Below are 112,227 nucleotides of genomic sequence, written 5' to 3'. Positions count from 1 at the left end.
AATTTCTAGTCTTCCCCTGATACATTTCTAAGAAATGCTTAATATTTGTTGATTTAACATTTATGTGACCAGGGCTATGCCTCCCACCCCCAGCTTCTAATATTATTGACCAAATACCCAACATTCGCATGTGTCTCTCAGTCTGTCTGCCTCGTTCATGTTCCAACTTCCTTACTTCTCTTTGGAGCATCCAGAGCAAGAGGGCAGGAGGGAGATTTCTACTGGCCTAAGAGAGAGCATTTCTATTTCAGAACCTGGGAACGTTTGCCCTTCTTAGCTCGCCTATCCTCACCCCACTCTCCCTAATAAGGGGTTTCCATTTCCATTGGCTAAAAACCAAAATAATAAAAAGGGAGAAATTATTATTTTGGCAATTTTATTCAGCCTCAATGAGTCAACAAGAATGTTGCAAAAGCACTGGAGGCAGAATCAAGCTTTGGGGCCCAGAGACGTCTTAGGGGGCAGCCTTGACTGGATGTGGCAGTCCCCCTCAACCTCTTTCCCTAAAGGCATTTTCTGCCTCCCCCCCACCCCCCCCTTCCCACTCCCCCCCCCCCCCTCGCACAGCCTCATGTGAGCAAACAACACCCCCACCCCCTCCAAGCCATCTGGCCTCAGGAGAAGCAAGCCAAGCATCACTGGCCTTTCATTCCCTGCTTGGGCTCAGCCCCCAGGCATGCTGCTCAGAGCCACACAGGAAAGCACCTGGGTCGGCCACTCTCTCCTGAAAGGGAAATGCTGGCACAGGCCACCCTCAGCCCCGGTTTACTCTGACCTTCCTGTGTCATAGAGGAGGAGCCTGGGCAGAGAAGAGAAGCCACTCGCCCAGCCTCCTGGTTGTATGTGGGAAAAGTCGAACTAGAAGCAGATCAGCTGGCACCCCTAGCAAAGAGTCTCTGCTTTTCCCACCACCCCAGTCAGAGCCAGGAGAACATGGCCCTGACCCCTACCCACAAAGGGATGCCACACTCTAGGGTTTGTGGGTTACCTCTCTCCTAACAGTTCATCTCCATTGCTCAGTTCAAGTCCTTCAAGGTCTAAGCCCAGGTAGCCTTAGTCCACCTGGCTCCTAAATCCTCTGCCCACTGGCTCTACACAGTGCCATGCCCAAGAGGACCTCTCCCCACAGAATCCCAAGGTCCAGTGCAAGTGCCTTCAGTCTTTGCAACCTCATAGGGAGTTTCCTCTCTGCCTTTGTCAGTCCCTGCTGGACAGGAGGGCGATCTCTTTCCTCCATCTTGGGGATGTGTGCCAGGCACCTTGTACGTAGTAGGAGGCCACAAAGACCCCTGAGGGTCCCTGTACACAGTCTGCCTGGGCCTGCCAGAGTCGCCAGGTAAGCAAATGAGCCCCCACAGGGACCCAAGTAAAACAGGGTCATATAGCCCTGGCTGCTGTGGCTCAGTTGGTTGGACCATTGTCCTACGCACTAAAAGGTCACAGTTTGATTCCCAGTCAGGCCACATACCTTGGTTGTGAGTTGGATCCCCAGTTGGGGGCCATACAGGAAGCAACTGATCTCCCTATTGATGTCTGTCTCCCGCCCGTCCCACACTCTTCTTTCCTCTCTCTCTACAATAAAAACTGAATCCTCCCCCCTCCAAAAAAAAAAAAAAAAAAAAAAACCCACTGGGTTATAATAATCCATTCTCAGAAGATGACATGTGTGAAATAATAATGTCTACTATTAAAGACCATATGAAGAAAAACGAGGAGGATTACTATGATTTTACTGACAGAAACATTTCTCTCCATAATGTGACTGGAGGTGTAAACAACCAGGGAGAAAGGAGATATTGTGGTTTCCACTTACGTGGCCAAGCAAATAAATGGCTGATAACAGAGCCCTGCAGAGGGCTGTTTATGACAAAGCGACAGGAAGAAATAGTAGGTCTTACTGGTACCTCAAGAGGACGGGAAAGGGGGCTAGTGGGGAGGGGTGGGGTGGGCACAAAGGTAAGCAGCTTTGTGGTTTGTCAAAGGCTCACAGGCCCAGCCTCAAAGGGGACAGAGCAGTCATGGCAGCTTGTTCCACCAGCGCTGGGCCCGCTGATGGAGCATCGGCCCACCACGGCCTAGATAGGATTCTGTGAGGGACAGGCTCATGGCCAGGATGGGGAGAGGCTTTGGAACCAGGAGGCTCTGTCAGGGCAGACCACAGTCACAGTGGGCAGTCACACCAAGGACGCAGTCCAGGCTCCCACGCCCTCTGCCTATTACAATAGCTCCCGGCCCTGTCTCAGTGACATCAGCTTGAAGTCAGGCCTGGCAAACAGTGCTCCTGGGCAGCCCCAGGTCCCGCAGTGAGGCGTCCTCTCCCTCCTCCTCTGAGGCCCATCCTCAGCCTTTACACTCTGGAATAAGCATGTGGAAGGGTGAAGTCTGCTGCCTGTGGGGAGGGCAGGGCTGAGGGGCAGGGTAGGGGAGAATGGCCAAGACAGGCAGGGCCAGCCAGCCCTGGCCTGGACTCCACCTGTCCCAGCACATAGCATTCTGGGACATGTCTGTTGAGAATGTGGCCACACCCGTCCTCAGATTCCTCTCACACCAAGGAGGGAACAGGCTTCTAAGGTTGACGCCTGAGTGACCAGATCTTGGGGAGGCTGGCTCTTCTCTCAGCCCCTACTGCAGACTCTCCATCATATCTGAGTCTGGATGGTGGGGTTTTTCTATTCAGATTGACCTAGATGAGGGTCCCATTAAGCAAATTTCTTAAGCTCCCTGAGCATCAGTTTCAACACCTTGAAATGGGAAAATGGACCTACCTTACTCTATCCGTGTGAGAATTAACTGAGACGATGGTTACAAAATGCCAGACATAGTGTCCGGCACAGGCATTCGAATGAATATCAATTCCCCTTCTTCCCTCCCTTTACCAATCAAAGTAGAACTTTTCCTGTGTCAATATTACTATCAGGAGCCATCCATCCACCCACCCAACCATCCATTCAACCATCTATCTATGCAACCATCCATCTGTGCAATCATCCATCCATCCATCCATCCATCCATCCATCCATCCATCCCTGCATTTATATTACATCATTCATTGAGCATCTTCCATGTAAAAGCTTCTGCAAGTTGTCCAGAGACACAGATCATAGAAACATACAATCTTAGGAGGAAAAATTAAACGTTAGGACCAGGATATAAATAACTTGGCAGAAAGTGAAAAGTATCATAAAGGAGGCACAGAGAAAGTGCTGGGAGATTAAGCACTCCCAGGCCTCTCTTCAAACTCCAATAGAAGAAAATTACCAGGATTACATTTTATTTGATAAGACATTCCTCCTTCGCTAATGGAGGCCACAGACACTTACCCCTGTTTTACGCAAGGATGAAGCCTCGGATTCTAACGATTCTAGCCTGGGCCATGGCTTTGTCTCCTCTTTTATTTTACTGAGTTCAGCAATTAGTTGCTCCCCTGAGGACTGTGTTCAGAGCCCAGATTCCTTCCAAGGTTTTAATTGGACCGTCCATGAGGGATTTCGAAGACAGCAAAATGAGCCGAATGAGGAGATGATGGATACATTACAGACAGCTGCCTCAGGCCGGAGAGTCCCCACACAACAGGGTGCAGGTGAGTTAGGAAAGGGAGAGCTTTGCATCGTCAGCAGCCCCTCCCCACCCCCTGAGTCCTGCTCACATTTAAGTCAACCACAGTAAGATTAAGGGGGGAAATATCTCCCCACGAAAAGTGCCTCATAAACAGCATGGAGTTGCATCTCTCAGCAGATGAAAGGGAAATGTTGTTGCCACAGAGAAGCAAGTGCCTGCCAACATGACGAATGGAGCACTGCACCGTCTCTGCAGGCCACGAGTCACCCCTGCAGGAGGGATCTGACTGCAAGATTCCTGCAGGACGCTGCCAAGAAAATGCCATAGATGCTGCTGGTCAACTTGCTCATTTGTGGATTTAGAGACAGGAGACAAGCTCTGCCACTTACCAGCCACGTTCATGTGTTCAGGCAGGCCCCTCCGCTCTCTGAGTCTAATCCGCAGGTCAGTGGGGAAATTGCCCACCTTACCATGTCAGCATGCTCTCTGGGAGCACAGGAGGCACAAAGCATGGTGGGAAGCCAGTCCCTCTATCACTCAGTGGCTCAGTGACCCTGAGCAAGCGAGTTCGCTTTTCTGAGCCTCCATTTCTGTGTCTGAATAGATCACAGGTTTGTGTGGGGATTAAATGAGTGTATGCAGAAGTAATGGTGCAGACCAGGTTGCTCCTTGCTCCCTTCCCCTTGGCTGTCCACACAAAGTAGTTTCCCTGGGTCCAGGGTCCCCAAGCGAAGGCCCACGCCCTTCACCAACACCCTGTGCTCAATGATTCTAGCTCCTAGAATGATTTTCCAAAATGCTTTCTCGGTTCACTACACACGCATACTCCAGTTCAACCTTTACCTGACTCGAGTCATTTTCTCAGTGTTGGCTTTTGTGAGTTCAGCACAAAAAGATACTCTTATTCCTCAGGCCATTGCTGGCTCATACAGGCCTCTGTGGGAGTCAGAACTAGGTGCCCTCTGAGCAGCTTCCCTGGTGGAGGGAAGGCTGGAGTATAGCCATTCAGCCACTAGTGAGCTGGCTGCCCTTATGCAAGAGGCATATATACCACTTCCCTGCTCCTGTTCCTTCTACTTTGCCTCTTCCTTCTCCCCACTCCCCATCACCATCACCACCACCACCACCACCACCACCACCACCACCACCACCACCATGATAGCAGCAGATGACACTTGCTAGGAACCAGACAGTACTCAGCTTCTCCCACACAGCATCTGTTCTAACCTCTCAAGTCTCCTAGAAAGAAGTGTGTGGAGCTCAGCTGGTGTGGCTCAGTGGTTGAGTGTTGATCTTTACAGATGTGGCAAGTGAAGGTAGATGCCTAAGGTCCAGAGCAGAGCAGAGACCGTGCATGAATGTATTTCATTCTACTTGAGTGTCCCGTGTGGCCACGTGCTGGATGCTGTACAGAGAGAACAGTGTAGAAATGGTTATTTTTCTCTTAAAAGTAACAATCTGGAAGTCCAGTCATATGTTACCGACATGACCCCACTTGATCAAATGTATGCATGGGATGCCATTTTTAGGATTTGCACGATGCTGCAAAACCACTCACCTCAGTGGATGTACGTGGTGTATCTGGAATCTGAGTAATTCACGAAAGCATGAGTCTCGGAGCCTCTTTTGAGGTCTATTAGGAGTTGGTGGTCGTGGCTTTTCATTCTAACTCACTTAGTTTATGAGTCATCTAGGGACCCTTTGGACACAAGCAACAAAAGCCAAAAGGGAATTGGTTGGCTTAGTGACTCAGAAACCCCAAAGACTCCAATTTCTGTGGCCAGCTCACTTTTGCACCTTTCCCCCACCCACCCCTAATCGCTCTCCCCTCTGTGGGCCCACTCAATTTGATCCTCACTGCCGATGGGCTCCCTGGGGTTGCTGGGTGGGTTGAAGGAATGGAAAGGGATGTGAGAGGCTAGGTCTAGCATGCTCACAGACAGCTCCAGGCAAGCAACATCCCGATTTCACGATCTTGGGGGAAGGAGAGCCTATAACCTGGCGGCACAGCTTGGTTCACTGGCCCATCTCTGTGGCCAGGACAACAGGCCAGTGACTGGCAGCCCCTTCAGATCTGCATAGAGGGGCTTCACCAGGAAATGTTGGGAGGGGATGGTGAACAGACAAAATATCAGCTATCACCTCACTGTCAACACGGATTAGAATTTGGGGACTACTCAGCGGAGGCATCCAGTACAGCCTGCCCCGACACAGAGAGATGTGGCACACAGGTGCTTCCCATCTTCATTCTTGGCAATTCCACCTCCGACCACCGGTGAGACCTTGGTTTCCTCATATCTGGTCAAGTATTTGAATGTGATGGTGTTGTCTGAAGACCCTCCCGGCTCTAATCATCCAAGGACTGTCATAGCTACAAGAAACGAAGCCCTCTTTGAGCTTGAGCCCCAGCCAGTGCCGGAGCTGGCGCTAAAGTAATGAAAGTGGGGGCCGGCCAGAGGGCATGCAGGGAAGGACTGAGGCCACGACAGGAGGACAAGCAAAGTGAAGACCTGGAAATCACTGGGCCTGGGCTTAATTGCAAGATTAAATTGCTTGTAAATGAGAAAGAATTGACATCAGACCATTCAAAGTGGTCAGGATGTTTCAGAAATTTGGTCCTTAGGCTGCCTGGGCAGACTATGGGGCCCGGATGGCAGATTTGGAAGCCCTAGAAAAGGAACCTGAGAGGGTAAAATCTACATGTGGAATGAAAACCAAGGAAGTTGGGCCATTCCTAACACAGCTGTAGGGCTGCTAGCCACAAGAGGACGTCTTAAAGCCGGAAGAGGCTCAGTCAGCAGGGCTTTTGAGCCGTCACCTGGGACCTCTAGTGACCATAGAATCTGAGCAGGAGTCACCGTGGGACTAGCTCCGACACTGTGATGCCTCCACCATCTCACCAAGCATCCCTAGCCATGTAGATGGAATTGCTCACTAACTCCCAAGACACACGGAGGAAGGGCTGCCTTTGAAACTCGTAAGACCAGTTGAGGACAAACAGAGTCTGTCTCAGATAAGGAGGAACCCAGAGACAGACATGGATTGATTCCAAGCAGTCTGAGAGACAATGTCATTAAGAGAGCCACAAATATCTTCTGAGAAGTCAGAAGAAAGCAGAAATGGCCTCAAAAAAACCCTGTGAGATAACCCTGAGATTGTCGGCAGGATTCTGGGAAGGGAGGAATTTGGCCAACGGCATGTGAGTCCTGAACTTGCCATTCTTCCCCCAGAGTTTGCTCTGCAGTGAGGTGTCCTTGAAGCACAATTTCTTCCCTGAAAGGACTACGGTATTCACAGTGCTGCCCTTTAGAACTATGGCACAATTTCTAGAAAAAAGAAACTCCTCTTTCTTCTAGTTCCTTTATTTTCTAGCCCAGTGGTCGGCAAACTCATTAGTCAACAGAGTGGCAAACCGAGGCTCGCGAGCCACATGTGGTTCTCAGACTAAGGGAAAACCTGGTGGGAGGAGGGATGAGAGAAGGAGATCATCTTAATAAGTATAATGGTTCTTCTGAAAGTCTACAAACAAGGTGAAGCTCAGCAATTACCACATAGATCTGGTGCTCAAAAAAATCGAATCAGGTTTCTTATTTCCAGCTAAATTAATCAATCCCAAGAGGAGGGGAGAAATAATTTCCGAATACTTAAAAATATATTGCCAATTTTTAAATTGAATTTATTGGGGTGACATTAGTTAATTATATAGGTTTCAAATTCTATAATCCATCATCTGTATATTGTAGTGTGTTCACCACCCAAAGTCAATTGTCTTCCCATCACCTTTCATCCTCCCTGTACTCTCCTCCACTTCCCCACCCCCTTCCCCTCTGATAATTACCACACTGTTGTCTGTGTCCGAGTTGTTTTCTTAATCTCTTCCCTTCTCACACAGCCCCCAACACCCCTCCCCTCTGACAGAGGGAAATTTATGTATGTTGGGGGGTATCAGGGTCAGTAATCCAGGCCCACAGGGACTGCACTGTGCACAAGTGTTTCCTGAGAAGGGACTTCATGTCTGCTGTGCTCAGAACTGTGGGCGAGACAGACACGGTCCTGAGTTTTTAGATTAGTTGGATTCCATAGAAACAGTGATCACAGGGTGTCATCAAGTCCGAAGAAGTTAATTATGAGAAAAAGAGAAGAACAGAAGCTAGATGATGCCTCAAGGGGAAATACACCAGGTGGGGCTGCAAAGACGGTGGTTAGAAGAGGAAACATCATCATCCAAAGCATTTACAAGCACCAAATTAAAAATCCCTTGCCACTGTCCAGTGTCATCCCGCGAACCAGGTCATGGTTCGACTCCGGGTCAGAGCACGTGACCGATCTCCAGTGAGGGGTGTGCAAGAGGCAGCCAATCAATGATCTTCTATCATTGATGTTTATATTTTCCTCTTCCTCTCCTTTCCTCTCTGAAATATATATATTTAAAACCCCTTACCATTCCCAAAATGAGCTTTGGTCAACTGCCCCTACGGGGTAGAGAGGATAGCTAAGGGATTTTATCTCCTAAGCTCTCTCGGTGTGGATACGTAACTCAATTCTGGCCAAGATGCAAGTGGAAGCAATATGTACAACCTTCATGTTTTCTTAAAGGTAGGAAGTTGCATCCTTGCACCTTCCTCCAAACTGGCCAGGGAAGTAAATTATTTTTAATCACAATTTTAAGGGTGCTTGAAGATATTTTGTAATATTAAATACTCCTTGATTTAATGTAGATTTTTCTCTATCAATTTAGATGGTCTCCAAGACAAGGACATGTTAGGCAGTAATGCAAGCATGCTAACATGCAAACATCACTATTGATATATATATATATATATATATATATATATATATATATATATATATATATATATATTTTTTTTTAGATGGTTTTCTTTTTGTTAATTTTCAATTTAAATTTGTCTTTTATCAAAGGAGTAAACATAATTTTTTGAAAATCTAATGGTAGTAACGTCAGGTTTATAATGAAAAACAGCAGCCCCTTTTCACGCTACCCCAGTGGCAGCCACTTTCGGCTGAGAATACTCTAACATTTATTCCAACACTTTAAAATTACATGCGTATACTGTTATTTCATAACTCCTAATTTTAGACATTATCTTACCCAGAGTGGCAGATTTATTCTTACACCCTTCCCCATCCCAGTATGCATAGTTGTTAACTATTTTTCTAAAAATCACTGTTGGTGTTTAAATTATTATAACTAAATGAGTAAATTCACAGTTTACTATCATGATATTTACTTTTAAAATTAACATCTTGATATTCCAGGAGTGAATAATCCCACCCACTCCCCCCTTTTCCCCAAATGCTGTTTCTTTGTAGCTTTTAATAACCCCAAATTCCTCTTCACACAAACACAGCAAGCCATTTGTTCCATTTGTGACTGGTATCCATCTTCCCAGGATTCCTGTCCTCCAACTGGTTGCTGCCTAGATTTGTTTCAAGTTGCTAGTTTTCAGTCTTGAAGTTTACTTATGTCATATCCAATTTTGAAGGATAATAGCCGGCACTATCTCCTCACCCTATGATGGACTCGCCCCAAACCTAGACTTAAGCTCCTGGAGCTGAGGCTTGGAGCGTGCTCTGATCTAACCAGCTTGCCTCTCCCATTCTGTCAGCTTAGAATGCACTGGGTCTTTTTTTCTCCATTGAGTCTAGTGAAGAGGCCACCAAAAGGGTTTCAGGGAAAAGTATTATCAGTGAATACTTCCAAGGCCTCAACATACTTGGACCACAGTTAATAAAAAAAAATAATAAAGCAGCAAAGTGTTCTGCTGCTGATTAGGACATGGGGAGTTAGGTTATTAACATGGCACTAAAAAAGGGAGGGATGATGGCAGGGACCACTCAGATGCTGGCATAGAATAACTGCAATGAAGGCTTGAGCTCTTTTTTAGCACATTTGAAAAAATCATCTATAACAATGAAAGCGGAATATGCAAATGTCCAGATGACCACTCTGTGACACGCACTGGCACCAGGCCAGCCAAGGTGGGTGCGATGAGATTGGTCAGGGGCCTCGCCATCGCCCCACTATTGCCCCATAGAGGGAGGCCCAGGCCACTCTGCCCAGGCCACAGAGGGAGGCCCAGGCCACTCTGCCCAGGCCACAGAGGGAGGCCCAGGCCACCCGGCTGGTGGCCCTGCAGCAGGTGGGCGGGGCCTCCCTCCATGGAGAGATCGATGGGTGGGTGGGGGGTGCGGGGGGGGGGGGGAAGGTAGGGAGCAGGGGGGGGGGTCGTGATTGATCACCCCACAGAGAGAGGCCTAGGCCATTAGCCACTGTGTGGGTATGCGGGGCTGGCCAATGATTTCCCTGCAGAGGGAGGCCCAGGCCAGCCAAGCGATTGCACCCCACACCTGTTGCCCACAGAGTGAGGCCACCGGTGGTGGGATGGGGTGGGGGCAGCGTTGCACAGATGGCAAGCAGGGGCAGTGGCAGGGGCAAGGCCAGCTGCCATAAGCTGAGGGAAGGAAAGCCCTGATATATGCCCTGATCACTGGCCAGGCCTAGGGACCCTACCCGAGAGGTCCTGGACTGCAAGAGGGTGCAGCCTGAGTTGAGGGACCCCCCCAACTCCCATGCACCAGGCCTCTAGCCCTATATAATAAAAGAGTAATATGCAAATTGACCCTAATGGCAGAATGACCAGTCACTCCCCCAGGGAGCAGACACACAACGCAGGAGGTGGTCAGTGAGCTCCCACAGCGGGAGCTCCGCTCAGCCACAAGCCACGCTGATGGCTGCGAGAGCAGCGGCAGTGGCGGGAGCCTCTTCTGCCTCTGTGGCAGCGCTAAGGATGTCCAGCTGAGACGGAGGCTGAGCGGGCCTTCGCTGGTAATTGGACATCCTCCAAGGGCTCCCGAGCCGCCAGAGGGATGTCCCCGGGGGATCGGGTCTAAGCTGGCAGGTGGACATCCTCTGAGGGGTCCAGGACTGCAAGAGGGTGCAATCCAGGCTGAGGAACACACCCGCTCCCCTCTCCCGCCAAGTGCACAAATTTTCATACACCGGGCCTGTAGTTTCATATAATCATGAAACATTAAATACCACCCTGGAGAACACAATGTGGTGGCCCTTGAACAAAATCAGAACTGCAGACAATTTCTTGGCCAGCAGTTTTTAAATTTTTGAATGCTTTCAGATTAGGGCATTCACCATAACCCCACTATTCTCTGTACCCCACACCTGCCTTGCCCTGGTGTGGCAATTTAGAACTCAGATAATCCAACCCCCTTAAATTACACCAAGAGGGGTGAAAATCCAGGGAGGGATCATTTCAAGACACCTGCTAAGTGGCAAAGCAAGGATGAACACAACTCAAACAGCCTTCCTGGCGCACCACATTGCTGCCCACGTTAATCCATTATGCCCAGGCCTGTGCAGACTCACCAAGCACATATCGAGTGACAGAGAAGACTCCCATGGTTATTCCGCACAGGCTGGCTAAAATATTCCTGGCTCAGGACAGAACAAAACATAACCTCAAAGTCAAGTGACCAAAAGATTGGAGTTTACCAGCTTTTGCATCTTACTTCAAACACTGTTGACATTTAATTCTAACTCCTCATTTTCCAGGCTTCTGGCTGACCTCTCTTTTCATTTAAACATAATTCTCTGTCCAAATACAATGTGATGCAATCGCTTGATTCGATGTCAGCACTTGGTGACTGGTAGACTTGGGGAAACAATGCAGCTTCTTAACTGCTGTTTCCCAGGTGGGCAGCAGGGTCCCAGGTGAATGCCTTGAGGCCCAGAGACAAGACTCCCCCAGAGTGCCAGCTTCCACGCAGAATAAGAAATACAAACATCTGCACCACACTCCCTTTACTTTCCTTAACTCCTGTTGCATTGCCCGCACCCCTCTTTTAGACTTATTTAGAAAGTCTAAATTTATCACATGTGTGTATCTCAGATTCCTAACGGTATTTTAAGCCTTTGAATGGAAAAAAAAGAAAGACAGCTCTCAGAGACAAGTTGCTGCGGATCAAATAGCAGCTCTGCCACTTACTGGCTGTGTGACCTGGGCAAGTTACTGAATCTGAACCTAGGGTTCTCACCTGTGGAGCACAGATAATAGAAGTACGTACCTATTTTTAGTATTAATATTAAGGGCAGGGGCCCTGCCTGGACCTTTTCAGATGCTCACCAAGTATTTAATGTTGCCAGATTGTTCATGCACATTGTAATATTAAGGGTTCAATGTGGAAAGTCATTTTCATGATTGATTTGACTGAGCTGGGCAATGTTTAGCAATAAAACCTCATTATGTGAAGAAAAATGAATAAAAGACGTCTTGCTGGATGGATGATGTATATTAAAATTTCAGATCAGTTGCTGAACTAAAAATAGTTGTATTAGTTAGATTGAACTATACTTAATTTGCTTTTAAGCTATCTCCATTCAAAATTATTCATAATATTAAACTGATCATTGTAACTGGTGTCAACAAAATTTTAGGAAATAAACACAATAGTAATCCTATATAATAAAAGCCTAATATGCTAAGAGTCTGGTCATCCTGTTATCCATTCAACCAATCAAAGCGTAATCTATATAGACAGTCCTCGGATTACATTGGACTCCACGTATGTCTTTTCGTGGTTATGTTGCCATCTCCCATTTATTTACATATAAAAAAAAGTTCCGTCATTTCAACATATGTACATATGTACTTTATGTTTTTTATTATTTATTTACCATAGTAAAGGTAGAAATTATCTTTCTTGTAAAATTTTTTTACTGTTTCACTTCATTGTTGCTGTGTATGTGCTCCATGTGAGTGGTGTAGGTGCATACGTAGGTGGATTCTGACTTACGGTGAAAATCGCATTACATTGTGCTGTTGGAACAGATCGCCAATATAACTGAGGACCTATTGTATATATAAAATCCCAATATGCTACGTGTTCATTTGATTGTTTGACCAGTCACTATGACACACACTGACCACCAAGGGGCAGACGCTCCAACCAGTAGGGAGGGATAAAGGAGGTTGGCCAACTGGGGAGAGACTGCGGGAGGGCTCCAGGGTGTGTCTGGCCCATCTTGCTCAGTCCCTATTGGGCTGGACACATCCTGGAGCCCTTTCGCAGTCCCTCCCCAGTTGGCCAACCTCCTTTGTCCCTCCCTGGCCCCAATTGTGCACCAGTGGGGTCCCTCAGCTCTCTTGCAATCTGGGACCCCTCAGGGATGTCAGACAGCCAGTTTTGGCCTAATCCCACAGGCCAGCCTGAGGGACCCCACCAGTGCACAAATTCATGCACCAGCCCTCTAGTAGTGTGATAATATAGGTTAATTGCTATGGTTGTAATTACTGGTTGATTCTTAACACGACAAATTCATTGTCATTGTTCTTTTGTTAGAATAAGAAATTGTCTAGACAGAATTTTCCCTCCTTCTAAATTTAACCATTTCAGGGAGATTCTAATTTCACTCTTGGAGGTGAACCGAAGACAGTGGCAATGTAGTCTTTTATTCACCAAGGCTAAAAATAAGAGCAGGATGGTCCAGTGAAGGCCGCCAACATCCCAGATGGTTATGCCACTGCCGAATTTCCCAGATCACTGGGTGAAAGATGTGTGTGGGCACTTCTGTTTGGACAAACAACATGCCAAAGCAAAAATATGCCAACTTACATTGAATTTGGACCATGTTCTGAATGTTGTCTGACACCATGGATGCTCTGCTTCCAGGGAGGTGGGGAAGCTGCTGTACAAAGTCCAGACAAGGGCTTCCCGTCCCCCTGCAGAGAATTGGAGACACTGCCACGGCAATAAGACTTTTCTAGCTCAGCACTGCACCAGAATGCTCAGACATTGGGAAACTGGCAAAACAGGCAAGTTCTAAAGCAGCACATGCTGAAACCGGTCTGGCTCAGCGGATAGAGTGTCAGCCATCGGACTGAAAGGTCCTGGGTTCGATTCCGGTCAGGGGCATGTACCTTGGTTGCGGGCACATCCCCAGTAGGGGGTGTGCAAGAGGCAGCTGATCGATGATTCTCTCTCATTGATGTTTCTCTATCCCTCTCTCTTCCTCTCTAAAAAATCAATAAAATATACTTAAAAAATAAGAAAAAATAAAGCAGCACAACCAGAGAAAGCAGCAGCTGTATGTATCAAGAATAGAGAGGACAGGCAGAAAACTATTAAGTTGGGCTCCACTTCCAGTTTTAGTCTAAAAATATGTATATCATTCTGGGCATTTTCATCACCTTCCCTGGCTACTCTATCTCCTTAACCCAAACATATTGGGAAGGCAGTAAAAAGTCTTCTTTGTATATGAAAATTCCCTTTTTTGTTTTCCCCATTAGCTGATTAACATTGTTTAGTTTATTTCAGACCAAGGACTTTTTTTTCTTCTTCGGACTGATCTGCACACCGTTTTCTTCTGTGCATCCACTTTAATCAACAGAAAAACTAACAAGCTTAAAAGAGCCTCTCAGTACTGAATCAGCAGCTCATACCATATGCTGTGGGTAAAAACATACTTCCCAAAAAAGCTAAATGCAGAAAGACCAAGGATAGAAGATGCATTTAATACTCAAGAAGTCTAACAGGATGTGCTTAGTGTGTGGAACATTGAGAGTTTAAGGAAAAATGTTATTTTTTTAATATATCCTAAACCATCTTTCTTCTGTTACAAAGAATATTTTAAGGGGGGAAAAAAATTAAATTACCAAAATAATTGCATTTTGGATGGATTCTTAGTGCTTTTAAAAATACAAACAAACAAAAACCCTAGCTGGTTTGGTTCAGTGGAGACAGAATGTTGGCCTTCGGACTGAAGGGTCCTGAGTTCAATTCCTGTCAAGGGCACATGCCTGGGTTGTGGGCTTGATACCCAGAAGGGGGCGTGGAAGGGGCAACCAATCAATGATCCTCTCTCATCATTTTTTTTTCTCTCTCTCCCTTCCTTTCTGAAATCAACAAAAAAAAAAATATATATATATTTTTTAAAAGTATTTTCTCAGAAATGTGGTTGTGTGACCAACAGATTTCATAATAAAATATTGTTGAGTTCAAAATTTTGGATATGAACATATTGTTTTATTCTGTTTTTTTCAAGTTCATGTTTGAGTGAAGAAAAAGAAACCACGCTATAATTAAAATTTTAAAATCCAAACGTCTTTTGACATATCAGATACTAGTTTATCTTTTGCTTTACTTACATCCAACACTCTAAAAAGAAGACTTTAGCTGAAACCGGTTTGGCTCAGTGGTAGAGCGTTGGTCTGCAGACTGAAAGGTCCCAGGTTCGATTCCAGTCAAGGGCACATACATTGGTTGCGGGCACATCCCCGGTAGGGGTTGTGCAAGAGGCAGCTGGTCAATGTTTCTCTTTCATCGATGTTTCTAGCTCTCTATCTCTCTCCCTTTCTCTCTGTAAAAAATCAATAAAATATATTATATTAAAAAAAAGACTTTAATTGAAGGTCCGGTTGATTCATTAGCATATCTATGTAATAAGCCCAGCTTACACCTGAAACAGGCCTGCTATGTGTTTTTCATTCTCATAAACATCTTAGAACTACACAGTCTCTTTGGGAGAAATGAATGTCACCTGATTTATCAGAACCCGATAAACACGATTTCTCAGAATCAACACCCCCTCCCTCCAATTCTGTAGCCCTCACAACTAAATCCACGAACTGACTGACCACCATTTTATACATACTTTTGTGCAGCAGTCAAAAAACACTTCTTCACAGCTAACCAGAGGATGAATGTTGAAATTGCTTTTTTTAGTTATATAAGTCTTTCAGTTATAAGCAACTAAATGACTTTGTAAACCAATAAAAATGTCATTTAAATTCTTCCTCTGTAAGTTTATCTTCTCCCCAAGCTTTTGGCATCCATAAAAGAAAAACTATTTTAATTCATTCTAATGATGATTAAAAAAAAAAAAAAAAAGAGTATGGTACTGCATGGCGCAGTGGTTGAGCATTGACCTATGAACCAGGAAATCATGGTTTGATTCCTAGTTAGGGTATATGTCTGGGTGGTGGGCTCAATCCCGTGTGGAGTGTGCAAGAAGTAGCCAATCAATGATTCTCATCATTGATGTTTCTCTCTCCCCCTCTGAAATCAATAAAAAATATATTTTTGTAAAAAAAGGGGGGGCATGGTAAACTTTAAGATGACCATTTTAAAGAGCTCATTGGTCTTAAATTTTCATGTTCTCATACCTAATTTTAAGTTCTTAAAACATAATTATATACTTTTACAATTATAAAAAACAAGCACCTACAAAAATCACCCCTCAGGTCAAAACAGAATGCTCTAGAATCTCCCTCTCCACCCCTTAGACAACCCACTCATATGAATGGGACAAACTGTATTATTCCTTACCTGTCTTTTGTATAGTTTTTAAGATAACATCCATATTGTTTTATGCAGCTATCATTCATTTTTTCATAGCTGGGCTGTTCCTATTCTTGTATTAGGTCTAGTAATAATTAATGTCGTTTTCTAATACTTTTTAAAATAGAATTTATTTAAACAATACATCAAAATTTACCGTATTTTTCGGACCATAAGACACACCGGACCATAAGACGCACCAGTTTTTAGAGAAGGGAAATGAAGAAAAAAAGATTCTGAAACAAATAGTGTCCTAAAATATTTTATGTGCATTAAAACCCAACATCACAGTCATAAACACATGTAATCAAGTAAACAGCAGCATTTAGAACCATTTTAGAGCCGGGCAAGCACACAGAGACCACACAGAGCCGGGCAAGTAAAAAAACTTTTTTTTTAAAGTATATGTGTAGGCTATATTTGGACCATAAGATGCAGGGACTTTTTCCCCCCACTTCTGGGGGAAAAAAGTGCGTCTTATGGTCCGAAAAATACGGTAATCAACAATATAGTTGCCATTGTTTTCTACTACTTGTGCCCAACGCTCAGGAAGCATTTTAATCCCTCTGTTGTAAAATTCTTGTGATTTTGATGCAAAAAATTCGGTCAATGCATTTTTGAGGCATTCTTCATTATTAAATTTTTTTCCAAGAAGAAAGTTTTGCAAAGAACGAAACAAATGGTAATCGGAAGGGGCAATATCAGGAGAATATGCAGGTTGAGGGAGAACTTCCCATTCCAACTGGCATTTTTCAGCAGTGATTCTTGCAGTATGCGGTCGTGCAAGTTATCGTGGTGAAGAATTACGCCCTTCCGATTAATCAGCGCGGGTTCTTTTTCTCTTAAAGCTTGGGCTAACCTTTCCAATTGGGCACTATACACTGCACTTGTAATGGTTTTGTTAGATAGTAAAAGTTCATAATGAAGAATTCCTTTAAAATTCCACCAAACACACAACATCACTTTTTTCGCATGCAAGTCAGGTTTTGGCGTGGGCTGCGGAGCCTCATTTTTGTCCAACCATTGAGGCCGCCTTTTCAAATTAACATACAGCACCCATTTTTCATCTCCGGTAACAATTTGCTCTAAAAACGGCAAACGGTTTTGACGAGAGAGGAGAGAACTGCAAATTGTGACTCTTTGATTACGGTTGTTGTCGGTCAACTCATGAGGAACCCATTTTCCAAACTTTTGGACTTTGCCAAGTGCACGCAATTGATTGGAAATTGTTTTTTGTGAACAATTTTAAGTTGTCGCAAGCTCTTGTTGGGTAATTTGAGGATTTTGCACCAAAAGAGCTTGAAGAGCTTCTTGATCAAAATTGGACACACGGCCTCGACCACTCTTGTCATCTAACGAAAAATTTCCCTCGCGAAATTTCTCAAACCAATGCTGGCATTTTCTGGCGCTAACTGCATCTTGACCAAGAGCACTACAGATGTTTTTTGCAGCCTCACTTGCTTTTCTTCCTAATTGGAACTCATAAAGCATGCAGTGCCGAATATGCTCTTCATCCGCCATCTTCTTAGCCCTAGTTTTGCAACAAAAACCAAACCAAACACAAACTTTTTCAAGCAAAACTTGTTAATTGCACTTCACACGTTCTGTAGATACCACGTGTTTGAAGGTTATGTCAATACAAGTCAACGCCAAGCAAGATTTTAAACGAATGTTAAAAACGACATTAATTATTACTAGACCCGATATATACATCATAGCACAATGTGTACAAGAACCTCTATAGAGTATGCACCTAAGAGAATTGCTGGGTTATATGTTTATTCTCAATTTTATTAGACTAGAGGCCCAGTGCTCAAAAATTCATGCACTGGGCGGGGGGGGGGGGGAGAGGGCTCAGCCCAACCTGCACCCTCTCATAGACAGGGAGTCCTCAGGGGATATCCTACTGATGGGAGGCAACCAGACAGGGAATCAGGGGACAGCACCACCCCCATCACCTGCCTCACAGCCCTATGCACCTGTTCATCTACTTTGTTTCTGCCCTTTCCCTTTGGACTCTCATATGGATGGAATCATATACAAACCCTTGTGACTGTCTCCTTCACTAATGTTTCCAAGGTTCATCTAAGTTGTAGCATGTATCAGTACTTCATGCCTATTATAACAGAGAATATTCCATTGTATGGATATCCCACATTTTGCATATTCATTTACCTGTTGGTAGACATTTGGGTTATTTTCAAAAAAATTTTTTTTCTATTATAACACTGCTGTAAACATTTGTGTGCAAGTTTTTGTGTGGACATGTTTTTCTTGATATACACACCTAGGAATGGATGTGCTGGATCATAGCATTTGAGGAAATGCCAGGCTGTTTTCCAAAGCAATTGCTACATTTTAAATTCCACAAGTAGTGTGTGAGGTCCTTCTTCACATCCTCCTTAATACCTGTTCTCTGCCTTTTGACTTTAGGGATCTAATGGGTATAAAGTGATAGCTCACTGTAGTTTTTTTACTTGCATTTCCCTGATGACAATCTGCATACTTTCATGTGCTTATTAGCCACTTGTATAGTCAGATCCTTTGCCTTTTAACTGGTTTTTTTGTTGAGTTGTATTGACTCTTTAAAATTTTGTAAAAGCTCTTAAGTGACCATTTTCTTAGTGATTTTATAGAAATACTTTATATAGTTTCGATATAAATCCTTTGATATTTTAAATAGTGCTAATATGTTCTCCCATTATGGATCCAGTCTTTCTCATTTTGTGATGCCTTTCAATGAAAAGAAGTTCTCAACTTCAATACAGCTAAATATATCAAATTTTATGGATTGTGTTTGTGACAAATCTTTCACAAAAATAAAAATATTTTTCTGCATTACTTTCTATAGAACTTATAAAACTAAACATTGTAAGCTTGGTAGTTTTGCCTTATACATTTGGATCAAATATTCACTGGAGTTGATTTTTAGATATGATCCAATTTCATTTTATTCCTACATAAATAAGCCATCATCCCTTCACAATTTATTACAAGACTGCCTTTCCCCCCATATTCGGCAAGGCCAGTCACTAACTTTTAAGCTCTCCTTCCCTTTCCTGTAGTAGAACAAGAGAAAAAGATAGACAAAACTAGGGTTTCCAATATGAAAGGGTTTGTTAAAATCGAGATTTTTAAGTCTCTCCACAGACTGACAGTGGAGGAATGGCAGACAGGGCCGGGGACCACATCAGGATTCTGGATTCACAGTAAGTTCCCTGGCTAATGTGTATGCATCCAACCTGACTCCTGCCAACAGACAGACACACCGGGGAAGTCACTGGAAAGAATTCCCTTTGTTTCTTCTGCTTTAAGATCCTTCACTTTTACAAAGTCTCTGGGCTATTTATTTCTTCCATATCATTTGGGAATAAAATATGTGTAGAAGTCCTATTACAAAGAAATACAATACACATAAAATTTCACAAACTACATAATTTTATTTATAAAATTCAACATATTGTATACTATTGCCCATGTCCCTTTAAGTATTCTTCAGTTACTTTTCAAAATAAAGATCTCTGAAAATGTACTCAAGGTAGAGTAAATTATTACTAAATACTTTATTAAGTTGGTATGCCATGGGTATCAATTGCCATCACTATGGAAAAAGGATTAATATAAAACAATATAAAAGTATTACAGACAACAGCTTATCAAGATTATCTTCATTCCATTAGTGGGCTTTTCTCACGTAGTAACCTTTATTCGTGAAATGATTTCATTTACAAACCCATTATTCTTTGCTATCACCTCAGCTTTCAGCTGTTTCAATTTCATTGTGATGTTTTCTTCGGACATTTCAACAAAAGGCATTTGCTTCACTTTGGATAAAAACTCTTGAATAATTTTTTCACCTTGCTGAAAAACATAGGAATGTTCCATTAGTCTTCAAAATGTTTTTTCTAAAAGTCACATTCAATAATAATAAATTGCTTCATTAGACTTCTATATAAACATGACACTCAACATTTAAAACATTCTTTACATTTTAAGTGAGCACTGTCAAGAATATAGTTGACCAATGAATAAAATAGAAGTTAGGAGTGCTGGGCAGTTGCAAATCTGTGTATAACTTTTGACTTCCCAAAACCTTATACCTTGTTTGTAGCCCAGTTCCCCAGAAGAGGGTTATGCAGGAGGCAGCTGATCGATATTTCTCACCAATGTTTCTAACTCTCTATCACTCTCCCTTCCTCTCTGTAAAATCAATAAAATATATAATAAAACAAAAACAAACAAAACTACAGACAGCCTTACTGATAACAAAAACAGTCAATGAACACATACTGGTGTTTTGTATGTTATGTGTTAAATACTGTAGTCCTAAAACAAGTTAGCTAAAGAAAATGTTATTAATTATTAAGAAAGTTATGAGAAAATATATTTAAAGTATTTATTGAAAAAATCCATGTAAAAGTGCACCCTGCACAAATCAAACCCTGTTGTTTAATGATGAATTGTATAGCAAAACCCTTAGTTGATCATATTTCTTTCTAGCAAGACACTGGAAAGGATATTTCTTTTAAAATTTATTTTACTGCTCAGTTATTACCATTTTAAAGAATGCTTATTATTTGCAATGTGACCTGTGAGCAAATTCTTTACCAACATTTCTCATCCATAAAATGAGGAAAATTCTACCAATCTCACAGGGCTGTTGTGAGAGTTAAAGAATTAATATGTTAAGCTAGCACCGGTTTGGCTTAGTGGATAGAGCGTCAGCCTGCAGACTGAAAGGTCCCGGGTTTGATTCCAGTCAAGGGCATGTACCTTGGTTGCGGGCACATCCCCAGCTGGTCGATGATTCTCTCTCATCGACGTTTCTAACTCTCTATCCCTCTCTCTACCTCTCTGTGAAAAATCAATAAAATATATTTAAAAAGAAGAAGAAGAAAAAAAAAAAAGAATATGTTAAGGTGCAGAGCCTGGCAAAGGTTAAGCCCTATATAGTAAATGTTTACTATCATATATAAAGCAGGTCTGCTTTTCACATAGGAAGCCAGTTAGTAATAAGCACCTTAAAGGTGAAAGAAAGGTAGATATCAAAATGGTTAAGGGAAAAAAATACTTCTCTATTAATGAACAAGTGTACTTTTGTCTCCCTTTAGCTTAAATATTGTTCACAATACATTGTAATGATTATTATCAAAGATCATGACTTCTGTTCCAATTGGAAGCCAGGATTACATAAGGAGCCTACCTAATCCCAGATCACTCAGAGCTGTGGCGCTGATACCAATACCATATCATAATTTTCCATACTCAAAGCTACTAGTATTAACAAGTTATAACACATTTCTCTTGATTACAGGTATAACAGATCATCAATTATGGTACCAGTCAGCTATTCTTCAAGTAAGAACAATAAAAAATTCACTAGATAAAAGCTTAAAATGTGACAAGTAAAAGTGGTCACAATGTATACCACAGTGCATGTTGCCAGAACCCAGCAGTAGTGAATTAAGATTCTTTTATTTCCTTGTTACAGAGAACTAGAACTACTATTCCTTCAGTTTTTAAAAGTACTTTGGGCACAGGCTTATTCCTTTCATGCTAATAAAATAATACGCAAATTCACCATCACTCCAACACAAAAGAAGGTTCTCCATGTGGACACAAGATGGCCAGCAGAGGAGGACAGTTGGGAGGGACCAGGTCTGCAAGGGAGGGCAGTTAGGGGCAAATAAGCTGACAGGGGAGTAGTTAGGCATCAATCAGCCTGGCAGGGGAGTGGTTAGGGGCAATCAGGCAGGCAGGCAGGTAAGCAGTTGGGAGCCAACAGTCCCGGATTATGAGAGGGATGTCTGACTGCCCATTTAGGCCTGATTCTACTTGGATCAGGCCTAAATAGGACATCCCTTGACGGGTCCCAGATTGGAGAGGGTGCAGGCTGGGCTGAGGGACACCGCGCCCCCCCCCCCCCATGCACGAATTTCATGTACCAGGCCTCGTGTGTGTGTGTGTGTGTGTGTGTGTGTGTGTGTATGTGTGTGTGTGTGTGTGTGTTTGTATATGTGTGTGTGTGTGTGTGTGTGTGTGTACTAGAGGCCTGGTGCACAAAATCGATCCATGGCGGGGTGGGGGTTGAGAAATTGGGGGGTGGGGGGGTTAGCCTAGCCTGCACCCTCTTCAATCCAGGACATTCCTTTCACAATCCTGGACTGCTGGCTCCTAATCGCTCACCTGCCTGCCCGCTTGGTTGCTCCTAACAGTCCGTCCCCTCACCTGGTCATCCCCAACTGCCCCTCCTGTTGGCCTGGTCACCCCACGCAGCCTGCTTGTTCAGTTGTTTGGTTGTCCCTCACTAAACCCCTTGTCAGCCTGGTTGTAGGCGGCCATTTTGTGAAAGAGTGACAGTAAATTTGCATATTACCCCTTTCTTATGTAGGAAGGAGGATGTTAATCCTTACCAGGGGCTATTTTTCCCCCACTTATTTATTTTTTTAAAGAGTGATAGAAAGGGGGGAGGGGAAAGAAATAGGGAGGGGGAGATGTGAGAGAGAAACACTGATTGGTTGCCTCTTGCATATGCCCCAACCAGGGCCAGGGATTGAACCTGCAACCCAGGTATGTGCCCTTGACTATGCATCACACCTAAGACCCTTCAGTGCACAGGCTGACACTGAACCACACAGGCCAGGGCTAGGCTTGTAGCTTTCTGTATGAGCCTCTCAATTTCACCCATCACTCAGAGAAGGCATTTCTCCTATGAGAACGAACATACTGCCCACAAAGAACTTTCACTAGTAAACATTTGTCATATGCCACTTTATTCTCTGATTATGACATATTCACTGTTGTTCTCTCTCCAACCATATTGTAAACAACTGGAGAACAAGAACTATTTTTATTTTGTTGGTGTCATCTTACCTAAGCACTGAGTAACTAACTATATAATTTACCTGGACTTGATATTCATTTATGAAGCATTCAAAAATCTGCTTGGACATCTATTAACTCCTTTGAATTACTTATTTTAAACCTAGACTAATAGTCCTTTCCTCCTACTTTTTAAATCTAGTATCTAAACGTTATCTTTTGGGCATGCAAATGTCTATATAGTGCACAAATCAAAATGACACAGAATTCTTTGCAATAAGAAGAAATGTAAGTGAACACAAATAATGATCAGAAAATATACATTACAACCACTTAGGGAAAAGTAACTATCCTGGTGACCTGATCTATGTGACAATAGAGGTTAAGTAACTGCAGGGTCAATCTCACAAACCTCTCTTTCCAGGTAGCACCTCTTTGCTGCAGGTTCCGTTTCCTCATTCTCTTGTGAGGCTCCGATATTCTGAAACTCCTCCAGTTCCAGGGCCTTCTGTTTAGCAGACTCTATTACATGCCTAGGAAAATTAGCAAGCTCTGCAACGTGAATCCCAAAACTCTGATCACAGACACCTACAAGAAAGTGGGAAGAGGAGTGTGGGGAGAGGGACAGAGTAGGAAGAGACAGCAATTTATGTAAATGGAACTTATTCTTCTTACCCCATCATTAGAAAACTCAATTTTGTATTATTCAAACACATTAGCCAAATGTTTCATAGTAACAAAGATAAAGGCATTTTAATTAAGCCTCCAGTGAAAAGTGATTATGACTTGGCACAGTGCTATATTTTATCCTTGACAAATGTAGCAGAAAAAATAAAAATAGCAGAGAAAATAGCTTGACAGATAATCAAAGGCCTAGACAAATATCTGAATTCTGAAGAAAAATTAATCAAGTCTATCTCTGAAGTTTCCTCATTTCATAAGGGAGAAATTAAAGTACTAAGAAAAATAAATAAATGTAAAAGTGTCACTAATTAAGAGGAGCATTTAATTCAAAATATACTATTAGTGAATGGTCTAGGCTCTGAATCTGCATACATCAATTTCTAGAAATGGTAACTCCAGAAAACTAACTGGGTAAATAAATTTTAAAAGAATAATAGAAGAAAATTTAAATATTTACAATACTTTTCTTAGAAAAGTTACCATTTTACATAATCTCATTTTGATTATAAACTACTACAAACAAATGACAATAGAATTTTTGGACTCAAATCATTAGAAAATTTATATACTAGGTAGATGATCTTCATTTCTATTTGCAGAAAACAAACTGACTCATATTTCTTCTAAATTATGCTTGCAATTATGAGGCTTCCATTTTTGTCTCAATTATATACCAACTGTAAATTACTGCGGGGCCTGCATATATATCCCATGCATTCCTGACCTGGTACTAAAAGAAGTAAAAACAAAATAGGAGCATATTTTCATAAGCATCCACGGTGAAGGAAAAACTCATTCTTATCTTCTCTGTACTTTATCTGTGTTTTTTTAAATATGTTCTGAACCCATTTCTATTTCACCCAAAACATAATAATTTAAAAAGCAAAACCTCAACTTTATATGAAATGCCAGGACCAACTAAAAGTATCTCTATCTTATGTCGATAATAATAATGCAAACAGGGGGCTCCAGTGGCGCAATCGGTTAGCGCGTGGTACTTATAATAATAATGCAAACACAATAACTCAAAAGAATTCCTACTGAAGCATAAATAACAAAGGATAAAATAACCAAAACTAATTAATCTCACTTGCGCGCAACCTACTGAACATGGAAAATCAGAAAGCCATCTGAACAAGTTATTCTGATGAGTGGTGAAATGTTTAAGTAAAAAAAAAAAAAACGATACAGCACATTAACCCCATGAACTCAGTAATCTGATTAAGCTGCCAGACCCATGAATGACAGCCTTTCCTGAAAGGACAAAATGCCAACAAATAACTCATTCATTCCCTATGTGACAACTACCTTGTTTCCCCGAAAATAAGACAGTGTCTTATATTAATTTTTGCTCCCAAAGATGCGCTAGGTCTTATTTTCAAGGGATGTCTTATTTTTCCATGAAGAAGAATACGGTACACATTTATTGTTAAATGAAAATAAAGGAAATTTATTACCTGTATACGGTACGGTAACACGGTAGTTGTCAACACAAACCAGACAAACTGTGAATCCTACAGTATTAAGAATTTACTCATTTATTCAATGACAATCATGTCATCATCTTCTGGAACATCATCATAACAATCCAATTCCTTAATTTCCTGGTGAATTTCTTGTGACTCCATTTCTTTCAGAATCAGTGGACCAAATCTCTTATGTTTAGCCTAGGGGGGGCCTTATTTTGGGGGGGATGCCTTATATTTCACTCAGAAGGAAACCTGTAAGTAGGTCTTATTTTCGAAGGATGTCTTATTTTCGGGGAAACACGGTACTAGCAATTTCAGGAATTCTGGAACCCCCAGCTTTAAATGAACCTGTTTATGTAATATACCATTACATAACCTAGTAAGATTATCATAATAAATAGTTTATTAAACAGTAAAAGCTAGAGCCTTGGAACTTCAGAGCTTATTGTTACTATCTAATAGCTAATGGGAGGCAGCATAAAAGTCCTCTGTAATGCTGTTAAAGAGTATAAACTATCCTTTATGTGGCTGTTTTAGAATGAGTAATTCTACTATAAGACACAGAAATAGAGATGATGCCTCTGCTCCCAGAGGGTGAATTAAGAGATAAATGTGTTCTGTAAAAAAGTCAGTAATTCATAACTAACTTAGAATAAGGCCAATTACTGACGATTTCCAGCAAGTTTCCCACTATCACACTCTGAATTCTCAGTATACCAGTGGTCTACTCACCTTTCTTCACCTGATAAAGCATAGTTAAGGTTTCTTCAGTAGTTAGTGCTGTGACATGTAGATTATTAACAGTTGGTATCTGGTTGGCCAAGGCAGTAAGTTCATGAAAATGAGTTGCAAACATGCAAAAAGCACCAATTCTTGTTGCAATGTATTCTGATATAGCCCACGCTAACCCAAATCCATCGTAGGTAGAGGTTCCTCTTCCCAATTCATCTATGATTATTAAAGAATCTTTGGTTGCAGACCTGAAACACAAAATTACGGGAAATTTTCCAAAAAATTAATAATGCAAGAAAACAAAATATAACAGAAAAGATATGCCACAAATAAGATTCATTATTCTAATGTTAACATTTTCAACCAAATCAACAAAAAGCAAGAAAACAAAATTAAGATAATATAACAGAAAAGATAAGCCACTAACAACAGATTCAGTATTTTGGTGTTAAAATTTTCAACGAACTAACAAGAGAGAAAAATGGGCATGGACATGAATAATGGGTAGAAGGAACAAAAGGTGAATACATTAAATTAGCCAAAATTTTAAAATAATAATTCCAGCACTGGCTGGGTAGTTCAGTTAGTTGGTTAGAACATCATCCCGATACACCAAGGTTGTGGGTATAATCTCCAATCTCCAATCATATAAGAATCAACCAAGGAATGCATAGGTAAGTGGAACAAATTCATGTTTCTCTCTCATGCTATTATCAGTAAGTAAAAACAAAATATATATAATACTAAATGACAATGGAACAAGGGTATAATAATACGAACAGTGGGACACTGTTCTTGGTAGTCAAGAAATTTTGTATGCCTGCCACAATACTACCAAATTTGAGGGGAATTTTTAAAAAATCATAACATAATTTACTAAGGATACCAAATCTCAGAGGGCATAGCACCTTCATGTCTTTAAGAAGCTCCTGAAAAGTGAAATAAAACAAGAGATTTCAGTAATCTCTAAAATAAAAACCTAACACATTTCAGACTTGGCAGAGTTCAGTGAGGAAGTAGCCAAGACCTTAGGTTCATGTGGTGGTGGTGGTGGAAGAATCACTGGAGAAGTAGAATTTCCATCATTAGGACCTGTGAAGCTTAGAAGGACTTGGGCAAAGGGCAAGGAGGGAATTCCGGGCAGTGAGAACAGTGCAGGAAAGGCATGGTAGTGGGGGAATATAAGGTGAACAACAACCAGAAACCTTTAAAAATCAAAGCTTTCCACAGCTATCACCAATCACCCTTTTAAGAGAATATAAAGTACAAAAAGCTCACAAAAACTATTACAGTAGATAAAAGTCCTCAGATGATTTACAGGTGAATCTGCAAATGTATTTCTCATAGGACAGGAACATTCATTTCCATTTTCAGGGGACTGGGAAATGTACTCACCTGAGAATAGAAGCAGTTTCTAACATTTCAGCCATGAAGGTGGAGACTCCTTTCAATTGACTGTCACCAGCCCCTACCCGAGCCAAGATACAGTCCACGATGGACACCTCTGCCGACTCACATGGCACAAAGCACCCAATTTGGGCCATGAGAACTATTACTCCGGTTTGGCGAATATATGTTGATTTACCTCCCATATTGGGGCCTAGAAAACACATTATATCGAAAAACAAAATTATTAAATTTGACGATGGCCTAGAAAGATCACACAGACATTTCCCTTAGCTCACAGAGCTGCCTGCAGAAGAATTTTATGACATTCAGAGAAGTAGTACAGGCCCATTTGACTTAACATTGTAACTCATTAATAAATGGACCATTAGTGAATGGATCGGTATGGTCAAAACCTTCAACCACTTAAAAACCACACTAAAGCCCTAAGACAGTGGTCGGCAAACTCAATAGTCAACAGAGCCAAATATCAACAAACAGTACAATGATTCAAATTTCTTTTGAGAGACACATTTTTTTAAACTTAAAACTTTTTCTAACGCCACTTATTCAAAATAGACTCTCCCAGGCCGTGGTATTTTGTGGAAGAGCCACACTCAAGGGACCAAAGAGCTGCATTTGGCTCTCCAGCCATAGTTTGCCGACCACTGCCCTAAGACATGACCTTACAATTTTGGAAAATGCACAATTTACATATCTGGGTTAGATTATATAAACAACTTGATAATTCATTTGGGGAAATAGAACACATTTGCCCAAAGACTCCTTACTCCCTCACTTTTGTTCTTTTGGAATCTGGTTAAGATCTCTCAAAACATTTTAGTTTGAAACATGCTACATTATTCTCTTAAGTGCCATAACTTTAAAAGAACTGCTATCCTGGTGTGGGCTAAAAGGGGACAATGGGGGGGGGAAAAGAGGGACATATGTAATACTTTCAACAATAAATAAAAAATAAAAGTACTGCTACCCTAAACTGAGGTCATTCCAGCAGCCAGTTCTGCTTGATTTTCAATGACCTCACTACTGAAAGGTAAGCATTGAGGAAGAGGTGTTCATTTTTAAATGCCCTGAACTCCTAAAACAGAAATTTCTTATAAATACAGTATTTTCTCAAAAGCTTTTACTCACTCTCCCAAACCTTCCCCCTAATCCAAATACAAATATATTACTCATTGATATGACTAACATGTTCTTTTTCTAATGTCAAAATTTTGGATTTTCTTTATCAATTTTAAGCATATTTTCACTCCAACTTTAAAAAAAGAAACATTACCCAAAATAACCCATAAATTAGGTATTTGTTTTTACCAGTAATGATATGAAACATCTGTTTGTCTTTTTCAAAGTGAACGTCATTGGGAATAAATGCAACTTCATCTTGAACTTCAACACAAGCATGTCTGGATGCTTTCAAAATAATTCTTCCTTGTCCTTTCTCCAAAATGACTGGTCGTACATATGGAACTGGCGCTCCATTTGATACATGAGCGAAGCTGACAACCGCGTCTAGCTGAGCTAACACATCATTGAGTGTCTGCATTGGTTCTACATAGCCTATATAAAAACAGAAAATGTGCACAGGAACAATGAATAATAATAATAAAAATACATATAAGCAGCTATAAGAATTTAACTTCCCCATTTGGTAATTCAAACTCTAATTTCCTAATTTATATACTTTTTAAAAGTTAATAGAAGTTGCCGAGACCGGTTTGGCTCAATGAATAGAGCGTCGGCTTGGGGACTGAAGGGCCCGGGTTCGATTCCGATCAAGGGCATGTACCTTGGTTGCGGGCATATCCCCAGTAGGGGGTGTGCAAGAGGCAGCTGATCGATGACTCTCTCTCATAGATGTTTCTAACTCTCTATCTCTCTCCTTTCCTCTCTGTACAAAATCAATAAAATATATTTTAAAAAAAAAAAGTTAATATTGTAGAAGTTTGCCACGAAAATAACACCTAAAACTTTTAAGTGTTACTTTCTTATGGAATTTTTATATCTTCCCTCACTACGAACAAATTTCAAAAATACAAAGAGTATGATGCCCCCTTGCCAAAATGCATCTATACTAATAATAGAGGACTATCAAATTGTCCAGGATGCCGTCACAGAAACAGTAACGAACGAACAGCAGGCTGCATGGGGCAAAAAGGCCATCGGGGCGGGGGGTTAGTGAGGAAAGACTAAACAACTGAACAGCAGGCTGCATGGGATGACCAGGCCGGCAGGAGGGTGAGGGATGACCAAACTACTGAATAGCAGGCTGTGTGAAGCGACAAGGCTGGTAGGGGGGAGAGATGGGGGTGACTAGGCCAGTGGAGGGAGCAGTTGGGGGCAACCAGGTCAGCAGGGGGGCAGTTGAGGGGCAACCAGGCTGGCAGGGGCAGGCAGTTGGAGGAGACTAGGCCAACGGACGGGGAGAGGGGGCAGTTAGTGATCAGGCTGGCATGCAGATGAGCAATTAGGAGCCAACGGTCACGGATTGTGAGAGATGTCCCAGACTGAAGAGGGTGTAGGGTGCACCAGGCCTCTAGTTAAAATATAAAAACACACAGTTATTTAGAAATGAGGTAGATTAACCAACACCCTTTTTTTTTTTTACAGTATAAAATTTTTATATTTAGAATTAGGCAGCTGGACTCAGTTTAGATGATTCCAACTTTGTTGGCAACATCCAAAGCATCATAGTCAGGAGCCAGTCGAACATATGCCTTCTTCTCGCCATCAGGCCTGATCAGGGTATTGACCTTGGCCACATCAATGTCATAGAGCTTCTTCACAGCCTGTTTGATCTGGTGCTTGTTGGCCTTGACATCCACAATGAACACAAGTGTATTATTGTCTTCTATCTTCTTCATGGCTTACTCAGTAGTCAAAGGGAACTTGATGATGGCATAGTGGTCAAGCTTGTTTCTCCTGGGTGCGCTCTTCCGAGGATATTTAGGCTGCCTCCGGAGCCTTAGAGTCTTTGGCCGTCGGAAGGTGGGTGACGTGTGGATCTTCTTTTTTTTGTGGCTGTGGATGCCTTTCAACACGGCTTTCTTTGCCTCCAAAGCCTTTGCTTTGGCTTCGGCTTTGGGAGAGACAAGGGCTTCCTTCTTCGCTTTCAGCGCCATCTTCGTGAAAAGGCCCAACACCCTTTCTTGTTAAAAACTCTCAAGTGGGAATAGAAGGATCATACCTCAACATAATAAATCATAATTAAAATTCCAAGAGCAAAAGACAAAGAGAGAATATTAAAAGCAGCAAGAGCAAAGCAGGTAGTTACCTATAAAGGAGCACCCATACGATTGTCAGCTGATTTCTCAACAGAAACCATGCAGGCCAGACAGGAATGGCAAGAAATATTCAAGGTGATGAATAGTAAGAACCTACAGCAAAAAATAATCTACCCAGCAAAGTTATCACTCAGAATCGAAGGCCAGATAAAGAGCTTCACTAATAAAAAAAAAAGCTAAAGGAGTTATCACCACCAAACCAGAATTATATGAATTGTTGAAGGAGGTTCTTTTGAAAGAGAAAGTAAATAAAGATAAAAACTATGAACAACAAATAGGTAACTATCAACAAGTGAATCTAAAAACCAAAAAAAATTTTTTTTTTAAATCTGATGAACAATATTAACTGTTGAATATAATAGAATCAGAGGTATGGAAGGGGAATGAACTGACGATTCTCGGGGGAAAAGGGGAGAGAGGGGTGTGGGAAGAGACTGAACATAAACTGTGCACCTATGGATGAGGACAATGAGGGGTGGGGAAAGGGCAGAGGGTGGGGTGGGAACCTGGTGGAGGGGAGCAATGGAGGGGGGGGGGGAGAGGAACATCTGTAATAATATGAACAATAAAGATTTATTTAAAAAAAATTAAAAAAATAAAAATAATGCCTGGTCAAAAAGAACAAAACAAACCAAAAAACAAAACAAAACACCCAGAATGACATTTCATAATTATAAGAAACATGCAAACAGCAGATATAATGTGACCATCAGATATAATGTGACCATCAAGGCCTGTGCATGTAAGACCTATCTGTCAGACTATTTCAGCATTTCCCCCCCCATCAGCATCACATACAACTAAATTTTAGTATAAACGTAGATCCATAATTATAAATTAAAATACTTTCAACAAGATTCCAGCCTGCTATAGCATTAAAACTAAAAGCTGATTAATAGAAAAATATCGGGGATGGGTGGGAGGGAGGGAGGGGGGAAAATAAAATAAAATTAAAATTAAAAAAATAAATAAATAAATAAATAAAATAAAATAAAATAAAATAAAAAATAAAAGAATAGAATGGTTTATGTAGAACAAACATCAAATGCATAGTGTCATATAAATTCTAGGGAAGAAAATCTGTTCTGACAACCTACAAAGTTAGATTGATTAGAAAAGATTTGGAACATTGTCAAGGTCTGGGAATGGCCTGGGAAACAATTTCAAAGGGAAGGGGAAAAATAAAAATAAAAACCACTTTCCTCTGCGTTGAAGAAAATTGCAGTGTAAGAACAGACCGAGAGTTGTCGGAGAGTTGCCTTGTGTTCCATGGAAGAAGAAACAACATTCAACCATGTGGGTAGTTACAACAGATACCAGTTCAGCTAATGTCCAGAGACATGAAGTACCCAAGAAATAGCAACACAAACTAATTTCTTGGATTTGTTTTTTTACTTTTGTATGTAAAGGAATGGTAAATTGTTTTTGTAACATCTGATTGATGAACCTGATTTTTCCCCTTTCCCAACTTGCCAGTCATAAAAGTAATTAAAAAAAAAAATAGAAAAATATCATTGGCTCTTAATAACAATAGATACATTTCTTGGTTTCACTCAAATACTCATTTCATAAAATATGATTTTTGCATTTGGAAGCTTATAAATAAAACTCTACTTCTATTTAACAGTTCTTGTTTGATGAACACCAATCTGACCTGATGAGCTTAGGGAACTTCACATTATAAGCAAAAGCAGATCAGAGACCTGTTTTATGCTTATGGGTGAAGAGAATTGAGATCCAATATGTAGATAGGACCTAAGTTTTTTATGGTAGTGATGTCTGGATTGAAACTCTCAGTATTTTCTTAAAATTATTTTTATTCCATAGAGAATAAAATCTTAATATATGGAAAAAAGGACAAACATAAAAGCTACTATGTACATGAAAAGTCCCTGATACATGTTAGGTAAAGCAGGTTTAGCCAATAATAATGGTTAAGATTTCAGAATAGATTCTAAAATTTTAATAGGTTGGAGGAGTTCACAAATCCACGTGTCACGTAGAAGTGCCATACAGACATCAATATGTCAAAAGTTTTAAGGAACATTCAAGAGAATAATTTTATAATAATAGAGGAATATGCAATAAAAGGCTAATATGCAAATTGTCCCCTCAACCAGGAGTTTGACCAGCAGGCAGGCCGGCCAACCGCCCATGTCCCCTCCCCCTGGCCAGGCTCACTGGACCCTACCCATGCACGAATTTATGCACCAGGCCTCTAATACACATACACACACTATTATGTATTCAGAGATCATAATAATCTGGGCACTCAATGTATATAGATATTAAACTTTGCCAATAGTGTACTTTACCACTATTCTTCAACAACCACTAATTCTTGATCTAATCAAGGTTCATCCACTGCATTTGACTATTCTGTCTCTCTAAGTCTCCTTTGATCTAAAACAGATCCTGTCCTTTCTTTTGTGCTTCCATGATACTGACATTTTTAAATAGTTCAGGCCTTAAAAAGACGTGACGTGTGCCACAATCTAAATTTACCTTTTTTTCTTACTATTTATAATCAAGTTAAATATTTTGTCAAGATTACATAGGTTATATTGTGTCCTTCCCTCTGCATCACATCATGAAATATATAATGTCACTTGTCCCATTACTAGTGTTGCCAACTTTGATCACTTGGCTTAAGCACTTCTTTGGTATATTTTTCTAAGGCACAATTAAGGTTACAGTCAATATCCACATGATGATAGGTAAAGTCTTCCAGATTAATTAACATATCCCCACCGGCTGTGTTAAACATACATTCATTTCATGCTAAGGGCAATACCATGATGTTAAAACATTCTGTCCCTTCAATTTTAAAACATTCACCTCAAACAATGCCTCTAGAATGGACTCTGAATATCTATAAATAGCACACAGAACTTAAAAGGGCTTGCTTACCTCATGTATAACTTTTATTTTTCAGTGATATTTATTTCTATAACCTGGAGCATGAGCCCATAGATTATTAATAGTCTTTGGTGTTTCTTCCCCTTATTACAACTACAGCTAAGTTTTGTGTTTTTTTGCACATCTTTGTTTTTCAGGGTATTCCCATTCCTCGGCCTGCACTAGCTTATCTTCCCATTTACCAGAGTAATTTCCAGTTACTTTTCCTACCACAATTCAGCATGCATTATTTGGTAGGCAACCTAACATAATATAACAGTCTAATAGCTCCCCCCCCCACAACCCTGTAGGAGGTTTTATCAAGGAGAAGATCACTTTGTCTTCCCAGATGACAAATGCTCTGCTTTGCTTTATGAAGCAGATAGCACTAATAGCTTTTTAAAAGACCACTCTTGAAACATCCTGATGTTATCCTATTATCAAAAACCAGGTCATATTCAGAATCTTTTGGTTCTGTTATTACCTGAAGAAATATTGACAATTTCTTTAACAATGGCATCCTGGGCTTCTTGGTACTCAGTTTTGTTTTTGGTATATTCTTCATTAAGAGAAGTCAATGCACTGCAAATCAAGGTAATGGTATTATTATTTTAAAATGAAAACATCTACTGAAAGTAATGGGCACTACATTTCATCAGAGAATAATTTAGTTCTATGGTACTACTGAAGGCTTAACAACATGATACAGGCTTACAAACCTATTGGTAAATTTAACACCATTCTTCTGGATATCTACGGTACTGAAGTTTTTGTTGTTACGAAGGACTTTTTCTTCTTTACATGTTACGCGAAAATAATATCCAAACTGTGAATTTGAATCCAGTTTAATCTGTTTGCCAGATTCCAAACCTTTATGTTAAGGAAAACAAAAAGTTTGTTATAGATATCAACAGCCATTTTCCACATGGATGTTTATAATAATTAAATCTAAAGATAAAAAGAGTAGTTTTATTACATGATAGGTACTGAAAATTATTAATGTTATCTAGCTAGGAACGATACAAGCCCTACTTCACTTTAAGAAAAAATCTATATAAATTAAGGATATCTATTAAACCCTTAAAAGTCCCTTATAAATGTTGCTTCTGAAGTGGAAGCACTTTCTGGGTAACCCAACCTAGGAATCAGAGCACCAGCAGTGGGCAGCACTCACTGCTCTAGATGCTGGGGGCATGAAGGTGAGTAAGATACAACCCTTCCCTTGAGGAGTTCTGCATGAGAGTTCTTTAGTTATTAATCAAAGCATTTGTCTAGGAGACAGAGCACATTAAAGTGAACAAATACACTTTCCAAACAAAAACTGAACTCTGATGATTATATTCTAGAAAAATTAGGGCAAATATTTTTTGTTAAGTGAAGGAAACTACAAAACCAAAACAAGCAATGATAGATTAGCTAAACTTCATGCAACAAAGATTTTTGAGGTTTTGTAAGTCTGTCCTCTCCTCATAATCTCATTCATCAGTGTGATCTTTAGACCACAAACCAGAAAACAGATAGTATCTACAAAGTTATTTGCTGAAGCATGGCTATCAAATATTGTTAGCAGCCAATAACTACAGACAGACCTCACTTGACTGGGGACAAAGGGACTGTAGAGAACTATGACATGAAGGGGGTAAAATTAAATTAATACAGGCCAGGTGCACATATTCGTGCACAGGTGGGGTCCCTCAGCCTGGCTACCCATCGGTGACAGGGAGGGGGAGGGACCACAGGAGTTTGGCTAGCTGTGTTGAGGTTGGCTGTGGGAGCAAACTGACTACCAGGGGGCAGCTCCTACGTTGAGTGTCTGCCTCCTGGTGGTCAGTGCGAGTCATAGTGACCGGTCAATCAGTTGTTCAGTCAGCTGGTCACTTAGGCGTTTATATATACGTAGATAGATGGGCATATTTTGGGAAGAGGATCCATACTTTTTAGACTCTCCAAAACTTTTAAGTTTTTTAAGTACTAATACCCTTAGGGGGTCTTATAGTTCAAATGCTAAGATTCATTTATTCCTTCAGCACACATGTTGAGTGATGTTCAGAACAAAGAGGCTTACAAATTTAGAACAAAACAGTGTGAACAGTGTGAGACTAATTAGTGAATTAATCTAGTATAGCAGGCAGACATTTAAAAGACTTGATACAAGGGCCTGTTGGGTGATTTGTTTGGCAAGAATGGGGAATCATGCTGGGATTTGGGGGAGTTAGCAAGAAATGAGTCTGGAAGATGAGTCAGGCAAGGCCTTCCATGTACAGTGCCCTGTGTGCCAACTATAAGTGCTTATGATTTTATTCTATAGAAAAAGGGTCTGGCACTTTAAATAAGGAAATTGGCACAATCACCTGTGTCCTCTAGGAAAGTAATTCTGACACCAGTGAATATTATATAGACAAAAGAATTATTCAAACCTCAAACAGCCAATTCTTACCTAGATCTCTAGCTGTACTTACTAATGTTGATTGCATCTTCTTTTCTAAACCATCCATTATTTCTCTTAATTCACTCAGATTAGGATCAAATGAAGGCTTTACAAGGAATTCATGGTTTTCCACCTATAGGAAGAACAAAGAGTGGTTAAATTTGAAAGATGGAAGTTATGAAGAAAGTAGGTTCTTTCGCTTATTTATTAGATTTCATGTTTTGAGTTAAATAATTCACTACCCATGAGTCACACTGTTACAGCTATAAGTTGCTTCTATTTATCAAGAGATATAAAGTTCTGTTTATTAGCAGCTTAGAGTTCTAGGTGTACAAAATTATCCTTGTGAAATAGACATAGTGCTATTGATGCATATGTCACCAATAGTATTATTTTTATTTACGTTTCCCTTAAACGTTCAAAACATCTTTCCTAAACCTAAATATTACTAAAGAATGCTCAATGTGCCGAAACCAGTTTAGCTCAGTGGACAGAGCCTCGGTCTGTGGACTGAGGGGTCCCGGGTTCGATTCCGGGCAAGGGCATGTACATTGGTTGCGGGCACATCCCCGGTTGGGGGTTGTGCAGGAGGCGGCTGGTCGATGTTTCTCTCTCATTGATGTTTCTAGCTCTCTATCCCTCTCCTTTCCTCTCTGTAAAAAAAAAAGAAAAAGAAAAGAAGAAAAAAAAAGAATGCTCAATGTTCTAAGCTTATAACAGAACATTTAGTTTTTGCCCAATTAAAGGATCCATTTTAGGAATCTCAAAAAGTTAGCTCTTAAAAAAAAACTATAGAATTTTATTTCTTCAAACTGAAAGTTCATCAAAATCTCATAATTTAAAAACATACTCTTAAGTACTTTGTTTCCCTAATTTCTTACTAATAATAACTAACAAGAAATCATGATGAAAAGTGGATCTCACAATAGTAAAAACACAAAATATTTAGAAACAAAGTCTTAATTTGTTTTGGGACAATACTTTGTTGCAAGGAACTAAAACACTCCCAACTCCTGTCTCCAAAGCCCTCAATACTGCCCATACTTGAAAACAGACTAGCGCTAGCTCAGTGGATAGAGCACTGGCCTGCAAACTGAAAGGTCCCAGGTTTGATTCTAGCCAAGGGCAGATGCCCGGGTTGCAGGCTCAATCCCCAGTAGGGGGCAGCCAATCAATGATTCTCTCTCATCATTGATGCTTCTATTTCTCTCTCCCTCTCCCTTTCTCTCTGAAATCAATTAAAAATATATATATTTTTTAAAAAATGGAAAGCAGGTTAACTAGTAACTCAGTTATTTCTGGGTGATAGATGTGTTAGACAATTAAAGCTTTCTCTTTCTTTTGTAATTATTAGAATGTTTTACCATATAGATAACAGTTTTACAACACTGTTTCATTTGTACAGATAACTATAAGCAAAAATGTTGACACCTTTTGAGTTAATCTTGGGTGGAAAACATGAATACTCCACCTTTTTTATTTTTTGTTCCCAAGAACATTTTAAAGCATTTATATACATTATCACATATATTCATACAATAATGTTGTACCCGGATCATGCAATTGCATTTTTTAAAATTATTTTAATTTTTTCTGTCATTTTCAATAAAAACATCTAAAATTACTACTTTTCCAACAGTAGATAAAATAAGTAAGTGTATGTAAAAACTAATATTCAAAGATAAAATGGTCCAAATACTGCATAGAAAGGTTTAAAAATTTAACACTCTCACTGAATCCGATCTAATTGAAAATGTTTATATTTTGTGAAAAATCAGTTTCTTTTTGAATTTTGTCTTGAGATGGTTTTGATCTACATTTACTTCAAAAATAGAAAATCTTTCTATATGATTTATGGAAAACAGTCACAAAAATATCTTAAGCATTATGTACAAAGCTAAGCCTAGAAAAAAATTAACCCAACCATTTATGTAAATGTCTGTTCCTTGAACTCTCAAGTGCACAGTTGAAAAACATGAGTGAAACTTTCAGAAAAGATACATGAAACAATTGATAGCCTCCTGAGAGTTTCTCGAAGTAGTTCTAAGTCAACTAATTTAGATGCCTAAATTCATTACAAGTATCTACAATGGCAGTGAAGGGCCGAATTCACTTATGACCTGAGACAAGTGTAAAGGTTTACCGTATAACAAAATAAAGGCATTGTATACTAGGAATCTTATTCATTTAAAAGAGAGTATCATATCATAAAACATGAAAGCCTATAGTTACAGGACAGGATCTTAGCAGTCACCAGGGGGTGATCTATACAACAGTGGTTTCCCTCCTTCCCCAGGACTTCCTGATAGGGTAGTGCTCTTCCGTGTATCTCCACCCTGGTTTATCTTAGGCCAATCATCAGTAGTTTTCCTGGCCTCAATCACTGCTTAAAGGATTCCAGCAAAGTTTTGCAGGGCTTTTATTTGAAATGTTGCACAAACTGCTACTGGTACATAGACATTCTACAGTAGGACCAAACAAGAACCCATTAAAACCACAGAAGATAGAACAAATAAAGAAATTCGTTCTGGAGACCAGAATTCCATATCAAGATGATGATGCTTTAGGGATTCCAGCCTATCTGTATTTTGGAAGACTCAGCTAACAGCTTCTCTGTTCTAGCCTTGGATCCCTTATCTCCCTTAGATCAGACAGGGAGAGATTTCCATACCCTATACAGACAGGGAAATGGCCTTTGTCAGCAGGAAGCAGTTACTAAACCCTCATCACTTCTGAACGATTTCAGGGATGGAAGTCTCTGAGGGGGAATGAGAGAGACTAGTAAACCAGGACAAGTGGAATAGGGAAAATGAACCTGACAGTTAAATGGCCAAGCAGTTTACAGCCATCTAGTAAACCACAAAATCCTATTTTCCTTAACCAAGGACACTTAAGAGTAAATGATTTACACTTCTCCTCCCCAACCAGAGGGTAAATAACTAAATCATGCTACTAAAGGAAACAGCAGAAATCCAATTAGAGCCATGTATGGCAATCACACCCAAGGACAGATGAAGTAAGGGAATAAATCTCATTGTGGTGCATCAGCATAAAGCTAAAGATATTCTGTTGAGATCCTCCCCTAAGCTCCAGCCTTTGAAGTGCACTCTCCCTCCCAGGAGCATGCCTGCACCTTCCCCCTCCTTCTTCCCTCCAATTATTCTACCTTTGCCTTTCTCTCTCCTCACCTCCATGGGACCTCCTTCTGCCTCTGTAATTTATTTTCTAAGCCTACATTTTCCAGCTGGCTCACTTCTACTACCTCTGTAACTTTCTAACTAAACTTTCTCTTGTAATCTGAGTTCTGGCTCTCAATTATTTCTTTTCAAGTTCAACATCACCAGTAACAGTTGGATTTATACAGTCAAAATACTGCATGACAGGAAGGCAGGGAGGGAGGAAGTACATGAAAAGGCATAATATAAAGTAAAAGTATCCAAGATTTTATAATCCTGCCACCTTCTATAATTATCACAGTAGTGGCTAATATACTGCACATAATGAAAACAAACGGTTTATTGCAGGAATATAGCTTTTACTGTTCAAGTGTGGAGAAGAGGGGGAAGAGAGTGGCCCTAAAAGGTAGGACATCTTTTGGGCAGCCTGTGAAGGTGTGAATCTGCTAATCCAGATGAAAAGATAGCTACAGCCCTAGTTGGTCTGGCTCACTGGATAGGGCATCAGCCAATGAACTGAAGGGTCTTGGGTTTGATTCAGGTCAAGGGCAGATGCCTGGGTTGCGGCTCGATCCCCAGTAGGGGGTGTGCAGGAGGTAGCTGATCAATGATTATCTCTCATCATTATGTTTCTATCTCTTTTTTCCTCTCCCTTCCTCTATGAAATCAATAAAAACATGTTAAAAAAAGAAAAAGAAAAAGATAGCTACAGCCTGGCCTGTGTGGCTCAGTGGTTGAGCATTGACCTATGAGGCAAGAGGTCACAGTTCGATTCCTAGTCAGGGCACATGCCTGGTTTGCAGGCTCAATTCCTAGTGGGGAACATGCAGGAGGCAGCCGATCAGTGATTATCTCTCATCATTGATGTACCTATCTCTCTTAAGCATTCTCAACTATACTAATTTTGGCCAGATATTGCCCATGATGGCCCAAGAGTGCAACATTAAAGGTATGTTGCAAACTGTTGGGAAGAAAACCACATACTCATTCTCAATTGCACTACTAGTCTATTAAGCAAGCAGTTCTCAAAGTGTAGTCCCCAGACAAGCAGTACCATATGGGGACATATTGAAAATACAAATTCTCCAGCCTCACCCCAGACCTATAAGAATCTGATTCTGGGACAGAGTCCAGCCATGTATTTTAACAAGCCCATCAGGTGACTCCGATACATGCTTAGCTTGAGACCCAAGTATTAAGGCAAGAAGATAGCAAGCTCGAAGAACAAAGGTGGCCACAAAGGGCAGCATTTGCCTTGCTTCTGGGATCCTTTAAGTGTGTCGCAGCTGCAGTGTTAGTGAAAAGCTCAATTCTTGCCTTCCCACATCCCTATTTTATTCAGAATTTTTGTTCACCATCAAGAACTACACCTTTAGTTGCTTTCATTTAAAGAAATGTTTACAAATATACAACTCAGTCCAATCAAATGTAAGGCCACATCCTTAGCTGCAGATGGGTAGTGATGGTCTCTGAAACAGTATTTCTGCCTTCCATTGATCTAAAAATTGTACACCTGAGGAGAACCAAAATGGATGGCACTCACCACCTCCCACAACCACATCAAAATTACAATAAAAACACAGAACAACCATCACTCAGAACCACCTGAAATCTGGCTGAATGGAAGTCCTATCTGGAGAATGGTAGGAGGGGTGGAGGCGTGGATCAGGCTTGGTCCAACACCCATGTGTGGCATTTTTTTCAATCATGAGGGATATCTTGGCTGTGGAGGCCTCCCATGAGGAGCAAGGGCTTCCAGCCCCCCAGACCAGTGTTCCAGAGCAGAGGAGCCCCTGTACCTTCGGGCTGTGAAAACCAGTGGGGATTGTGGTTGTTTGATGTGGAGGCTGCTGGAGACACAGGCAGTTCCTCTTAAAGGGCCAGAACACGAATTTACACTTACCCCATCTCCCTCTGAGCTTTAATGTTGGGACAACAGCTAGGGAGGCAGGGGAGGATTCAGGAACATATGAGAAGGAATTGGATTGTCAGGCATCAGAGCAAGAACTCAGGGACAACTATTGTATATCCCAGACATGAGTGCTCGCAGGGATAACTGTTCCTATGCTGAGACCTCCCCTGTCTCAGAGTTGACTGGCAGCCATATCTGGGTTTCCATTAGCCTGGCTCACAGTTCGCTCTGCCCTGGTGATTCCAAGACCCCGCTCCATCCAATTTGCAGCCCCACTCAAGATGTTTGCAATGGCTTTTCTATATGAATGGCCTGTCCTGACTCAAGCTTCAGACTTTACTAAAACCTTTCCAACAAGCAGCAGCTGGCATCAGCATGCCTCATATCTATCAATAAGAGGCCCAAGAAAGCTTGTACTCACCTGGGCACTTGCAAGCCCAACATAATAGCAGCCATCTGCAGATCTCTCTACAGCTCCTGCAGGGTGGCCTCAGGCAGTGGCTAACTTTGCACCTCCTGGGAGGCCCCAGAGCCATTGCACCTGATAGACAGCTTCAGGCCATACCAGATTACAAATGCTACACATTCATGAGCGACACACTTAAGGGGCAGTCTCAGTGAACACCAAAGCCCCACTGAAGCAAATCCTGCTCCAAAGGAGTGCCTCCTGCACAGCAGCTGGTCTTTACAGCCAATTGGCCCAGAGGTCAACAGCAATCAAAGCTGAACTACAATACTGTGCACACAGCCCACATAGGAGTACAAAGAGTGCCCAGCTCAGGTGACTGGGGAGGCTGAACCACTGGGGCCTACAGGACACCTTACTACACAAGGCCACTTTACCAATTCCAGAAGACAAAGCAGCTCTACCTTACAGAAACAAACACAGAGAAGCAGTCAAATGCGAAGACAAAGAAACATGTCACAAATGAATAGAAGAAACCTCTAGAAAAAAGAATTAAATGACTATAATTTTCCTTCTCTCTTGGAGTCAAAAAAAATAAACTTAGCTTTCATATGTGAAATTTTTTTTGTGTGAGGTTTCCTTTACCCAATATTCATTTCCTCTTTTAATCTTAATTTTCACCCACTGAAATAATTTTTTTTTTAAACCCACAAATCTTTTCCTTAATCTTACATCCACTGTCTCAAAGGAGCCTCACAAAAGTGGAAAAGTTTAGCTATGCCTTTGCTTTTCAAAAATATTATGCTGCTTGAGTTAAAGAGCATATTGCATACCTGATCCATATCTAAAGTTGTTTCTATCATTTCTTGAAACTTGGAGAAATCAGACCGAAGATCAATAAGAGGAGTCACAAAAACTGCTAACAACAATGTCTGGTGTTTTCCTAAAAGAAATAAAAATATATATAAACAAAAGTCCAATTTTTAAAAATACAAAACTGCAGATCATAAAAATTTGACTGAGATAATGAACATAATTTAATCCAAAAGCACACACAGCAGGCTTCCAAAGTTACTATTTACCTAGGTGGTCTAATTTGTTTAGTACTTTTTTTTATTTTAATATACCTTTACTGAGAGAGAATCATCGATTGGCTGCCTCCAGCACATTTCCAAATGGGGATCAAGCCTGGAACTCAGGCATGTGCCCTTGACCAGAATTGAACCCAGGACCTTCAGTCCGCAGGCTGAAGCTCCATCCACTGAGCCAAACCACCTAGGGCAGTGTTAATACTTATTTTATAGAAAGGGAGAAATCTGGCACCCAAAACTTTCTACTAATAAAACACTGCTTCTTCTGCCTGTCTCCCTATTGACTAGTACTAAAGACGCAGAGATATGACATTAATTATAACTTAACAAACTATAATTTTTAATAAAATATCAATAGTAACTCAAGTCACTAAAATAAAATACCTCTAATATACTTTATATCCCTAATTCCCATTAGTAATACTACAGTGTTCCAACTAGAAGAGATTAAACAAGCCCAGGCAGCTGTGGTTCAGTTGGTTGAGCATCCTCCCATGTACCCCAGACAGAGCACATGGCCATGTTGTGGCCTCAGTTCCTGGTGGGGAACATGCAAGAAGAAGCTGATCGATGTTTCTCTCTCTCCCTCTGTTTCGAAAGCAATAAAAAGAAAAAAGAAAAAAAGAAAAAGAGGCATAGCTTTGCCAAGAAATTCTAGTTTTAATAATGTTATCAACAGAATAAAACAAAATCAAATTGCCAGGGAGGTACACAAACATTTTAAAGAAGTTTCTGCATAGTAATTCCCCGTATTTTAAAATAACAATAAATGCTAGCTTAATATATATTACAAAGAATAGTGAATAATTTGTAATATCTAAATACCAAACAATAGAGGTTAAATTATGGCAACTAACAATTAGTATCATATACATGTTTATCTTACCAATATATTCTATTACATTTCTGCATGCAGCCAGTTCTATTACAATGCAACATATGCAAAAGAATTTTCTACACTGTTGCTGCCCCCTGCTGTCTCTAAATTTTTATTTTTTTCAGGAATAACATTAAAATATCACTAAATCTATACTTATTTTATATCCTGTCATCATAAAATTGTTACTTTAATTCTATTCGCAAAAGAATAAAGCTTTCTCATATTATTGAAAGGTTTGTTTTAATAGTTATGAGGGGGGGAGGGATGTCCCTCAGCCCAGCCTGCACCCTCTCCAATCTGGGACCCCTCTCACAATCCAGGATTGCTGGCTCCCAACCGCTCGCCTGCCTGCCTGCCTGCCTGCCTGCCTGCCTGCCTGATTGCCCCGAACTGCTTTTGTCTGCCAGGCTGATTACCCCTTAAACACTCCCCTGCATGCCTGATCAATGCCTAACTACTCCCCTGCCAGCCCGATTGCCCCTAACTGCCCTCCCCAGCTGGCCTGATTGCCCCCAACTGCCCTTCCCTGCAGGCGTTAGGCAGCTGATCGATGATTCTCTCTCATCGATATTTCTGACTCACTGTCCCTCTCTCTTCCTCTCTGTACAATATCAATAAAATGTATTTAAAAACTATGCTTAGCCGAAACCAGTTTGGCTCAGTGGATAGAGTGTCGGCCTGCGAACTGAAAGGTCGCAGGTTCGATTCCAGTCAAGGGCATGTACCTTGGTTGCAGGCACATCCCCAGTAGAGGGTGTGCAAGAGGCAGCTGATCGATGTTTCCCTCTCATCTACGCTTCTAACTCTCTATCCCTTTCTCTCCCTTCCTCTCTGTAAAAAATCAATTTTAAATTTAAAAAAAAATAATAATAAAGTAAACAATTTTTTTAAAAAGAAAAAAGAGTGAAGGAAAACAAAAACAAAATCATTTTGTTACCTTTATAGTTTTCCAGAGCCTGTATAACATTAGGGAGTTGATTTATACCCTGATAGAGTCGGTAACAATCTTGTAAGTTTGCTGCTTGTCTTTGAAATTTCTTGGCAAGTCGGTTAAGATCTGGGAATCGACGAAGTAAATCTTCTTGTAAACACTGTCTCAATTCTGCATCTTCTACAAAAGCTTCCACTAAATTTAATCTGAAATACATTAGTATTAATTATAAATATTTTAGTACAGAATTAAGATTTGTCAATGATGCCTTCCCACAATTTACAGCCCTACCTAGAAACTCAATCTTATCACTTCTTTAAAAATGTTTGTTCCTTTGTTAAAATGTAATATAAGCCCAAGTTCTAACCAACCCTATTATTATTCATCTCTGATGGTTCCCATGTGTAAACATAAAATTGTGTTTTGCTCTTGTTAATTTTTTGTCAGTTCAATCTACAGGGCCCCAGCCAGATAACCTAGGATGATAGCAGAAAAAAGGAATTTCACTAAATTACATAATTATAATAGTTGTCACAAAACACTTACTATATGTGATGCAGTGTTATTTTCCTATCATATCTTTTTCAAAAATGCTGGTTATCACCTACTACATTAATTTCATAACCCTCTACTGATCACAACGTCAGTAACATCTACAGCAATGTTGTAGATGTTACTGAAGTTAATAGCTGAGAAGTAATTTAATAATCAAAGGTAGGGAAAATGGTCCTGGCCAGTGGGGCTGTTGACTGGACATCCTACTGTGCACTGAGAGGTTGTAGGGTTTGGGGCTCGATCCCCAGTGGGGTGGTGTGCAGGAGGCATCTGACCAATATTTTACTCTCATATCAATGTTTCTCTCTCTCTCACCTCCCCTTCCTCTCTTTTTAAAAATCAATTTAAAATACATATATATATATTTTTAATCAGTAGGGAAAATGGCCAGGGGCGCAGCAAATGACCCAAAGTCAGAAGGCTATCAGATGAGCAACCTTTTCTTACATTTGTAAACTATATGAGCAGTAAATTAACCCACAGTGGCTTATACAAGGAGAGGGTAAGGAAACAAATCAGCTTTCTAAATCTCTTAACTATTTACTGTCTCTCCATCAGCATTTACAATTCCTGCATCATCAAAATGTAAATCCAAAATATATCTATGTCTATATCTATATCTATAGAGAGGGGGGTGGTATACAAATTAGGCCAGGATGCTATAACAGTCACAATCAGCTCAGGAGGAGGGGCCTGGTTTGGGCCCAGAGCCTGAGAGAACAACAGACAGGGAGGCCAGCCCCAGCCCCACGGCTGCAGTGCTGGGCTGCTGGGGCTGGAGCAGAGGAGACACAAATCCATATGGGGGGCAGCCACCAGGCCCAGCCCCGCGGTCATGGCTGGGGGCCAGGTTCGATTCTGATCAAGGGTATGTACCTAGGTTGCAGGCTACTCCCTGGCCAGGGCCCAGGTCAGGGCTCATGCAGGAGTCAACCAATCAAAGCGTGCCTCTCACATTGATGTTTCTCTCTGTTTTTCCCTCTTTCTTCCACATTCTCTAAAAATCAATGAAAAAATTCCCTCATGTGAGAATTAAAAAAAAAGAGGGGGTGGGAAATGTCATATCCTATGAAAGAGACATCTTGAAAATGCCTAAAGTAAGTTGTCATTTTTTGTGTGGAGAGTCCATGTGGATGAAAACACCTTGGCAGCTGTGGCGGCCGGCAGTGGCGGCGGCAGCAGCAGCAGCAGCAGCAGCAGCAGCAGCAGCAGGGTGATGCCTTCCCCTGATCAGCCTGGTTGCCTCCCGCAGAGGACATTCCCTGAGGACTCCTGAACTGTGAGAGGGGGCAGGCTGGGCTGAAGGGACCTCCCCCCAGTGCACAAATTTCATACACCAGGCCTTTTGTGTATTATATAAGAGAAAATTGTGCTGCTCCAAGAATGACATTATTGTATATATTTAAAGCAGGATTTCTCAACAGCATCAATATTCTTATTACTTGTTGTAAGGGGCTGTTCTGTGGTGTTTAACAGCATCCCTGGCTTCTACGCACTATACGGTCTCCAGAGTGATGACCGAAAATGTCTCTAGGAACTGCCAAATGTCCCCTGGAGGGAAATTTGCACCAAGTACCACTGGTTTAAAGGAACTTGACTAAAAATTCACTTTTTAAAAGATAAAAATAAAGAGAAAAATAACTAAAACTCTATAGAAAGTCAAGATAGTACCTAGGCAGATGTATTTGTTGTGGCAAATGCCAAATTAGTGGGAAAATAATCTGCTACCAAGTTTGTATTATGAACTAGTCACTGAGGCTATAAGCAAACACTGAGAATAATTCAGGTACTTACTGCTCTAGAAAAATTTCCCTCTTCCTTCCTCTCTCTAAAAATCAATAAAAAGTATTTAAGATTATTAAGAAGTAAAACTCAAGGAAAGAAAAAGCTTCTAAAACACACAGCATAAGGCAACATACAGCCCCCTCAGTCTTTGGTTCAGGTATTATTAAAAGCCTAATAAATTGCTAGTTTCACAAGTCTATTCAGTATGCCACTTCAAATTTAATTACAGTGTCAGTTAATGTTCTGGCTAACAGACCTTTTTTTTTTAAATGATTGCTCTACTCACTGCTTCCATGACAATGCCATTTTCACATCACCATTTTAGAAGTACCAAAGTGACTGTTGGCAGAGCATAAATATACCTGTCAACCCTACTCAATAAAATTATTCAGCTGTACATAATTCACTACATTAATTTTCAAATTGACTGAAATACAAGATAATGTTTTAGGGTCACTTAACTTATAAAAATCCAACAGTTTAACTCATGGAATTTTTGGTATTTTGAAAATCAAGACTGTCCTTTCTCATTAAATAGCATTTCTAATCTTTCATTGCAAAAACATGACTGGAAGTTATGACAGCATATTTGCATGGCTAAGAACAAATTTAGTACCTAAAGAAGAGCAATGATAAGTTTTGAGTCTCTTCTTTATCTTTACTTCACATAGTTTAATACAAGAAGAACCACTTGACACATTAAGTAGCAAATATTCTGCTAGGCTTAAGATAAAAGAAACAGTATGGCAAGAAAAAAAGAGAAACACTTTCAAGGATTATACAATCTAGTGGAGGACAAGAACATATTCCATCTTTTAGTTAGTGCTGAGTTAACAATGATATACAAAATGCAGTGAAATGTGATATGGACAAGAAAGCAAGGAATTCCCATGAGAGCTGGGAAACTTCATTTTGAAGTATTTCATTTGCCAATATTCTGAACAGTCGGGATTTATACAGATAGGATTCTGGGGAAAATACTTGGGAGGGAGGGAAAGAGAGGCAACAGCTAAAACTCGAAATAAGAAAAGCAGAGGATCCACTGAAAGAAAACCAAAGCAGAGAAGGAATAGGACAAAATTATAACTAGAGATAAAGCGGAAAGGCCCTTGACTTTGGAAACCAAAGTGTTATTCCTCCTTCTGAGAAAGAGCCACGAAGTGAAAGACTGAAAATAAAGATACATTTTGAGACTGGAAGGATTAAAGTGGACATTATTTACTTAGAGGAAGGAGGCAGCTGAAGGCTTTCAGGGAAGGTACAAAAATTTGGATTGGCCAGTGTATTGAGTCATGTAATAAAGGTAATACCAGGTGGTAATGAAAGCTAGACAGCTTCAAAGTACAATGGATCCAATCAACATTGGGTGACTTTCTCCAGCAACTTTTAATTGAAAGAGAAAGCTAAGGAGAGGCCAGTATGATAAAGGCCCATTAGGGCAAGAAATTCTATGGTCCCCAAGAAAGCACTGGATAAAGAAATGCCTTTGCTGTGCAGGCCGGATTAGGAGGCAAATTAAATGAAAAGGAGCTAGTAGATCAGCCCAGAGACCAGAATACAGGAGTCTCCACTAAACTTGATTTAGAAGTGGAGACAACAGTGGCTGGGAAGCAATGAACTGGAAGCTCTCCTGTTCTTCAGAAGCCAGAGCAGTGCTTCACTATTTCAAAGAAATGCACTCACTGTATGACCTCCAGACTTCTATTTGCACAGAATATTAATTCTAATTAAAGATATCCTTACAGCCGAAACGGGTTTGGCTCAGTGGTAGAGCGTCGGTCTGCGGACTGAAAGGTCCTGGGTTGATTCCGGTCAAGGGCATGTACATATTGGCTGTGGGCACATCCCCAGTAGGGGATGTGCAGGAGGCGGCTGGTCGATGTTTCTCTCTCATCGACGTTTCTGGCTCTCTATCTCTCTCCCTTCCTCTCTGTAAAAAATCAATAAAAAATATATCTTAAACAAAATAAAGATATCCTTGCATAAAAGGATAATATAACCTGTTAGGAAACTAGGGACCCTATAAGTACAACTGCCTCAGAAAACATGATATAGTATCACATTAACACCACCACTATCTCTAAATTTACAGGAGTCATACTTTTATTTGTAGCTTATGTTTCTACTAAGACTACTACATTAGTCATATTAAATTTTATATAAAAAGAAGTGTTCATAAAAAATTTAAAAATTGAGCCCTGCCGGTATACTCAGTGGTTGAGTGTCAACCTATGAACCAGGTCATAGTTCAATTCTCAGTCAGGGAACTGGCCCAGGTTGTGGGCTGGGTGGCGTGCAGGAGATAGCTGATCAATGATTCTTTCTCACATTGATGTTTCTACCCCTCTCTCCCCTTCTTTTCCTCTCTCTAAAATCAATAAAAATATAAAATAAAAAGACTAGCAAACAGCCCTCGCCAGGTGGCTCAGTTGGTTGGAGTGGTCTCTTGATGAGCCAGGGTTTCGGATTCCATCCTTGGTCAGGGCACATAACAAGAATAAACCAGTGAATACATAAATAAGTGGAAAAACAAATCAATATCTCTATTTTTAAAAAATCAATTAATCAATTTAAAAAACCTGCTAACATAAGAATTGACTACAGAGGAGAAACCAAGATGGCGGCCTAGGTAAGGGCCTTGCACAACAATTTCAAAACAACTAAAAGATAGAACAGACATCATCCAGAACCACAGGAAAGCTGGCTGAGTGGAAATTCTACAACTATAAGGAAAGAGAAAAGCTCACAGGTCAGAGGAGGCCTGAGGTACAGAGACATGCGCACAGAGAGGAAGGGCGGCCGAGTGCCTGGCTGGCAGGAGGGGAAAGGAAGCCCCCCGACTACACTTAACCCCAGTTCCGACTGCTCTGAATCAGAAAAAGCTAAAGGAGTTCACCACCACCAAACCAGTATTATATGAATGCTGAAAGGTATTTTTTAAGAAGGGGAAGAAGAAAAAAATAAAGATAAAAATTATGATCAACAAATACATATACATCAACAAGTGAATCTAAAAATCAAGTGAATTAAAAATCTGAGGAACAATGCTTCTAGACTGCAAGATTTGGGTTGTTTTGTTTTGTATTTTATGTTTACATGCATCTTCTTGTATTTCCCTGAAAATTAAAGTTTTTGACCTTTTTAACTAAAAAAAAAAAAAATCTGAGGAACAGAATAAACTGGTGAATATAATAGAATCAGGGGCAAAGAAAGGGAGTGGATTGATAATTATCAGGGGGAAAGGGGTGTGGTGGTGGAAGAGGCTGGATTAAAACTGCACACCTATGGATGAGGACAATGGGGGGAGGGGGGTAAGGGCAGAGGGTGGGGTGGGAACTGGGTGGTAGGGAGCTATGGGGGGGGAAAGGAGAAACAATTGTAATAATCTGAGCAATAAAGATTTATTTAAAAAAATAATAATAACAATTCCTAACTTTTACTTGCAGTAAATAATAAAAAACATAAAGCACATATGTACAGACATAAAAATAACAGAACTTTTTTTTAATAAATAAATGGAGATGGCAATGTAACATGAAACGAGGTACAGAGAGTCCAATGTAATCAGAGGACTGTCTGTATATAAAATGATTCTATTCATACAGAGTTCAAAAATAGGCAAAAATAAAGGGTGAGGCCAGAACAATGATTATTAGTCTTGGACTAAGACAGAGTAAAAACTAGAAGGCAAGTTTCTGGGACACTCGATTGTTTCTTGACTTATGTGTTGTTACACCAATGTATCTATTTTGTGAAAATTCATTAAGCACACTTAAGATTTAAGCTTTAATGTATATTATACTTCATTTAAAAGTTTTAAAATGCTTATCTAAAACAAAAATATACTCAAATTGCTAATTGTATTAGGGTAGCATGATTATATGATTTTCTTTTATTTCCTCAACTTAAAATATTATCTGAAATACATTTTTAGACTTAGTCCTTTCTAAAATAATCAAATACTTCCTATGTGCCAGACCTTGAGCAAAGTACTTCATACATATTAAATCACCAAATCCTCATAACAACTCTATGAATTTGGTATGTTATTGCTTCACTTTACTAGTAAAACTGAAGAAATTGTGACACTGAGGTTGAATAACTTGCCCAAGATAACAGCTGAAAAGTGGCAAAGCCATAATTTGAAACAAGATACTCTGACTCCCAAGTTCATGTTCATGCTCTAAACATTTTCCATGCCATCTCTCCAATAAAATTGTACTTTATAGTGAGAAAAATGTAATTAAGAATTATTTAATCAATCTAAATAATTATCGTTCTATTATTACTATTTAGTTCTCCATGAAGCTGGATGCTAAAAAAAAAATTGCATATAAGTATAAATGGTATGATATAATCAAATGGAGCAACTGAATGTCACTCAAAGCCAGTCATGTACCTCTCTTCTATTCTGTTCTTATCCATGAGAGGCTGCTTAATCCATTGGTTAACCAGTCTTTGTCCTTGTGGGGTTTTGCACTTATTCAGCAATGCAGCCAGAGACTGAGAGCCAGTGGTATCTTCAACAGAACCCTAGTAAACAAACAACAAAAAAGAACGGTGTTCTCATTAGTGAAAACTCTTACTATGCCATAAAAAATAATTTTGAAAACCAAGAACATTTAATATTCTTCAAATATTAAATAATAAATCTGCACAAAAGTTCTTCCTAGAGTCAAATTTTTAACCCGTTAATCTTTATTTTCTGCTGTGTATTACCCAAACCAAAACAGCTTTGTATTTACTGGTTTTAGACATAAAACTTATTAATGTGTAATTTTTAAAAACTATTATATTAAGGGCAAATACTTTTTCTATAACTTACAACTAGACAAATATAATAATTCAAGGGTGAGGTCCAAGCAGGCCAGGGTCGGGGAACTGTGTGCTTGGAGGGAACAGGGGGGGGAAGGTGTGTATACAAATTCAAAACTACTTATTCAAGTATAATAATATTTCAGAATATTTAAGCTCCTTAGAAAGATGCTTCAGGCCCTAGCCAGGCTGACTCAGTGAATATAGCATCGTAAGCTGCAGGTTCAATTCTGGTCAAGGGCACACACCTCCGTTGCAGGCTCAATCCTGGGCCTGCCGGGGCGCAACCAACCGATTTGTCTCTCTCACACTGATGTTTCTCTTTCACTTTCTCTCTCCTCCTCCTCCCTTCCACTCTCTAAAAATCAATGAAAAAATATCCTGGGATAAGGATTAACAAAAAAGAAAATTATTTTATTTGAGGCTTCTTTTTTAATAGTCATCTGTATATTATATTGTTTTCACCATCGCAAATCTTCTTCCATCACCACTTATCCTCCTTTACCCTCTTCTACCTTCTCCACCCCCTTTCCCTATAGTACTCACCATACTATTATCTGTGTCTATGAATTTTACCATGCAATGTGGTCTTTTTAAATATGCATTCTTATTGAGTTTTAGAGAGAAAAGAAGGTAGAGGGAGAGAGAAACATTGATGAGAGAAACATCTATCAGCTGCCTCCTGCATTCTCCCTACTGGGGATCAATCCCACAACCTGGGCAAGTGCACAGATCGGGAATAGAACCTGCAAATTCTGGGTGCATGAGATGACACTCAACCAACTGAGCCTCATACCCAGGGCATACCTTTCAATGTTTTTAATCCATTAATTATTTTTTTACCTGGAAAAGGTTAAGGGCTTTGACTGCTGCAATATCCAATTTCATGTACTGATGAAAGTCAAAAGTAGTCAGTTCAAACTGTCCAAAGTTTGAATCATCTGATAAGAGTTCTAAAAATTTGATAACTGCAGACAATGATGCAACTGCAACCTACGATTAAGAATGTAAAACAAAAGATTGTCATCACTAGAATTCTAGAAATATTTTAAAAGGCAATGGGGGGAAAAATGCCAAGCACATCATTTTCCTTAGTGTTTCTTCCCAAACCAAATTAAGAAAATGAAAGTTAAAATAAATCTCTTAATATTAGAAAATGATTTTTAGAAAATGAAAATATACTGTAATAGTAGCACTGTTCAAAACAGCCAAAAATAAAAAATAGTCAAATACCTATTACATGTAACTTTTATTATACAATTATTATGTGCTGTATATATTTTCACCCCTATGCTTTCTAATATCCATAATAATCCTTAAGACAGGTATTTTTAACTTTATTTAGCATGTAATAAAACTGCCTCTCAGAATAACCAGTCACTATGAAACGCACTGACCATCGGGGGCAGGCGCTCAATGCAGAAGCAGCCCCCTGGTGGTCAGTGTGCTCCCACAGCCAATCTCTTGCAGTCCCTCTCCCAGGCCAGGCCCCAGGCTGGGATGGGGAACCAGGGATGGATGGTAGGGGACGCAGCCCCTTTCTCAGGGGGGCTGAGGGCCAGCTCCCTCCTTGGGGCCAACAGCCAATCTCTGTGCTCTGTTCCTCCCCCAGGTCCCAATGGGCCCACCTGCCACCCACCCACTGCAGTGGCGAGGTGGACTCAAGGGAAGGGGAGGTGGGACAGATGGGGAACAGCAGGTGATGTTGGCAGGGTCAGGATCTGGCATCCGTTCCTTCCGCACCCAGCCCAGCAACCATTGTCTACTCTCCGGCCCAGCCCTGATTGGCCCTGATCGCTGGCCAGGCATAGGGACCCCCACCCATGCATGAATTTCGTGCACCAGGCCTCTAGTTTATAAATTATTCTACAGCTTGCAAATTGTAAAGCTTTAATAGGTCAATAAGCTTTCTCAAATATTTAGTGACAGTAATCAGGCTCTTTTACATGAAACCAATAAAACTCTTCCTTGTCCCGGAGACATTTGTTATGTAAGTACTATGGAATTATGTTTAAAATTTTCTAGTCATTTCCTTGAGTTTTTCTCAAGCTTTATCATAAAAATAAAATCACAGTTTAGGTTCGAGATATATGTGACAGAATTAGCCTTCTCAAAAAGTCACTATTACAATTAGGACAAATTCACATTGTAATTCACATACCTGATTCTCCATTTCTGGCAAGACAGCGCTATTCACCTGTTCTCCCTTTTTGCCTTTCAATAACCGGTTAAGGTCTTGATAAATATCTTTTGTGGAAAAGTCAGTTCTTTTTCTTTCTGTGATCAGAATTCCTCCTCTCTGAATAACCTATTTTACAAGAAATATTTTAAATTACTTTGACAATATCTAACAAATTATTAACCCATCTTAAATTTTCATACTACATGCAAGATACTGCTAAAATATGTATGAACAAGTATTTTAAAAATATATAAACGAGCCGAAACCGGTTTGGCTCAGTGGATAGAGCGTCAGCCTACAGACTGAAGGGTCCTGGGTTCGATTCCGGTCAAGGGCATGTACCTTGGTTGCGGGCATATCCCTGGTGGGGGGGTGTGCAGGAGACAGCTGATCGATGTTTCTCTCTCATTGATGTTTCTAACTATCTCTCTCCCTCCCTTCCTCTCTATAAAAAAATCAATAAAAAATATATTTTTTAAAATATATATATACACACAAAATATTGGTGGATATTTAAAATTATGTACACATGAAGCTTTCAAAAATATTCCCAAAGGTAAAAAAATCTTAACAGAGTAATATTCTTAGAAAATTATTTAGATACTACTTATGCTAAAAATGCATAGTTCTTATATTTGAGGCGCACAAAAATAAAAGAACCCTTGGGCAATAAACATCCATTAAGAAATATCTAATACATCATACAAATGGCACAATCAAAATTTTTTTTAAAAAAAAATCAGCTAAAGTTCCACTTGACCTATCAAAAAAAATCCTGCCCTGGCTGATATGGCTCAGGTGGCGGGGTGTCATTCCGTGCACTGAAAGGTTGCCAGTTCGATTCCCGGTTGGGGCATATGCCCGGGTTGCAGGCTTAATCCCTTGTAGGGTGGTGTACAGGAGGCAGCTGATTATTGTCTTCTCACATCGATCTCTCTCCCTTCCTTTCTCTCTAAAAATCAATTTTTTAAATCTTAAAAAAATTAATAATAATCCTGACAGTGTGGTGACTATGGGGGAAAGGGGCGGGGTGAGAAGGAGGTACAGGGGGGATAAATGATGATGGAAAAAAATGTAAATAAAAAATTAAAAATAATAATAGTCCTGAAGAATTACATCATATTTATTTGATAAATCCATGCTAGATACATAATAAATTGTTTTTAAAATCACCTTGTTTTTCCCCTGAACTGTGAAAGCATTCCCTTTATCAACTGTGATTTGATTTGAACCCTCCAAGGCTCCCTTCTGTTACCCTTTAAAGAGGGAGGGAGAGCAAGAGGGGAAATGATCTGAAGTAGAATAAGTCTTAAATAAGAAAACAGCTTCTTCTAATGTCGTATTAAGCACAAAATTTGTCAAATATAAAAATCAAGACATTCCTCAAAATAAAGCATTATTGAAATTAGATACTTTTAAATTACTCTCTTCCTTAAATAAAATAGTATCGTGTTAATTAGCACCTTTCCTACGCTTGGTTTCAGCTCTGTCACTAGACCAATTATCTTACCTGCCTCAGTTTCCCCATGTCTCCAGCAGTCTCTCCTCCTGCTAAAACACATTCCTTTGGTCCAATTTGAATCATGAGAGCTTCCAGATTGGAGAACTGATCATTATCAGGGAATTCACACAGTCCTAGCTTCCTTTTTATGGAATCAACATACCCAACTCCAATCTGTCTTTGGCCATCAACTGAAGACATTTTAACACCCACAGTACCAATTGAAGTTGACACATCATTGTTACCAAAGAGAATATCTTCAAACTGAGAAAGATTACCAGGAGAAGCCTAAGCAATAACAAAGAAAAAATTTAAGAAACTGTTGGATGTACTTTAAAATTTCACTAGCAAACAAGAATTACCCAACCTGGATGAATTAACAAAATGATTTTTACCTCCTGCCCCCCAAAAAAGAAGCTTATACCATATATTCCAATAATTATCACCAATGTTCAATAAAGTACCCATACTTTTCCAGAGCATTTGGGTCTATCTAAAATTAATTGTATCATGATTTTCAGTTTGTAATTTGACAACTAAGTTTATATACACACAATCATTAAGGAACCCAAAGTGATCATCTTGTCATTGCTAGGCTTAAATTTCTACATTCTGCCAAACTACCCATAGGATGCACATATCAGTATTTTCACTACGTAGCTATTCCACATAGAAGAGCAGTATTATTAGCTAAAATACTCACCTTGAAAAAGTCTCTCTATATCAATATACTTATGTGTAAAATGCAGATTATTCTAGGTCAGTGATTTTCTAAATAAAAGGTCCTTGACCTATTTTCAATAGGTCAAAAAGATTAGAAATAGCTCTTTAAGACTGCATAGACTAATTAGTGTCAAGTTTCTTTGCTTTTGGCTGGACACGTCTGTGGGTGACACTAAAAACTTCAACCAGAGGCATTCTGAGGCAACTGACAACCAGAGTAATAAAACATGAGATAGTCACAAATAGTTCAAACGAGCACAGTGACAGTCAAAGCAACCAGTAGCCATCAACAGTTCTTAAATGTGGTTGGCATCATAATCATTTATTTTATCACAGTATGATTCTGAATCTCCTGTAACTATGGATTGATTAAAATCTGGATCAAAAAAGAAAAGTTATCTGCTATTTTTTAAAAGCACCAATTCAATCATAAATATAAACATCCTATTTTCACATACAAACTTTGAATTTATACAGAGCTTATAAAACACACCTTATATACCCTTCAAAGTGAAGTGAACCAGTAGCTAATAAAATTGGATTCTTGAAGATGAAAAATGATATGATTGGTAATCTCTGAACATACAAACTACTGAGAACATGAAAAGAAAATCACAAATCAACTATTTTAAATATCACTAATACTTTACAATAGAATCAATAAGCTAAAAACAGCAGTTTTAGATCTCAATTTCTTAAAAGTCAGGATGAAGAATAACATATTTTTAACCTGATGAAGATACTTACTTTAACATTCTCCCTTCCCCCTTAAAAAGAACTAAAAATAATTCATCTTGTCCTGACTGGGTAGTTTAGTTAATAAGAGCATTGTCCTGATACGTCAAGGTTTGGGGTTCAATCCCCAGTCAGGTCACGAGCAAGAGTCGAACTATAAATGCATAATTAAGTAGAACAACAAATCAATGTTTCTCTTTCTCTCCCTAAAATCAATAATTAAAAAAAAATTTTTTAGTTCATCTTGAAAGATTCTGATGACATAAAGGACTGAGAAGTGACTGATAACCATGGTACTCACTTAAACTTATGACTATTTTTATTGATTATTTTTATTGATTTCAGAAGGAAGGGAGGAGAGGTAGAAACATCAATGATGAGAATCATTGATCAGCCGCCTCCTGCACACCCCCTACTGGAGACTGAGCCCTCAACTCAAGCATGTGCCCTGACCAGAAATTGAACTGTGACCTCCTAATGCATAGGTTGACATTCAACCACTGAGCCACACTGGGCAAGGCCTGACACTTTTTCCCCCCTGAAAGTTCTATAGGTTTTTTTCTTGTGGAGTTTAATGTAATATTTAAACATTTGATGTTGGTGCTGCTTCAAATATAATATTTTTCAATCTTCATTTCATTACCCCTCCCAACCCCAATCCATTTGTAAAACTAGACATTTACTGAAGATTATATCTGACAGAATTTAGCATTCTACACATTGGGAATTTTCCATTGCTTACTGAGAAGTGGGTTTTTTACCTATAGGTTTTATTTAGCCTATATCTTGAAAGATTTTAATAAAAAATTGAGGGCACCACAAAGGATGTTTTCTATCTCATTTCTCATAGAACTCAGCAGCAACAACAAAGAGTTATAGTTTGCTAGGCTACAGAACATGATCACCATTAAAGTCCCAGACTTACAAAAACTTAACAATCTAATGGGAGAAAGGCACATACAAAGATTAAAATGTGTAAAATGAGATATTTGGAATACTGTAAATTTGTGTGAAATTACTTTACAAAGAGTAAAATCAAATCCTTATTTAATGCCGTATTCAACTTTATGTAACAGCTCTTTATTACTTATCTTTTAGGGACAGTGACAAAGATCAGTGTTTATACTTATAAGGATTTACTGAATTTCTGAGTTACTTTTAAACTATAGTTTTTAAAAATCACATGCTAAAAATTAAAATTTTCAAAGCACTTTACTATCAGACCTGGTTAAAATATTAAAATATAAAGAATCTCCTTAGATTTTAATTTTTTCTGTGCTTAAAAATAAATAAATAAATAAATAAATAAATAAGTTAATTACCTTAAATGCCAAATACCAATCATTCTCCTTGGAGGCCTTATTTCCAGCTCTATTCTTATAAACTTCAACTCTATACTGCCGAACTAGAAGAAGATCTTTTACAAAGGACTCAAAATTCATTTTACTAAGCACGACACTCTCCAGAGTCTTTGATCCTAAAGAAAAATATTAAAAACATGTTACAGATTTGAGAGAATTTTAAGTAATGTTTTCCAAGTACCTAACACAGTATTTCCCAAAAAAACTACACAGTTCTCACAGTAATTCATTCAATACGTTGCTTATCAAGCACCTATGATATGTCCTCAAGATTTTGGTAGAGGAGAAGTATAAAATGGTGACTAGAGCCCAGCTGGTGCTGCTGTGGCGGAGCATTGACTCATGAACCAAGAGGTTCACTGGTTGATTCTCAGTTAGGGCACAGGCCTGGGTTTGGGGCTAGATCCCCAATAGGGGTTGTGAGGAGGCAGCCGATCAATGATGTTTCTCATCGAAGTTTCTATTTCTCTCCCTTCCTTTCCCTCTCTCTCTAAAATGGTAAGCAGACATAGCCTTCTGCTTCTATGAAGCCTATAAATTAAAATAAAAAACTGAGAAGAGCCCTAGCTGGTTTGGCTCAGTGGACAGAGCATCAGTCTGTAGGCTGAAAGGTCCCAGGTTCGATTCGTGTCAAGGGCACATGCGCGGGTTGTGGGCTCGATCCCCAGTATGGGACGTGCAGGAGACAGCCGATCAATGATTTTTCTCATTGATGTGAACCATTCAACCACTGAGCCACACTGGCTGAGCAAAAAGATAGAGATATATATATATATATTATTGATTTTTTACAGAGAGGAAGGGATAGGGATAAAGAGTTAGAAATATCTCTCTTTTCCTTCCTCTCTGAAAGCAATAAAAATACTTAAAAGAAAAAAACAAGTTGAAAAAAGAAAAAAATCAAGTTGAATGTGTGGACAAAAGAGGCTACATGCTGACCTGACAAGTTCAGGGGAGGACTGCATGGCAGTCTTGCAAACTCAGAGACCTACAGTAAACACAAAGGATGGTCTGAAATGTTATGGTGGGCAGTTACATCCTAGACCGATATCTTCACTGACAAGGTCAACCTTTACCTTAACTGAGCCCACCGGTCTTTTTGCTTCTAATATAACAAACCCTTGAAATGCGTGGTAACTTGTAACTTCCCTTTTTCTGGACCCCTGGGGCACAACCTAATGTGCTGGGCATTAGGACAGATACCACAAATTCCTACATTATCATGTTAATTGTTCCTGGACCCACCTAAGTACGTGTCCATCATTTTACTTTTTATCCAATCCCAGGGGTTCTTCCCCCCCCCTCCTCCCCGCCACCCCTTAGCTTTATCCCACCTCCTTAATCTATCACCAATGAATTTCAAGTAATCCACCTAAGTCCCTCCTTTGATACAAATGTAACCCGCCATCCTCCATAGCATTATCTCAATTCATTGAGGTTTTGCTTTCAGGCATATGTCAACAGTTTGGCTCAAATAAACTCAAAATTCTTTACAGTTTTCAATGTTTTTTTTAGCAAATAAAATCACATTCAGTAAGGCATGTACTCACATTCTCACAAGCATATGCAGGAATTAAGGCCTACCCAGGTTGCAGCAAACACACATCTCCCAACTAATACTCAGATTCAGAACCACAATGTGAAATGGGAGGCTCCATTTTAATTCTTCCCTGATTTTGCCTAAAACATAGGGGGAACATGCTGGTTTGCCCAAGACTTTTCCAGTTTTAGTACTGAAAGTTCAGCATCCTAGAAGCCCCCCTCATTCTTGGGCAAACCAGAATGATTGGCAAACCCTATCAGCCCATCTAGCTGAATTCCACTTAGATAACATTATTCCTATGATGAAACAACAACAACAACAACAAAAACACACACACACACACACACAAAACCTTGCTCAAGAAAAGCACTGAACCAGAGTTAATACAAAATCAAAGAGGAATTTCTCCCAGAAATACTTAAAATGCCATTGTGAATAGTCAGTAACTTCTAGTAAATATGACAGTGAGTTTCAAAACAGTGTTTTTCATATCACCCTTCAGTTTTGAAGGCAAAATATAAAGTGCAACCTAGCAAAAACAATTCTGGGGAGGAGAAAAACACACTGATCTGGCACAATTATTTAACAGCTCCTAAGTAATCAGTCCAGTTGGATATGCCAGCATTTGAATTTAAATTCCTACCACAGGATGAACAAGCATCTCAGATCTATAAGCAGCACCCACCACTCCCCATTCTTAGACCTGACTACTTTGCACATCAATGCTATCTCCCTGGCCCTGAGTGGAAGTATCCAGAACAATCGTTTTTTTAATTGACACATTTAAGAGAACACAGGCTTGGTGCAGCCTTAACAGTGGGCGGGGAAAAGAGGCAATAAGGTGATTCCCCTCCCTCCCAAGGCCTGCTCTACCTCCATTACTAACCTTCAGATTAAGTTGCCTAACCTCCAAGTTATCCTCCCAAGATCGTACTCTCAAAGGGGTTTAGTGACACGTCACATTGGGTGGCAGTGCATTTTAAGTCATATTTACCAAGAAGCACCTGAAGTGCAGCTACTTCTGGTGAAGAGCTAAGACCATATGCTTCCAGTCAGAATAGCTGGAAAGCAGGACTGACCCTCTGATGTGAAATAAAAGGAACAGGAAGAGAAAGCTACCCAGCCTCCACCTGGTTATAGCAGAAAGAATTACCCTCAGGATGGTGCAACATTCATTTCTTGAAGAATGTGGACGCAAACCTGGATGCCCAGCCATGGTTCAATCTGGTTGAGTGTCCTGGAAATGGTTTGTTATAATAAATGTAACCCCTCTAATGTATAAAATAATTATTGTGTGAAATGTTTGCTGTATGGAAACCTCCAATACTCTGTAACTTCCAAAATTAATGAACACCCCAATCTTGACGTAAAAGCTCTGCGCCCTTAAAGTGTAAATGCCCTGCTCCTAGCAAAGGCAACACCGTCCGGCCCACGCTAATAAGGACACAAGTTGTATATCACGGCCTATATAACCTGGAGACCATCTTCAGTTGTGGTCTCTTGCCGGATAAGAGGGGGACTCCACGTAGCTCAGAGAGACAAGCCCCTGTGCTCTGCTGTGTGAGCCTGAACCAACTGGGGCGCCTGCCTGTCTCTGTTTTCATCCCTGTCCTTCAGTATGCATTGCCGGTGGCCTTTGCTGGAGCCTAGGACCCACTAGGAATAGGTAACTAAACCCTGTGAGACTGCATACTAATTCTGTATTGTGCATCATGTGTTCTGGTTCGACTCAGCTGTCTAGACATCAGGAGATAGGCCGTTATTGCTGAATCCTGGTCACCTGCATTTGTCCCACTAAGTCTAGACAGATAATCAATTAATTGGGGCGCTATTGGGACATGGTTCAATCCCCTGTCAAGGCACATGCCTGTGTCATGTGCTTGATCCCCAGGAGGGGGTGTGCAGGAGGCTGCCAATCAATAACGTTTCTCTCTCATCCATTTCTCTATCCCTCTTACTTCCTCTCAATAAAAATATTATTTAAAAATAATAATAATGTGGGACTGTTATGCCCAGACTTCGTGATCCCCAAGGACCACCAGGGAGCCAGGGACCTGTCAACCCATGCACTGAAGGGTCCCGGGTTCGATTCTGATCAAGGGCACCTACCTGGGTTGCAGGTTCAATCCCTGACCCAGGTTGGGGAATGTGTAGAAGGCAACCAATCCATGTGTTTCTCTCACATCGATGTTTCTCTCTCTGTCTGCCTGCCTCTGTCCCTTCCTCCCTCCTTTCCTTCCACTCTCTCTAAAAATAAATGCAAAAAATATCCTCAGGTGAGAATTAACAACAAAAAAGTAACCCAAATGTACATCAACTGAACGAAATACGGTACATCTAAAAAATGTTAAGTGAAAGAAGCCGCCCTGATTGGTTTGGCTCAGTGGATAGAGCATCAGCTTGCGGACTCAAGGGTCCTAGGTTTGATTCCAGTCAAGGGCATGTACCTTGATTGTGGGCACATCACTAGTAGGGGGTTTGTTTACAGGAGGCAGCTGATTGATGTTTCTCATCAATGTTTCTAACTCTCTCTCCCTCTCCCTTCCTATTTGTAAAAAAAAAAAAAAAAAAAAAAAAAAAAAATAAAAAAATAAAAAGAAGAAGAAGAAGAGGCCCTGCTTACCTGCTCCACCATCCTGCAGGGTTCCCGCTGGGGCCCATCTGGCTGGCAGTGCCTTCACTGCTGCACCGCCCCTTGGTGGTCAGCGCATGTCAAATGCCCGATTGGACAATTTGCATATTAGGCTTTTATTATATAGGAGGATTGGTTGCTTCTTGTATATGCCCTGATCAGGGATCAAACCCACAACCTTGGGGTATGAGGACAAGTTCTAACCTACTGAGCTACCTGGCCAGGGCCTCACATTCACTTCTAATCACCTTAACTACATTCCCAATAGGATTTAAGATAAGGTGACTTTCTAGGTTATTCTACTTTTGGAAATGTCCTTGGCAAAAACCAACACTTTAACTTTCATGGTCAACAAAAGAAAAAATTATGTTAAAAAAAAAAATCTAGCTCACTTGGGACCTCATTTCCAAGATGACCAAGAAAAGAAGGAAAAAAGGCCGAGGCCATGTGCAGCCTGTTTGTTGCACCAACTGCGCTGGGTGTGTGCCCAAGGACAAGGCCATTAAGAAGTTTGTCATTCGAACACAGGAGAGGCAGCAGCCATTAGGGACATTCGGCACCTATGTGCTTCCCCAACTGTATGTGAAACTAAATTACTTGTGTGAGGTGTGCCACTCACAGCAAGGCAGTCGGGAATCGCTCTCGTGAAGCCCGGAACACCCCCATCCCATTAAGACCTTCGGGTGCTGCCCCATGACCTCCACCCAAAGTCCATGTTAGGAGCTAAATCTTTAAGGAGTGAAAAGTTCTCCAGGGGAAAAATAAATGGAAACTATACTTCAAAAACACAAAATCTACACTCCAATATTAAATTGTTCATACTAAATTTCCTTCCCAATAAATGAATGTAATGCTTAGTAGCATCCATCCATTATTCCTTTCATAATCTAACTTAGACAAAAAACAAAACAAAAAAACACCAACAACCATTTGTTTTAACAGGTACTTAGAAAAATCAGTTATCTCCGGCACCGGTTTGGCTCAGTGGATAGAGCGTCGGCCTGCTGGCTGAAGGGTCCCGGGTTCGATTCCGGTCAAGGGCATGTACCTTGGTTGCGGGCACATCCCCAGTAGGGGGTGTGCAGGAGGCAGCTGGTCAATGATTCTCTCCCATCAACGTCCATCAACGTATCTAACTCTCTATCCCTCTCTCTTCCTCTCTGTGAAAAATCAATAAAATATATTTTTAAAAAATCAGTTATCCAATTTATACAAACATTTAAAATTTTACCCATTTTAAATGCTTAAATTATTTTAAACCACAAGAAAACAAAGACAAATGTGTACCAGCCTAGAATAAAAGGAATCATTCCTGGAAAGTAATCTAGACTGTCATTAACTATGAAGCCACCATAACACTGCCTCTGGCTGGTCTCAACTGGTCCCCATACCTCTAATCTCACTCATTCTGCTCCATCCTCCACACTACACCACTCTACTTTAAACCAAGTCTTCAGAACTCCCACTGCCCACCTACAACAGACAGTACTAGCATCTCACTCAGCACAACATAAAAAGCCTTTTATCGCCAAGACCGGTTTGGCTCAGTGGATAGAGCATTGGCCTGAGGACTGAAAAGTTCCAGGTTCTATTCTGGTGAAGGGCATGTACCTTGGTTGCGGGCACATCCCCAGTAGGGGGTGTGCAAGAGGCAGCTGATCGATGATTCTCTCTCATCGATGTTTCTAACTCTCTATCCCTCTCTCTTCCTCTCTGTAAAAAAATCAATAAAATATATTTTAAAAAAGAAAAGAGAAAAAAAGCCTTTTATCATCTGACCCCATCTACCTGGGCCACTCTCCTCGCTCACCATTTTCTGCTCCTGCAACACCCATCTGCCTCTTTTCAGGCCTCTCCCTGGCAAATTTCTTGTTCTTCAAGGATCGAGTGGAATTAGCCTTTCAGACAGTACCTCTTCTGATGGCTCCGGTCTTTGGTATTCCTGCCTCTATACCCTCTTCAACAACTTGTTATGAGTCATGCAACACCCAGTTCTTCACTTAAAAAAAAAAAAAATATATATATATATATATATATATACATATATATATATATGTGTGTATATGTATATGTATTTTATTGATTTTTTTACAGAGAGGAACGGACAGGGATAGAGAATCAGAAACAATGATGGGAGAGAAACATGGATCAGCTGCCTCCTGCACACTCCCCACTGGGGATGTGCCCACAGCCAAGGTACATGCCCTTGACTGGAATCGAACCTGGGACCCTTCAGTCCGCAGGCCGACGCTCTATCCACTGAGCCAAACTGGTTAGGGCTCAGTTCTTCACCTTGCACTGTAATTATTTATATTTTGCTCTCCACTAGGAGTGAGCTCTGTGAAGGCAGGGATATTGCCTGTTCATCTGTGTGCTCCTGGTGTCCACAACCCTGGCTGACACGCCAAGCCCTCAAGAAACCCCCACCTAATGAATCTGTCAGTAACATCCACTCTGCATGTGGCAGCAGCAAGAGGAGAAACCCACAGCTCCTTACTCCCGCCCAGGGCGCTCTTTCCGCTATTACCATGGAGCCAGGGAGGAAAGAGATCCACATGAAACGTACAGAACACCTAGCCCACTCGGAGTGGGAAGTTTGTGGCTTTCCGGGGAGAAATGATGCTGGGGAGGTGGATGGGGCGGAGTTGAAGAGGGCCCTGGATGCTGAGCTGAGGCACAAGCTGGCATTACAGGCCCAAGGACACAGTTAATATACATGGAGGAGCGGCAACCTGCACCCAGGTCATCTGGCTCCAGACACAGTACTGTCCTGACCATTGGGCAGCATGGCTTCCCAAGAGCCCTTCGTGATGGTCCCTGCGCTGCCCCGGGGGTACAAGCCGAGTGGGAGCAAAACGAGGCTGGCAGCCGGGGCCCGTTTGGTTTAGTAGATGGAGCGCCGGCCTGGGGACTGGGAAGTCCCGGGTTCGATTCCGGTGAAGGGCACGTACATTGGTTGCGGGCACATCCCCGGTGGGGGATGTGCAGGAGGCGACTGGTCGATGTTTCTCTCTCATCGATGTTTCTGGCTCTCTATCCCTCTCTCTCCCTTCCTCTCTGTAAAAAAAAAAAAAAAAATCAATAAAATATATATTTTTAAAAAATCGAGGCTGGCAGAAAACGGTCTCCCAAACCCGCTTCTCCTCTAATCCCACGTCTGAACCAGAGTTTATATAAATAATAAGAGACTTGGCGATGCTGATGGTGAGTCAGACACAGGACCTAGGTGCGAACGGAGGTCACAGACCCACACGAATGCTGTTAAACGGAACAATCAAAACGCTCCCTGCGTGGTTCGTTACAAGTTCGGCTTTGGGGCGGTTGCAGAGGAACAGGCTCGGGGCGGGGCGCCCCACCTGGCCGGAGGGGGGGGGGGTGTGGGGTGGAGACGGAGGAAGGGCAATTTTGCACGGGGCACCCACCTCCCCAACCCGGGGCCCTCCTCGCCCGAGCCCGCTGCCTGGCAAGAGCCCCCTCCGCAGGCTCCCTGCGGCCTCGGCTCCCCGAGCCCTCACCTGCCGGCCCGATGTACTTGATCACCCCCTGCGTCTTGAACACCTCGCGGGCGGCCAGCAGCGCATCCTCCCGGTGCGCCGTGTAGAAGTCGCCGCGGTCGAAGAGGCGCACCGTGGTGCTCGGCTTCTCCGGCATGCCCTGGAAGAAGCGCACGAAGGCGTACTCGGCCACGCTCTCCAGCTGCAGCGTCTCCCGCGGCTGCACCGCCATGTCGGAAGCTCTCCGCACACAGCCCGGCGGAGGAACGGCGCGACCCCACACCCCCTGAGCGGTTTCCCGCCTCCCCTCCCTCTCGCCCCCGCGCGGCGTCCGGCCTCTGCAGCCCGACCAATCAGCATCCGGCGCTGCGCCTCGGTGGGTGGGAGCCTGCTGCCGCAGCCAATCACAAGCGGACGCTGCCCAGCTTCCCGCGCGCACGCAGGTGACTGCCTACTGCGCCTGCGTGAGCCTAGGTCGCCTGCGCAACCATCCTGAAGATAGTTTTGTTCTCCCTGTTTTTTTTGTTTTTTGTTTTTTTTGTTGTGTTTTTTTTTGTTTTTTTCGATTCGAAGGGTTGAGATCTCAGGGGATGGGCGGCAGCCAGGGAGAGCCATTAGGTGGGATGTACTGGTAGGCTTTGCGTTTTTTTACGTACCCGAAAGCATGGAAGTGGAACCAGAAAGAAACTTGAAAACAAGGAAAAACGGGTCTTCTCCATTCCCAGTAGTTTTTTTTGTTTGTTTGTTTGTTTGTTTTGTTTTTTTCATTCCCAGTTTTTTAAAACTTGCTTCCTTCTCCCCCAACTGCCTCCCTTTTCTTTTTTTAAGTAAACTGCCAACATCAAGATTACAAATCTAAAGCCCTGGCCTGATAGGTAGCTCAGTAGTTTAGATCGCCCCTCCCCCCCCCCATATGCCAAGGTTGAGGGTTTGATCCCCAAGAGGCAACCAATGAATGCAAAACTTAAGTGGAACAACAAAAATGGATGTTTCTCTCTTCCTCCCTGACTTTCTCTAAAATCAATAAATAATAAAAAGATTACAGGTTTACTCTCCACAGCCTTCTTATTGCTTCACAGTAGTCGTTTAGTTCACTCCTTGGTTGATTCATTAATTTGAAAATGTTTCTATACCAGACTCTTCTAGGATCTAATGATTACTTGTAAAAATAAATAAATAAATAAATAAACAGTGCCTTTGTGCTTAATTCTAGTGAATGGCTTTAGATAATACAGTAAATAAACGTTAGAAGATAAGCATTTAGTTAAAAAAAAAAAAAGATGGGGAAGTGGGGTTGAAATTTTTTTTAAAATGTTGATCAGATTACACTCTCCAGTTCGGCTTCCCTTCTGCCAAGAAAGCCTAGGAAGCTGCCCCAAACCCTGATTAAGCGAATAGAATGACCAGTGGGGGGGGGGGGGGGGGGTGTTTCCAAACCAATTCCCAGGTTCCACCCACATATAATGGGTTGGAATTTCTGAAGGTGGGGTCTTGGGATTTCTTAAAAAGCTCCCTAGGTTTGCCTGATAATCAACTCAGTTTAAAAACCATTCACTCACATTAAAATACCTTTTTTTTTTTTTTTTTAAAGAACAACAGTTGTTGCTTTTTTTTTTTTTAATATATATTTTATTGATTTTTCACAGAGAGGAAGAGAGAGGGATAGAGAGTTAGAAACATCGATGAGAGAGAGTCATCGATCAGCTGCCTCTTGCACACCCCCTACTGGAGAATGCGCCCACAACCAAGGTACATGCCCTTGACCAGAATCGAGCCCGGGACCTTTCAGTCTGCAGGCCGACGCTCTATCCACTGAGCCAAACCGGTCCCGGCTAAAATACCTTTTGAGGCAGGAAGCCGGCAAAGTTTGGATCATTTGTTGACTATCCAGCAATGCTAATTCCAGCCTTTCTCCCTCCTCTCACCCAAACTCTATGATCTAAGACAAGGGAATGGCTGAAATCCTCCAGGAAGAAAAAAAGAGGAAAAATAGAAGTAAAGATAAATCCTGAGAACATCAGTATTTCAGAGTCAGTGGAAGAGGAAAACAACCACAGGAGACTAAGGCCCATGAAGCCAGAGAAAATGTGTAAGCAACATACTGGGGTAGGACATGGAGCAGTCAACATGGTGATACGCTGTGGAGAGATCAAATTATGAAACACTGGGGGTAAAAAGGCCATTGGTAATTTGCAGGTCAGTGTTGAGCTTAGCCAAGAGTAGCTTTTTAGAGATCAGACTGAAACTAGAGGGCATTGGGTTAGACGCACATGTGTCAAACACAAGGCCCGCGGGCCAAATCCGTCCCGCCAGGCCTTGCAACGTGGCCCGCACAGCGCTGTCATCACTGCACTCCGCTGCGTTTCCATCACAATGACAGTTTATGACTGTTCAGTAAACCATTCGGCCCGCGATTTAGGCTGGATTTTAGATTTTGGCCCCTTCTCTGATTGAGTTCGACACCCCTAGGTTAGAGGGTGCCACTCAGTTCCAAATTCACCTTTTGCCTGCTCTGTGAAAATGGATCTGAAGCTTCGTCAGCAGAGGGCGCTGGAGAGACACTGCAAGGGGAGAGTGTAGTCCCCTTGCAGCACTGTTGGCTTCCCCGTTGCCCAGCTCCTGCAGGCCCAGGACTTCATCTGGCTCTTAGAGCATGGGTGCCTTCTCCAGCACAATGTGGTCCTCCAGCAGCTTCTGAGAACCTGCCTCACACCCCAACTATAAAAGGTAGCTTTATGGAGTGGCTTTGTGTCTGGTGAGACATCTTCCTATGAAGAGCTTTCCCCAGCACCCTAGAGCCCGGTTCAGCCAACTTTTTCTATAAAGGACAGACCCCATCGATAGGTTCTGTCACAACTGCTCAACTCTACCACTGTAGTTTGAAAAAGCCACACACCTTATGTAAACAATAAAACTTTATTTATGGACACTGAGATTTTTATTTCATCTAATTTTCACATATCACAATATATTCTTTTTCCCTTAACCATTTAAAAATGCAAAAATCAATTCTAGTTTCTGGGCTGTATAAAAACTGGTGATGAGCCAGCCTGTAGGCTGTAGTTTGATGACTCCTGTCCTAGAGGGAAGATTTTCATCAAGTTTCACAAGACTGACTTTCCAGTGATGCCAGTGCCATACTGCAGCCACCTTTTTGCCTCTCCCTCGAACTCGGGGGCCCAGGGTATGTATGGGGTTTAGGGGCAGTTAAAAGGTCTCTTCCTTGGATGCTGCACTACCTCAGCCCTAAGGTAGTGGCTGTACCCAATATCTGCTATTCCTATTGTCTTTCAAGTTGTTCCTTTCTACTATGTCCATTTCTATCATTATATAACAAACGACCATAGTTAGCATCGTAAAACAATAAGCATTTATCTGTTTCCATGGGTAAGGAGTCCAGGCATAGCATAACGGGGTCCTTTTCTTGGGGTCTTAAGATTGCTGAAGATGTCAGCCAGGGCTATGATATCATTTGGAGCTGGAGTCTCTTCCAAGCTCACTGGTTTTTGGCAGGATTCAGTTCCTACGGCTCTGAGATTGAGGCCTCAGCCCCTAGAGTCTGCTGGGCATTTCCTGACAGGTGACCCTCTCTACAATATGGCAGTTTGCTTTAAGGCTAACAGGAGAGCACCACTGCTATTGCTGTTCACTTTAGACATTCTTTTAAAAGGATCTCATGATTAAGTCAGGCCCACCCACAGTAACTGCCCTTTAAATTCAGTCAACTGATTAGGGTTCTTTAATTACATCTACAAAATCCCTTCACCTTTACCATATAACGTAATTTAATATTGGGAATGATATATATAGGACATATACATACAGGGTAAGAAATCTCGGGGACCATGTAGAATTCTACCTACTACTGATGGGATAAAAATCATGCTTAAATATACTTTTTACATTTTCTTTAATCTTATTTTCATAGTATTTTTAATTTTTTCCTAGGTATATACTCGGAAATTTGATTCTATATGATTCAAACAAAGTTAGAATTCAGTTTTAAAATGTTTATTTTGTAGTTCATAAAAAAAAAGGTTTTTATGTACAAGACTCAAAAGTAAATAGACAGCTTTCAATCACAAATGGATGAGTCAGGAGTCATTCAAACTCTACTGTGGAAGCATATTTAATGCACAGTCTTCACTGTTGTGTATAAATAATTTTAACTATGCAGCCCAAGGTCCGGGACTATCAGAACTGTATATGCATGACATTTGTGGTCAGTTTTTAAGATTGGTAAAGTCAATTTCAAGCTCTTATATTTTGAGTACAGGTTTCACTATTACAAATATATGTTAACTAATAAAATAGTCTGCAAAGATTTCTCTGTCCCATGCTCATACATTTGTAATCTGAGTCCATCTGCTAATTTCCCTTCTTCGAGTTACTTTTCAAATTACAGCAGTTATCCGTGGAGTTCCCTATGCATCTCACCCATCTCCTTTATCTGCAATGGACAAAAAGAGAAAAAAAAATTAAAATAATTTCCCAATCTTTTGTTCTTTCTGAAAAGTTAAAACAAAACCAAGAGAAAGCAAGATGCTTCTCTTCCACATTTATGAGACACATTTAAATTTTAAAAAAGAAAGCTATCATACAAGGAAGCACACACTGGGTACATGATTCAAACTGCTGTTTAGAGAGCGAAGATGGCCAAAGTGACGGGGAAAGTAGCAGGTAAGCTAATGTCTTTAAGAATGAATAAGATTTTTTTTTTTCATGTATACCATTTTTTACATCTAGGAAGAACAAATTCATTTTCTATTATCAATCTTTTATTTTATGGGTGAGGACATTGAAGCTCAGAATTACGTAGCTCGTCCCAGACTACACACTTAGTTATAGGCAGAAATGAGACATGGTTACAAGTACACCTGACAAACATTTTGCCCTGTGGCAAGCCTGAGACCAAAACTGTGCATGGATTACTTTGTTTAATCCTCATGAGTCTGAGCTATTATCTCACTTTATATATAAGGAAACATGGAGGATTAAAGAAGTTAATTTGTCCAGCTAATGAGAGGTTTAAACCCAGGACTATATTGTTCTTAACCACAACACTATGTTGTCATTCTGAATTTCTGGTATGATTCAGTTTAGGGATAGTCCTCTAGACCAGTGGTCACCAAACCAGGTAAGCCAGATGATTATGGTACGGGAAGAAAATGGTAAAACTTTCTAGTTCCATTATTAGATTTTTTTTCAATATTCTTTTACATTTCTATATTATTTGGAAAAATATCAGTAAATAGCACATATACACTTATAAAAGTACATAAATATACAAAAATTGGTGGGTATACTGAAAACGTTATTGATGGATTTAAGAACAAGTGTATTCATATCAAATTCCAAGTGACTGAAACACACTAGCAATTCACGCTTAGATTTCACACTAATGACTAGTAAGTACACAACAAATTAAGCAGGACATAAATTAAGTTCATTTTTAATGATAATTAATAATTTCACTAGCATAAAGACAATAAATCAGGTAGTCATACTGAGTTTCTCTAAAATGAATCCACTAGGATATGCTTCTGAAAGATTCCACTAAACATTAACACTTTGTAAAATATATATATATGTAATACAGGCTTCCTATCCCATTATTATATGAGACAGAATTCACTACAAATTAATCTGCCATGAAACTTGAGCAAAAAAAATGTAGGTAAGGGAGCATTGTAAGACTGCTCCTTTGACTCTATGGACAATATTACAAAAGGACTCCAGTGTAATTGAAACCTGCCAGTGTCTAGGAAGATATAGAGATTATTAGGAATAAAAGATTAAACAAAGATCTTTTTATTAAGTAATCCATTTACCTCAGCCTTCTCATACTTTGACGTTCTTTTCTTTCTGGAAATAATCTGAATGAAAGAAAAATTATTACAATTTTAGGATTGCTACCCAAACAAAAGGTTGGTCTAAATCAGCAATTTTTAACCAGTGTGCCACAAGAATTTTAAAAACATACAATACCTGACTACTTACTCAGGGGCACTGACCTCTTTTCCCTTAGATTGTCAAACAAAAAAATGACAACGGCCAGCACAACAGCTATCCAGTGTAAATGAATAAAAATTATACCTTCTTTTTTTAAGATCAGCAAAAAATATATTTTTTGGTGTGCTGCAGAATTTTAGTCATTAGTTTATGTGTGCCATGAGATGAAAAAGGTTGAAGCATTGACCAGTGTGGCTCAGTTGCTTGAACATGGTCCCATGCCTTAAATGATGCCTGCTCAGAGTGCGGTGCACGTGGGAGGCAACCTATTTCTTTCTCTCTCTTTCTCTTTCTCTCTCTCAAAAATCAATAAAAACAGTCCGACCAATATGGCTCAGTGGTTGAGCATCAACCTATGAACCAGAAGGTCACAGTTAGGTTCCTGGTCAGGGACATGCCTGGGTGTTTGTGAACTTCGTCCCTAGTGGGGGGGCGTGCAGGAGGCAGATCAACCATTCTCTCTCATCACTGATATTTCTCTCTCTCTCTTACTCCCTTCCTCTCTGAAATCAATAAAAATATATTTTAAAAAGAAATAATGAATCATCTTTAATTCAATGTAAAAGTCCGATGTGCATTCTTCCAGACTGTTCCACCCTAATACAGACATAAACTATGGAATCATGCAATATTTTTGCACAGCCTGTATTGTCATAGAAACCCTACCAAATCAAAAGCTATAGATTGAACTCATTCTTTTCCAGAGCCACTTTATTCCATGGCATGGATATACTATGTTTGGGTTGTTTGCAGATTGACCTTTACAAGCAACACTGCAACATATAATCTGACCATGCTTCCTTATGTACTCATGCTTTCACTTACACAGGAAAATCCAATGATTTCTATGACTAATCTTTCATGTGTTTATTTTTGCCATCTGTAATTCCTCTTCTGAAAATTGTCTATCAATACCTGCTGCCATTCCTTCTTTAGTTTCCTCATCAATTTGTAAGAGCTCTATATACATTATGCATAATACTTTTTTTAAAATTGTGTATGGTAAATATTTCCCCCAGCCTATCATTGATATTTTCCCTTAATATATATTTTTATTGATTTCAGAGAGAAAGGCAGAGAGAGAGACAGAGAGTGTGAGAGAAAGAGATAAAAACATTAATGATGAGAATCACTGATCAGCTGCCTCCTGCATGCCCCCTACTGGAGACCAAGCCCACAACCCAGCCCTGTGCCCTTGACTGGAATTGAACTCTGGACCCTTCCATCTGCAGGCCGACGCTCTACCCACTGAGCCAAACCAGCTAGGGCATTATGTTCTACTTTACAGTCTCTTTGCCATACAGATGTTAATTTCAATTATGTCAAATATATATCTTCTCCCTCACAGATTCCAGATTTCTTCTCTTACTTGGTTTTCTCTACCACAGGTTATTTCAACATGCACCGCCTGACTCCTCTCACAGGCGCTTTGCCAATCACACAGCTGGACAAGGTGGTTGGCCCTGCTGGGGTGTAACTAAAACGCAACTTCTGTTTTCTTCCAGGCAGAGTACCAAGTGTGACAATCCCATTGAACGGACAATGTAAATCCCCATGGACCTTCAAATCCATTTCTGAATTCTTTATGTTGGTACGATTCCCTGAAGCTGAAGCACCCGTACATTTCTAGAATAAACCTGCTCCTTTGCGCGACACATCCTTCTTTGGAAGCACTGATAAATTCACTTTGCTTCACGTTTACCACTTTTAACTTCTTGCTATGCTAACCTGAATCTGTGTCGCGTCATTTCATCTCACTGAACGGCTGGAAGGGCAGGTGTATTGCGCTAATCCCAGCAGGAGTGTTGAACTGCTTGCAGCGAGAACTGAAGGACATTTGCTGCTTGACAGCAACCTAACTGACCTGTGAGGTGCACAGCTACAAACTTTTCTAATAATTAGTATCCTTCCTTGCTTCATAAGGTGATTTTTTAGTAAAAAAAAAAAAAGAGACCAGAAATGCAATAGATTCTCTCACTATAGAGAATTATTAAGAAGAAGAAAAAGATTTCCATTTCATTTATATCATTTTGGAACATGGATGTAATAAGCCTTTTGATATTGTCACCTTTCCTTGAAAGAATACAACCTTAAATAAAACTTTACTCACCAGAACGACGATTCCAGCAATGAGTGCTATAGCCACAACCACGATGACGGCAATAATACCAGCTTTTAGGCCCTGCATTGAAAACTCAGGTGGTTTTTCATCAACATAGTAAATGGCAGTTCGACCAGGATCCAGATCCAGCTGTTCCCCGTCTATTCTCAGGTCCATTCTCTTGGAATAGAACAAGGATTCATCTTTAACCTATATAGAGAAGGAGAAAAGCAATTTAAAGCATATTTTAAAACCTGGCCACGTGAATCACATGTCCATTATAAACAAAAAAAACCTGTTGCCGCCCAGCCGGTGTGGCTCAGAGATTGAGCGTCAACCCATACACCAAAAGGTCACCAGTTTGATTCCCAGTCAGGGCACATGCCTGGGTTGCAGGCTCAATCCTCAGCAGGGACATGCAGAAGGCAGCCAATTGATGTTGATGTTTTTTTTTTTATCAATGCATCTATTTCTCTCTCCCTCTCCTTCCCTCTCTCTCTCTCTCTCTCTCTCTAAAATCAACAAAATAAAAGAATTGTTGCCAAGAATCTTTATGGTTCCAATGGTAACAGTCTCATACACTGAAACTTAAAAAAGATCATTAAACATGGGGAATTTCCAAACATATACAAAAGTAGAAAGAATACTATAATGGCCAAAATCCGTTTGGCTCAGTGGATAGAGCATCGGTCTGTGGACTGAAGGGTCCCAGGTTCAGTTCCGGTCAAGGGCATGTACCTTGGTTGTGGGCACATCCCCAGTGGGGGGTGTGCAGGAGGCAGCTGGTCAATGTTTCTCTCTCATTGACATTTCTAGCTCTCTATCCCTCTCCCTTTCTCTCTGTGGAAAATCAATAAAATATATATATATTTTTTTTTTAAAGAATACTATAATGAAGTCCCATGTACCTATCACCAGATTCAACAAATAAAAACACAAGGTCAATCTTATTTTACTCATTCTTCCTTCTATCTTCCTCCTCCACCCCCCGCCTTCTTCAGATCAAATTATTTTGAAGCAAATTCCAGATTTCATAAGAAAATAAAAATAGCATATTATAATATATAAAGTGCCCAGTTGGTGTGGCTCAGTGGTTTTGTGTCAACACATAAATCAAGAGGTCGCCAGTTCAATTCCCGGTTAGGACACATGCCCAGGTTGCGGGCTTGATCCCTGGGGAGGCGGTAGGGAAAGGAGCATGCAAGATGCAGCTGATCAATGATTCTCTCTCATCATTGATGTTTCTATCTCTCTTTCCTCTCTGAAATCATTAAAAAATATTTTTAAAAATATATAAAGCTTAAACAAACTATTTTGTCATATCAGCTACACAGCATTTCTCACATAACCATATTTACGAAAATAATAGGAAAAGACTATACACACAAACTAAGCAACTACCAACCCGAGGTAATAGATAAGAATTACGTGAAGAAAGAAGAAAAATAAATAAAAATAAATAAAATAAAATAAAATAAAAATAAAAATAATTACATGGAGATATTCTAGGTAGAACAATTTGATAAAAAGGCATAAATATACAAACAAACAAGAAAGGTGATAAGAGTGATATTAATGGCAGCACAAGAATCACTAGAACAGAAATAAGGTTGGTCTGTATGTGGAGAGGCAGATGATGAAAGATCTTGAATCCGCTGAGGCATGACAAACATCATTACATTTCTATACAAAGGAATACAATGAGGAAGATTATACTCACATCTTTTTCAAAATAATAAGCCACATCAGCTATGTCCACGTCATACTGAGTTTTCTGAGTAGAATTCTGCACTAGATCAATAGTGATCAGATCTTTCTCATACTAGGGAGGAAATTGAAAAACACAAATTATTATTAACATAACCAAAATCATGAATATATCATTATTCAATAATGAGAATATTTACTATTTTATTTTCTATAATCTACAGGTATCAGTGCTCCTTTTCACTAGTAGAAAAATGAGTTTATCACTAAGAATTTTAAAAATTTTTGGAAAAATAGCCGAGACCAGTTTGGCTCAATGGATAGATTCCGGTCAAGGGCATGTACCTTGGTTGCGGGCACATCCCCAGTGGGGGGGGTGCAAGAGGCAGCTGATCGATGACTCTCTCTCATCGATGTTTCTGACTCTCTATCTCTCTCCTTTCCTCTCTGTAAAAAAATCAATAAAATTTATTTTAAAAAAAATTTTTGGAAAAATAAAAAATCTTTGGGAGGTCTTTAAATTTACCCAAGGGAACTAAGACAGCAATGCAAACAATAATTGCAATCATGTTTTCTTATCAAAAGAAAATTTTCTTCTCTTGAAAATATTTTAGAATAAAATATTAAGGTACCATATTTGGCTAGAAGTACTTTAAAATTAAAATGTTAACGAAGCACAATCCAAAATGCAGTATGTATTTACCACATTCTGCTTTTAGGAAGCAAAAAAGCATATTTCTTCCAAAAAGTCATTTATTTTTGAAGAAAGTCTTTAATATGAAAAAGACCAAAATACCAGGGGGATGGGGGGAAGAGAGGGGAAAAGAGGAAAGAAAGCATAGAATAGTGAAAATGAAGGAAAAAGAAAAAATTGTTTGGGGGGGGGAGGTCATTGTATCTATGAAGCAAAAATAGAAAGGGAGGAGCAGTTGGAGGTTGAGACAATCTTTTGTAAATAGAAAATACAATAAAAATTAAAATGCAACAGGAGGCTTGGAAGACAAAGACATAGAAAGCTCTCAAGTATAGAATATTTGACAATAGAAGGGAAAGGGTGAAAAAATCCAAGATTCAAAAAATAACAGCATAAGAGAGAAGAGAAAATTTGTGAGGGTGAGGATGAATCATGAACAAAGGATTGGAACTAAATGGACTTTTCAATATCAACACTGGAGCTGTACGATATTGGAGAAATACCTTCAAACGTCTAAGAAAAATTGTAACTTTGAATTCTATACTAAGTCAAATTATCAATCGATTATAAGAATAATCTAACAATATTTTTAGGCATTTGAGGACTCAAAATTGGACCTTCCTCGTACCTGTTTTTAGTATGCTTCTGGGGGATGGGCTCCACTAAAAGCAAGTGTCTCTTTTTAAAAATGACATAAACCCTAGACAGTTTGGCTCAGTGGATAGGGCATCGGCCTGCGTACTGAAGGGTCCCAGGTTCAATTCTGGTCAAGGGCATACGCCCAGGTTGCGTACTCAATCCCCAGTAGGGGGAGTGCCAATCAATGATTCTCTTATCCTTGATGCTTCTCTCTCTCTTTCTCTCTGTCTCTCTCCCTCTCTGATATCAATAAAAAAATAATTTTTTTAAAAATGACATAAATTTTGCCAGGCAAGTGTGACTCAGTGGTTGAGTGTCAACCTATGAACCAGAAAGTCATGGTGCAATTTCCAGTTGGGCATATGCCTGGGTTGCAGGCTCATTCCCGTGTGGGGTGTGCAGGAGGCAGCTGACCAATGATTCTCTCTCATCGTTGATGTTTCTCTCTCTCCCTCTCCCTCTCCGAAATCAATATATCTATTTTAAAAATAAGAATAACATAAATTTTAATCTAGAGGAACAATAGTAAACGAAGACTGCTTTAAAAGAGTTTCATCACAATTAAAGCATTTTCAGCCAGAGTTGAAAAAGTTAAGGAAGAGCTACCTGGTTAGGACTAGCTCCTGAAACGAGAGGAGATGGGAGCTAGGTACTCAAAAGCAAATGTGTGCTAACAGCAATCACAGAGAGCCGTTTCTTAGGGCAAGAAGACTGGTATGTGTTTGGGATACTAAGAGATACAACATTTGCTTTAAGGGTAAATTGAGGTTTTCAAAGGCTATAAAAGAAAAATAAAACAGGCAATTTGCTTTATGAAGTTCCCAGAGCTGAAACTGTTACTCAAATGCAATTTAATCACCACCAAAAATCAGATCCAAACCACGCTGCTTCACCAACTTTCTGTTTAAGCTCATTTGCTAAAAGAACAAAAAACAAAACTTACCACAATATTTCCAATATATTTTGGATCCAGTTGATAACGAGTTGTGATTACCTCCGTGAGCGCACTGTAAATAATAAAAAATCACGTTCTTTAAAAAATGGTTGTCCTACACATTAAAAAATATTTTAGACATTTTAATTCATTATTTTTTAAAGCACTAATTTTTAAAAATATATATATTTTATTGATTTTTTTACAGAGAGGAAGGGAGAGAGATAGAGAGCTAGAAACGTCGATGAGAGAGAAACATCGACCAGCTGCCTCCTGCACACCCCCTACTGGGGATGTCCCCGCAACCAACATACATGGCCCTGACCGGAATCGAACCTGGGACCTTTCAGTCCGCAGACCGACGCTCTACCACCGAGCCAAACCGGTTTCACCTAAAGCACTAATTTTTAACAAAGCAGATAGCTCAAGGTCTGGAGTTGTCAATAACCAAACTTGGAAATTTTATGCCATTTTGCAAATATCAAGATAACTGATTCAGGTAGAATCATCCACTGATGCTAAACTAATGAATTCTACTTTGATTAAAAACAGGGTATCAAGTATCTGCCCACAGATTATACTTATTTAGTCTTTAAATTCTTTATTTACTGATTTTAGAGAGAGGGGAAGGGAGAGAGAAATATTAATTTGTTGTGCCATTTATTTATGTATTCATTGGTTGCTTTTTATATGTGCCCTGACCAGGGACAGAGCCTGCAACCTTGGCGTTCTTGAGATGCTCTAATCGAGTGAGTTACCCAGCCAGAGCTTGCCCACAGATTATATTTGTTAATTAAAAAGAAGAAAATGGTAACTCTACAGTGGAGAAACCTGGCGATACAATCTTCACCACAGTTAACACCATCACATCAGTACAGGATCAAGGTGATCTCATGTCCTTTCTAAGACTGGTTTTATAGATGCTGGTGATAAACCAAGGGGATGAAAAGTATAACTTGTACTAAATTAGGAGGAAACATCAGAAAAACAAAATTTGAGGGACATTCTATAAAACAAGTTGCCTAGCCGTAGCCAGTGTGAGTCTCAGTATTAAATGCTTACTGAAGGATCTCAGTATTAAATGCATACTGATTCCTAGTCAGGGCACATACCCAGGTTGCAGGTTCGATCCCAGTTGGGTGTTATGGGAAGGAACCAGTCCATGTCTCTTGTTTCTGTCTGTCTCTCTCTAAAAAATCAGTTTTTTAAAAGAGCAGGCCCTGGCCGAGTAGCTGAGTTAGTCAGAACATTGTCCTGATACACAAAAGTTGTGGTTTCAATCCCTGGTCAGAGCACACTTATAAGAAGCAAAACAATGAATGCATAAATAAGTGGAACAGAGCAATGTTTCTCTCTAAAATCAATAAATTAAAAATTTATTGCAAACAAAACAAAAACAACTTGCCCACACTCTTCAAAATTATCAAGATCATGGAAGACAAAGAAAGGCCAAAATAGTGTTTCATATTGAAAAGAAAACAGTCATGACAACTAAATGCAATGCATGATCTTAGATTGGGTCCTGGATCAGAGGATAAAAAATGGTTATAAAGGACAACATTGGGGGCATGATGTCTATAATTTGCTCTCATATAGTTCTGTGGGGAAATATACATGCTTAGATAGATATACAAAGCACACACACATGCATACACCCATACACATATAAAGAAAAAATGTGGCAAATGTTTACTGGTGAATCTAAGAAAAGAGTACTATAGGAATCTTACTCTTCTTACAAATCTATTTCAAAATAAGATTAAAAATAGTATGTATTACTATAGTATCTTTTTAAGAAATACGAAAAAAACATTGTGACTTGTTTTAGTTTTTCTAATGTAGGATGGAAGATCCGAGCATCGGCCATGTAAATACAATGCACTGAATAGCACTTACGTCTGCAAACTTTGAGTATTATAAGGTTTTTCTCTTGTTTTATGTCTCAGCTCAATGATGATCCAGCTGTAAAATAAAAAAGACAGTATTCACTATATAACAATTCAGACTTTTATATTATATTATTTTCTTAATAACCAAGTAGAGGTAACAGCAAAAGGATTAATGCAGTAGATATGCCTTCAATTTTTTCCCTGGCCCTCACAGATCTTTCATAAAGAACTCATCCAGTGGCTCTCTCTATGGAGCACCCCAGCACCTTTCCCCGCCCTTCTCTCCCAGGCCACCCCCACTTTTCCCCTTGCTTCTTCTTCTTTTTTTTTTTTTACAGAGAGGAAGGGAGAGAGATAGAGAGTTAGAAACATCGATGAGAGAGAGTCATCGATCAGCTGCCTCTTGCATACCTCCCTCTGGGGATGTGCCTGCAACCAAGGTACATGCCCTTGACCGGAATTGAACCGGGGACCCTTCAGTCCGCAGGCTGACGCTCTATCCACTGAGCCAAACCGGTTTCGGCCCCTTGCTTCTTTCTCCTAAGCTCCAAGGGCCTTTCTTTTGCCTCTGTAACTTGTTTCCTGAGCCCACTTCTTCTACTACTCATTTCTACCTCTGTGATTTTCTAAATAAACTCTTGCATGTATTAAAAAAAAAAAGAACTCATCCAGGAGGGAACACCCTTTCTAACACTAACTCTCAGGCCTCTGGTTGTGTCAAGTCAAGGCTCAGCTGGTCATGTTGGGCCGAGGTCCAGTGAAGATACAGAAAGACGCCAAGAGTACCTTGAGGCTCCAGGAGAAGGAAATGTAGAGAGTGACCATCTTGGTCTTGATACCTTTTCAGTTCCTAGTTCTTTCCAATAAAACCTTTTTTACTTATGGTAGCTTGAGTGTGTTTCTGTTCTTTTTCATTACATAATCCTCAAGACAACCATATCTCATTTTAAAACTATAAGCAAGCCCTAGCGGACTTGGCTCAATGGACAGAGTGTCAGCCTGTGGACTAAAGGGTCCCAGGTTTGATTCCAGTCAAGGGCACATGCCTGGGTTGCGGATCAATGATTTTTTTCTCATCATTTTCTCTCCCTCTCCCTTCTTCTCTGACATCAATGAAAAATATTTTTTAAAATAACAAAGCAACAAAAACACCACTATAAGTGAGCAAATACCTAAGTAGCTTAAATCATTCATATACATTTAATACTAACCAAACTTTAAAATACTGAACAGTATTGAGTAAAAATGTTAAAGGAACATTATGTTCCATATGCTACCGTAAAAAATAAATAAATAAATAAATAAATAAATAAATAAATACTGCTAGTAAATTTATAAATTATCTCTGGAAGGTTGTAGAATAAACTAGTGAATCAGTTCTATAGAGTTAAACTGGGTCACTAGGGGCTTGAGACGGGATGGAGACTTTTCGCTATACTCCCTCTTCCATCTGTTGAATTCTAAATCATGAGATTACTTATTCAAAAATAAGTTTAATTAAACAAATCTGAAAAGCACGAAAGCAAACAGAACAGGCAACCCCACTCACTAGGTCCTCACTCGTTCGGAGCAGGTTATCTCGGTGTCTTTATCCGTCCTTCGGACGCCGGCAGTGTTCACACACCAGCAGGTGGTGGTGCCATTGCACTGCTTGGCTTTAAAGTGCCCGTTCTCGTCACACTCGGGATCGTAGAGCCCGTCATTATTCTGAATGGCGTCGTCGGGTTTTGGTCTCCTCCCAGACTTGGAGTGAGACATTTCTGCCTTCATCACCAAACACTTGGTAGCCACTACAAAACAACAACAACAACAAGCTTAACGTCATACTGAAAAATAACTGCAGTTATATTCTTTAAGGGAAAGGAATTTTAATTTAACTTCCCAGGGCCAAAGGTTATTATAGATTTGCATGTGCGCGCGCCCCCCCCCCCCACTTTCTCAAGATAAAGACGCTGTCAGGAATAAGGGAACTGACAAAATAACATGAGTCAGATTTGAGCTGGTAAAAGGCTTCCCAACTCAAAATACACATCCATCAAAGAAAATATACGTCCAAATAAAGCTGAAAGGCCTGGAAGATACTCTACTCACATTTTGAGCAGACGACGGAATGTTGTGTGCCGATGGAAGTACACCGGCACTGACCATCCATGCTCACAGAGCAGTTTGTGGTCAGTTTGTAGTTTTCACAGATACAGTCTAGGAAGAAAAAGAACAGGAAAAAATCCACTTTAAAATGTGAGCCCAACTATCAACTCTGGTGTCCCTGCTAAATTGCATTGTGATCATAGTGTCCAGGTTACAGGGACACAAAGCCTTTCAAAGTGGTCCTGAATGTTTTACTTTTCAGCTGCGAGTGGCTGACATAATTTGTATGTATAATATAGATATATGCTCTAATTTGCACACATTCCTGTTCTGATTTTCTAAACCAAGAATATAGCCCTCCAAACATCCTATTTCGCTTGGCCTTTATAACAGTCCCAGGGTCAGCTCCTTCCCTCCTCGCTGTCATGCTGAGATAAACCCTTGCCTGTCAGCTATCGACTTGTCTTCTAAAATCAACAATTCCATTTCCTTCCTCCTTCCCTCAACCTGGATTTTCTTATTAAGAGATTCCTGCTTTGGGATTTAATAGGAACATATTCAGCACCTGGGCTATATTGTATCTTAAAAAATATATACTTTCAGTTGAATTTGGGAGCACTTCAGTATGTGGGTTTCCTAACACATACCCAACTTTCCAACTTTTTTTTTTTTTTTTCTAAAGAGGAAGGGGGGAGGGGGAGAAGAGCGATATAGATAAGGGAAAGAAACATCAATTGGTTGCTCACCACCTTTAGGTGTAGGAAACAGGACATGGGACAGGACAACGCTCCAAACAACTGAACCACCTGCCAGGGGCCCTGGTACCCAACTTTGCTCCCATCCTGATTACTGACGTTAGTGTAATAGTTATATCCTTGACTATCTCAAAAGTAAATGTTAACTTCAAATGGCAAGCCCACCTAATTTCTTCTAGTTAAGAGAGTGCAATCATTAAAAAACAAAAGTAGTGCGACAAACCAAAGAAATTTAATATTGATCCTTCATGGCCCAAGTTGGCTTTATGTTTGCCCCGTTTAAATTCGTATAATCAATACTAACCACCTACATACCCTATCAACACGAAACTAAATATTAGGATTAAAAAATGGAGAAAGTATAGTGGCTGTCCCCAAAGAGTTAAAATCTTATACCTGCTCAAAGCACACTTTTCATGTCAGAGCAATGTCAAGTTTAAAACAGACCAATCATGAACACTTTCTGAACACAGACTATAGCAGCTATCATCACTTTAAAGGGATTTTAAGATTTCAGTATTTCACCCCAGACAGAATCTAGAAACCCATGAGTTGTTTAAACTGCATCACTCTGAAAGGGTAATTAATGAGGCTGTGCCCTGTTGGTGAGGGTATAAAACCCTTCCCAGAAAACTTTGGCCAATAGCCACATACTTCTGCCCACCATCTTACAAATGGTAACAGCCAAGAGGTTTATCCGAGAGTAAGAAAAACTGAAGTCAAACTACACGCCCGACATTTGGATAATGGTGTGACCTTCCACGATATGGACTATTCTGTTTTCCAACATTAAAGAAAATGTAAAACTGGATGCATGGTGGGAAATCAAGATATAAAACTGTGTTTAGATTTAGGCAACATTTAGAACAAGGTTAAAGAGAAAAACATACCCAATTATTAATTATGGGATTCTCTCTAAGTGGCGGGATTATGGGTGGTTTTTTTTTTTTTACCCTTTAGGGTTATTCATTTTTCTGGGTTCCCTACACTAAAGCTGGCATTACTAATATGATCCTTAGAGAAAAGAAAACACCTACAACGCACTGCAAAGTCCAGGAGGACCCTCTCCCGCCCGCAGGTGCGGAGCGGCCAGGGTGCCCTCCCCGCAGGTGGCCTCCCGAAGCCGCACATCCGGGAGGGGCGGGTGGCCGGTCGCCGTCCAAGACTGCCGGTCCCGGCCCCTCCAGAACCCCGAGTGCGCCGCACACACCGAGTCCGAAGAACCCCCGGACGCGCCCCCTCCATCCCCCGCCCCCACTGCGCCCCGGACCCGGCCACCTCCGCAGAGAAGACGGCACGGCCGCCCGGCGAGGCTGCTCCCGGCCCCCGCGCGAGTGGGCGCCTCTGTGCGTCCCCACCCGCCGCCGCGCCCGCGCGCTCCGGTCTCCGGTCTCCAGCCGGCAACGCGCGGCAGCGCTCCCCTTCCCCAAACCCACACCCCGCCCTGCGCCCAGGCCAGTCCTCCCCCCGCCCCCCATCCCGCTCCCCACCTTTCTGAGCCGCGGCCACCGCCGCCGTCGCGAGCAGAAGCCCGATCGCGAGGACCTGGGGGGGCGCCATGCTGCGCGCGCGGAGGAGGAGGGCGCGGGAGGAGGGGGTCTCCGGGCCGCGAGCGCGAAGAGAAGAGGCCTCTGCCTGCGGGATGCTCCGGGGCCGGGGCGACGCGCACTGGCCGGCGGACTGCGCACTCTGGCGCGGGGCGGCGCGGGGCGGGGCGGACCTGCCGGACCTGGCGGCCCCGCCCCCCGGCGCCGGGCGGCCGCTCACCTCTGCCCGCCGGTCCCCGCGGTGAGTCACCGCCCAGCGAGCGGGGGCGGCGGGGAGGAAGCGGCTCCCCTCCCCTCCCCTCCCCCCGCCGGGCCCGGGCGCCGCCCTCGCCAGGTGCGCACCCCGCCCGCGCCCACCTGTCCTCCCGCCGAGGCCGGTGGGAGCGGGGAGGGCGGGGGCTGCGGCTGGGGGGGGGACCCTGGGCGGCCGCAGAGAGAGTTTGAAGACGATGCGACTTCTTTGTTTGAAATTTGTTTGAAGTTTGAAAATAATGCGACTTGTTTTGTCGGGGAGCACAGCTCAGGAGCATGGAAGAAACGGGGCCTGGGAGGGGGAGGCGGCCGGGAAGAGGAACTTGGGAGCTGAAATGAATGCAAAGAGAAGCGGAGAGCCGTCGAACCACAAAAACAAAAACAAAAAAACACCAAACTGAGTTATATCCACCAGTTTAATTGTACTCCTTTGAATCCAGAAGAAAAAAAAAATCTCCCTGGCTCTTTCCCCTTTTTTAGCCCTTGGAGATGTAAGAAAACTTGTTCCCCTGGAGCCAAATGCTGGAAGCTGAAAGTACTCCGGGTTTGATTAATGTTAGAGAACAATATTGATGAATGTTTTTGAAAACATGGGGAAATAGAAACACTGAGTAATAACTTATTTCATTGCAGTGACTTCAAATGACAACGCATTATTAGTCTTAAAATAATTGTAATTCAATATCAAAATAGGGTCTTTCATATTTTTTTTGTTAGCTGAAGTATCATTATAATCTGTTTTTTCTTTTTTTACTTTTTAATCTTTATATTTATAAGACTTTATTTGAGCCCAAACTGGACAATTGTTGGAAACCAAAATCTCAACTGTTTCCTAACCTGTTTTTAAAAGGCATTTTTTTTCTTCTGCATAAGGAAATTTTGGAGTAAGAGTTTAAAAGAAGAAAGGTGAAAGCCCAATTTTAAGATTTATATATATATATATATATATATATATATATATATATATATAAATCTCCAGTAAAAAAATATGCTTTTATTGAGCGATCATTTAAGTGTGTTGTACTCTCCTATTGAAAATTAATTAATGTAACTAATCACATTGTTACAGTAGATAGCTATATAACTTGAATTTCATTTGAACGTTTAATAAACTTTTTAAATATTTTTAAAATTGACTCTCAGAGAGGAAGGGAGAGAGAGGGAGAGGGAGAGAGATTGATTTGTTGTTTCACCCATTCATGCTTTCATTGGTTGATTCCTATAAGAACATGACCAGGGATGGAACCTGCAACCTTGGAGTATCGGGATGTATTGGGAGGTCTCTCTAACCAACTATCGATAAGTTACCTGGCCAGGGTTTACTTGATGATTGAAGTCTTAAGGGAATCCTATCACTTTTTAAATCTGTAAATCTGAGTTGCTATACCTACCCTGTTTCCCCGAAAATAAGACATTGTCTTATATTAATTTTTGCTCCCAAAGATGCTCTAGGTCTTATTTTCAGGGGATGTCTTATTTTTCCATGAAGAAGAATACGGTACACATTTATTGTTAAAAGAAAATAAAGGAAATTTATTACCTGTATATGGTACGGTAGTACGGTAGTTGTCAACACAAACCAGACAAACTGTGAATCCTACAGTATCAAGAATTTACTCATTTATTCAATGACAATCAGGTCATCATCTTCTGGAACATCATCATAACAATCCAATTCCTGAATTTCCTGGACTCCATTTCTTTCAGAATCAGTGGACCAAATCTCTCATGTTTAGCAATAGCATTCTGAGACAGAGCCTGGGGGGCCTTATTTTTGGGGGGATGCCTTATATTTCATTCAGAAGGAAACCTGTAAGTAAGTCTTATTTTCGGAGGATGTCTTATTTTCGGGGAAACACGGTAGTTTTGGAACTTTGTGATCTGTTCACCAACTTGAAGTTAAAAGAATAGTATATCAAATCAGGAACAAGTTAACCAGATTTTTGGTGTCTTCTTCATTTCAGGAAGTTGCCCACAGCCAGCCTCTAAACTACACATACTGTACTTTTCACAAGAATAATCTAACTGGTTATTGTGGCTATACTTGCAAAATGTTACATCGCCATGTCTTAATCTGTTTTCCAATCAAGTTGATAGCTGTTTATTAAATTGGTCATTGTAATAAAGTGAGTTGAGTAAACATGATTATTAAATAAATGACAAATACCACACTAAGCTCTGACTCATAATATCTGAGCATACATCTAAGGTATTTATTTTTATAGCTCATTAACACCTCAATTTGTCATCACTGCTCAAAATTACTCTCATTTAAAAAAATATTTTTATTGATTTCAGAGAGGAAGAGAGAGAAAGAAATATCAACGATGAGAGAGAATCATCCATTGGTTGCTTCTGCACACCCCACTCTGGGCATGTGCCCTGACCGGGAATCGAACTGTGACCTCCTGGTTCATAGGACGATGCTCAACTATTAAGACACGCTAGCCAGGCAAAGTACTCTCATTTTTGCTATGATTGTGAATCTTGTGTAGTTAACAGTGCTATATTTAGGAATATTTCTTAATATTTTTGTAAGATGTCAACCCAAGTATATCTATTACATTTTATAGATCTTGCTTTTTAATTTTGACAAGTCAATTGACAGATAATATTTGACTGAGAAAGAAATATGACATGCCCTGGCCAGTGGGGCTCAGTGGTTAGAGTATTAGTCCCCACACGCTCAAGGGTTGCTGGTACCATTCCAGTCAAGGGCATGCACCAGAGTCGCAAATTGGTTCCCTGTCCCAGTTAGGGCGTTTGGGATCCAACCAGGTGGTATATCTCACATGGATCTTGCTCTCTCTCTCTCTCCTGCCTTCCCTCCCTTCTACTCTGTCTAAAAATCAGTGGAAAAAATATCCTTCAATGAGGATTAACAAAAGAAATATGATAAGATTAAAAACTACATCTAAATATTTTTTGAATTTTTATTATTATAAAAAATATTTTTATTGATTTCAGAGAGGCAGGGTAAGAGAAAGAGAGAGAGAGAAACATCAATGATGAGAGAGAATCATTGATTGGCTGCCTCTTGCACACCCCTTTCTGAGGATCATGCCTGCAATCCAGGCATGTGCCCTTGACAGGAATTGAACCTGAGACCCTTCAGTCCACAGGCTGATGCTCTATCCACTGAGCCAAACCAGCTAGTGCTATTTTTTGGATTTTTAAAGTAATTTTTAAAAAATTTTTTTATAGTTGCCATACAATGTTAGTTTTGAGTATACAACCCAGTGGTTAGACATTTATATAACTTATGAGGGATCACCCTGATAATTCTAGTACCCATCTGACACCATACATACTTATTACAATATTAATGACTATATTTTCTATGCTGTACTTTACATCCCCAGGACTATTTTGTAATTACCAATTTGTACTTAATTCTTTCACCTTTTCACCCAACTCCCTCTCCCATCTGGCAACTGTCAAAATGTTCTCTGTATCTATAAGTCTGTTTCTGTTCTGCTTGTTTATTTTATTTTTTAGATTCCATGTTTAAGAGAAATCATATGGCATTTGTCTTTCTCTGACTTATTTCACTCATCACAATACGCTCCAAGTCAGTGGTTTTCAACCAGTGTACCATTGCTCACAACTGGGTGCTGCAAAACATTTAAAAACATGCAGGGGCACTGACCTCTCTTCCCCTATATTATCAAATAAAATAATAAAAGTCAATAGCCAACACAGTAGTTGTCTAGTGTAAATGCGCTGTCTTGAACCATAAATATATAGGTCATATAGAGTTGCATCTTATTGGTCATGTTGCATAATAAGGTTGTTTCTGATTGGTTAATTCTTGGTACCAGAAATTCTTATATACAATTATAGGCACTTGATTTTTTTAAAAAGTCACTTTGGAGTAAAAAAGTTGTTAATCACTATTATTTTTGTTTTTTGTTTTTGGTAAATCCATCAAAATTACACCTTTTTTTTTTTTTTTTTTTTTTTTTTTTTTTTGTCAAATCAGCAAAAAATATTTTTGATTTTCCACAGAATTCTATTAATTGGTTTATGTGTGCCATGAGATGAAAAAGGTTGAAAATCACTGCTCTGGATCCACCTATCTATAATAATAAAAGTGCAATGTGCTAATACATCTCTCACTTGAGTATTATTTTTATTGAGTTTCCAAGAACCTTAGACACTGAGTAACATATGTACTACTTCTTTATCCATGCATCTACTGATGGACACTTAGGTTGCTTCCATATCATGCTATTGTAAACTAGTGGCCCGGTGCACGGGGTGCTGAGAAGGGGTCCCTCAGCCCAGCCTGCACCTTCTCCAATTAGGGATCCCTTTGCGGATGTCCAACTGCCATTTTAGGCCCGGTCCCACAATAAACTGGCAGTCAGACATCCCTCTCGCAATCTGGGACCGCTGGCTCCTAACCGCTCACCTGCCTACCTGCCCGATCGCTCCTAACCCCTCTGCCTGCCTGTCTGATAGCCCCATGACCTCTCTGCCTACCTGCCTGATCACCCTTAACTGCCTCTACCTGCCTGCCTGATTGCCCCTAACTGCCCTCCCCTGCTGGCCTGATTGCCCCCAACTGCCCCCCACTGCTGGCCTGCTTGCCCCCAACTGCCCTCCCCTTCTGGCCTCATCACCCTAACCACCTCTGCCTCAGCCCCATCACCATGGCTTTGTCTGGAAGGACATCCAGAAGGTCTCCAGGAATGTCTCCTGGCCTAATTAGCATATTACCCTTTTATTAGTATAGATAATGCTGCAATGAATATATGGATGTATATGTCTTCAATTAAGTGTTTTGGGTTCCTTCAGGTAAATACCCAGAAGTGGAATTGCAGTCCTTCTTTGTCTCTTGTCGTAGCCTTTGTTTTTAAGTCTATTTTGTCTGGTTTAAGTATTGTTACCCCAGCTTTTTCTTTGTTTGATTTTGAAATTTCTTTTTCCATCCAAAGGTCTTTTAGTCTGTGTGTGTCTTTCCATCTGAATCAAGTCCTGTTGACAACAATTATAAGGGCCTTGTTTTCTTACCCATTCAGCTACCATGTCCTTTAATAGGAGCATTTAATCCATTTGCATGTGTAGTAATTATTGATTGATATTTATTTATTGCCATTTTATTATTCATATTTTAATTAACATGAGTTGGTTGCTTCATTAAAATTTTCATTTTAAAGATAAGACCAAAATGAAAACTACTGAACTTATACTCTTCAACTGGAAAGAATAAAAGAATAACTGTAATTTTATTTTATTTTATTTTATTTTATTTTATTTTTTTTAAATATATTTTATTAATTTTGTACAGAGAGGAAGGGAGAGAGATAGAGAGCCAGAAACATCGATGAGAGAGAGTCATCAATCAGCTGCCTCTTGCACACCCCCTACTGGTGATATGCCTGCAACCGAATTAAATGCCCTTGACCGGAATCGAACCCGATTCCCCAAGCCAATGCTCTATCCATTGAGCCAAACCGGTCTCGGCGAATAACTGTAATTTTAAAATAGCTTCAATAAAGCAAATATTATTCTTATCAGTACTAATGGACTATATTGAAACAAGGTAAAAAAAATATATAATAATAAAAGCATAATATGTTAATTAGACCAGATGGCAGAACAGTGGAGCCACCGCCAGGGGTCCTCAAACTTTTTAAAGTGGGGGCCAGACCACGGTCCCTCAGAGAGCTGGAGGGCCGGACTATATGAACTACTAATTCCTACTGTAACACCTCGGCTGCGCTCACTGCCCAAAAAACTTGTTGGGCCGGATCAGACTCCTCTGCGGGCTGCATGTGGCCCGCGGGCCGTAGTTTGAAGACCCCTGGTAGACGAACTTCCGGACGACCTTTTGGATGAAGCCGGGGCTGCTAGCTGCTGCAGCCGCTGTGGCCTGAGACAGCCTCGAGAGCTGAGGCAGCTGCCCAGCTGCCATGGCTGTGATGGCTGAGTCCCTTGCACGAGTTTCGTGCATTGGGCATCTAAGATATATATGTATATCTTCCTTCCTCTTCCTCTAAAAATCAACTAAAGAGTTATTGCCTTAAATAATAGCATATTGTACTTTGATTTCAGCAGCATATTTGACCTAATACTGCTATAGATAAGATAGAAAAAATGGACTGTACACAAAGTATGCTAGAAGAACAGAAGGCAGTCAGTGGGACTAGTATTTGATGATTGAAAAGGGAAGTGCTTGAGGACTTTAAAAGAGCTCTATGGCCGAAACCGGTTTGGCTCAGTGGATAGAGCGTCAGCCTGCAGACTGAAGGGTCCCAGGTTCGATTCCGATCAAGGGCATGTACATTGGTTGTGGGCACATCCCCGGTGGGGGGTGTGCAAGAGGCAGCTGGTCAACGTATCTCTCTCATCGATGTTTCTAACTCTCTATCCCTCTCCCTTCCTCTCTATGAAAAATCAATAAAAATATATTTAAATAAATAAATAAATAAAAATAAATAACATAAAATAAAAGAGCTCTATGTTTAGAAGGAAAGTAAAGAAATAGTTTGGAAATGGCAAGCAGGACATTTACTACACTCCCAGGCCCTGGGGTGCATAGGATATGAGGGGAAAAGTAAAACCAGTTTCTACTGAGAGGACTGCTCAGAAGATGTGGTGATTGGGGCAGCCAGGTAGATTTATTTCCAGGAGGTGGCGGGAATGTTCAGAGAAGAGGAGGGGGCTACCACAATCTTTGAGAGTGACAGATTTGGAATTGCAAAGGGTACAATGGAAGAGTTTGGGGAGGGTGAAGAGGGGGTGTTTCAGACCAGGTGAGGAACTCAAGGGCACTGGGCTGAGAATACTATGTTGATGGCTTGGTTTTATTAAAAAAATATATATCTTCATTGATTTCAGAGAGGAAGAGAGAGATAGAAATATCAACGATGAGAAAGAATCATTGATTGGCTGCCTCTTCCAGGCCCCACCCTAGGGACCAAGCCCTGCAACCTGGGCATGTGCCCTGACCAGGAATCGAATGGTGATATCCTGGTTCACAGGTCAACCAATGTTCAACCACTGAGCTACGCCGACTGGGCTGGATGGCTTGTTCTGACAGTGACCATGGTAAATGGGAATATGAGGCACGTTACGATTAGCCTGACAGGATCTTCGAAAGAGACGAAGCATGGACCCGAGCTGTGTGGATTTTGAATAGTTAGTAGGAAGATCCAGGAGCTTCAGGCTGACTGCCCTTCCTGCAGAGTGTAGTGGTGGTGGCAGAGTGCAGTGGTGGTGGCCAACTTTGTAGAAAGGGATGGAAATGCTTTCTCTGGGAGGATATGGTAAAAGAGGGGTTATGGGTGACCAATCATAGATTAATGACCTCCTGAATAGTTGAGTCGCGATCATTAGTTTTTCTCGGGCACCTCCTTTGTGTATGACTTAACCATTCAACGCTATAAAAAGAATATTGTTCTTCGAACCAGCCAAGAGAGGAACCAGTTGGCTCCAGAGGTTGTGTCCTGGCTTGAACAGAAGGAAATAGAATGTGGCAGACAGAGATGAACCTTAACCTTTGCTTTATCAGGATCAGAGGGAGGGGTGGGGTCCGTATGACGGGTCATTTACAGTGTATGCCACAGCTCTGATAAAACCTGAGAGCTGTATTCCATGTTCTTCCTTAACGACCTCTCTGAAGCAACCAATCAGGCTATGTAACTGTGAGGAAGTTCCCTCGCGTGGCAACCGGACAGTCTAACGAGACTGTTTCCATGGCTTCTGTTGCTGGCTGGGAATTATTGCATTGGTGGCTTGCAAGGCAAGATAAAGGAACAAAGGAAATATATGTGCTTATATTACCTGTATGTCTCGATAGGGATGACTGAGATGTCTCCAGAAAATCAGAGTGTATGATAAGAATAAACTAAATGTTACAAACATAAAGTCATCGGTACTCTCAGGATGAATGAGTTATCGTGGCATAGTCCAGCTGAAACCGGCACAACGCACATTGATGTGTACATTACATATAATGTATATATAATGACTCAGATCCTACCCGACCGGACGATGTTCCTGGGAGTCTGGGCTGTCCCCGGTTCTGGGCCTAAGAACCAGCAGTCCTTGAGGATTGCGTGAATAAGAGAGAGAGTGATTGCTGTGAATTGGAAGGAGGAACTGAAAGAAGAAGAAAATATAGAATGTGGATTGAGGAAGACAGGGGAGGGAGGATGTCTTTGTTGGTTCCCTGTCTGAAAAACTGAAGGGGAACTTCCAGGAGTCTGTAGGGAAGTCTTGTGAACTGATAAACCAATGACCACATTTGCATTCCTGTGCAGGCCTTATTAGGTGAACAAGCAACAGGTTATAATAGTGGGGGGCAGTGGTGATGGGATGATGACATAAAGTCCTATAGAAAGCAAATCTGCCCTGACTCGATAGCTCAGTTGATTTAAGCATCATCTTGATACACTAAGGTTGTGGGTTCGATCCCTGGTTATGGCACATACAAGAATCAACCAATGAGTGCACAAATAAGTGGAACAACAAATCAATGTTTCTTGTTCTCTCTAAAATTATAATAAAAAGGGAAGGAAGGCAAATCTGTGGTTAGCATTTCCCCCATTACCTGCAGCTGACAGAATTTGCTGAAATACTGCTAGCAGCTAAATGGTGGTGAGTTAAATCATACAGTTGGGGCACTCTTAGGTACCAAGTTTTTATCTGTAATTTGCTCAAAAGGACAGCTAACCCCCACTCAAAAAAAAAAAAAAAAAAAAAAGCATGTGGAGCTAAATGCTACAAATAACTCAAAGAATATCTCAGATTGGTGAAGGACTGGTGAGCCATCTTGACGTGAAGACACTGTGCTTCTATCCTTAGGTACAAAAGGCTTTGTAGGAAAACCCAGAGGATCTGTTGCATGGAGATAGCTAACCAGTGAAATTGTGCCAACATGGCCGAAACCGGTTTGGCTCAGCGGTAGAGCGTCGGTCTGCGGACTGAAAGGTCCCAGGTTCGATTCCGGTCAAGGGCATGTACGTTGGTTGCGGGCACATCCCCTGTAGGGAGTGTGCAAGAGGCAGCTGGTCGATGTTTCTAGCTCTCTATCTCTCTCCCTTCCTCTCTGTAAAAATCAATAAAATATATTTGGGAAAAAAAAAAAAGAAATTGTGTCAACGTGGATTAGGACACAGGCATAATTTAGCTTTTCACCCCAACTGGCCCACTCTTGTAGAAACAGTCTGTGATTAAAGTAATTTAAAAATTTGTATTTTCCAGTTACTATTGACATTCAATATGTGGATGAAAGGGGCCACATGCTGACCTGACAAACTCAGGAAAAGCCTGCATAGCAGTCTTGCAAACTCAGAAACCTACAGTAACCACAAAAATTGAAATTAAACTTTAACTAAAAGCAGTTATGGTGGGCAGTTACATCCTAGGCCGGTATCTTCACTGACAAGGTCAACCTTAACTGAGCCTGTCTGTCTTTTTGCTTCTAATATAACGTATCCTTGAAATGTCTGGGTAACTTGTAACTTCCTTTATTCTGGGCTCCTGGGGGCACAACCCAATGTGGTGGGCACCAGGACTTACACCACAAATTCCTTCATTATCATGTTAATTGTTCCTGCACCCACCTAAGTATGTGTCTATCATTTTACTTTTTATCCAATCCCAGGGATTTCCACTCATTGCTTTCTCCCACCTTTCTAGTCTATCTCCGGAGCATTATCTCAATTCATTGAGGTCCTGCTTCCTGGCATATATCAACAGTTTGGCTCAAATAAATTCACAAAAATTCTTTACATGTTTCAATGTTATTTTTTTATGTTAACAAATATTATTTTGTATTAGTTTCAGGTGAAAGGCATAGTGATTAGACAATCACAGACTTTACTAAGTGATCCCCCAGGTATTTTCAACAATCCACCTGGCACCATACGCAGTAATTACAATGTTATTGACTATGTTACCTGTGCTGTATCTTACATCCCTGTGACTATTTTGTTACTGCCGATGTAAATTTATTTGATGCTTGTTGTTGGGCATAACATGGGGCCAAAAATGTAAAAGCTGGCCTATGAATAAGCCTTAAAGGGGTCCAAAATTAGCTAAAGAGAATTGTATTTCAGGACTAATTGGTGGGGAGAGAAGATAAAATCATTCCATTTTAATTAAAAAAAAAAATCAAACTTTGGCCGAAACCGGTTTGGCTCAGTGGATAGAGCATCCATCGGTCTGCGAAATGAAAGGTCCCGTGTTCAATTCCATTCAAGGGCATATACCTGGGTTGCGGGCACATCCCCAATAGGGGATGTGCAAGAGGCAGCTGATGGATGTTTCTCATCAATCTTTCTAATTCTCTATCCCTCTCCCTTCCTCTCTGTAAATAAATAAATAAATTATATATATATATATATATATATATATATATATATATATATATATATATATATATATATAATCAAACTTTGAGGCTTCACCCTAGTCCTGGGGAAATTCATTCACAAGAAAGGGTTCTTAGGGATCTTGATCTCCATACATTCTCTTGAGGTGTTGCTAGCTTTAGTAGTGAGAGAGATATTCACACAGATAGCTCCAGTCCATAGAATCAATAGAATCAGGGTTGGTCTGACTCCCATCCAGTTATAGATCATTGGGAATGTTAATGAAACAGACTGCTCTCTCTTTTGAAGCTTAACTTTTAGACTCTTCTTACTCTTGAGGGGTTTCAGAGCCGTATTGGGCAACTGGTCTGAAATCTTCCTCTGTAGTTAGTTAATTCAGCTGATCATTTAGAAAGGAAGAAAAGGAGAAAATGAACACTTGGTAAGCATTCACAAGATGCTTTCTTTACATTATCTTATTTAATCTTCACAGAGTCTGTATTATTTCCATTTTACAAATTAGGGAACTGGTTAGGCCAGCGATTTTCAACCAGTGTGCTGCAAGAGGCATACTGGTGTGCCCAAATAATTGTTTAAACATGCAATACCTGACTATTTAGTCAGGGGCACTGACCTCTTTTCCCTTAGGTAGTCAAATTAAAAAAAAAAAAAATGATAGCAGCCAACACAACAATAGCCATCTGGTGTGAATGGGAAAATTATACCTATTTTATACCTTTTTTTTTTTTTTTTTTGTCAGAGTGGCAAAAACTATAGTTTTGGTGTACCACAGGATTTTAATTAGTTTATGTGTGCCACGAGATGAAAAAGATTGGAAATCACTGGGTTAGGTCAAGTTAGGCAAAGTCCTAGATCCCACTAAGGTATGTTCGACTTCAAAACTTAAATTCTTTTCCCCACACTATGTAGCTGCAGGGCTATCATCTCTAAATTTTATGTCTTAACCGTCAAAACTTAGAGAGGTGTTTACTTGTGTTTCAGATGAGCTCTGGCACTGAATAACTTCCCATTGATTCTCACAGGAACTTGTAGTGAGGTGCTCATCTTTACAGGGCCCTTTATTCTTTGAAATGTGGTGTCATACTTCCTATCTGAAAGGCTATAACATAGTTCGTACTTTGCTCGCTTCTTATAAAAACGCCCATAAGAATGAGAGTAATAAAGTAGCCAAGCCCTTGTAACTTCAGGGGCCTTCCCTGCCTGCTTCCTGCTAGGGGTTGGTGGAGGACAGAGAACCCTACCTGGTGGCCATGAACTCCCCACTTGCTTTGATTTGCAGCTGATTTCTGATTCTTACCCATCACACTAGCAAGCAATTTATAGAAACAAAGCCTGGAAATATATACACAGAGGCACTGGGCATAGGTCTATCACATAGGTATGTTTATGTACAGATCACTCAGAATTCAGAAGCTGTATTGGTTGTGAGTCAAGGGTCACACCACATCAACCCATGCCCCCATGATGTAGGGGGGTGATTCCAGATGAGAACTTGATGTAAAAAAGCCCTCTACCAGTACTACTTATTTCAAGAAAAGGTTCTCTTTGGTCCTCCTTGCAATTGCAATGAGATCAGTAGTTATTTCTGAATGTGGAACAGACTGCAAAGAGCACTGGATGATATCTTAGTCACCACTCAGACAATGCTCTCAGTGTAGCCTTGGTCAGATGGGAGTTCATTCATGCCCAACAGCGTTGGGTTAGTTTGCGAAGGCTCTGTGTTACAGGTCAGTTCTGGTTGTACTGAGATGCACGCTAACCCAGTTAGGCATTCCTCCACTCCACCCCGCAGGTGCCCAGCCCAGTGGACTTCGGCTCCATGCTCCACCCCTCATCTGTCACAGCTATTGTTGGGGTGCTTACTCTACCTAATCCACACCCCAAAGTGGGACCCTAGGTTCTCTGGCTCTTTCCCTGGACACAATCCTAGGCTCAAGCTCTCTGCTAGGAAACTATTAAAGAGCATCTGCTAGTGAGGGGGACACCTCCCGGATTAGATATTTACATTATAATGCAGGCCTTCTGGGGAGAATGTTTTATCCAAAAGAGCCAAGTGATGGTGGGAATCTTAGGCACAGAAGCGTGTCATAGATGTGTTTGAGGCAGTAGGGTCAAATCATTCCACTAGAGCTCAGGGCTGGCATGAGATTAATTTCTACCTTGTTTACTTAATACATATTCACTAAGCACTTAGTTACTTAAGTTACTCAACTCTGTACTAAGCATCAGTGGTGGCCAGGAAGTAAAAGACATAGGCGCTTAAGAACCCCCAGCTCATTTGGAGAGATCAAACACATACATTAAGTTAAAAATTAAAGAGCTATAGCCCTGGCTGGTCGGGCTTAATACTTAGAGAACCAGCCCTTGGACTGAAGGGTCCCAGGTTGGATTTCCGACCAAGGGCATGAATTCGATCAGGGTGTGAATGGGAGGCAACTAATCCATGTGTCTCTTTCATGTCTATGTTTCTTTCTCTCTTTCCCTTCCCTTCCACTCTCTTAAAAAAGAAAAATCAATGTAAAAAATATCCTTGGTTGAGGTTTAAAAAAATTACAGAGCTACATATTAACATCAGACAATAATACAATATTGAGCTTTTTAGAAGAAAAATGCATCATGGTACCCAAATCCACCATGAGACTTGTGTCAGAGGAGTCCATAAACTAAATCTCCAGCAGAATATTTCAGGGGAACTTAATTGTTTTTCTTTCAGGGCTCCAACGTTCAGTCTGGCTACTGATCTCCTGAACACCAAAGAGAGTGATTTTTTAAAAATGTATATTTTTCATTGATTTCAGAGAGGAAGGGAGAGGGAGAGAGAGATAGAAATATCAATGATGAGAGAGAATCATTGATCGGCTGCCACCTGCATGCCCTACACTGGGGATTGAGCCCGCAACTTGAGCATATGCCCTGACCGGAAATCGAACCATGACCTCCTAGTTCCTAGGTCGACACTAAACCATGCCAGCCAGGCAAAGAGAGTGATTATTATTGGAACATATTCATGGTAGACCAATGAGTAAGCATTTCAGCTGAGAGAGCACTCTGGCTACTAATAAAGCATCATCATTATTATATTTTAATTTCTCATCCAAGTCCAGATGAACAAATTATAACAATTTAGATCTCAAGCTATATTTCAATAATTTGTGACTTCATATCTAGCTTTAGCACACTGAATGCAGTTATCAACCCTAAAGTTTACATCTGAGTCATGAAAACTGAGAGAAATATTACTTGTGTATCAGCTAGCTCTGGCACTTACTGACTTCAGATTTGATCCCAAAAGATGCTTCTACCAGTACACCAGGTCCTCAAATAATGTCATTTTGTCATAATGTTGAGATGATATTCTGTAATAAACAAGACAGGGTCCATCTGCTCAAGGAATTTCCAGTCCAGGACTCAGGCAGGTGAGAAGCCTACAGTGGAAGGCAAATGGTGCAGTCAAGGTGCTAGGAGGAGGGACTGCTCAAATTGTCCTGAAGATGAACAGGAGTTTGTCAAGCCAATGAGGTGGGAAGAGATGAAGAGAGAGGATTTGCAGCAGAGAACATCTTATACAATTTATAAAAACAGGGAGCTCTTTTCAGTGACACCAAACCATAGGCATCTCTTAGGACAGTAGGCATAAGCACTGCAAGACAGAGGGGAAGAGAAAGCCCTGCCACAAGAAGCGAAAATATGACTGGGACGCCCTGCTGCACACCCTAAGATTGGCTCCCACCGCATGTACACGGTTCTCATGCGGGAAGGTGTCTAGATATCCTGTGCCGCCGCCGAAACCAGTTTGGCTCAGTGGATAGAGTGTCAGTCTGTAGACTGAAATGTCCCAGGTTGGATTCCGGTCAAGGGCATGTGCATTGGTTGCAGCTGGTCGATGTTTCTAGCTCTCTATCCTTCTCCCTTCCTCTGTGTAAAAAATCGATAAGATATATTTTTTAATTATAAGAGATAAGCTAAGAAAAAACACATGTCTGAAGCTAAGAAAAAAGGTTTCAGATAGCTATTGATATATGGATAGATATTAGTGCCTTGAGGCTGGATAAGGGCAACTTATCCGGGGCTCAGAGAGTTGTACTGGCAAAACCAAGATGATTGATGGGTCTACAGTGCATCCAATGACTAAATGGTCGGCACCGAGGCCCTAGTAAAGAACTGCATCGTGCTCATTGCCCGCACACAGCACGAGTCCCACTGGGCACTGCCCCTGGGCCATGAGAAGGGGGCCAAGCTGACTCCTGAGGAGGATGAGAGTTTTAAACAAAAAATGATGAAAGAGAATTCAGAAGCAATATGCTGAAAGGGAAAAGAATGCCCAAATCAGCAGTCTTCCAGAGGAGCAATTCCAGGGGGCATTATTTCTTGCATGCATTGCTGGAGACCAGGCCAGAGTGGCCAAGCAGATGGCTGTGTGCTGGAGGGCAAAGGGCTGGATTCTAGCTGAGGAAAGTCAAGGCAAATAAATCCTCCTCCCTCTCACCTTAGCTCACGTAACAAAGGTGTTTATTGTTCTAAGAAACAACAGCAACAAAAATAGGGAAACTGGGTGACAAGTTTGGGAACTAAACGTGGTTGAATATAGTGAGGTTATAGGGTACATAGGGGGAAATTATGGACAATGAGGCTGCAGGTAAAGGGCAGATGATAAGGGTGTTTGTATTTATCTAAGTGATGACTAATCCAGGGAGTGATGTGGTTAAGAGTGTGGAAAATTTCCTTTGGTTGTGATACAGAGGACTGACTGGAGGGGTAGAGGGCTGAGACAGGGAGACCATGTGAAGGCAGAGAAAAATCAAGAGCCCGAACTGACGTTGGTGGGGAGGAGGTTCTGGAAAAGAGGACACAGACCTAGGAGATCGCATGAGAGGTAGAGTCAACAGGTTGTAGGAGATAAGAAAAGGGAACAAGCCCTGTCCAGAGAGCTCACTTACAGCATTGCCTGAATACATCAAGGTTGTGGGATCAATCCCCGGTCGGAGCTCTTTAAGAATCAACCAGCCGAAACCGGTTTGGCTCAGCGGTAGAGTGTCGGTCTGCAGACTGAAAGGTCCCAGATTCGATTCCGGCCAAGGGCATGTACATTGGTTGCAGGCACATCCCCGGTAGGGGGTTGCAAGAGGCAGTTGGTCGATGTTTCTCTCTCATCGATGTTTCTAGCTCTCTATCTCTCTCCCTTCCTCTCTGTAATAAAATTAATAAAATATATTGGGGGGGGGGGGGGAAGAATCAACCAGTGAAGGCATAAATAAGCGGAACAACAAATCGATGTCTTTCTCTCTTTTTCTCTCTCCTTCTCTCATTTGCCCTTTCTCTCCCTCTCCCCTCTCAAATCAATAAAAATTTTAAAAAGAAAAAGAAAAGGGAGCAATTTTGGAGGACTCTAGTTTTCTGGGCATGGTGACAGGGTAAATGGTTGTACCATTTACAGAGATAAGGCGTGAAGAGAGGAAGCAGGTTGGGCAGGAGATTCTATTAAGAGAATAAATTCATATTTGAGTGTGAGGTGCTTAGGTACAGATACTTTAGTACATGTCTAAAGCTAAGAAAAAAGTTTTCAGATAGCTATATGGATAGATATCTAAAGTCATAATTGAAATTGTATTATAAGAATGTATGAATTAATCATCTAGGAAGAGAAGGAAAGAAAGCTGAGACTGGATCTCTGGGAATACCAATACTTAAGGGACAGACAGAGGCACTAGAGGCTTTACAGGATATTGAGAAGAAACAATTTGGACAGTTCAAAGAAATTAATTCGCAGAGTTCAAGCTAAGGCAAGAACTAAAATTGTCCATCATGGTTGACCACCAGGAGGTTGGAGTGATTTCAGCAAGAGAAATTTCAGTGGAAAATTGCGAGGAGGAACAGAATATAGAGTAGGTGGGACTAGATTGGAGAAGAAGAGATAGAGCCTTACCCTGACCTTGGAGTAAAAACTGGAGGAAGGTACACTTCAGGTCTACAAATATTTATTTGAGAATTCACTATGTCTCAATCTTTCAGTTGGGAACCTACATAAGGAGGTAGAGAACTAAAGGAGATATATGTGACATAGTCACTGCTATTGACAAGTGCTCATGCTAATGAAAGAAACAATAATAATGCACTAAAATGAATGCCAGAGAAGAGGCAGAAGTGGAATTTTGAGATCACCAAGGAGGATCAGAGAAGTGGATAAGGGGTATGGAAAAGAATGGTGTGAGATGAATATGTATTTTTTTCTAAATATATTTTTATTGCTCTAACTGGGTTCACTCAGTGGATAGAGCGTTGGTCTGCAAACTGAAAGGTCCCAGGTTCGATTCTGATCAAGGGCAAGTACCTTAGTTGCAAGTACAACCCCAGTAGGAGATGTGCAAAGGCAGCTGATTGATGCTTCTCTCTCATTGATGTTTCTAGCTCTCTATCCTTCTCCCTTCCTCTCTGTAAAGAATCAATAAAAAAAAAATATATTTAAAATGTATATTTAATATATATATTTAAAATATATATATTTAATATATATATTGTATATAATTAATTTCAGAGAGAAAGGGAGAAGGAGAGAGAGATAGAAACATCAGTACTTCCTGCACTTCCCTACTGGGAATTGAGCCTGCAACCCAGACACGTGCCCTTGATCAGCATTGAACCCAGGACCCTTTAGTCCCCAGGCCAACGCTCTATCCACTGAACCAAACTAGCAAGGGCTGATGACTATGTATTTAATCAGGGCACCCAGAAACACCTGAATCCTGGTCTCAACCAGCCACCCCTTTCCTACATCCATGCACGTACCCCTTCCAAATCATTCTTTACATGACAACCAGAGGAATCTTCTACAACACAAATCTGATTACCAAATCCTTATTCCAGTGGCTTCCCTCCCGTTGTCTAAGGATGAAACCCCCATTCCTGACATCCTCAAGGCTCTGCAGGATGTGGTCCCTGCAGCCCAAACAGCCTCAAGTCCTTGCCACGCTAGTCTTTCTTCTCCTCCAGCACGCTGGGCTCTCCCTCACCCCTTCCCCTCGCTGCAGAACTTTGTCCATGCTCACCTGGCCCCCACATGCAGTCTGAAATGTTCTGCCCCTCAGTTTTGTCTGATTAGTGCCCACTCATCTCTCAAACTTCAGCATGATCCTTAATTCTTCTAAGATATTTTTACTGACTCTATTGGGCAGGGCAGATCCACTTAGAGTCCCAAATAGCTCTTTTTTTGTGGTACTTTTTACATAAGTAACTTAGAGATTATTTGAATAATGTCCATCCCTCACATTAGACTAAGTCCTATGAAGTAAGGAGCAGGTCTTTGTTGTCCATTATATCTTCAGCAATTAATGCAATGCCTGGTTTATGAGACAATAAATATGTTATGTATAAACAAATAATGGAATGAATGAAGGTCCTGATAAGAAATACATTCACAAAGGTGTATGGCTAGAAAAGGAATATAATGTTATAAGTGAGACTTTGACCTTAAAACTCAGGTTCTAAGGAGGATACAGAAAACAAAGACAGAAAAATATGAGGAATGACTTTTGCTTGGGGTAGGAGTGACCTAAAGTCAAGAACCAAAGACTTGCCTTTCCCTAATTTCTTACCTAAATCTGGCTCTTCCCATTCCAGAGAGTATAGGCCAATGATTCAAGAATGTGATGACCCAGCTCTGGCCAGGTGGTTCAGTTAGTTGGAATATTGCCCCATACACCAATAAAGTTGCGGATTTGATTCCAAGTCAGGGCACATACCTAGGTTTTTGTTCGACCCAGTCAGGGCTCAGACTGGGGAGACAACCAATCAGTGTCTCTCTCTCTCCTTCCTCTCTCTCTAAAATCAATAAACATGCCAAAACTGGTTTGGCTCAGTGGATAGAGTGCCTGCCTGTGGACTGAAAGGTCCCAGGTTTGATTCCGGTTAAGGGCATGTACATTGGTTGCAGGCACATTCCCGGTGGAGGGTGTGCAGGAGGCAACTGGTCGATGTTTCTCTCTCATCAATGTTTCTAGCTCTCTATCCCTCTCCTTTCCTCTCTGTGAAAAACCAATAAAATATATTTTAAAAAATAAAATCAATAAACATTTCCTTGTGTGAGGGTAAAAAAAAAAAAAAAAGTGATAACCCAAACAATAACTACAATGTTTGTCCCTATGCCTGGATATTCTCAGGTCAAATGTGATATGTTTTCATGATGGGTAAAATTTGAGCATACGTGGGGGTTGAGTGGAAGGAGTCCAGGGAGAAGATGGAGATATAGGAAAGAGAGATGGATTCGGCTTCTGCTGAGCAAACATAATTGGCCTTATCCACATCTGGCCTTGCTGGATACTGCTGAAGGAAACCACATCACAGAGCAGTTTGGTGAAAATGACTGGATACATTCAGGCTTGGTGGTTTATAGAGCTGATGCTCCAAATGGACCAGGAAGTGAAGGTATAATTTTCAAAAATTTAAACATGATTCTGATACAAATATAAAATGAACATGTGTGAAAGATTCATCAATTAATAAGTGAACCAGTAAGATGGTAAAGCTTTTTCCAAGAGCATTGAAAGACTGCATAATTATCAGAAAGAAAAACAAAAGGAATATTAGAATATAGTTATTAAGTTAGATACAAAACTAGATGATTTTCTACAGGGCAACAAAGTAATAATTTCCCATTGGACAAGTCTTTAAGCTAACAAGTGCCTGAGCTGTAATGAATTGCAAATAGCAAAGTCAAACTTGAATTCTTTCTTCTAGATAATGATATAATCTTCAGTGAGCCTGTTAAGCCAGGCTACACATGAAAAGGAGAGACAGTCATTCTCTTGTTTTGTTTCCAAGTTTGAATAATTTTTCTTAACAACACCGAAACTGCTGGCAAGTGATATTCTATGAGGCATAGACTGTGGAAGAGGTAAAAGGAGGCCAAGAGGTGATGGATTGAGATAAAAGGGAGCAGTCAAGGGCAGGCAGTCTAGATGTGGTCCAAGAGCAATTGAAGCCAGGGAAAAGGAGTAAGAAGATATGAAGAACAAGAATTTGTACTGGGAGACCAACCTGGTGGGGCTCAGTGGTTAAGCATTGACCTATGAACCAGGAGGGGTTCGCAGTTCAATTCCTCAGTCAGGGGACATGCCCAGGTTGCTGGCTCCATCCCCAGTAGGGGGTATGCAGGAAGCAGCCAATTAATGATTTTCTCTCATCATTGATGTTTCTATCTCTCCTTTCCTCTCTGAAATCAATAAAAATACATATAAAAAAAAGAATTTATGCTGAGAGATAGAGGGGGAGGAATTCCACACGTTCTCAGAGTCCAGGGTGTAGCCACAACAGTGGACTGCCAAAGAGAACTGCTGGGCTCCAAACCTAAGGAGCTAGGAGGCTTGCTTTCATGTGGGATGCCGTTCCACATGGATTTTGACTCCTAGTCCTTCCTGAATTAATCAGGATTTGACCAGAGAAGCAGAAACTTTATGAAGGACATAGAATAAAGGATTCATCACAGGGATTATGTAGAATTACACAATTGTGGGACCTGGTAGAAGATAGCAAGGTTATTGCCTCTGTATCTAGTGTTTAGCCTTCAATCACCAGAGGTCAGCATACTGGCAATCAGACAAGAAAGCTGGGCTTGAGTGAGAGGCAGGACAAACAGGACCTCATGAGGACAAACTAAAACCTAGGCCTGATTTTCACCATTTCTAACCTTGTTGCTATGGGTGCCCTGCAAGAGGTGTTGCACCTTTCATCTGGAGCCACACACACTTGACCCAGACTCCACATGACCCAGACCGCACTTGACCCAGACCGTACTTGACCCAGACTGTGGAGAAGCCAAAGTTGTTCTGGTAGGAGCTAGAAGAGCCCGTGAACTAGCAGAGTGTGTGAGTGCCTCAGTGCCTGGAGTATTAAAATCATGGCTGCCGCTCCACTTATAAGCTTCCAAATGTCACGCTAATTTCTCTTGAAGCCAAGACTTAACCTGAAATATACAGGGAAGGGGATTCTGGGAAACATAGTTCCAGCTCAGCTAAGCTGGCCCAGAACAAAGCCATCACAAGCTCTCAACATCAAGCACGGTGCCCAATAAATTGTAGGGTTTTGTTATCAATAGTATCTTCAAAAGCAACCATGAGACCTACAACTACCCAGTTGAATCTCAAGAACATTATGCTCAGCAATAAAAGCTAGATAAAAAGTGCATACTGTATGAACCCTTTGTATGGAATTCTAGAGAGCTAGTCCAAAGGGATAGCAATAAAATTGCCTGGGACAGGGATAGGGTTGGGAAAGGAGTGACTGGGAAAAGGCACGAGAACATTGGAGGGAGGGGACTGTAATGGAAATGTTCTTTATTTTTGATAGAGGTGTGAGTTACAGAAGTCTTTTGTAAAAACTCCCTGAACCATACCTCTAAGACCTGTGGGTTTTAACTTGCATGTAAATTATATCTCAATTTAAAAAATAAAATAAAAATGGTATTTTTAGAGCTAATGACAGACTGATGGACAATCAAGGACCACATATTATGTTTCCTTGTATTGTTACGCCCAGACTTCGTGATCCCCAAGGACCATCAGGGAGCTGAGTCCGATGCAATAAACAAAAGAGCCTCTTCCATGCTAGCATGGGCTCTGTCCCACTCACGCCAGCCACATGGAGGAAGAGAGCACAAACTTTGCCCAGCCCAGGGGTTTTACACCGGTGGTGATGTCACTGCTCTGGCTGACCCTGATTGGTTGGGTGAGGGCTAGGGTCCAGTAACACAAAATGGAGGATAACTCCGCCCTGCCCCACAGTGGAGTCTGGAGTTTATCCTCACCCTGCCCTGCCCTCTCAGTATTTGCCTACCGGGGCCCTTTCAGGAGTCTAGCCTCATCAATGTGCATCCTTACTCAAAGCCTGGAAAAGAATCAGAAGAGCCTGCAACTCCAGATGTCCCTCCTTCAGCCTCATCAGAAATTGGAGAACAGAAGCAGGGCCAAGCCAAAACTACTCATAAGACGAGGAAGATGAACTCAACATTGAGTTATAGAATGGAGATTTTTAGTCCTTTTCTCCAACATTTAAATTGTTCAACAGGGATTTGATTTCTGAACCGCACCTACCTCTCTCTTTTTCTCACACACACATAGTCACAAACATTCCAAATAATGGAAATTTTAAATGTGAAGCTATAGGGTCTAGTTTCATTATACTCAGAGGAAATGGATTCCACGGCCTTGCAGGGACCTGACTCTCTGGGGGTGGGGTAAGAATGGGATGGGGTGGTGGGGGAGACCCTGAAAGGAAGGAGACCTGAAAGGAGGGGCTAGTTCGAAGAGCTAGTGGTGAAATGTTTCCTCTCTGGTGGCCTTCGGGCTAATAGCTCCTGTATATGCTAATTAACTAGAGGAGTTCAGCTGGAGGTTGAGAAACCCTTTGTCATTGATGAGGTGGGTTCCTGGTCGGCAAACTGGCAAACTGCGGCTCTTTGGTCTCTTGAGTGTGGCTCTTGCACATAATATCAAGGCCTGGGCGAGTCTATTTTGAAGAAGTGGTGTTAGAAGAAGTTTAAGTTTTAAAAAATTGGCTCTCAAAAGAAATTGCAATCGTTGTCCTGTTGATATTTGGGTCTATTGACTAATGAGTTTGCCAACCACCTGGTGGGGGAATACGCACAAAGGAATGACTCCAGAACCAGAGTTGGGTCCGTGGGGGTCGACTAGGAACAAGGGAGTTTAGAAATTTCCCCTTTTCCTAGGACCCCTTTTCTTCACTGAGCTAAGTACAGTCCCACCCCCTTGTCACCTCACCCACTCCCTTCCCCTGATTTATAATATGTGCCTGGATGGTGGACTCTTCTCTGCATGGATTTGAGAGTGATCTCCTCACGCTAGTTCTTCTCCATCCGTAAACCTTCTCCAAAGCTCTGGTCTGTTGAATTAATGGCTTTTCCTTTGAGGCATTGGGCGCGTGAACCTTGTACCTGTAACAGAAGCCTTTCCCTCTGCTCTTTGGTCTCAGTGGGGCGAGAAGACTGGACGAGCAGGTTCCCTGAAAGGCCCTCACAGGTCCCATTACTGAGGAGTCCTTTTACAAGCCGGGGTAAATTTTTAACTCCCCTGGGGTGAGATTAAAAAACAAAGGCAGGAACTCAGACCCAGTAACAGCGCATCCTCACCCCATGGCTCCTTTCTAAAGCTCCCATTCTTTGTCCCCAAGTCTCCTCCCCTCTCCTTTGTCTCCGAGGGGAAGGGGGCGGGAGGGGGGGGGGGGATGGTCACGTGGCACCAATGGAGCTGTGTTCCAGGCAGTCCCCTGGGCTCCCTGCTGGACCCGGATTCCCAGTAGCTCAGGCGGCTGTCCCCATTTTTTTCTTCCCCTTGTGTTTCTGTTGTGGATGTGTCTGCGTGTCCACAACCCTGGGATTCCACCGGCCTCACACTCCAAAATCCAATGTCTTAGGGTTTCAGTATTTTTAAGGTCAGTGGAATCTTTTAAAAAGCAACATTAAGCTCGAAGATTCTTACTACAGAGAGCAAGCTTTATTCTCTTCCTCCCTAAAACTGATGCTCACAAATACTTCTCAGATCTTGAAAGATATGCTTTTTTTTTAATACTCTAAATAAAATTTAATTTTCAATTAAGGTTAGCACACAATATTATGTTAGTTTCAGGTGTACCACCCAGTGATTAGACATTATATAACGTACTAAGTGATCACACCCAGAGATGTAGTCGCCTGACACCATACATAGTCATTACAATATTATTGACTGTATTTTCTGTGCTGTACTTTGCATTCCTGTGACTATTCTATAACTACCAATTTTTACTTTTTTAAAAAAGATATGTTTTTATTCATTTCAGAGAGAGGAAGGGAGAGGGAGAGAGAGATAGAAACATCAATAGTGAGAGGGAATCGAACTAGGACCTCTTGTTCATGGGTCCCAATTTGTACTTCTTAACTCCTTCACCTTTTTCACTCCAACCCCTTCACCTCTGCCTTTTTCTTTTCTTTATTACATTTTTGTTTGTTGTTGTTTTCCCATCTGGCTTTTTAAAACAACCAGTCACTTAGAATTCTTCCCTTCCTCTGCTGGTATCACCTTCTTAAAGGCTTCTTCACAGACCTCCCAAATAATTGATGTATAGAAATATACATAATTATTTCCCGGGACATTGTTTTTACTTTGGTGAAACTGAGTGGTAAATATTTCATTAACACTTTTCTCCCTTTCCTGACTGAGGTGTTAAATCTTGGAGTCAGTCCGGGGAATATGATACAGGTAAATAACTATTCTCACTCACAGACTCAGAGTGGACACAATTACTGGTTATTTTATGTCTAAAAGAATGAAGTGATTGCAGTATTTGTCATGAGCCTGGGAAACAGGTAGAGGGGAGTTGGTGTTTGGAACGTCTTGATCACCACACATCCTGCTCTGAGAGAGGGCCAGAAACATTTGTAAAATGTTGTCCAAAGCATCCCTCCCAGACTCCTGGCTATTCTGGGGAGATGGTACTGGTTGCTCAGTTGCCCACACAGACAAATCCAAATTCTGTCTGTGTCCTGAGGTGTGTAGCCTGAAAAGAAAAGCAGTCCCTGTGAGGCACAGTATTCAGCTGCAAAGAAACTCAGATGTTAAACCTTGAAGATTCCACTGAATGGAGAGCTGCCCTGTGAAGACTGAAGACATAGGGTTGGTGGGAGTGGTGGGCGGTAAAGTTGTGCAAGAAAAAGGGATGGATGGTTCAGGAATATTGGTCTTGGGGGAGCTTGGCATGGCCAATTGCTGGGCCCCAAGTCCATTTGTTGAGGCGGAGAGTACAGTCCCAAGTTTGTCATCAAGTTATTTTTCTGCTAATAGTGACCTTCCTCTCAACAACCCCCCACCCCACACACCCCTGGAAGCAGTCACTCTGGCTTTTCTCTAGGAGCCCTGACTGCTTGTAATCTTTATACTTTCTAGGCTCAGCATTTTGCAGCAGGCAAGTCCAAATGCTCAAAGATCCTTAAGGATTCATTTATCAAACTTCAGCACTATTGATATTTGGGGCTGGATCATTGTTTGTTGTGGGGACTGTCCTGTAGGACGGCATGGTAGAACATCTTGCAGCATTCTCTATCCACATTCTCTAGATGTCTCTAGACAATGACACACATTCCTTGATGGCAAAATCGCTCTCTAGTTGAGAACTACTGCCTTAGATAAGGTCCCTTCCCTGAAATTCTCCACTAGGCTATTGTGATAATTGGTATTAGTTCATCAAGCGACCAGAACAAAGCCAAAATACTTCAGTAGCACCTCATGTTTTAGTTTTTAAAATTTATTTGAGGGGGCGGGGAGCGAGAGAGAGAGATAGAGAGAGAGAGCGAGCTAAGAAAATGTAGCTGATAAGAGATCATTAGCAGTTCCTATCCTCTCTGACCTTCTCCACCTTCCCCAACACCTGCAGAAAGTGATCACTGGCTCCAACTGGAGAACCAGAAGGAAAAAGAAGAGATTCTAAGAGCCCTCTAGAGAGGCTCTGGTCCAGCTTTATACTCTCCGCTGAGCAGGGAGCACTACTTATTATTGGTGGGAAACACGTCCCAGAAAAACAGCAGTGTTCCTGGGAAAACAGAAGACCATCCTCTCCTTTGGGCTGCAGACTTCACAGTCAGACATTATTTGGTGAATATCTCCTCCTCCTCCTCCTCTCCTCCTCCTTCTCCTCCTGCTCTTCCCTCTCTTCTTCTTCCTCCTCCCCCTCCTCCTCCTCCTCCTCTTCCTCCTTCTCCTCCTCCATGAAACGGTCTGGGTCTGGCTGATTCTCTTCTAGGTGGAATGAATCACTCTCTTGATTTTGAGCCCCTACAGCCTATTACTCACACCTTAACTAATCACTTACCTATTCCATTACACCTGGCACTGAGGCATGTCCCATGAGAAAGAGCTCTCCAGAGGCTTGGGCCTCTGACTCATCTGGCTTTCCCCAGAGGCCTAGCACAGGGACACACACACACACACATACACACACACCCCAGGCAGCTGCTCAGGCTTACTCACTGAATCATTCAACTTTAAAATTCCTCCTGGTTGGGATTAAAGTCATGGAATTGTATGCAAAAACCAGTCCAACCAGCTTCTTTCCTCATGGCTCTTAGCCCCTGAGGCTGGTTTATTTTGTCAACTTAGAGCCCTGCTTTTAACTTTCACTTTGCACCTGGGCCCACAGAGCCTTTATTTATTTATATTTTTAACCTTGTAAAGACTGGAGACATTAGGGAAAAGTAACTTTTTAAAAGTTGCATTCATTTGCTAGGGTTGCTGTAACAAAGTACTACAAACTTGGTGGCTTAAAATAATAGAATTTTATTTTCTCGCTGTTCTAAAAGCCAGAGTTTCAAAATCAAGGTATTGGCAGGGCCATGGTCCCTCTGAAGACCTTGGGGAGGTCCTTTCTTGCCTCTTTCGTCTTCTGGTGGTTGTGGTAATCCTTGGTGTTCCATGGCTTATAGCTACATCACGCCAATTCCTGCCACCATTGTCACATGGCATGTTCCTGTGTGTCTTCTTTCTGTGTCCTTATCCCCCTTTCTTTGTGTGAACATGTCAGGTTAAGGCCCACCTAATCCAGTATGACCTCGCCTTAACTTGATTATGTCTGCAAAGACCCTCTTTCCAAATAAGATCACATTCACAGGTACAGAGAGTTAGGACATACTTTATATATATATATATATATATATAAAATCAGCTTCTCCTTCACCTTCAGGGCTCCCACGGGAGCTAAGGAGACAGGGCCCATAAATGGCTTTGAGTTCCTCGGTGAGAGCCAGAGCCTAGGTAAATAGGACATGCCGAAGTTTGCCATGGGAGTATGCCTAAAATCTGATGTCACCAAGCTAAGCATGCAGTGTTGCTCAATGGAGTGGGGCTACTGAAATGGCCCATTAAAAGCCCATGTGGGGAGGGAAGCTAGCCCCTGGGAGGAGGTGGGTGGAAGGCACCTTGAGGGGTCATGGGCTCTTCGATTGCATCCTTTTCAGAGCCCAGACCAGTATGGAATACTCATATTCCAGGAACACAGTGAGAAGAAAAATTAAAGTTTCATATATATATATATATATATATATATATATATATATATATATATATAATTGATTTCTTACAGAGAGGAAGGGAGGAGAGGGACAGAGAGCCAGAAACATTGATGAGAAAGAAAAATCGACCAGCTGCCTCCTGCACACCCCTTACCAGGGATGTGCCCGCAACCAAGGTACATGCCCCTGACCGGAATCAAATCCAGGACTCCTTAGTCCTCAGGCCAATGCTCTATCCACTGAGCCAAACCGTTTTCGGCAAGATATATATTTCTTATTTTATTTTTCTTTAATCCTCATCTGATGATATTTTCCCATTGATTTTAAGAGAGAGTGGAAGGGAGGAGGAGGAGAAGGAGAAAGAGAAACATCAGCGTGAGAGAAACATACAGGGCCCAGAATCAATCCTGCAACTAAACTATGTGCCCTGGAACAGAATCAAACCTGGGACCCTTCAGTCCACAGGCCAATGCTCTATCCACTGAGCCAGATCTGCTAGGGCTGTGTGTTAAAAAATGGTAGCTGATTACCACCTGCAAAGGTTACTCTGTGGAGGCGATTCTGTGCTTGGAACAGATGACAGAGAAGGCAGCCTCCGCGATGAGATCACCGGGCTCAGTGTCAGAAACAGTGCTGGGCAGAGCTGGTTGCTAGCCAAGCCTGGCTGGGTGTGCCTGGCCCCGTGTTATCTGCTCAGTGAGGGGGGAAGAGGCAGCTACTATGTGGTGGTCTAGTCTCCTCCACTTAAATAGGTCTCCTTCCAAAGCTAGGAGTCCCACTGTAGAGGTCCATTCCTTTGGGTTGTTTCCCTTGCTAAAATGTAAGCACCTTGTCAAGAGTGATGTTTTCCGCCCTGGCTGGTTTGCTCAGTGGGTAGAGCATTGGCCCGTGGACTAAGAGGTCCTGGGTTTGATTCCAGCCAGGGGCATGTGCCTGGGTTGCTTGATCCCCCGGTGGGGGGCGTGCAGGAGGCAGCCGGTCAATGATTCGCTCTCATCATTGATGTTTCTTTCTCTCTCCCTCTTCCTTCTTCTCTAAAATCAATTTTAAAAAAATAAAAAATAAAAAAGAATGATGCTTCCTTTTTCCTAGACAGGCTTCTGATGGATACCCACACCCTCCCAGGTGAGAGACATAGAGGTGACATCTGAGGAAGGCCCACGGAGGTGAAACATACCTTTCCATTCTGTCTGAGCCTGTGAAAGAGCCCTGGAGCCCAGAAGGGGCCCAGGAGGCAGAGAAAGGGACAAGGAGAGGGTGGTCTCACAGCCAAACACCAACAGGTGGCTTAGGCCAAGATTTGGCTAATTGTGGATTGGGGTGGGGACGGAGGCCATACCCCACAGAGGACATTCTCTGGCACCCATGAGGGAAATTTATATTGGGCTTAGTTACTGGCATGGTTAGCATAGTTTGGAAGCCACGACTGTCTCTACCTTGGAGAGCGGGGTCCAGACTCAGGAGGCAGAACTCCAGTTAGAGCCTCTGGTGTTTCAGAGACCAGATTCCGGCCCTGAGGACTGCCAGAATCTACCTTCAAGGTACAGTTGACGTCAGGTATGCTGGCAAGGCGCGCTCCCTCCAACGTGTTTTCCCCAACCTGCTCACTGAGGCCTGACATTCCTTTTAATGGGGAGCAAAGCCCTGCATTACTAAAGAGCAAGCCTAAAGTGACCATGGAGGGGGGAGGAGGAAGAGAGGGGGAATATTTATTTATACCTGAGACTTGGTGGGAAAGGGGCATGTGTCCAGGATAGTACAATTTTGCTTAAGACCATCTCAATGAGGAAATCCTCCCCCCTTCTCACAAAAGGAACACAATTATTTCAGAATGGCTTTGTAATT

At 41.2% G+C, this 112,227-nt stretch overlaps 2 protein-coding genes and 1 pseudogene across 3 annotated transcripts; all 3 read right to left on the bottom strand.

Annotated features, from left to right (window-relative positions):
* Positions 1-19,350: 19,350 nt before the first annotated feature.
* Positions 19,351-65,695, bottom strand: MSH2 (mutS homolog 2). 2 transcript variants are annotated; one of them, XM_036435244.2, is made up of 16 exons: positions 65,395-65,695; positions 57,666-57,820; positions 54,895-55,173; positions 53,364-53,510; positions 52,046-52,195; positions 50,787-50,920; positions 44,054-44,253; positions 41,979-42,088; positions 35,661-35,784; positions 33,943-34,093; positions 33,708-33,805; positions 28,356-28,601; positions 27,033-27,237; positions 25,638-25,885; positions 23,165-23,340; positions 19,351-19,791 (listed from the first exon to the last, which is right to left on the bottom strand). In XM_036435244.2, the coding sequence occupies exons 1-16, from the start codon at positions 65,603-65,605 to the stop codon at positions 19,621-19,623; spliced, it is 2,805 nt and encodes a 934-aa protein (XP_036291137.1). In that variant the 5' UTR covers positions 65,606-65,695; the 3' UTR covers positions 19,351-19,620. The 2 variants fall into 2 exon arrangements, with proteins under 2 accessions (XP_036291137.1, XP_036291140.1); XM_036435247.2 differs by lacking the exon at positions 54,895-55,173.
* On the bottom strand, positions 29,636-30,183 carry LOC118717339 (annotated as a pseudogene).
* A 3,673-nt stretch (positions 65,696-69,368) lies between the features above and the next one.
* Positions 69,369-83,785, bottom strand: EPCAM (epithelial cell adhesion molecule). The gene is made up of 9 exons (XM_036435248.2): positions 83,683-83,785; positions 81,441-81,548; positions 80,899-81,139; positions 79,357-79,422; positions 77,470-77,533; positions 75,207-75,308; positions 73,496-73,696; positions 71,205-71,249; positions 69,369-69,823 (listed from the first exon to the last, which is right to left on the bottom strand). Exons 1-9 carry the CDS (start codon positions 83,750-83,752, stop codon positions 69,782-69,784), a joined length of 939 nt encoding a protein of 312 aa, XP_036291141.1. The 5' UTR covers positions 83,753-83,785; the 3' UTR covers positions 69,369-69,781.
* Positions 83,786-112,227: the final 28,442 nt, after the last annotated feature.

This window comes from Pipistrellus kuhlii, unplaced genomic scaffold, assembly GCF_014108245.1.
Source record: "Pipistrellus kuhlii isolate mPipKuh1 unplaced genomic scaffold, mPipKuh1.p scaffold_m20_p_13, whole genome shotgun sequence".
In the NCBI taxonomy this organism is placed as follows: domain Eukaryota; kingdom Metazoa; phylum Chordata; class Mammalia; order Chiroptera; family Vespertilionidae; genus Pipistrellus; species Pipistrellus kuhlii.
Note: the sequence above shows the minus strand (reverse complement) of the source record. Positions and strands in the feature narration are given on the sequence as shown.

Excerpts from the sequence above, each read along its gene's own strand:
- EPCAM (XM_036435248.2), bottom strand. The coding sequence starts at position 83,752 with ATGGCGCCCCCCCAGGTCCTCGCGATCGGGCTTCTGCTCGCGACGGCG. Across the intron at positions 81,549-83,682 it reads GGTGGCCGCGGCTCAGAAAG|ACTGTATCTGTGAAAACTAC; the intron begins GTGGGGAGCGGG and ends TTTTCTTCCTAG. Across the intron at positions 75,309-77,469 it reads AATATATTGGAAATATTGTG|TATGAGAAAGATCTGATCAC; the intron begins GTAAGTTTTGTT and ends TTTCCTCCCTAG.
- MSH2 (XM_036435244.2), bottom strand. The coding sequence starts at position 65,605 with ATGGCGGTGCAGCCGCGGGAGACGCTGCAGCTGGAGAGCGTGGCCGAG. Across the intron at positions 53,511-54,894 it reads ACATGGGGAAACTGAGGCAG|GTTATTCAGAGAGGAGGAAT; the intron begins GTAAGATAATTG and ends CTTGTAAAATAG. Across the intron at positions 50,921-52,045 it reads AAGCCCTTAACCTTTTCCAG|GGTTCTGTTGAAGATACCAC; the intron begins GTAAAAAAATAA and ends TTTGTTTACTAG.